Source organism: Gigantopelta aegis, chromosome 4 (assembly GCF_016097555.1).
Source record: "Gigantopelta aegis isolate Gae_Host chromosome 4, Gae_host_genome, whole genome shotgun sequence".
Taxonomy (NCBI): Eukaryota; Metazoa; Mollusca; class Gastropoda; order Neomphalida; family Peltospiridae; genus Gigantopelta; species Gigantopelta aegis.
In genome coordinates, this window is record NC_054702.1 from 87,762,505 (window position 1) to 87,865,345 (window position 102,841).

General features: G+C 34.2%; 1 protein-coding gene across 1 annotated transcript; it reads right to left on the minus strand.

Annotated features, from left to right (window-relative positions):
• Nucleotides 1–41,727: 41,727 nt before the first annotated feature.
• Nucleotides 41,728–100,893, minus strand: LOC121371331 (L-asparaginase-like). The gene is made up of 15 exons (XM_041497140.1): nucleotides 100,635–100,893; nucleotides 88,539–88,659; nucleotides 86,867–86,884; nucleotides 72,122–72,233; nucleotides 70,984–71,109; nucleotides 70,140–70,223; nucleotides 69,308–69,434; nucleotides 68,141–68,253; nucleotides 66,375–66,557; nucleotides 65,553–65,666; nucleotides 55,072–55,188; nucleotides 46,306–46,401; nucleotides 45,116–45,363; nucleotides 44,279–44,378; nucleotides 41,728–42,583 (listed from the first exon to the last, which is right to left on the minus strand). Exons 1-15 carry the CDS (start codon nucleotides 100,762–100,764, stop codon nucleotides 42,416–42,418), a joined length of 1,857 nt encoding a protein of 618 aa, XP_041353074.1. The 5' UTR covers nucleotides 100,765–100,893; the 3' UTR covers nucleotides 41,728–42,415.
• Nucleotides 100,894–102,841: the final 1,948 nt, after the last annotated feature.

Genomic DNA, 102,841 nt, shown 5'->3' on the forward strand with positions numbered 1-102,841 from the left:
CAGACAGGATAGCACATACCATGGCATTTGACATACCAGTCGTGGCGCAATGGCTGGAACAAGAAATAGCCCAATGGGCCCACCGATGGGTATCGATCCTAGACCGACCGCGCATCAGGCGAGCGCTTTACCACTGGGCTACGTCCCGCCCCTGAAAAAAGGGGGATATTAATACTTGTCACAACGGGCCGACTGTTTGTTTGGGGTTTGGGGTGGGTTTGTTTTTGTTGTTCTTTTGGGGGTATTTATTTTTTAATTTCGGGGGATGGATTTTTTTAATGACTTTAGTTTATTTTTATCATTCATTAATGATAATAATAATAATAATAATAATAATAATAATCTTTATTTAAAGAAGGTTACACAAATAGTAGTGCACAATCTCCCTTGTGGCCTGTCTATTAAGCATTAAAAAATTATTACTCTGTGAACAATCAGATTGCTCTGTGAACAATGTAATAACAAAACACAACATAATTATCCTTCATTCATTCATTCATTCATTCATTATTATTTTAATTATTCATGCATTCATTTATCTACCAATCCATCCATTCATCTCCATCAATCCATCCACCAATCCATCCATCCGTCCATCCATCAGTCAATCCATTTACACATAGGTATCGATTTACCCATGCCATCCATTTATAACATTCTTCTTTGTTTTTCTCACCACAATTTTCATATAAGTAACAAAACCTCAATTTATTTGCAAAACTTACCCGATCCAGAAAGTTATCTTCGACTATTAGATAAATTCGTATCCGGTTTGGTTCTACTGAAAGATACAATTCTAAAGTTTTTATTCCGTATTGAATTTGTTGTATTCATAAGCGTACGAGACGGGGGGGGGGGGGGGGGGGGGGTAGGAAGGAAATGTTTTATTTAACAACGCACAGAACACATTTTATTTTCGGTTATAATGCGTCGGACATATGGATAAGGCTACTCTTTTTGATTAGCAGTAAGGGATCTTTTATATGCATCATCTCACAGACAGGATAGTACATACCACAGCCTTTGTTGCAGCAGTTGTGGAGCACTGGCTGGAACGAGAAATAGTCCAATGGGCACACTGACGAGAATCGATCCTAGATCGATCACGCATCAGGCGAGCGATCTACCACTGAGCTACGTCCCGGCCCCCGGGGTAAGGGGGTGTAACTCCCCCCCCCCCCCCCCCCCCCCCCAAGTGCAGGAGCAAATCCTCAAATTCGAGCAAAGTGAGCTGGCCTCATTCATGTTCACCATGTATTTCCGTCATTCTACACAGTACCAACAATATTAGTTGTAATCCATATTAAAAATGCGTAATGATTCGTTTGCAAACATATAGGCCTACTATATAAATCTTTTGCAGTAATGCTAGTATGAATAAATGTTGTAATCCAGATTCGGGCATTTTTTTTTAAATCGGGCAAAAATCGGCCTGCTCCCGTACAAAAATAGGAGCCCGTACGCCTATGTAATACTTTCATATGTTGTTATTGCATTATGCTGTTGCTGTTTTTCAATGTGTCTTTTTATGCTCTTTGTTTTATCAAAGCAATAATATTAATTACGTTTTCATCAGAATAACAATGCAGGGGAGATATCAATATTGCTTTTCTTATCCATTCTTGCAGTATTTTAATTAAGTATTGTAGGTAACATCATTAAAAAATATCATGACATTTTTTTAAAAGTTTCTTTTGTTTAACGACACGACTAGAGTACATTGATTTATTAATCATCGGCTATTGGATGTCAAACATTTAGTAATTTGACATTTAGTCTTAGAAAGGAAACCCACTACAGTTTTCCATTAGTAGTAAGGGATCTTTTATATGCACCATCCCATAGACAGGATAGTACATACCACGGCCGTTGATATACCAGTTGTGGTGCACTGGCTAGAGCAAGAAATAGCCCAATGGGCCCACCGACGGGAATCGATCCTAAACCGGCCGTGCATCAAGCAATCGCTTTACTACTGGGCTACGTCCCGATCACTGCCAACTTAATATTGAACAGAAAGTTACAGATAAATACACATTGTTTTGATTTTGTTTGTTTGGGTGGGTTAATATTGAACAGAAAGTTACAGATAAATACACATTGTTTTGATTTTGTTTGTTTGGGTGGGTGGAGTTTGGGGTGGGGGGGGGGGGGGTTGGGGGAGTCCTTTTTGACTGTTTTAATATTAATTTTTGGTTGTTGTTTTGTTTTGTTTTGTTGGGTGGGTTTGTTTCAGTTGTTGTTGTGGGGGGGGGGGGGTTGGAGGGGGGTTCCAGTTGTTTTATTTTTAGTTGTGGGGTTTTTTTTCATAATAGTATAGGTATATTTTGACCACAATAAAAAAAGTCTACAAAAAGTGAAAATTTTTCCCCCAGAAAGATGAGGTCGACAGTCTTGTATCGCAGCTTTTAACCCATCAAAAGTCTATATCTAAGTTTCAAAATGTATCAGAGTTAAGTACATTTTCGTCATTCCAATTTCGATCAAACATATCATGCATATTATATATATATATAATATAAACGCTTTTATTATTAATTCTATAATTAATGAGTGATACCATGAGGACGGTCACAAGAATCAACTTTATGTTTGTAGACTGCAAGATTATTCAATACGCCTCTATCCAGAGATCTCTCTCGACCACGGTTCCAAAGAAACTGCCGGTGTTTGTGGGTGGGTAATTTTTGGCATGCTTCCATCAGAGAACTGTTCAAGCACGCCTGTCGTGGGCACAACTTGAGTTCTGTCCTTGACAGGGCCGGTGTTTGACAATATACATCTACATATAACTAACTATACATACATCTATCACAAACGGTAGGAATTGCGATGCCAGCTTGGCGTTAAAGACTAATTAAAATCGGCGTCAGTGTCTGGGCGGTTCCGCCAGATGTTCTGGAGGTGGCGGCTCAAGGTCTGTTGAAGGGTGAGGCTGTAAGAGTTTGCCGCCTCTAGTTCTTTAAACACTTGCAGCCCGTCACGCACTGACAGGTTACCAAAAATATAACTTTTCTGCTTGATTGTCTAACATAGGCGTTGCAAGATGCCGGTAACTGGGATGGGGGTGGGTTGGCGATTATTACTTGCATGTGAAGTCATAAATATATATGGATGGATGGATGGATGGATGGATATATATATATATATATATATATAGAGAGAGAGAGAGAGAGAGAGAGAGAGAGAGAGAGAGAGAGAGAGAGAGAGAGAGAGAGAGAGAGAGAGAGAGAGAGGGAGAGAGAGAGAGAGAGATACATAGATAGATAGATAATGATATTAGATACATATATATAGATATAGATGTACAGATAAATAAATACATAAATAAATAACTTTTTTGCAAAGTTTCTTTAATTCATTTGCCTCGATGGTATACCATTTCTACAGTAGTCGTGTCATTAGAAGGCATTTATAGCCCAGCTTTATTACAATATTTATACTTTCATGGACATATGTGTTGCTGTAGAACTACGGAATAGAGTAGAATAGATGTTTAACAACAAACACCCCAGCACGAAAAATATAGAACTACGAAAACACAAAGAAATAAACAATTGTAACATGGAGAATTATTACAAACAAACAATGTAACTAACATGTACGCATTTATTATGATTTTTTCTTTAAAACTCCGACAGTTCACAAAAATATCGCTCATAATTATCCATGTTATTAAAATCTGTTTTAATACAATCAGAGTGGATTATAAACATTCTAAACACTTTAGAATGTTTACAATCCACTCTAATCGTAAAAAAAAACAGTTTTTAATAACATGGATAATTATGAGCTTGTGAACTGTCGGAGTTTTAAAAAAAAGTCATTCAAATTCATATTGAGATCGCCTTTCATCTGGGGTGGGGGAAACACATGCCATGACCTCTCCAGTTTTATATACATAAATAAAATATAGGTCCTAATTATGGAATTATGGAGAGAGGTAAAAGACGAATGTGTACTTGTTTTTGCGCAGTGTGTCTATTAATTATGACAATTTTTATTAACTTTTGTAAAAAAAAAAAAAAAAAAAATCAAGAAAGACATTTACGATTCAAAACTAATTTAAATAGTAAAAAATACATCTACGATTCAAAACTATTTCAAATCGGCGAACCCTAAACTCAAGAGCCTGATGTTCTCAAATCTATTTATTTGTCTGTTTATTCATGCTTATGTTATTCACGAGTGCGTTCATTTGTAAAAAAAATTATTATATGCCCACTTAACCATAAGTACTGGTCGTTTACACTCCACAAGCCCGTCAGAGGGGGTCTAAATAAAAATTATTATTGCTTATGTTAAAAATAAAACATAGGCGTCGGAAGATGACAGAGATTTTTAACTGAGAGTTAGGGGGCCAGTGTTCTTCTTTATCTATCTGTTATTTACGCGTGCGTACGTTTGCAACAATTATTTTTCTTTCTTTTTTCTTCTTTTTCTTTCTTTCTTTTTGGTTGTTGTTTGTCAAGTTGCGTATTTGTCAAGTTGCGTATTTGTTTGTTTTTATTTTATTTTGAACAGAAGCAAACGAAACATTTTTAATGTATAATTTATCATTGAAGAATTATATATTATAGAGAATCTATGTAGTGCCGAATGTAAATTCTTTAGAAGGTGTTTTCATGGTGACATGTTTGTGTATTTCGTTTCTGGCTGTCAATCAGTTTGACCAGTGGGAAAGCTCACCTTTGATGATACTTAGTCCCGCCTTTTGTTCGCTCTCCATGAAATCAGATAAGCAAATAGATTTTGTTCATAGTTAGTTTCTCGCAGACGGTACAGTCGTGTAGTAGTATTAAACTGCTCATCATGTCTTAAAACTGACGTGACGTAGAAAAAAAAAGAAGTTTTAAAAATGACGACAGGTAAATTCCACAGTCTTTTTTCTATTATTTAGAGGGTGGGGAAGTTGATTAGTTATCTAGACTGCTTATAAATGGTTTTAGGTTACACAATAATTGTTTTTTTAAAAACTAGTTTAATAATTAGTTTTTTTTAAATCTTGCACAGACAGGGTGGATGTGTGAGTCTGTGTGTGTGTGTGTGTGTGTGTGTGTGTGTGTGTGTTTGCGTGCGCGTGCGTGTTTACATGTGTGTAAAATGAAAATAACCGTTTTATACAATATATATATATATATCAACGTTCTCTGTGAAATGTAGGTAAATATAATAATAATAATAATAATAATAATGTCTTCCTCTTAAAATTCCATGTAATATGTTTTTTCTTAGTATAGTATTTGTTATATAATTTATAGAGAATTACATTGTAAAAACCTATATTTATTAACAAAGGCTACATTTATTTTATAATTTCAATTCTATATAAACAAAATACCTTGATTTCATATTTCAATTTTTTTTTTTTTTTTTTTTTTTAAATATTTAACTTATATATATTGTTTTTGGTTCAATTTTGTATTCCTAAAGTCATTGAAAATGGTTTTCAAAATTATCAATATTTTTTTTTTACAATTTATTTATAGACCAATTCTTTCTTTTTTCTGTACAGTTATTAAATCATAGAATAAGCTAATATTTCTTTGAATTTTAATTATTAGTACCAAAAATAGATGTAACAGTATATCATATATATCTGTATTTAAGTAAAGCTTATATATACTAGTAGTAGTAAGCTGGTTTTGTTTCACAACACTATCATTATGACAATTATAAACATTCTGTGTATAACTCTTTAATGAATTAATAAAATGTATAACATGTAAAAAAAACCTCAGTAAATATCTTGTTAGTTCATTATCAAATATTACCAGGTAAAACTATCATATGATATATTTTGCTAGTTAATAAAATAAATAAATAATCTATATGAATTTTTATTACAAAGTTCTGTATTAAACTAACTTTGTACTGTTGGTTTTAATTACTTCAATCTATGTACTATTTGCAAATTATTATTATTATTATATTAATTATTACATTTCTATATATTTCCATAATTTTGTTATATTACATTACATTAAATTTATAATATTTTTGGCTTTATTTTATTTTATATTATTTTACATTAATTGTTTTATTATTATTATTATTATTGTTATTATTATTACTATTATTATTATTATTATTATTATTATTAATTCCAATTATTTTCTTATAATTCTTTTTTTAATAGAAAAAGGTTATGATTAGTGCTGTAATTTGTAAATAAGTTTGAGGTTTTACAATACTTAAGTTCCTAAAATATCTAAATAATTAGTTATTTTCACCATGAACTGATGGGCGAAAATAAAGATTTTTAAGCAAGTTTTTTAGATTTACAATTTGCATTACAGTTTGCAAGTCACAACAAAGTACATGTGTAGTACTTAGTGGTTCATACTTTACCATATGTACATGTAAAGAGAAATAGGGAATGAATTATTAAAAAAAGGAAAACTAATGAAAGATACATTTATTTAAAATTTAACTCTTGTAAATCTTTTTATTTTCAATTCAGACATTTTTTAAAACTTTGTTGAAAATGTGAAACTTTATATGTTGGGGTTTTCTTTCTTAATTTCACTGGAAAGTATATTTTTTATTATTTCATTTTTAATAATGTATTTACTGTAAATAATGTAATAATTTTTAATACAAAAACTTGAGTCAAATTCAGCAATGCATTGTATGTTTGAAGGAATTTAAATTTTTTATTATTAGACTGGAATGAAATAAAATTTCAGCAAATTACGTCAGGTTTTTTTGTGCATCTGTTTTTAGTAAGAAATTTATGGTTTACAATTATTATATACATGTGTATATGTTACAAATGTATACAAATATAAAAAATATAAAAAAAAAATATAAAAAAAAAATTAAAGTTGCAGATATGACTGTTTGATGATATAGTCATTATAAATACATTACATCCAACTTTTTATTTCAGGTTTCAATTACTTCAGTCAATGAACCATTTTTCTAAAATTAGAATCATATTACTAGTACATGTATATTATTACATTAAATTTATTATATTATTTTGTTATTTAATTAAGAACATTTTATTGAACCAGATAAACCTAAACCTTTGTTGAAGACCAATAACATTATTAAATTGTATTTATGAAATAGCTTCTGGTTGCATTGCCAATAGAATTTAAAAAGTGTTAGATAAAATAATTGAAAAAAGATCAGACTGGTTTCATTAAAGGCAGATACATAGGGGGAAATATAAGATTAATCTATGATATTATGCAATATAAAATTCCTGGATTGCTACTACTGGTTGATTTTGTAAAAGCTTTCAATTCGGTTTCCTGGAACTTCATTGATTAGACTTTAGATCTATTCAACTTTAAAACAAATTCTGAGTCTAGAATAATGCAAAATGGTTTCTTATCTGAAAGCTTTAAAGTAGAAAGAAGCTGTAGATGAGGCGATCTTCTCTCCCCATATATTTTTTTTCATTTGTGCTGAGGTACTTGCGATATTAATAAGAAATTCTAAGGATCTAAAGAAATAAGAGGGATAAATATAAAGGTGAAGAATATGTAATATCTCAATATGCAGATGATACAACCTTCATTTTAGATGGATCCCCCGAATCCCTGGACAGTACTTTAAGAATATTAGATCAGTATGCTAATGTTTCTGGTTTGAAAATAAATTATTTAAAGACAAAGATCATTTGGATTGGTAGTAAAAAGTTTTCTACAGATGTATTTCACCATGTATTTTAAAATGGAAGCTAATATGGGGGAAACAAAAATTTAATCTATTAGAAGTACAATTGTTTGTCAATCTTAAAGAAATCACAGTTAATAACTTTGAACAAAAGGTACTGGAAATGAAAAAAATAACAAAACATTGGTTATATCAAGAAAGTTAACTGTTTTAGGTTGAATTACTGTTGTTAAACTCTAATGGTACCAAAAATAACTCATTTACTTATTTCACTACCAAACTCACCAGATATAATAACAAAACAAATAAATAAACAATTATATAATTTCATTTGGCAAAATAAACCTGAAAAAATTAAACGAGAAATATTGATACAAGATTATAGCAAAGGAGGCATTAAAACGGTACATTTAAAAAATTTTATGATGGCAATAAAAGCTTCCTGGATAAAAAGACTCTTCACTTCAGATTCAAAATGGGTTACTTTATCCAGGCAGTAACAAAATTAAAGACAGAAGATATGTTTAAATTTGGAGACAAAGAAAAATAAATATATATATATATACAGTATATATATATATTCTGGAAAAATGTAGGACAGAGCTGGATAAGGATTCAACAAAATAAAATAATGATGAAATAATGAGTACAAATATTTGGTTAAATAGTTATATAATTAAAGATCACAAACCTATATTGTACAAACATGTTGAATTCTTTTTTTTATATGCAAGATTATGAGAATGGACAGTTTATTAAATTCAACACATGTAAAGTAAAGTATAACATTAAAAATCAAATTTCTTAGAATATGCAATGTTAATAAAGGCTATTTAAACTTTTACAGACAATATAAAAACTGATAACCGACTATTTGTACCTATGAATAATTAAATTTTCCCTTTTAATTTAAGAATATTTTTGAAAGATAAAAAAAGGAAGTAATGCAATATATAAACTGTTGAACAAGAACAATGCAGTTCCTACTTCACAAACTAAATACTCTGAATTAGGTTATGTGTTTTCTTCACAGAAGTGGAAACACTATTATAGCTTACCATTTAGAGTTTTAAAAGACCCTTCCTTATTGTCGTTTCAGTATAAAATTGTACACAGAATATTAACAACAAATTCTTTTTTATATAAAATTAAATATATAGACACTGATATTTGCAATTTTTGTAATGTTCTTGAAACCAGAAACATTGTTGAACTGTGAAAGATACACATATTATATTTGACAAAAATACAGTTTTGTTTGGAATTGCAGATGACAAATATATTTTTTTAATTGGCTAATTATTAATGTAAAATACTATATATATAGAATGAAAATTAAAAATGCAAAATTAAATATTGAAGCTCTTAAAAATATACTAAATGACAAATTGCATATTGAAAAATACATTTTCTATAAAACTGTCTTTTTAAAGAATTTAATGAAAGCTGGGGACCTTGGCTAGCCTTTTTTAAAATAAATAATTGATGGTTCTAATATGGAAAGCTTTTCTCTGTTATTCATTTTTATTCTTCTTCCTCTTGTCTTTCTAGTCTCTACCTTTTTTCCCCTTCTCTTTTTACCAACTAGTTTTACTTGGTTTACCTCACCCACTTTAAACTAAAGGTCTTTCTAGTGTGTTTGTTAAAATAGTACTCTTGTATGTATATATAAAACTTTTTTCTTCTTCTGATTGTCTTTCTGTGTTTCTGTCTTCTTGTGTGTGTTCTAGTTTCTACTTTTTTTCTGTACGTAATGAATTCAGGGCTCCAACCCTTCTTTTTACAGATGTGCTCTGGGACAATAAATAATTTTATTCTTCTTCACACAAAAAAACCCCAAAGCTTTTTTATCTTGTTTTATAGTTCTATTTTCTTACCTTGTTATTATTAGTTTTACTTGGTTTACCTCACATTCATGTCTCTGCTTTACACTGTATGTGTTGATCATTTCTATTCATCTTATGTTATATCAATTATTATTATTCATTACATGTCTTGTGCTTACACATGTTTCTGTGTTGATTCATTTCTACCCTCACTTATGTGCTCTATTCAATTATTTTTGCAAAAATTGTTTTAAACTATTACCTTGTTATTATTATTTATTACATGTCTACTACACAGAGCCTTGATCATTTCTATTCATTTTATGATTTAATTTTTGTGAAAACAGTACATAATATGACCAGATTATTTTACTTTAAATCTGTGTTTAGATTCAGAAAATGTTTGTTTTGTTTAACGACACCACTAGAGCACATTGCTTTATTAATCATTGGCTATTGGATATCGCTCTGCCACTCACCAAATTTGTCAGTTGTGAATTTTAAGAACAATTGTCAAATTTTATTTTAATTTGGCAGAAACAATTTGTGCAATAATTGATATTTTGCAATAATTTGGCGAAATTTGGAGAGCTAGTCCTGACTTTTAGCTAAATCTGTTAACAATAGACTAATATCAGTAGATAATTGAATAATATTCCTAAATAGATAAATATAACTATTTTAAAAACAAAACAACATTAACAAAGATAATATATATATATGAAATTGGTCTTTTAGTAAGAAAAATAATTTCTGACATGAGAGGTGAAATTGTTGCTTTAAATTAATTGTACATGCCTTTTTCATATATGCCTTGTTGCAGATTAGGTATCAACCCATTCTCTGGTTACATTTTCCCCATTCCAGCCAGTGCCCTACAACTGGTATATCATGGTTGGTATGTGCTGACCTGTCTATTGCAGACTGTTAATAAAAGATTCTTTGCTGCTAATGAAAAAATGTAGAAGGATTTCTCTGAAGACTTCATGTATTCAATAGCTGAAGATTAATAAATCATTGTGTTCTAGATGATGTCATTAAACAAAATAAACTTTACATACTGCATATTTATGACATATTTTATTGGGCTCTTTTATTCAAGGATGGGTATCTTATATAATAGGGCGGGACATAGCTCAGTGGTAAAGCGCTTGCGTAATGTGACGTCAGTCTGGGATCGATCCCCATCAGTGGGCCCATTGAGCTATTTCTCGTATAGCAGGCTGTAAGATCCATTCCCAGCCGGTTCCTTTATCTTCTAGATTATTTGTTGTTATAATTAATTTATTTAGGGGTTTTTCCTTCTTTAAAAAAAATTTAAAATAGGTTTTTAGGTTTTTATTTCAGAATGGTCTTCCAGACATTACAATATAAGATGTATATTTGTATTTTAGAGAGTGTCAGGAGAGAGATAACGAACACTGTGATTGCAGCTCTAGGTCAGATTGAGGAAGAGATTTTTCTGTGTGACAATCAGGATGAGTGGAATGTCATAGAGCAGCAAATGAGAGACATCAACAAAGAGGTCCAGTCACTCTTGTTGTTCTACATTCCAGGTAAACAAAAAAATTAACATTGTGTAAACAAAATTAAAAACAGGTATTTAGTGTAAAATTCATGTGCTTTTTTAAATACAGGTTTGTTGCTATATTTATTATGTTAAAAAATAACAGGTTGTGTTACAGGGAACATTATGTTTTCAAAATCTTGATTAGCGATATTTCTATTGATTAGCAACTACTGTTTAATGTTTTATAATTGCGTAGTGGTCCCTGAAACTTGCATAGCGAATCGCGACGTCATATTGAACAAAATGTTCTCTGCTTTGTCTTACATTATTTACATTTCTGTTACATTCATTATAATTTAATGTCATCGGACAAAAAATAGAAACACAAGTTTGTTCATTTCTCGATAAACATAAAAATACTGTTATAAGGCAACGTCATATCTGATTCATGGGACATCACTTTATCTCGGTACTTTATCTTATTGGGTGTTATTTTAAGAACAGACAAAAAATTTAAAATAAAATAGGAACATTGAGAATGTTATTATAAGTAAGTATGTTTTAAATTTAATTATAAAGAGTGTGCGTTGTTTTCTTTTATGTTTATCAGAGTATGAAAAAAAAAATTATCTGCAAACTTTTGTGTGAATACCGATTCAGTTTACAGACAAAAGTATTTGGCGTATATCCCGATGAACATAAAAGAAAAAACAGACAATTCTTAATTGAACTGGGTATTGTGGGTCTTACTAATATATATTTTATTATTAAAGCACATGTTATGTGATAATATGTTGTCTGTGGGAAAGTATATAAAACAATTGCTTGCTGCTAAATTTGATTGGGTGGCAGCACATTATTGTTCTCATTCTGCAAAATAACATTTCTCACACACCCATTGGAGAAAACACTGAGATTAGTGATGTCACACAGTGAAATCCCACATATGGGAATCAATTTACACATTCACTCAAATGAACACTTAACAAAAACTGAGACAAATAAGATAAATACTTGTGTAAGTAGTACATCACAGCTTCTAGAATTTTATAAAGATCCACTAGCCATGAAATCAAAGATTTTAAAAATTTACTAGCCATGATTAAAAATTCACTAGACCTACTTTAAATAAATACAATTTTACTATTGGTAATAATTAGATATGTCACCTAAAGAGGGAGATGGAGCTTAAAATCCCTTAGATTTGGGGAGGGAAGAGGGGACAGGATATTCATATTTACAAAATAAGACTTAAATGTAGCATTTGATAATGGGTTTTTTCCACTTGCCGTCGGGCTAGTTATAGTAGTTATGTACTAGCCCAACACTAAATATCACTAGTCATTGGAATGGGGCTACCATAATCTAGAAGCCCTGTATGTACTACATTTTAGTGAGCAAAAATGTTTTTTTTAAAATTAATGCTGAATTTTTAGGTTGTTACACTACACTCTATTAGAAACCACTTATCTTACAACTTGTTAGAAAACCACCTTCAAATCTCTTTTGTTATATTAGATATATTTCGAGAAACTCCTTGTGAGATAAATGGTACCACATCTAATCATCGACTAATGGCTACTTATTTAGTATTTTCTATGTATGCTTATTTCCTCAAGAGCAATGTTCCTTCCATTGACTAACTGGTTTACGGATGAACAAGTTTGTTTTACCATTATGGAATTTTATGAGTAGATAAATCTGTTTTGTAAAATTAATTAAATAATTGCTACTACAGTGTTCATAAAAGTCATGAATATTCTAGAAAGTCAAAGAATTTGCAAATGTCATTTTCTGGGAAAAATGGATTTTTGAATTGGATAATGAAAAGTTATGGAAAATGAAATTAGTGGAATATTTTACTTCACCATTTAAAATAACACATCAAAACATCATAATATCAGGTTGACGATTGATGACAAACCCTTGTAAATCTTTTAAAAGGTTATGGATTTGGTTCCTAGCAAAAGTGTAGTGTTTTCCCTAAAACAATTGGCAAGGGATGGTAAACTAAACTGTAAACACTTTTGTGGCACTTTTAATTAGAATGAAAATAAATTTAATGAATGTGCTTGCTTTAATAAGTGAATGTCAAAATATATAACAAAATGTATTATTCATTAATTAATACAACATTTTGGGGTGTTTTTTTTATAAAGGCCATTTTAGAATTAATCATTAAAAAAGGCTTGTTTAATCTCAGAACAGCATGGTGCCAATTAAGGCAAGGTAACTACTGAGGGATGGCACTGGGCCGTGCAATAGGGAAAACACTAAAAGTGTACATGTATGGACTGGGTATTAGGCTAGATTGGCTACAGTGTGATTTCAATAAAGTAAATATAGAGAGCATTCGTCATGAGTGTTTTTTAATATGAAAAATATAAACTGAGTCTACATTAATTGGTCTTTGTTGAGGCGTTGCTAGACAAGGTTGATATTTTACATATTAAAAAAACATGAGTAATGAATTCTATTTATCCTATAACATTTCTAAAATAACATTTTCATTCAATATTTAATAAATTAAGTACTAAAGTCGCCTCCATCTATAATATGACATCATAATGAATAGCACAAATTAGTGCATATCATGCATTTTTAACTAAATCTTATGAAAACATTACATTCAGGTATACAGGTCTTGTTCACATGGAAACAAATGACCAATTGACAGTAAAAAGTATTACCTAGAAACCTTGCAAATTTTCATACCATTTATTAACTGTTAAAATACACCTGCACTGTTAAACAAATGAAAATCTGTTCATTATCTTTTAGTAATGGATAAAAAACCACTAGTTTATTAACCTATACAAAAATCTATACTTACATATTTGATAGATAATATTTTTTATTGGTGTATTTAAGTAAGGGGAATATCCTCGTAACTCTCCATTCCTGAAAAATAATGGGATTTAGCCCTATCGGGTCTCATCTCCATTATTTTTCAGGAATGGAGAGTTACGAGGATATTCCCCTATACGGATAATACACTAACTTATATCATGGGTAAGTTATAGGATAAAGATTCTTATTAGTAAGTTACTGCAAAATATTATCCCTTTAACTAAAGATATTTAAACATGTTTTAAAAGTGTTCAATAGAAGTGAATTATTTATGACGACATCTGGCTAATACAAAAATACTAAATAGACTGGGTCTTTGCTTGTCCATGTACTTGTACCCAGCTTATCCATTGCTAAATAGAATAAAATAGATGTTTAATGACACCCCAGCACGAGAAATACATTATTCACTACCAGTTCACACCAAACCTGGTAGCATTATGTTTATTTTTGAAATCATCACTTTCAAACTATGCACATCAACAATCATAAATTTCTTGGCAGAACGCTTTAATGGATTTTTGTATATATATTGGCTAAAACAAATATATTTAAAATCTTTCAGCTTTTTCATAATATATTTTTTTTACAAAATAACTGAAAAATTATTTGTGGAGGTAGTATTAACATGTGTATACAACTGTATGTCATATTTGACTATTAAAGAGACTGTCCTAAGTTTTCAGCTATTGTAACATGTTTCCATACATGTTCTTGTTTAGAATACCAGTGTCTGTCTATATCCAGTGTGTCTTTAGTTGTGTGGAAATGTTTGCACAATTTAAAAGTTATCTTTCATTTTCTTCATAATATATATATATTTTTTTTTCATGCATACAAAATGTTTACAAGGTAAAATCTGGGTATGACTACTATAAACATTTGGATGAAAACAAAACTTTACAGATATTATTATTCCAAACAGAAAATATCTTTAATATGTAATCCGTTTAATGCTGGTTTTACTACCAAACACACAGAATATGTATGAAGGAAGGAAATGGTTTATTTAACGACACACTCACCATACAGATGAGTTACTTCATGGTCTACTCTTTTTGATTAGCAGCAAGGGATCTTTTATATGCACCATCCCATAGACAGGATAGCACATACCACGGCATTTGATGTACCAGTCGTGGTGCACTGGCTAATGTTTATGAAGACACAAAGCAGAGATGGTAAAATGGATATTAGCAGCTATAAAACTAGCATTAATGTTGGCAAATACAACATACCAATAATCCCAGTTCTAATTAACACCTTTTTATTAACATGTTGTTTGAGTGAATACTATTTGCAGAAATTACTGACTTGTTAGTGACATTATGCCTTTACATTCCTATAGAAAGTTTGTTTGTTTAAAGACTGATGGAGCCCATAAATTTATTAATCATTGGCTATTGAATGTCAAATATTGAATAATTCTGACCTTTAGTCCTATAAGAAAAATTTGCTCGATTAGAAGTAAGGCATCTTTTATACACACTTTCTCACAGACAGGAAAGACATACCATACGTAGCATTTGATATATTATCAGGCATGGAGCATTGGTTGCAACAGAAGAATCTCAATCAGAAAACCAATTTACTAAGGGGTTCATGGGGTTTTAGAGATGTTCGAATAAATTAATAAATAAATATCTAATGACATAAGATGGGTGAGATGTAGCCCAGTGGTAAAGCGTTCGCTAGATGCACGGTCTGTGTGGGATCGATCCCCATCGGTGGATGGGCCCATTGGGCTATTTCTTGTTTCAACCAGTGCACCACGACTGGTATATCAAAGGCCGTGGTATTACTACCCTGTCTGTAGAATGGTGCATATAAAAGAACCCTTGCTGCTAATTGAAAAGAGTAGCCCATGAAGTGGCAACAGCAGGTTTCCTGTCTCAATATCTATGTGGTCCTTAACCATATGTCTGATGCCATATAACCTTAAATAAAATGTGTTGAATGCATCGTTAAATAAAACATTTCTTTCTTTCCTTGCATAAGACAAACCCAGTATGAGAGATGTCTGAAGACTGCCATAATCACTGAACACGTTTTTACACATCCGATGTTGATACTAATAAATAATCAAACATGTGTTGTGCATTATCAAACAACCGTGACCCTCATTATAAACTCACCAGGAGCATTAAATAATTCTAGGGTATGAAAATTCAACTGAAATTTCAGTTATACTGTTTCTTCACAGATCATTCATTATTTATTAACTGATCATTTATTTACCTTCTTTTAATCACATCAGATGTTTACTGCCAGTGCAACAAACCAATGAAGATACATATTTAGATTTTTGAAAATCTCAGTAATATGACTGATATTAATTTTGTAAACAAATGATCTTGCTGTCACATTTCCTCTCACCTGTGCTATTATGTGTCATATTACCAAATGGTTAAAACTAGCTTGGTTCAAATCAAAGTGTTGACATCCTATTAGAATGTCAAGTGGGATGTAACACCTTGACATCATACAACTGGTGCACTGTGATCTTGCCAGAACATCAATCTGATGAGTTCAGTAATTAAACATTTGATTATGGGTAATAAACAGTATATTAAACTTGCTACCATTTTGTATCATGTTTATGTTCCTTGTGAAATAAACATGATATGAAATAGAACCTCATTTTAATATCCTATAATTACATATATTACACACATACAATGTTGGTATCATTTCAGAGCATTTCAATCAACACTGCAGATGCTGCGTCTATCAGTTTGAAAGTCAAACCCTTGAGCTGCCTCAACATGTGAGTCTTTCCTGTGTTGACAGTCAGTCAGCAACTGAAATAAACCAGTCACTCCTGCAGAAAAATAATTCTGATAATGTCTCCCCAAAAACCAATTCTGATAAAACATTTGCAAACAAACAGCCATCAACTGAGACAGACAGTCAACTGTTGACACAAGAATACAGTGTCGAGGTTTATCCAAAACCAGAACCAAATCAAACATCAGGAATATTGCCATTTTTTAAGATGGGTAGTGAGCAAATACAAAAACTTAAACCAAAAGTCCATAAAGCAGTAGCAAAAATCCCCAAAACATCTATGGGTGGATCATTACAATCTTCATCGGTAAATCAAGCATCAGTATCATGTGTGAAAAAACATACTCCACTTGAAACTAAGGGTCTAAATAAAGATGTTGATGCTGCAAGAGAGATGTGTATGACAGTGGATCCATCCAAGATCTGTGAAGCTGATTCTGTTCATGTTGTTAGACGAGAAGTTGAGAACTGTGGAAGCTTCAGACAGGATATCACTGACACACATGCTGGTCAGGCAATATCTACAACATCACAAGAAGATGCTACAGCAGAAATGTCTGGACAGGATGCAAAATCATCTCAGATGCCAGTTGTTGTCTGCTTTGCCATGCTCAAACAAATGGTTGGTAACAACTCTAATACTGTAAATGACTCCATCACTGCAAACTGTGACAGCTTGGATGAAAGCAAGATTTCCACAAAGTCTACATTAGAAGCAGACATCACCTCAGAAAGTGTAACAAGTAGTGAAATGGATGTAATTAAAACCGAATCAATGCAACATGAAACTACAGAAGCTATTTCAGTTACGGCAAATTTTAGCCTGGCTGATGACAGCAGAATCTTATCTGAGTCTACCATGCAGGGCATCATCAACACACTGGATGCAGACATCAGTTCCAAAACAACTGTCAGTGAAACATATATATTTAGTCAAACAGATAATGATGAAGCCACACAAAAGCCTGACCAAGATGAATCCACATGCAATATGTCACATGTAGTCGCAGAGTCATTAGATGTAGACTTAAGCTCCAAAAACATGTCTGTCAGTGAAACATATTCATTTGAAGAAATATTTCAAAATAATGATGAACCCAAAGATAATGCTTCACATGTAATTGCAGACTCGAACTTGGTGGGTGAAAAAAGAATTTTGTCAAAATCTCCTATGGATGGTATTATCAACACACTTGATGCCAGCTCAGAACTTGATTCCATCCGTGAAACATATCTTTCATCAGAAATAGATAAACATAAAGTTGAAGCAATGGAAATTCTACCAAAGCCTAATGAAAAGGAAAGCACCACCAAAGATTGCATATGTCACTGTAGACTTCAGCTTTGCAGATCAAAGCAGAATGCTATCTGAGTCTACCATGGAGGGAATCATGAACAGATTGGATGTGGATGTCAGCTCAAAAATCTTGACACAGACTGAACAGAATCATGATGGTGAATTAGTAATGAGTCAACAGTCAATTCAAAATACATGTAGCTATGATGGTGTATGTAATGGACAAACTAAAAGTGATGTAAATGCTTCTGATGGACATGCTATAACACCAGTGAAGACACCTATTGTGGGTCTTGATTCTGCCATAGTTCACAGACACACCAGTGCTGTGCCATTTGAACTTACTCTAGATCACCACTCTTCCAGTTCTGCTGCTTATGAGTGCACAAAGATGAACTGCAAGAAAGAGAAAGAGAAAACTGTAGGACGATTACACAGCATGACAATGAAGAAAAACAAAGAAGACAAACAGAAAGTTGTGAAACCTATTGAAGGTAAAAAGAAAAAGAAGTACATTGAAGAACCAGTCATTGGTAAGCGATATGAAGGGACACCATGTAAATCATCAAGAAGTGTTCACAGTAAAGCGGTATCAGACATCATCACAGATACTACCACAAAACAGCACCTGAAACAGAAGTTGAATCAACCTGCCCATTTTTCAAGCAAGAAAGCATCTTTCAGCAGATTTGATGAAAATAAATGTAACAATAAGGTTCAGCCAGTCAGCAAAAGGTTTGTTGACAATGTTAATGACTATCCATATTCAAAAATGCCAAGTGCAAAGAAGACAAAGAAACTAAAAAATTCTGTGGATTTATTGTTAAAAAAAATCTGTTCCAGGCGATTGTTACAAAAATCTGAGAAAAAACAGAATGTTGAGACAAACTGTTCTGTTAATAAACAAGTAAATCCACAGTCATCTTGGTTTGCAAACAATCCTTTCCGAGGTATTTTCAAGAAGAAATCTAATTCTCTGACAGTAAGCCAGAACAGTTGCATCCATCCAGTCTTTGCCTGTGTGGGAGAACAGAACATTAGTGGTGTTGGAGAGGGGAGAAGTGATTCAGTTTTTCATCTGATAGCAGAATCAGAGTTGGATCAAAGTAACAACAGTCAGTCTCTAGTACAGGATCATGTCACTTCAAACAGCCTTGTTAACAGCTCCACATACAACCGACCAGCTGACCGCATTGAATACATCTCTTCAGACATGTATTCTAATGAGGTTCCAGAAAGCCCAGTGTTTCACTATAACCTTCCAGAAAGCCCAGTGTTTCACTATAACCTTCCAGTTGATTTTGATCTGACACCAAAACCTGTAAATAGGTCAGCAGTGACTAATGACTACCTGTTGTCAGATAGTATGATTGCATCACCCTCAATTTCAGTGTCACCATGGACACCAATGTGTGATCTTGGAATGAAAGGAATTCCTACAAATCAAGTGCCGTGCTCATATCCAATGACAGAACCAGCTTTCAGCACAAAATTACAGTCAGCTCCAACTTTATCACCTTTAATGAGTTTTTATTTCCGATCAGGAATGCCAGTGCCTCCAACACCTTCAGTGTCTTCCCACCAGAAGAAGTTTCTAAGTTCCACAGTCCTGCCGATGTATGAACCACTAATGGAGGAAGACACTTTGTTTGAGACAGCTATTGATCCAGGTTCAGATGAGACATGGCTTTATCCAATAACAGATTTTTGTCCAGTTTATGATCCACTACCAGAGTCCATGTTTTCACCTCACAGTGGTCTGTTTTCACCTCCAACATTTTCATCCATCTGTGAGCCACTGTCGCCTCTTGCCATCTCACCACCTTGTGATCCACAGGCCACCTTTTCACCACTACCCCCTGTTTTGTCACCCATCTGTGATGCACCAACTTTCAACACGTACCCATATGGTACACCATCTCCACCGTATCTGTCACCAGTGCAGGAGCTGAACAACGTGAACAAACCTACAGGGTCAACAAGGCAAACTCAATTTCCAACCAAAAGAAATTTAGATCTTGAAGTCAGAGAAAACAATACCTGTTCAAAAAGTAAAATTCTGTCTATAAAGGATATTATTTCACCACAGTGTGAGGTAAAACCAGTAAATCAATGTCATTGGACATCTACACCAACTATGAATTTTTCATCTAAGAGTCCATCCAAAAAGATGAAATATTCAAAACCACAACCAGTTCAGAACAACTGTATGGAGAAATGTGTGACTGGTCCTAAGGAAACTCTCCTCATGATTGCATCTAAATCCAGCTTTAAGAGGAATCCTGAGATATCTGAATCTTCAGGTATTGCAAGTAATCTGTCACCAAACATTAAGATTCCATCAATCAGTCTCTCTAAGAAACAGACATATTCAAAACCATCACCGCCACTGAAAGATTACATGGAGAATTTTGTTAATAATCCAGAAAAAAGTCTCCTCATGTCCGTAACCAACTTTGACATGAGCCTTTTGGAGGAACTTACCAGTTTAAAAGACAATGAACAAAATGAAGCTGGCATCTGTGTGTTTCCTGAGTCCAAACTAGACATGGAGTCAGAGGTGTGCAAGACCAAGAAGCAGAAGCCGTATTGTGTTGATGAAAGACTTCCTATAAAGAAACGCTATATGAGGTCACTGTACCAGCATCATGGTGAAGTGTTGCCAAGAGGAGTGGAGCAACAACAGACTGCAGGTGTCCGTTCCAGGCACAAAAGAAAGAAAAATAATCGGTCGAAAAAGGTAGGTAATATCACTGAAATTGAGAGGAGGGTGCAATTAAAAGACTTGTATTTGCATTTGGGCATTTAGTCCTTTGATTTTTGCCATTTTTAACTTGAAAAATAATTTTTAAAAATATATTTCTTATCTCCATGAATGATGTTAATTCTGATTAACACATTTAACTTGAATTTGTTATGACTTTCCTCAGTGTTAGACTGACAAGGAAATGTTCTTCACAAAGGGACATATCAGAGCTTGCCAAATTATCTAAAAATACCATACAAAACCCACAGTTATTTTCCGACAAAATATCAATAAATGCACAATGTTTTCGGTGCCAAATCAAAAAAGGAAATTGCCATTTTTTCTCAAACTTCGCAATCAAAGGTCATAATAGAGTTCAAAATATTATACAAATTAGACTAATATTATAAATAAAGAATAACTCGGCAAACCTCACGGAATTTCCCATTCTTAACCGAATAAAGCTGATATCCTATGCCATAACTAGTTATTATTTTTATCCTGCAGTCCAGAAAAATTAAGGGGAAAAGCTATTATTTGTGTTATTTCAGCGACATTGTACGATGATTTAGAGGTCAAATGAGTGATTTTGTACAGTGGTTACAGGATAAAAATGAATACATGTATTCTGAATACTAAACATTATACAGTGAAAGCCTCTAAACCAGACACCCTCAGTATCAAGTAAAATGTCTGGTATTAAGAGGTATCCTGATTAGGGAGGTTAAGTTCTGTATAAAATTTTTTAAAAGGACTGTGAAAAATGTCCAGTTTAGGGGAATTCCGGTTTACACAGGATTTGGTTTTGAGACGTTTCACTGTAGAAAGTTACTAATTAATTATATTAACTTTGTGTTCATTCCAGAAACTGAGGTCTCCTCCAACGATTGCCACCATGGTAAACATCTGCAAACACTTGAACAAGTTCATGGACATTCCTGCTAACAGTGTTCGTATTAACTGCCGCAGAAGCCACAAACCACATGTATGAATTAATCATTTATTATAACACCTGTTTGTAATGTCATCAATACCCAGTAGGCCTACATTTACCTAAATACATTCCATGGTATTTTGGTCCATGGGTGTGGAAATTTCAAAATGATCTGTTAAACTAAGTTTTTATTATAACTTAAAGTTAAGTATATAACAATATATATTTATTGACAATTTACACATGTTTTATTGCTTTTAATAACAGTTTTAAATGAAAAATTAATTTTTTGTAAGCCAGGACGTGACATTTGATTTTTGGTAGTATTTCATTACTGTTATGCCAAATTTAAAAATTAAGTATCAGAACAACATATCTATAATATATTGCATATGAAAATACTACTTTGCCTTTTTTCATATCATAATTAGTATATTAAATTATTAAAAAAATATATATAATGTCACATTTTGGCTGATTTGACATATAAAAGTTAGTTTTATTTAAAAACTATTTTTCAGAAATAAAAATCCTTTTTAATTCCCCTTCTTCTCAATGTTGCAAGTATAAATAAAAGGTATAATGATGACTGTTGTATTAAATGATTAAAATAATCACCTCAAAGTTTGAGTCAGGATGTGACATTCAAGATGGTGGGTTACATTGAGTAAACATAAAAAATGTATTAAATTTCTCTATAGAGAAATGGGCAAAACTGACTAGATAATGCACATGTACCTATAAGAAATTACTTTTAATTAGGATTTTGTGCACTTATTTTGATGATAAAAACTCTTAAAACAAGTAAATACCATTGGTTTCATAAACTAACAGTGTTTTATTAGTAATGTTTGATATACATTTCATTTATTAGTTGTATAAAAAGTCACGTCCTGGCTTGTCACGTCCTGACTCGTACTGAAATTTTAAAAAGTAAATATTACATCATAAAGAATAATCTTTTAGTAAATTGCTATATGGTGTTTCAGAAATAGACTAGATATTGTGTTAAACAGTGTATTTCAATAAGCAAACATTATACCAGTAGAGCAGAGTTTTGGAACTGACTGCAATGATGTCCATTTTCGTCACATCCTGGCATATTTTATTTTTTACTTTCTTTAATATTCTTAGTCAATTTTATTTACAAAAAAACTAAATTTGGCCTGACATGCTTATGCTACTATATGTATGTCTATAAATGATAAAACTGCATTTCCATTTAAAAAGGACTTACTGAAGGAGATCATAAGAGTCAGAATGTCACGTCCTGGCTTAAATCATTACCATAGAATGGCCCATTTATGAATTATTTCTCGTCTTAAAATACACTGGTGTAGACTAAATTAAAGATGACAATTCTCAAATAATTAATTGGATTAATCCATTTATATTTAACTATAACAAAAGTCTTCTCTGAAGTTACACAGTTTAGTTAACTTCAGTAAAGTTGTTAAATAAAATATTAATATACACACCTTTTTCTTTATGAATAATACAATCATTTGTAGCATTATATTCAGTTATTGATATTTCATTTAACACTTTGGCCATGTTGTGAATAAATAAAATTTACATTTAATGTAACCTGCATATTGTGTTTTGAACAATTTAAATACAATCTGATTTTTTTACTACATGATATGAAAATCAGCTATACCTCTCATCAGTTTCATAATTCTCAAATTACCAATAACTCCCACGCCAAAACATTTCATAAACTAATGCATAATTCTCAAATTACCAATAACTCCCACGCCAAAACATTTCATAAACTAATGCATAATTCTCAAATTACCAATAACTCCCACGCCAAAACATTTCATAAACTAATGCATAATTCTCAAATTACCAATAACTCCCACGCCAAAACATTTCATAAACTAATGCATAATTCTCAAATTACCAATAACTCCCACGCCAAAACATTTCATAAACTAATGCATAATTCTCAAATTACCAATAACTCCCACTCAAAAACATTTCATAAACTAATGCATAATAAAAAACAAACATCTGTATTCAATGAATAAATGAAATTATTTAAGAATTTTCCAAATTTAATATAATTTCAACTTGTTACTTTATATGAACATTTGTTTCAGCTGTTGGAGCTGGCCAGGATGTGTTATATCCAGGTTAACCAGACAGACTTGTGCATTGAGCTGAAAAAAACAAGGTATGTGTTTATTTACAACCATTACCATGGATGCATCGGTGGCACAATGGTTAAGCCATCGTACTACAGGCTGGTAGGTACAGGGTTTGCAGCCCGGTACTAGCTCCAACACAGAGCAAGTTCTTACGGGCTCAATGGGTAGGTCTAAGACCACTACACCCTCTTCTCTCTTACTAACCACTAACAAACCACTGTCCACAGTCAGCCCAGATAGCTGAGGTGTGTGCCCAGGGGAGTGTGCTTGAATCTTAATTGGATATAAGCTTGAAAATAAGTTGAAATGAATGAAATGGATTGCATCTCCATTATTATATACAGAAAAAAGTTCCTGCGCAGCAAATAAAATGGTCTCAAATCAACTGTGAAGTTTATAAAGGGTTGAAATTTCTGACTTGTGTAGACGCATCATAATTGGGCAAATAGTCTCATAATGTTTAAGAATGACCAGTAAATAATTTCTTAAAAAAATTTAGATTTTTCAGTGTACAAGTTCATTTGTGAAGTTATTTCAATATGATGCTGCTCTTCAGTTAAGGTCTGTTTTCACTTAAGCAATTTGGGTTGCGTTTTTATGCCCCGTTTGATGCGTAAACATTGGTGATTAAGGCTCTGGTAAACCATTTCTATCTTGCAATAAACAGGTCATCCATATACAGGATTTCTTTGGCTGAAAAACAAGAACTTTGTGGCATAAAAGGTACCAGAATGCATTTGTCCCAGATTAGGCTTCTGGCTATCCAGAGACAGGACGCGGGACAGACATGCTCAAAACCTTAGTGGTATAGGAGCATGTTAAAATATATTGCATTGCACCAGAATGCATTTCTTTGCATTTGAGGGATTTTATGCCATAGTGACAATGTTTGGGGTTTTTTAATGCCAGGCTGTAGTCGAAATCCAATTATTTTAACTCCATTATAGCAAATAAAAGCATTTTATTTGGCATGAAAACGCAGTAAAAAAACTCTTTAAGTGGCTGCAGACCTTTAGGATCTTAATGGTCTTAATACAGCTGCTTGAAATCTGCAGAATAATTATTTTATTGTTGATCATGTTTGATTGTCACCAAGACAAAGTGTTAATACAGCAATCCATGTTGTCCAGCTACTGGAATACAGCAATCCATGTTGTCCAGCTACTGGAATACAGCAATCCATGTTGTCCAGCTACTGGAATACAGCAATCCATGTTGTCCAGCTACTGGAATACAGCAATCCATGTTGTCCAGCTACTGGAATACAGCAATCCATGTTGTCCAGCTACTGGAATACAGCAATCCATGTTGTCCAGCTACTGGAATGAGAATGAGCCCATAATCAAGACACACACCACTCATATTCTCCAGTCTAATTATTTATTTATTTTTGAAGTTATTAAATAACCCAAAACACATGGCACAGCTTACCGTATCTGTACATTGTTTAGTAGTAAACAGTCCTAACAATCATCTAGCAATAGCATGGATAACTCGGGCACTCATCGTATCTGCCAATTGCAAATTTTAAAAATAACATATAGCCTTGGATGTCGTGTGAGTGAAAGTTGAGTTAAAAAACACTTTAATTTTTTAAATGTTAAAAACAATTCCTAGGTCATGTTGATCACCTGACCCTGTTTCCCCTGGATAGGGGGTAGGCACAGTGTAACAGGGAATCTGTGAATAAAAAAATAAAAATAAAAATTAAAAAAAATAAAGAACAACTGGTGAATTTTATTTAAATTTTGCAAAATAATTTCAGGTAATATTTGGGTTTCTGCTTTTTTTTCTTGCTTTTTTTTAAAGTATTAGACAATTGAGTCCAATTTTCTGCTCTGCCAGAACTAGCTCTGCCTGAATAATAGGTTTTAGTGTTGATAAGTTGCAGACTCGTTAATGAAACCATATAAAACTATGTCTTTGTTATTCAGTGATAGCAGACGTCCTACAGCTACAGACATGGAATGGCTGTGGACCTGATTCCAACAACAGATAATCAATGGACAATCTGTATTCCCTGTCATACCTAGTGAACTAGCTTGAAGTATTGACCATCTTATATCAGAACTACATGAGAACATTGGTGCAACAGATGCTGTGCAGGTCCTAAAAAACACCTAAATTTGCTTATATCAATATATGGTTGCACATCTGGTTCTGAAAATGGTAGTTTAACTATTGCTGATTCTGTTAGTATTGAAGTACATGAATGTTTGACCTGTAGTTCCTGGAATGAAAAAGACTGATTACCACTGGACTGTTAGTGAGAACCAAACACAGTTCTAAGACGATTTTGGTGATAAAAAGTGAAAGCTATTAGCTGGGGTGATTGTGATAAAACCTAACATGATGCTTGGAATACAAGAAAAACCCTCAAGGTTTCCATTGGGCTGTAACCATTTACATTTATTGTGTGTGTCAAAATATTGGTGCTTATTATATATCCAGCAGAGGTGCATAAAAATGTTGGTGCTTATTACATACCCAGCAGAGGTGCATAAAAATGTTGGTGCTTATTACATACCCAGCAGAGGTGCATAAAAATGTTGGTGCTTATTACATACCCAGCAGAGGTGCATAAAAATATTGGTGCTTATTACATACCCAGCAGAGGTGCATAAAAATATTGGTGCTATTATTATGATGGTGCATATGATTAATGTTTTTGGCATATATTAATGTTTAACCATTTGTTAATGTATGTAAGTAATGTCCTACACTATTAGATCATTCATCATAATTATGCATAATATAAATAGAGTATACACTAGATACTATTTGATACTGTTTATAAGTTGTTTCTAAAACGAATCTAACAAGCGTGATAAATGGTATCCTTGGAACGAAAATAAGTGTATTATTATATTTCTTACATATCTTCAAAAAAAGAAAGATTTATAAAATAAATTTAAACATCTTTTTCAGGTAAACAATATGGCAAATTCACTTGCAATTAACTTAAACATCACAGAAAAATCAATTTCAATTTACCTTGTATGCCATCCAGCAATCAATGTGGTCATACTCATTTCATTAGATAGTATGGCTTTGGCATCCAGATTATTAACATGGAGCAGCCAATCAGATGTCTTTAAATAAATCTCCCATGAGACTAAGTGTGATATTGCAGTGCGATAACAAAAATCTCCCATTGTGGTTTCTTTATTGGCTATGTAAGAAATATAAATATTATTTTACACATTATTTGTTGTAATTAATTATTAAGATGTAGCATTTTTTATTTAATTTTTTTAAACCGAACGCCATTATTTTTTTCATGGCTATACTTCTTAAATAAAACCAATTCTATATTAATATTTTATAAACTGCTTGTGTTTACAAATTATAAAATGTGTGATGTCTTTATTTTCTACTTTTAGTCTAGTTTTAGTAGCCAGTCATATTTAAGATACTCTTTAAAGGGACATTCCTGAGTTTGCTGCATTGTAAGATGTTTCCGACTAATAAAACTGGATTTTGTCTTCAAATAATTTCGTACGTATGAAAAAATCTTTTTTGGGAAATAAAATGAAATTTAACCTAATACAAATATTAGAATGACCAGAAACACGTTTAATATACAGCCATTAATATTTTATGCAGAAAAATATATTTGATATGTAATTACAGTCGTCAAAAAGTTTCTGTTAGTCGATAACATCTTAAAAATTGCAGCAAACTCAGGAATGTCCCTTTAAATCAAGTTATTGCAAATAAATGTCTCAACGAAATTTCTTATAGCTCAAACATAAGAAAAAAATATTTTCTGTTTATATTACCAAAATATATTTTTGCTTGTTTTGTAGTTTTGTTACAGAATACTAGTACTTACAACTTAGCTTGATCGCAATGTTCTTAATTTAAATACATTTTCATTTGATGTTTTGTTATTACTTACACATAGGTTTTAGTATTAGCACATTTCTTTCCGACTCATTAATAGTAACGATCCCAGATGTCTCATTCTAGCCAGTGCACCATGACTGGTATATCAAAGGCTGTGGTATGTGCTATTCTGTCTGTGGGATGGTGCATATAAGAGATCCATATTTCAAATGTTTTATTTTGATGGATAATGTGTAGTTATTATGAATGCATAAAATGTTATGCTCAGGTGCAGGGGGGTGGGGGCATGTTTGTTAAAGGTACACATGAAGTAAATTCAATCAGTCATGAATTGTTTTACCAATCCGACCACCTACCTAACTGTTTTTAAACCATACAAAAAACTAAGTGTTGATTAAATTATATCAGTCATACTAAACAGGTTTAGGATTGACAAGAGTTTTACATAATTTTAGATAGGGGTGGTGTTAGCATTACAAAACATAATGGGGCAGGATTAAAAAAAAAAAAATTTTGCATTAGGTTATAATAAAATAAATGCTAAATTTGTAGTTTGGGGTGAAATTTTATTTTTTATTTTGCCGGTATATTTTCAGGACATAGAGTAAGTTTTTTTTTATAAATGTAATTTATTTTTTAGAAAGAATTTTGTTTTGTTTAACGACATCACTAGAGCACATTGATTTATTAATCATCGGCTATTTTATGTCAACTTTTGTCCTCAGAGGGAGCATGGACCAAAATGTTTTATTTTATCATGGCATCATGTAATTGTTTAACAGCAGTACAGGTAGTTTGACTTGACTAAATGATTGGCTTTGGAGAAACTAATAAACCGAAAGAAAACTGAGCTGACAACAATATTATTTAATCAGTTTGAAATAGTAAATACATTGTATTAAGGAGTAGGGGTTTTTTGTTTTTTTTATCAGAACCTGGTCTATAAAAATAAGAACAGTATTTGTGTAGTATTTAGTTACGGAATAAAAGGAAATGGTACATAATGACATCAAGGCTCGAAATTATTTTTGTGCAGTGAGAAGCAGTTCTAGAAAGTAATCTTTATAGTTTGACTTTTTTTTGTTGAATGATGCCACTGGAGTTTTTAACAGAAATGCAAAAAAAAACCTTGAGATACACACAGATAAAAGCTTTTAATTTATATTATCACTCTTGAAAATAAGGAATTCTTGATATATTTGGAATACTGTTTAAAATAAGTTGGAAAGTAAACACAGCATATGAAACCGATTATCAGAAAGCATATTGTCAATTTTGAACTTGTGTGTGTGCGTGCGTGTGTGTTTGTAACAGTATCATACAAAGAGTAGGTCTGGTCATTTATGCTCAAATTAAGGCTCATTTTCAGATACCATATACATTTAGAAGACTGTTTTCTTTAGTTAGTACTCATATTACTTTATATTAGTAGAAATTATTTGCAACAGTTTTATCTTTTTTATGAAAATGTATGAATGTTTACATTTCTTTTTACTTTTTCTTTATTACTGATATTTTGAAAGTATGTTGTAAAATGTACACACATGTATGTACCCAAGAAACAACAACTATTAAATACTTAATAAACATTTATTTGAAATGTCAGTGTTTGTTGTCTAAGCAGATTATTTCCTTACATTATTTATGAATCAAATTAACTTTAATTTTTATTACCATGTTTCGTAGTAGTAGTAGTTACCATAAGTACTCTGTTAACTAAAACAATTAATTTTTAGAATATGTTTGGTTTTTAATTTATTATCCCCCAACTATTTAAGTACAAACAAATTAACTTAGATATTATCCTGAGTTTGCTACCATTGTTAACATGTTTCAACCAGAATCTTTATAATGATGTTAACATGTTTCAAACAGAATCTTTATAATGATGTTAACATATTTCAAACTCTTTATAATGATGTTAACATGTTTCAAACAGAATCTTTATAATGATGTTAACACGTTTCAAACAGAATCTTTATAATGAAAAGAATCTTAATAATGATGTTAACATATTTCAAACAGAACCTTTATAATGATGTTAACATATTTTAAACAGAATCTTTATAATGATGTTAACATATTTCAAACTCTTTATAATGATGTTAACATGTTTCAAACAGAATCTTTATAATGATGTTAACACGTTTCAAACAGAATCTTTATAATGAAAAGAATCTTAATAATGATGTTAACATGTTTCGAACAGAGTCTTTATAATGATGTTAACATATTTTGAACAGAATCTTTATAATGATGTTAACATGTTTCAAACAGAATCTTTATAATAATGTTAACATGTTTCAAACAGAATCTTTATAATGATGTTAACACGTTTCAAACAGAATCTTTATAATGAAAAGAATCTTAATGATGTTAACATGTTTCGAACAGTCTTTATAATGATGTTAACATATTTTGAAAAGAATCTTTATAATGATGTTAACATGTTTCAAACAGAATTTTAATGATTAAAATCACTTCAGTTAAAAACAAATGTTCAGAATATGTGTTCCTCATTGTCCTAATGCTTGTAACAATATGTACTTCATTTTATTTCCCTTTATATAATTTTTTCGAAGGTAAACATCAGATACTACATGAGTGGCTGTTAGATACCAATAATCTTATGAGTTGGTTCAAAACATATAATTAGCTAATTTGCAAGTTGAATATATTTTTAAATGAATGTTTTCTAACCTTCTTCTTCTGCGTTCAAGCAATAGCTGATCATACTTTAGAGTCCGGTTGTGGTGATAAAAAACGCTGTCTCTGTCAAGTCTTCTTTGGAACCTCAAAGCTTGACAGCCAGTGTTGCTCCGTTCGGCCAGTGCTTTATCCTGGCTTCATTGTAGAGGGGCAGAATTGCAGGAACCCTGTTGAACTGCTATTACTAGGTTTTCTTCAGGTGACTGTATGCTCTGAGTGAGTGATTTGCAATCTATCAGGAACACAACATGTGATGGAAGTGGAATCTCCTTTTCTAACCAATAACAAGGAAGGAAATGTTTTATTTAACGATGCACTCAACACATTTTATTTACAGTTATATGGCGTCAGACATATGGTTAAGGACCACACATATATTGAGAGAGGAAACCCACTGTTGCCACTTCATAGGCTACTCTTTTCAATTAGCAGCATGGGATCTTTTATATGCACCATCCCATAGACAGGATAACACATACAACAGCCTTTTGATATATCAGTCGTGGTGCACTGGCTAGAGTGAGAAATAGCCCAATGGACCCACAGACGGGGATCAATCCAAGACCGACCACGCATCAAGCGAGCACTGTACCATTGAGTTACGTTCCGCCATTCTAACCAATAACAAATGTAGTACATATATTTTATTTATTACATATCCTCATAAACCAAGTTCAAAATAAATTTTAATGTCTTTTCCAACTTATTTACAGCACTTGTGCTTATAGTTAATTATGTGTCACAAAGCTGTGTCACAGATCAATCAGTGTTCATCATACTTATTTCATTGGATGAACTGACTGTTCCGACTTGGTCATTACCTAAAGTCATACAGACTAAATTGATAACACACCAGTAAAGTTTCCTTTTCAAATATATTTTCTGGGGAACCAAGTCCCAATCCTCTCTAGAATTTCCGCTTGCCAGTCCAGACCTCCATGCAACCAATGGGTATGTAAGAAAATCCAGTTTGGGCTACTACATTACAGGACAACTAGAAACACACTAATATATATAAACTGACGATCAAAAGAAAGTATACCAATTATTTTTTCAAAGTATTAAAAACAACACAAAACACAAAAAGTTGATGCAAATGTTATATTTTGAAAGTATAATAATTTGGCGATAAATAAACATGACTATACTCAATAAAACCCATAAAATGATATCACAGTGCACAACAGCACTAGGGGTGAAATGTGCGATTTCATAAAGGACCACTCATAACGAAGGTGAATAAATTTGACCACAAAGAACATGTTTCAATGGCATGTATGTCCACCATGTGCAAGTATGCAAGCATGGACCTGACGTCGGACAGTTTGTTAAGCGCCTAATGACGACATCAGGTATTGCCCTCCACTCCTGCCTCAGTGCCTGTACCAACTGATCCAAGTTCATTGGAGGGTTAGGATGATGTCGAATTCGCTGGCCAAGATGATCCCACAAATGTTCTATCGGTGACAGGTCATGGCAAAACATTGACGTTGTTTGCGGCAAAGAACTGTTGCACCACACGAGCTGTGTGACGTCTGGCATTGTCCTGTTGAAACAAGAGTCTAGGATGGTGTTGCAAGAACGGTAACAGGACAGGACGTAAAATTTGGTGATGTAACGGTGTGCGTTAAGATTTCCGTCAATGACAATAAGGTCTGTCCGCTGTTGGTCACAGATACCGCCCCAAACCATCACAGATCCACCACCAAACGGTTCAGTCTCCTGAACACAGCACGGAGCTGTTCTCTCTCGTGCACGTCGGTATATCCGAGTCCTGCCATCAGCTCTGAATAACTGGAATCTGCTCTCATCAGAAAAGAGTACACGTTGCCAGTTCCGATGTTGCCAACGTTGAAACTGATGTGCCCAACGTAAACGTCGAAGTCGATGTTGCCTCGTCAATGTCATCCCTCTGAATGGTCGATAGGCCCTGATACCATGCTGTCGTAGTCGACAATGTAGTGTGATGACTGATGACATGTCTAAGGCCAGTCGCTGCAGATGACGGTACAGTGAGGAATCTGTTACATAAGTGTAAGATGCAGAGATGGCGGTCCTCGTTGGCTGTTGTGACGTGGGGTCTTCCACTTCGTGGTCTGTCTGCAGTCCTGCAAGTCACCCTGTAACGCTGTATTAACCTGGTGATCGTCAATTTTGTGCAATTCAGGATTCTTGCCACATGGGCATAACTCGCACCCAACTGCACCATACCAATAGCTCTCTCTCTTTCTTCAGCAGTTAGCCTTGCCATGTTCTCTGGTGTTTTACTGTTGACTGAGGCATGTTCTAAGCAATGGCACCCTTTTTTACACCCTTATGTGCACGAGTATCATGTTTTTCGTGCAATATAAATTTGATGAATAAACTCATTTTGCACGTGCGGCATCGCCCAAACGCAGCAATGTGTGACTATTCGTCATTGATTGCATTATAACGAACAATACTGGAACCTATCTAACCTTCTATGAACATGTATTGTGTTTATTTATAATAAAAATAATTGGTATACTTTCTTTTGATCGTCAGTTTATATATATAGACACTGGTATTGTGGACAAGAAAATGTAGGCCTATGTGATATGTAACTTCAGTAATTTAAAAAGATGTATTAGTAAGAAATATACTACAATGGCAGCAAGCTTAGGAAAAACCTCTTAAAGCTCATTAAGGTTCCACAATATTATTACACAAAGTATTTTTAAAAGTATAAATCTTTACCAAAACATGTTTTGCACATGGTTGTTGGTTATTATAGAAAATTATGTAAACATGTAAAAAATATATGAAGAGCTCTTTTCCAAAATGAGTTATATACCAATTTCTGAATTTTGGAGTTAGCAATGACGGCATACTGGTGTCAGTACAAACTCAGCAATATGACAATAGTTTCCATCAAAATATGATCTATGCCCTTGAACAAGATCTTAAAAAAGTCTGCTTGTCATGATATACCCTATGTCATGTGGAAGCAAAACCAGTTTTTTTCGTCAAAATAACTTAAATGGATATATTGTGTTGTAGAAATGAACTCTTTATATGTCTTGTTTACTATATATGCAAGTTGGAAGGCTAAAGTGAAAAGTTCATCATTTACCAAGTCACCAGCAGTGTCATTTGTATTAATCCAATACAATAATCATGAACACACATTATTGTCATACACAGTAATTCATTTCTACGCAAAACTCTGGGCGATGTATGTGAAAAAATTAAACAAACAAAACCCTCATTGTTCTATCATTGAGCCCGATTGGCAATATTTTCTGAATAGAAAGCATACTGAAGACTGAACCATTTTCTAGGAATTGTGCTTCTGATGACTGAACCATTTTCTAGGAATTGTGCTTCTGATGACTGAACCAGTTTCTAGGAATTGTGCTTCTGAAGACTGAACCATTTTCTAGGAATTGCGCTTCTGAAGACTGAACCATTTTCTAGGAATCGTGCTTCTGATGACTGAACCAGTTTCTAGGAATAGTGCTTCTGAAGATTAAATCAATTTCTAAGAATTGTGCTTCCAAAACCTGAACCAGTTTCTAGGAATTGTGCTAATGATGACTCAGGTACATGTAGCAGCAAACTGCAAGTACATGTGAAACTGTTATATGCATCTGGCTTGCATGTTGTACATTAGGACAAGGCCACACTGGCACAACAGATACAATGATAAATGTCTGCATTTAAAACATACAATTCACACATCAAAGCTTTAAACACTTTATTTACCAAACACTGCACACCTAAAATGCATTTACTAGCAGGGACATATTTACCAAATACAAAGTAACAGCCACATAACCAGCAATAACAATTATTAATACTATTATTTATACAAAGATAAGTTTAATCAACACTGATATGTTCGATACATTATATATGTATTTTGTGCAAACAACAAAATCAAAATCAAATAAATTCTGAGTTACATTCATACAAAATATAATAATAATTTGGCATCAGTAACAGATATGGTCGTTTAAGATATTAATCATTTTGTTTGCTACAATAACAATAAATAAAGAGTTGACAAAATTTCAATAACAGCTGTAATAGAATATGATGGCAACAATCCTATGGTCTAATAAAAGTGACAACCTGAGTGTTTTTTTTAAAATCTAAAATGTTTATAAAAACACATACCCATGTAATAATTTATTATCAATTTTGATTCATAAAGTGATAACGTCACATAAGGCTATTAACACCTTTTGATAATATGACTAAAATTTGATTGTATTAGCATATTATGGGTTAATAGGGTCTTTGTTTTTTACTATATTTTCACCACACCATATCACTTAAATCAGTATACTATGTATATTATGATTAAAAGAGTATACAATATGTATTACCCCAGCAGTCACTCAAATATATTTAAACTTTTCTCAGTGAGAAATATTCTGCATTGGTCTAGCGTACGATAGTATTGGTCAATTTGACACTTAAAAACCAATGACTTTGTTGGTACTAAATATGACGTCATTACGATTTGGCAAACACACAAAACGACGTCATGTATTATAAAGAGTTTGCATTTAAGGCTCGCCGTTTCTGTGTTAAATTTGTAATAAAATGTAGGTTTTTTAATGCAGTTCATTATAGATGTTTTAACATTGGTCCAGACACATCTTCATAAATCAAGGCTAATATTTGTTCCTCGTAGATTGTCACATGTTACCGATGCTGTGATTGGTCAGCGATGTCAACGTGTAAGGGACATAATCGGTGTTACAAATTTTCTTCCAATAGAGGGCGCTAGTAGTGGATATCAGTAATCTTGACTACATGTATCAAGGCTGAATACGAGGAACGAATATTAGCCTTGATTTATGAAGATGGTCCACACATAGCAACAGGAGTTTGTTCATTGTGTCATCAGTGAACGTCATTTTATATGGGCAAGTTGTCTTATTGTGCTTTATCTTTTATGGACAAAAAATAATTATAAAATAAAGTATGAACTTTTAGTGTTAATATTAGTAAGTATGATTCAAATTTAATTATAAATATTGTCTGTTATTTCTTTTACATTGATCTGGGTATGAAAAACAAAAAACTATCTTCATGCAGTTTATGTATGATTCTTGTTCATACCCCGATGAATGTCAAAGAAATAACAGACAATCCTTAAATAAAAAGGAATTGCATGTATTTACATTCAGATTGGAATTTTTAACCTCAAAATTGGGAATAAAAAACTCGACATAGCCTTTGAGAAATGGTGAGGAATGATGGCGATTACTGGAGTCTGGCTGATAAAACCCTGTCCAATATTTCTAAGTTCAGGGTTATATGCTGCAACCATTATATATATTGGCAAGGTATCATGACTAGATAAAAAAGGAACATTTTTGGTTACTGACCAAATATATAGCTTTTTGGACATGTTAATATTTCATTTCATTACTTCATATATGTATTGTTCAAAGTTACTTATTTTGTTTTCATTTGATAGTTTTAATTCTTAAAGACCATTTTAAAAACAAGCATTATTTTAAAAATAAATAGATTATTTAAAAACTACTATTTTGTTATGTGTGCTCAGACTGAATGGAAGATGCCACTCAGCAGAGCTTCATGGCATTCACCAGGCATTCACCATTCTAACCTTTGCCAGTATCTTAAAACTGTAACCAGTTAAGAATGTGCAAGGTCAAACCAGAGTGAAATATTGTGTCAATGTGAGGCTGTTTGGATTTTTTAGATCACTTTTCAAAAAGAATATACACTAATACTCAAGCTACCTAACATTCATTCAATTTTATATCAAAACATTAATACCAGGTGGAATATTATTGTGTAGCTGGTTGAAAAAAAAAGGAGGTTTTTTGTTGTTGTTTAAAGACACCACTAGTGTACATTGATTTATTTATCATCGGCTACTAGATGTCAAATATATGGTAAATTGTTCCTCATAGTCTTAGAGAAAACCGGCATGTAGCCAGTTGAATGATGTACTATCCCTTTGGGAACAAATTAAAATTATATTTTTAGGTGGGTCCTTTGGTGGGTCCATCACTGTAAGTCTGCTGTTTCTACATTATAATATGAAATATTTATAATACAAAATAGTATGCTAAAAAGACATTTTCTTTATGAAAAATAATTCTATTGCATTAACAATTTTTAACATCCTATTGTTGTAAGTAGTACCATACTGTTTGCACATACAAAATATTGTAAAGTAAAACAATGAAACTTGCACACTCGGAGAGATTCAATAACGTAAAACAATTAAAAAGTACACTTCACACCATAAAAACAAATTAACATAATAATAATAATAACAACAAGACCACAATAATATATATGTACAGTACTGTAGTATATATTGATATATATGAGATTCTGTAATATAATAATAGTTACCGGTTTCATAAGTTACAACAAAAATAAAATAATTTATTTTTAAAAAATTTGAAAAACAAACAACAATAATTATATATGTTTAATTATATTCTTTGGAATAAAATACCAATATTTTACTTCTGTTTAATGATTTAAAAAAGTTGATTAAAGCGAAGCGCCTTGTCGTAAATTAAAGCGTTTGTTTACACTGTGCATAGAGAAGATAGACGGAGCTGACGTCACTTCGCCCCAAGCTATACCACCGGACGTCACAAAAACGAAACAAAATGGCTACCCCCAGTTAGCAGGAATAATCATGTTTTTTTTATTAACTCTAAAATTACGCGTTTTTCATTTGTTAAAGTGTCAGTATGTGTTGGTGGTCCGGGTCAGCATCTTTCCAACACATAAGGCTCTTGCTTGAGTTGACCCTACCTTTAACCCACGTGTTAAAAACCTGAATAAACTACGACCAGCCTTTCCATAAACCAGACTGACTTTGTAGCCACAAAGGTTTTGTCTTTTATTAATAACTTAATATTGGGGTTCATTTACCATTAATCAAATGAATACAAGTCCATATAACTTTAACATTGCAGAATATGTTACGCATAATAAAGATTTCTTTCATTAACAATTTACATTGCGACTGTACAGCATATTGCTACACCAGTTATATTTACATTACAATTTTAATATATATTCAGAATTAACTGCTTGAGTATTTGTTTGCTTTATCATCAGTTATAACTAAGTTATATGTTAAAACAATTTTATTACTATAATTCAATTGTGGTGCCAAGATATATTTTAAAATTATATCTACAAAAGTACCAATATCTGGTGTCGGTCCTACAGTGTTAATGAGTTATTCTGAACATACCAGCCTGCCAGAGGTGATGGCAACTCCACATGTAACAATAAAGATAGCAGTATACCAAACAGCATTTCACCCGGTCAAAGGTTGAAACTCACCTAACTTAGAAAAGGGTATTAAATACCTCATTGGTGATGTATGTGGCAGGACTTTTCCATGCCACTAACACATCTTGATACAGGTGGTACATTTAAAGACAGCAATGTACCAAAATAACGTCTTCACCAGGTCAAAAGTAATAGTGCCTCTAATTTTGAATAATGCAATGAATACTGCCAGACCTTTTTATTTTGAAGTTTTCCGTGAACTGAAAAACTTAACACTGGATACTGTTTAAACTGGTTAATTATGAATATTTAGGTCCCGAAGTGATCTGGTTTTGGCTGATTCAACAGTACAGCTAAATAAATCCAAAGCATCCCTCTAAGTCTTATATTTAAAGCCAAATTTATAAAACCTGCTTTTCTTAAAAGCAAGTGTTTAAGCATTATAAATGTATGTAGTTACAAGCTTTGTAAATTTGACCCGTAGTGTTTTAAAATGGCTAACAGTCTAATGTTACCAATACTGTAGATAGGTAACATAAATCTAAGAATGGGACTTCAGGCAAAAACTTAAAAGTAGAGGATCTATTCTAAATACTTAATATTTAAAATATACCTGAAAATGCAGCTTTCATCTAGGTAAAACATTTTAAGCAATTTGGCAAGCTTCTTTTGAAAATGTTTAAAGGAATTTATTTTAAGAAAATGGGCAAATAATGGTAATTTTTTTTTTTTTTAAAACAATTTTCAAATAGGCACAAGAATATTTAAATTTTAAACATTTACTCAGAAGTACTTATCCAATTATAAGCTATCGTATGTGACCAGGAAACAGCAAACATAAATAAAACAGTCCTCTCTTAATACATCTCAGTAATACAAACATGATAATGAGCTGACTGATCACGAGCGTAGGAAGGTGCCAAACAGTGAGGGGGCACACTTTTATATTTACACACTTTTACACTATTATAAAGCAAATATAAAGGAAAAGTGGAGGGGCACATGCCCCCCCCCCCCCGCCCCCCATTTCCTACACCAGTGCTGATAACCTGAGCAGATGATTTCATAATGGCTCCAAGCTATCCAGTGATTTTATTAGACAAATCATAGTGGTTAGAATACTCGTACCTAGAACGTTATTGTAATATTTTATAATTCTATTTCTAAAGAGCATTTTAATTCACTTATACACTATACAACTAAATCAGTATTAATTTGTTTTAACAATTGCACCTACAGATATACAAACATGTTGTGTGTTGGAAACAATAGTAAATAGTAAAATGAAAGACACAAAATAAAAGCATCAATTGTTTAGTTTAAAAACCAACTAAAATATAAAATAATTTATACTGTATACACAAAACTGGTGTACAGAAGTATTCCCAACGTGGCAAAATATTACAAAACATCTCATCACATGCAATACAGAGCATGGTTCTATAAACTTCAGAGATTATTACACAAGCTTGTGTGTCAGGATTTTTGTACTGCCCAAGCAATAGAGGATAATACATGAATCCTAACACAAGTCTCATAAAATCAGTATGACACACATGTGAGTAATAATTTCTTTATTATCCACATTATTATTATTATTATTATTTTTAATGAATAATAAAAGGCGTCTCAAAATATTTCAAGCACAACTAGAAGGAGACGATGAAATTATTTCATATTTCACATGCAAAGTCTGAGCTAGAACTGGGGAAGCAATGTCATGTTATGACGTCGCTTCCCAAAATTACGTCATTACACATGTTATTACATGTGCTTGTTATGATTTTTATTAACTTTATTTTATAATAAAGCTGGATATTACAGAACACTGTAGATCCCACTGTTGGTACTCTGTATACAGTTTCAATGTTCCAGGCATACTTAACTTAAGACACAAAACACTGCTGTAGATAATACGTCTTCCCACTGTGGCTATAAATTGAAATGAATACATTTAAAGACTACTGAATTCACGTCAATGCATTCCGTAACTTAAATCTACACACACATATATATATATATATATATATATCAGTGTTTACTCAAAACATGTACCAATAAGAAATGGGTAATTGACATGCTCAGTGATGTCATGCCAACTTACTGGATTATAGCATGAGAGTTTCCAGATTATTGGAGTCTGGACTAATCAGCTGTCCATAGTAATAATCATGGTAATCTCAGTACACACAATATCAAATACTGGTACACATGGTAAGAGCATGGCTCGAAGATTCTTACTTGTCAAGCCAAATTTTAATACTCCATTCCATAATCATACTAGCAACACTTTCAAGGTAATCTATTTTATACACAATTCTGCATGTTAAATATATTATCATTTTATTTCTACTAATAAATAAGAATTCCTAACAATTTAATGTATAGTATACCATGTATTTGGAGTCTTTTATAGTTGAATCCATAACACATTCATTTCAATGCATGTTTAAAAACAATAATTAAATAACACCCCCACCCCCCATATATGTTAATTTAATATATTAGTTTTTGAACATTTATAGAAACAATTTAATGATACACTCAAAAAATATTTTACTAACATTTATATATGCAACTACGGTATACTGACTTACAGATAATAAGAAAAGGACCTGAAAGTTAAAAATGTAACACTGACCTAAACACAGTATTTAAAAAAATAAAAAAATAATAATAACTTGCTTTGAAATGAACAGACATAGATGTAGATATAAATCAAGTCTAACTGAACTAGGTCTTCAAGATAAACATAAAAGTTAACGCCACTGCACCAATACCTTTATATCTCACCAATGTGAGACAATAAAACCAAAGCGACCATAAAATGTATAACTGGCATAAAATTTGGACTCCCAGTTCTCTTTAATAATGAAATATATGTTTCTCTATATAACAGAGAAATTTAATAACAGAGAAATTTAACAACAGAGAAATTTAATAAAAACATTCTACGATTTAGATCTCTAACCACAGAATATTGTAGATTTAATAAGACTAAGAGATCATTCAGTTATCACAGACATACAAAGTGAACTTCGTTTTTCTTTTGCTGCTCAGCTCCATACTCCTGTTATGTTAGTTAAAAAAACATATGCCGACATTAATCTCATCCCCCCCACCCCTACAACCCCAAAAATATAGTTTATAACCTTGTAATAATGTTGATAACAGTGAATGACCCCTAACTGAACAATTTTATTCTTTTTTATTCAGAAATAAAAAAGGTAATTTAATGTGACTACTTTGATATTTCAAAGCAATGTCAAAGCAACAGATATTCAGCTTAATATATAGATACATATTTAAAATATCTGATAAATTTAGTCAGGGGTAATGATAGTCATAGTGATTGTCAGTGATAGCAAATGTATACATTAGATCACATTAAAGGGCCTATCTCAAACATTGCTTCTACTGTAATATGTTACCAGCTCATAGGATTTTAATCAACCCCTGCAACTGCCCACAGATATCGGAAATGACATAGAATTTTAATTATCCACAGCACTTTTTGGCCTTGGATTACATTCAGGTGGGGGGTTTTCCCAAAAGCATGTTGTTGTTTTTTGTCGTGGAAATTTTTTTAATTGCAGGGGTTGTTTAATTACTAATATTTCATATTTGTTAAAAATATCAATGTCTGCACATCCAATTTATTTCTGGTGGTCCTAATCTAAGTTAAATTGTATTTTACATCCAAGTAAATGTTGTTTTTAAATGTAAAGTTATTCCAATTTAAATTCCAGTTGATACTACTACAATCATTGGGGTAACCAGAAACACACTGAATACATGGACACTGATATTCTGAACAAGAAACTGAAATTAATGTATAATTGAAAAAAGAAGAAGTTATGCTTCTACCTGAAAACATGTTACAAATATGTAAAAATAAAAATAGTCCCTTAAAGGGACAGACCCTAGTGTTTTAAACACTACAGCATATTTTTCACTATTACAGCCATTTGTGATCACTGAAATCAAACATTAATCAGATTTTATTCTTTAGATTATCCATGTCCATAGAACCAAAGTGTTTCTGGTCATCCTGGTGTTTGTAGTACCAAAAATTGCATTTTTCATATTTTTAAAAACACACGTGCGTCCGAGAAGTAGCGTTATTGATTCGAGTTCTAGTCCATTTTCAAGGATATTTTCTGTTTTAACGTCACAGACTCTTCTTTTACTCTATTGTAACTTTATCCAAATGAGTTACAGGTTTGTAAATTAACTAAACTTAGTGTAAATTTTTTACGGGTTAAACTAGGGTCTGCGCCTTTAAAAAGAGTGCTATGTGTGAAGTCTACATCTGACTGACAGCGTAAAGTGAGACAAACCGTCCCTCTCTAGAAGACTTCCATTCGCACTTTATACACAGGATACGTGCATCTCTGCAGATTACTGTACATCATAAAATATTAGCAATCTTAAAATTTGGCAAAATCCAAATAAATGACATGTTAGCGACATCATATCTAAAACTAAAAAACATATAAGCTTAAGTTGTAGGATCAGTTGAAATCATGTTTTTGACGAATCTTAACATTATGCAGCTTACAGACATACTGAATTTAGTAGAAAATTGCAGTAATGTGTATGCTAACTAACTATTTTTGTTTGCTAGCCTTTTGGTTGAATCAATAGCATATAGCCATTGTTGAGCCTTCAGTTAATCACAAACAAAACAATTGCACAAATGTTTTTCGGAACAGTCTGTTATATGTCTCTCTAAATTTAGCGTCATGAAATATTAGCGTCTTGTATGGCCTCATTAAATTTGCAAACATTTTATACTCGTTAACATTTTCAGATTTGCAGTATATCCGACACAGTGATCCAGGCATCAAGTTTCATAGACATTCAGAATCCATGGAATTTTGTAACACATCCAGTATTTCACAATGCTCTAGCTTCTTAGCATGTGACAGGGCTGTGTTGCCAAATATATCTTCAATAGTGTACTCTGCCCCATTTTCAATCAAATATTTGGTTATCTCAAACTCGCGCCGACATACAGCCTGAAAAAACAATCATTCAGAATTCTCAAAATAACAGTAAAAAGATATGTGTGTGTTAGAAAAACACAACTGAACTTCAAGTCAAGGATTAGTTAGTATTTAGCTAGAATCACAACTGGAATATGATGTTATGGTATATGTTTGGGGAAAAGTGTATACAAAAAGACTTGTCGATGCCAATATGGAACCAATCTCACAAAACATCTAAGTTAATAGGATGTTGTTCCATTATTAATATTCACACAGTTGTAATATTTAAGATTAAGATTCATACAGCAATTGGGATGGATTTGACAGAGAAAAAAGTTAACTGTGTGTACGCCTAATGTTATAAGACTGTTTTTGTAAGATAAAATGGACTTTTTAAAGATTCTTCAGTTTCTACTGAAAACTACCAGTCTCCTATTTATTTATTATCAGACTTTTATAACCGTATATATAATTCCCATACAAAACGTCAGATTTCTATGTACATCATTCGCTGGGATAATGATACTTAAAACATCTGTTAAAAATGATGGCGGCAGTTTTCGAGCTAAATTTTACACCGGGCTATCATGGTTTGCAAAATGACCAATTCTCAAAACCTATTTCAAATAGTTTGTATTTCAGATTTATCTACGTAGATGACTGAGGCATATTTGTTACAAATTTCAAGTGAATCTGAAACCGAATTGTGTTGTGCACTAGCTGGTTTGAAATGAACTGACCCTAAAAGGTTATGATGTCTGCAGTGTAATTCACGGGATAGATCAAATAAATGTTATTAATGGAAAAAAACATGTGATTTAAAAAATTCTTCGAAAGCAGCAAAAAACATGAGAGACAGTGCTAATAATATATATGTAATTTTTTTTTTTTTTTAAATAGTTTCCAATAGGTTATCATGAACACAAGGCATGGAACCAAAAAAATGTTTCCCATAAAATTTTAAATCCTATGGCCTGTATGAGTTCCGTCTGATTCAAAGTTGACCCACCCACCCACCATTTCACACACTGGTTACAGATCTGCAGGGAACTGCCATCACTGTTTAAAAGGTGACCACAGGCAGTAGAGGTAAGATCGCATGCCGGTATATACAGAGCTAAACTGTTCTTTCGTTCTTGAATTTGCATCTAAAATCAGGAATAGACAGCATCCGGTTTAGGCAGTTTTATTCATAATAAATTAACAGCTGGACAGGACTTTAAAACTGTGCCAGTTTACATAGAAATCCAGTTTAGACAGTTAAAGTGTATGTAATTTTATGTAAATACATTTTCGCTCTAATCATTAGTTTAAAGACATCCAATTGATCCAGCCATAGAAACATGAGTTTGTTTAATTCTCGATGAACAAACAAAACAATGTCACATTTGATGATGTCACTTTATATTGGTATTGTATTATTGAGACTTATTGTTGAAAAACCAAAAAAAGACTGCAAAATAAAATATGATCTTGTGTGTGTTTTTAGTAACAAGTATGTTTAAAATTTAATTATAAGGATTGTCTATTATTTATTTTAGATTCATCAGGTTATGAACAAAAAAAACAAAACAAAAAAAACATGGCAAAGTTTTTGGTGCAGTTTTCACATGCTATTTTTGTTCATACCCTGATGAACCTAAAAGAAATAATTGACAAACCTTTGTTAAAAGAATTTAAAACAGGAAACACAACACAACTTGTGTAAACTTCCACAGTTCATACCACATGCAGTGCCGTCCTGCCATTGTAGTCGATGGAATTGAAATCCACACCTGCCAACTTCCAGCATTTAATAGCATTAAGATCTTGACCAAGCACAATACTGAAAATAATGGATTTAACATCATCAGTATAACAAAGTCAATTATGGCAGAATGTTCTTAATATAACTGGATTTTAATTATGTCTAAGCATTGACATCATCATCATCATCATCATCGTCAGTGTAACTATAGTCCGTCCTACAGGGAATGTCATTTTCATACTATGGAATTTATTACCAGTTATTTATTTCTGAGTTTTGTAAATTGCACACAAAAAAAAGAGGTTTTTTGTTTTTTAAATTTCCAGAACACTTTTACTTTTCTTCTTATGTCAAACCAAACTGAAATTATTTCCAATTTCGTTTTTACCCAATGATGGGATAGGACTATAAATCAATGATTGAATATATTTAATGGAACTGGATCCTAAATATGTTAAAGCTCTGGCAAAAAATAATACATAATTAATACAATTTGTTAATTAGAGAATAAGATCAAAGTAATATTTTTGAATAGAATAAATTCTAAGTGTCTGAGATTTGTAAATACATTTCAACAGATTAAAAATGTTTTACAATCCAATAACAGTTTAGAATCCCATATGGCTTTTTTAGTGTACAAGACTATTAATTATTAAGCAATGAATGAATGAATGAATGAATAAATGTATGAATTCATAAATGGAACAAATGCATGAATGGAACATCTAAGAACAATCCATCTTACTAGGTGTCCAAAAAAAAGAAGAAAAAAAAAGAAGAGGATAAACAAATGAATGAATGAATAAATTATGTACCTGCAAAGTTCCATCGCCACTTTGATTGGTGGCCAAGGGATGACGGCCCCAGCCTGGACCAGCATCTTTATTACCACCTCATTCTTCATGTCTATGGCATCGATGAGAGGGTTGTCACCATGGTAATCTTTGACATGGACTGATGCCCCGTGATGCAGGAGATAGCCGACTGTTTCGAGCTTACTGTTTCTACAGGCCACGTGCAACGCTGTACGGCCATCCTGATTGGTGGCCGAGATGTTTCCTCCCTAAATGTGATAAAGTCAAAGTTTGTTTTGTTTAACGACACCACTAGAGTACACTGATTTTTTTATCATTGGCTATTGGATGTCAAACATTTGATAATTTGTTTTACATATAGTCTTTGAGAGGAAACCTGCTATATTTTTTCCATTAGTTTAAAGTGTTTGTTGTTTGTTTAACAACACCACTAGAGCACATTGATTTATTTATCATTGGCTATTGGATGTCAAACATTTGGTAATTTTTAACATAGTCTTAGAGAGGAATCCGCTATATTTTTCCATTAGTTGCAAGGGATCTTTTATATGTTACATTCCACAGGTAGGATAGCATATACCACAGAATTTGATATACCAATCTTGGTGCACTGGCTGGAATGAGAAATAGCACGATGGGCCCACCGATGGAGATCAATCATAGACCGATCGCGCATCAGGCGAGCACTTTACCACAGAGATATGTTCCGCATCCACTACCTAAATGTGACAGGAAAAAAACTGAGATTTATTTATCAATCTCTCAGTACATTTCAATCTACAGCACATAAAACAGAACTTTGTTGTCAGTTACAAAACAGTTTTATAAAACAGTTTTCCGTATCTTTTTACTTCAAGCCATACTGGAATTATTGACCAAAAATGTTAACTTTTTATTGGAAGTAGTATAAATCTTATAACTAACATCATATGGCATTACACTACAACTAAATAAGCAATGATCAACTCTGCATTAGCATTCAAAATATGTGTAGTACATAAAGATAATGCTGAAAAACTAAAAGCACATTTTGTGGTAGGAAAGTATATTACAAATCCCCAAAACTAGTGGTATTCCGATGATCGAATATAATCGAAGACTGATCGGTTGGGGCTCTAGCAAAGTGATTATCGATTTTGAAATTCATAATCGATTGTCGCCAAAAAAGTGAATCTTCAGTGGTAATTTACCGTTTGTCGGAGTTTCTCCAGTGTCTTGATATCACCTTTCCTTGATGCAGATAATATCAAATTCGGATACAGGGATTCACGAAGCTTTGCAATTTCCTGTGAACAAAAAGAAAAAAAAGAAAAAATCATAGATCAGTAACTCATTTAAGAGAAAAGCTATGAGTAAAACTATTGGACACTTTCCATTTCAAAATTCATGCATTAAAGGAAGGGACAATTAAGGCACTTGGCCTGCTATGCATATTCAACAATATATAATGCACATTATTGCTTAATATCAACAAGTATAATCTTACAGTTAATTAATAAAACGGTTAAATGTGAAGGCTAGTATATATAACTGGCACAGCCATTTTGTACCATCTCAGTGAATACACCCTCTGGCGAGACGGTGGTTACGTAATACTTAATGTGTCACATCAGGAATTAGTCTTACAACTAAAGAAACAAAACATACCCGATTTTTGTGAATGCATCGCAATGTTCTGTAATAATATCCATCCCAGTAAGCCAGCAATAAGTATATATTATTTTTCAATACAAAATAAACCATCATTGTCAAAATAACTATTATGTTTTGTTCCTACATTAACTCATGTACTGAAATGATAATTGGGGTGTTTTCTTAGTTAATTGGTCTTTTCTCTCTGTTGCCTGTACCTGTGGTTCCCGATTGGCAGGTGTATATTTTGGATGGTCACCAAGGAATCCATGACGTTTCGCCCCCCACCCCCCCCCCCAGCCAGTTCGCCCCCAGTTTGACCTGTTCGCCCCATGTACCAGTTCGCCCCCAAGACGATTCGCCCCCAACTGTTTGCCTGTTCGCCCCCAAATATTTGTCAGTTCGCCCCCAACTTTTAGTCAGTTCGCCCCCAATTATTTGTTACTTTTAAACAATTATTGTACTGTTTCTTTAGAGGATGTTAAAGTGTGTTTGTGTGTTGTGTGCGTTTCTTTTCTTAAAGGGGAGGGGTTGTCCAAATTGACTGATCATGAATCACAGGGTTATATTTTTTTCAGATGTAATTAAAAGTAGGGTGCCGAATAAGCATAGGCACCGACATTTTTTCACAAATTCACAAACCACATCATCATTTATTAAAACATCCATTCCTGCCAAATATGATCTGTTTTAAGAAGAACGAAATAAAACAATGGTTAATCAGCTACATAACCTTGATGCTGATTATGCATCTTCGGCTAACACCTAAGAGCGCTTTGAACAGCAATTTGATATGGCCTCTTCTGGTGAGCATTATTCTAACTGAGGGATTATTGCGGGGGTTCTTTTGGCCACTAATTAGTAACCATGAACATCAAAAAAGATGATCATCTTCTAAAAACACTATGACTGATTACAGTTAACAGGTTAACACGTGATAATGGCCATAAAAGCGCGTACGACCAGCCTAGTCTGGCATTCGTATTCAACTTTTCAATAATCATGTCGGATAACTGTATTACTTGCAAAAGTGTAGTGCGACCACGCCAGGAGGCTCTTCAGTGTGACACATGCAGTAGATGGAATCATCGTGTATGCAACACGGGTAAGTCTTTAACAAATTTATTTATATGCCCCCTTCTGCTTAAATCAATATACTTTATTTATTTATTCATGCACAAGATATTTAGTTATTCAATTATTGGTATCACCTTTTTTCTTTTTTTTTGCCGCCATTATTATTCACGTTCAGTATATATTATTGTCGCCATTATATTTTACGTTCATAATATTATATTACCATCGCTATTTCCATTTACGTTCAGTATATGAAATACATTAAGAAATATTATTGCATTAACCCTTCAATTTTCAAACTTACTCAAATTAGCATAAATATATACAATTGGCACCCTATAACTTGCATGGGTAAATTTTATATAAATTATAAATAATATTTTTGGTCAACAGGTCTTTCGAGACAGCATTACAGAGAAGTAGTTCGAGGAGAACGTAGAATCGACTGGTGTTGCGATGATTGTGGCATTACTGATGCATATCAAAGTGACGAAGAACCCTTGTGGATGGACCACAGAACTGACATCCTGGACACTTCATTTGATATATCGCAAATATCGTACTCCGTGCCAGAATCGGTAATCGAAAAGTAAGTGTACGCATATAAATTGTGACTGTTTGTTATTTACATAATGGTAAATATCTTGAATTATTTTTAAATTCCATATCGTTATATTTTTCTTGATTTACAAATATCTTGGTCTATTAATTCTACATTTTACATAACGAATTTGTAAATTCTCTGTATTTTTTTTGGGGGGGGTAAATGTTTATAAAATGGTGTTAATTTCTATTTTTAAAGTGTGTTCGTGCCACCCTGGTTCACAGTACTATTTTTTTTTTTTGCAGCTCCATAGACGAAGATCGCTCAATACACATGGATTACATGGATACTCGCAATGAAGATGAAGTAAAATTCCAAGTCATCACCTGTGGTACCAAAAGGAACAGGAAGAAATTAACAGATTCTTTTGGATACAGTTATAACATCAAGGTATATACATTTAGTACATACTGTGTATATTTATTTAAAAATGCGACAGTTGTTATGTTACGTTATGAAGATGTTAAGTACAGAAATGATGGGATCGTACTGATGCCTTTGTGTTTCCTTAAATGCCTGTAGTTTGCATTATTTTGCATTAACAGACATGCAATTCATTCTGTGGGTAATTTCTTATGTTTAGCGAACAAGAAAAAGACAAGATCGACTGGCAATGCACAGTAAGAAGTAAAACAACAAGATGCTCTGCAACAGTGGTGCAGTCCGGCGATACTTTCACCCAGGGACCGTCTAGACACTGCCACCCTGCAGCGCCAGGATTGGACACAGCCATCAAGATCACTGCACAGGTTACTATTTATATCACACTTAATTTAATTTAAATCTATCTAATTAATATAATATCTGTAGTTATCTTTTAGTTTAATATCAATTTAATATCTATGTATGGTTAATATAAAATATCACATTTATAATCATAAAATACTTAAGAATCATCTTAAATATTAATGTTGTAAAAGGGATTTTTAATACATATAATCATTCTCAGATCATATTTATAGGATAGTGCATAAAGACAAAAAAAATAATTAATTCCATGTTTTAAATTTCAGATAAGACAGAATGCGACTTGCAATATATTCACGCTGGCCAGCAACATCGTGGACGATGCGCTGCTCCAGTATGCTGACAACCAAGCACCAGAAAGCAGTCAACCTAATCAGAATAATCTAATGAGGATGGTCAATTGGACAAGACGTTTGTGTCCTGACAACCCAAAAGATCTGAAGTTTGAAGTAAGCATTCGTTTACCAGCTTTATCTATTACAAACACCACCTACAAATTATACTCTACTAACAATTACACAACACTATACAAATTCTATTATGAATTAATATTTAAAACTGCCCTGACATATTGCAAAACAATTTTCAAACAAAGAAACCCGGATGAATTATTGCCAATATTTCGGCTTTACATATAAAGTTTCATCCATTCCATTATATTCTTATATTTCTTTTTGTGTATTTACAGTTGGACCATACCTTTATACCAGAGGGTTTTTTGAAGTCAGACGTTGATGTTGATGGCCAGTGACACCTCATATTTGCAACAGACTGACAGCTTGAGTTACTAGCTAACGCCAAGACCTGGTACCTTGACAGAACATTCAAGGTAGCCAGGAAACCATTCTACCAACTGTTCAGCGTGCATGAAACAAATACCTCTGGCTTTCTGTTTGATGTCAAAAAGACGCAAAATTGACTATAAGAAGGTACACACTTAATTTGTATTTTATTAAGTTGGTTTACCTATACCTGCATTGATATATATTTATTTGTAATGTTTATTATGAATTTCAAATTATGCATTTGTATTATGAAATCATTGTACACTTTCTAAAACCTATTGCAAAAATGATCAAACACATGATATATTAAATTTATGTTTATTGTTCTTGCAGGTCTTAAAAAAACTGAAACGGCACTTGCCATATGCACCTAAACTTGATGTCGTTGTGACGGATTTTGAAAGCGCGATTTGGCAGTCTGTGTCAAGTGTTTCCAGATGTGGAGGTGTGTGGATGCGGCTTTCACTGGGCCCAGGCAGTGAATCGGAAAGTTGGCGAATTGGGGTTGGAGGTAAATATATCATAATCATTGTACATGTGTGTGTGAATCAGCGAAACAAACTGTATATGTGTTTGCTTTTTTTTGTTCTTACACCATTCTACTAGAATGACTGATTGCAATCTAATCGAAAGTAATATGTATGAAACACATTATTTATTGTTATTATTATTTTTTTTAAATTTAGACAGCCTACCGAAATGACGACGTAGTGCGTAAGTTGATCAGGCAGGCCCTGGCATTGAATTTTCTGCCGGCGGAGCACATCAGACCGGCCTTAAAGAAACTCCAAGAAAGAGTTACCGATGCACCAGTGTTGGTCGAACTCCTAGAATACATAGAGCGGACCTGGTTGAATAACGATACCCGGACACCTCCAACATGGAGCGTTTTCAAACAGGCAATACGAACCAACAACGATGTGGAAGGATGGCACAGAAGGCTCAATGTAAAGGCAGGGGAATCAAAGGTGATTACAGATTTAATATTTGCTGACGTCACTGGAAAATCCAGCATGTTAAATGACAATAAGGTTAATGCATTTAATGTAATTAATAAGATACGGTGTATTTTTATTTTGGGACATCTATGTGGGTTCGATTACATTAATAATGGTTTGGTAGATATTAAAGATATTAATGAGATGCTAAACCCCATAATTATTTTTTTTTGTTTTTTTTCCAGCCATCCATGTACATACATCTTGATCAAGATGCTACATAAAGAAGCATCTCTTGTGCCAATACAGTGTAAAATGGTTTCTGAGGGAAAACTGAGAAGGCGTTGCCGAAAGAAGACTGGCACACTACAGGCGTTGTTGTTCGTTTTGTGGAATAAATATGAAGCAGGGGAATTGACAGTGAGCTGCCTCATGAAAGAATGTGCCAAACTTTATGGACTTTAGATGCAATGAACTTAAGTGCCAATATAATGTTCTGGAAATTATAAATATTTATTTTGTTACAATATATTGAATATAGTTAATGTAAATTAGTAGAGAAGTATGCAGTTTGTTATCCGTTCAACATATTTACACATGTACATGTTTGTATTAATTAATTCAATAAAAACTCACTGCAGCTTATAATGAAAAAAATAAAATGAGTTATTAAACATATATATGCTTGGTAGTCTTCCACCCGTGTTGTTCGCTGTAGTCGTAGTTGTATTTGTCCGTATTTATATGTAATACTTACCGGTACTTACCATGTGTATAACATTTTTGTAATTGTTTTTTAATGTTCAGAGTACAATTTGTTTATATACTTATATATTGTTATGTATTTGGTATGCATATTTATATTCTCTGTATATGTGCTATATATAAACACGTATATGTGTGTGTGCTACATATATACATATATATATATAAAGAATAAACTGCCTCCCAAAAGCAAAACGTAATTACTTGATTTGTATTATCATCACATGGTAGTGATTTGTAACTATTCAACACAGAGTGGAGGTGAGAAAAAGTTTTTTTTTTTTTTTTTTTTTGTTACACACGAAAAAATTTAATACTGGTACTCCATTTCACATAGTCACATCAGCGCATGCGCGACATAAAGTAACAAGCTGTTGTAGCTCACACCTTTGGGGGGGGGGGGGGGAGAGAGAAGAGAGGGACCGCCTGCACTGGAAGGTCGGTAGCAGGCGGTAGAAAGGGCCTGACCGCTTCCGCTTCTGGTCGTGGCATGACAACCCAGGGACAGCGTAATAAACTGGTTGATTCTTTTTTGTAGTAACCCTTATGTTGATAGAAAACATGTAACACAGAACACACACGTATGGATATATCAGAACACAACTTTATTACAATGGTAACTGTGTGGGGGCGAACTGGTACCTGTGTGGGGGCGAACTGGTTACGCACGTGGGGGCGAACTGACTGGGGGCGAACAGACCTAGGGGCGAATTGACTGGGGGCGAACTGGCTGGGGGGCGAAATGTCTGGTACCCGTCACCAAGTCAAGGTGCCTAGACACACACAAAAATATGTGCACGTTTTATAAAGATCACAGAGTATTGTGGGGTAGCTGCACGGCCAACCCTAAAATGATAATGGACATTATCAGCTGTCCTGCTTTATTACTGTAAATAATTCAGTGAAACCCTTGATTAAGTAGACTTTCCCATCTAAAATCACAAAACTGACCAATCACATAGTTCCAAAGAAAAGAAAATTATCACTTGGGTATCGTGAGTGGTTGTTTTTACTCCAACATACCCTACCAATAGGTCTCATAATATGCATTTTTTTCTTTGGAGTTTTTAAAAGAGAAAAATACTATAACCCCCTATTAATGCAAATTGAAATATACTTAGTTAAATAGTTTATTATATTAGAAAGTCATTTATGTTGTTTTACAAGTCAGGTTGATAAAAGCGAAGTGCCTTGTTGTAAAAGACTGCCTGTTTACACTGTGCATACTGGAGTTGGTCGGAGCTGAAGTCACTTCGCCCCAAGCTAGAAGTCCTGATGCACCGGAAACAAAAGAAAATGGCTTCCCCCAGTTTGCAGGAATAATCACGTTTTTTTATTAACTCTAAAATCACGTGTCAGTATGTGTTAGTTGTCTGGGTTTGCATCTTTCCAACACATCAGGTTCATATTTGAGTTGACACTCCCTTTAACAAATGGCTCCTCAATTAGTGAATGGTGTAACTATTTGCATGTTCCAGCTTGTACTTTTGCAGAAGTGTGTATTTTGACAAGGTCATGACAGCAGGGCTTTAGATCTCACTAATTTGGGCACAACAGGGACTTTTGTCTTTTCTAAATGCAGGAAGGTCGGTTTAGTTCACTACTGTCATTAACAGCTGCTGTAGAGTTGTCAATATTCACAAATGCATTTAAAGTTATTTTAATCTAATTAAATTTAAATTTTCAGCGGTTTTGAGGTGAAATATTTTGAGGTCAGCATGTTTGTACTTAATTTGGGTGTGATTATTTTGTGCACAATGTTTATCACCTCGACTTTGATGCAATCTAAAGCCCTGGACAGTATAATATCCAATACTTGACACTTCATCTCTGATCTTCAAATGTTGCAATTTGCAATACCATATTCATCCATCAAATTAAACTGTAAGAATTCCTTACATATATCTCAAATAACTTGAAGCCACAATCGTGCTTCACCATATTAAAGCTTCATTTACTAATGAAATATACAAAAACAAATACAGCTTTAATAAACATGTGTTTTTGTCATCATGCCTTGATACAACATATAAAATACTATGTCTGTGGCCATGTTTTAATACTTTGTAACATGAAACAGTGGTATAACACCCCACAGCCGAGTGTTAAAATGAAGAATATTTTTTTTGTGATCTACATTTATGAATATAGTTTTAGGATATCGAAAAACCAAATTAATGTGGAAAGGTTTGTCTGTTTCTTATTACAGTGTAAATAAAAGATTCTAAATCAAAGATATGTTAGTAATTCAAGTGTAAAAACCTTAATATGGAATTAAATTACGTTATATATACATTTTTGTGATAGGAGAGATTGACTCAGATGTTAACAATTAGAATTTATATAATTATTATATAATATATGTATTCCTAATACATTACACTCAAATATACTTCAACAGTCAAAGATGAATGTATATAATTATTATATAATATATGTATTCCTAATACATTACACTCAAATATACTTCAACAGTCAAAGATGTATTCCTAGTGAAAATATGATTAGTGAACAGGTGATATTTTTGCTGTTACAGCCAGAAACTACTGATCACCCTGATTCACATAAAAATAATGTATGTAATCTTGAAATAATTACCAGGTTCCTTCAATGTCACAACTTCAGTGTGTTCAACTTCAAACTGAAAAATTCATTACAGCATAAAAACCCCACAAATTAACGTCTGCTCTCTCAGCTAGTGATTAGATGTCAAGGTAGCTGTTTCACTTGAGGAAGACAGAAATAAAAGAGCAACAGAACAATGTTATCCCATATTTAGGGAATACTTTTTTAAAATCTATATTCTTTTTCTGTAATGTTGAAATGTTTATTAAAATGGTTATTGATCGGTTCCCCAAAATGGAGAAGAAGAAAAGTTTGTTTTGTTTAATAACACCACTAGACCACATTGATTTATTAATCATCGACTATTGGATGTCAAACATTTTGTAATTTTCATCTAAGAGAGGAGACCTGTTACATTTTTCCATTAGTAGCAAGGGATCTTTTATATGCACCATCCCACAGACAGGATAGCACATACCATGGCTGTCGATCTACCATTTGTGGTGCACTGGCTGGAATGAGAAATAGCCCAATGGGCCCACCAACATGGATTGATCCTAGACCAACCGAGCATCAAACAAACGCTTTACCACTAAGCTAAGTCCCGCCGCTCCCCGAAATAAATGCCGGGGATTCTCACTGTTGAACAACAGACCGAATATCTGGAACAATAACCACACAGTTTCTTCATTTTAACAACGTGTCGTAAGTTAATCTATCGTAATTGGCAGGTTATGGTCTTCTGTTTATACAGACCGATTTACAGGTTCAGTAAATTGTCTAAGTCAAGGCCTGTAATTAGAATCAGTGACTTATTACCTAGTCACTAAAACGTTCACTTACATCACGACTGCTCAGACACAGAGTTTTAGCAACACTTTCGATGAGCTCAAAATCGAGAATGGACAGTTTTCCTTCTACGTTTGTCGTCATTTCTCCTCGCAAGTTGTGGCCCATGTACTAAAAAAGAAAATTAAAACAACTTATAGTGTTTTTTCTTATTCCAACGAACTGGTTAAACATCTCAAAAGTTCATCACTGGTTAAAATCTTTCTTGGTGTCATGGATATGTTAATCGACCTCGAAATTGGTTACAGTCAGCATAATTGATTAGTAGGTTAAAAAAAAATTCTCAGTTGTAATCAATTTGGTTACAACCCTAGTTTTTGAAAATTTAGCTACAAGAATAAACCATGGATTGCAAAAAAAAACTTGATTGCAAACTAAGTATCGTTATGGGAAAATACTAAGTCATTAAAGATACAAGACCTAAAGTTTTAAATTTGTTATGTTTAACAACACCACTAGAGCACATTTATTTATTAATCATCTGCTATTGGATATCAAATATTTGGTAATTCTGACATATAGAGAGGAAACCTGTCACATGTTCTGATTGGGATCTGTTACACGCACAGCCTTTAGTATACCAGTTGTAATGAAAAATAGCCCACTGGCCCCACCGACAGGGATCGATCATAGTGAAACTATGCATCAGGAGAGCTCTTTACCAGTGGGCTACATCCTGCCCTGATACAAGACCTACAGGCCCGCAGGAACCGGGGGGGAGGGGGGGCGCGGGCGCGCAGCGGCACACTTGTGAGCTTTTTTTTTTTTTTTTTTTACATATTGTTTGCCACTGTAACCAAAATTTGATATAGTTTGTACCTGATTCATCAGTGACACCCCCCCCCCCCCTCCCAAAGTCGTTCCTACGGGCCTGGCCTGACCTGACCAATTGTTCCCGAATCTTTATTTCGAGAGCTGTTTATTTCCAGTCATGTGACCACCCTTACTTTATTCTGATAATCTCGACACTTTTTCTTTTGCTCTACTTAAGCCAAATCATTATTTCTGTAAGCTTTTGCAACACACCTCCACCACCACCCCATCAGAAAATTGTTTCATTTTAAAATTTATTTTCCATGGAAGCATGACTCGACCCCTCCTGGAAACACTGCTTGCTTCCTGGACACGCGCACCGCACCGATTTGCTTGGATCACAGTTGAGTATTAGAACTATTCCTCCACCCATTCTTCATCTTACTTGTTTATAGCTTTTATACCTGTAATCATTTCAAGTGTTTTTGAACAATGTATTCTTCTTTTGAGCCAGTGATTGGTAGATGGAATATTAGGACAAATCCACTATAGTCTAGAGGAATGTGCAATACAATTCAGAGGTCAGGTTATAGAATGAAAAGAAAAGACACAACAAACATGTAAGTAGCTGAATATTAATCGCTATCTTTTCCTCACATCCTAATTGGCAAACATATTAATTAAACAGCAAATAAGTTAATACTCTAGTAGTACAATATACATTCTAATTCAACACTTGAATTTTTTTTAATCTAATTGAATCTCTACTAACATTCAAGGTGGTAAAACCTGCATTCTACTGGCCGCATATTTTCAAAACGAAATATGTCACGTTAATTTGTTTATCAACAAAATGCCAGACATCACAGAAACATTAGGACTGGACTGAATTAGCCAGCTTTTGCACGGTGCTAGATAAAAACAAGCATTCTGAGTGTACTGCTAAAGTAATATATTCTGCAACCAGTTTCTATTGACAGATTATGACGACCGCTTTAATAATAAACATATACTAGCAGATTATGACTTTTGACGTCACTCATATGACGTCATACGCATAGCTACATTACAAAAGTGCTCATTTGACCTCTAGGTCATTGTACAATGTGGCTGAAATAACAGAAATAATAACTTTTCCCCTTAATTTTTATGGTCTGCAGGATAAAGATAATAACTAGTTACTGACGTTGGATATCTGCTATATCTTGTTCAGGCTGAATGAGAAATTTCATTCAGCAGGGCATCGCCAAATTGTCCATTCTTACCTTCACACGATTTTCCATTTGGCCTGAACAGAATAAAGCCAATATCCTATGTCATTAACTAGTTATTATTTTTATCCTTCTGTCCATACAAATTAAGGGAAAAAGCTATTATTTCAGCTACATTGTACAATGACCTAGAGGTCAAATGTGAAATTTTTGTAATGTATGACGTCAAAAGTCATAACCTGCTATTATACATTTATGAATTTGCTTTAATCAGTCATCATAATCGGCCAACAGAAGCAGTGGTTGCAGTATAAATTGCAATAAAAGTTAAACTTGATCTATGACAGTACATGATAAAACTATATATAAAATTTAATCTCAATATCTTCAGACATTGAAAATGAATAAATTGCCATAAAAGTCAAATTTGATTTGTAACAGAACATGATAAAGCTATAAACAAAATTTCAGTTCAACATCTGAAAAACAAGTTGTGTATTGTTTCAGAGAAACAGTTAAATTAGAATAGGGATAACCCTCCTGTGGTTTTTATCAGTGATTCTACTATTGCAAATTCCCCCGTTTTATTGGCTCCACTAACACACTGCCAATAAAACTAAATTTCAACAGTAAAATCGTCGATCTATGACTTCAGAATTGAAAACACAGAGAGGTAATGCCTTATCTGACACACATTAAATAAATCCTAATTTCAATATCATTTTCACATAGCTAAAATTACTTAGCATAGCTCGAGTTCTGAAAAAATTCTGCAAACGTCTTTCTAAATAGGTGTGGAAGTAACAATGAATGAATGAATGAACGAATGAATGTTTAACAACACCCATCACGAAAAATACACTAACACTACACATATACAAGTTTGTTTTGTTTAATGACACCACTAGAGCAGACTGATTTATAAATCATTGGCTGTTGGATGTCAACATATGGATAATTCTGACATATAATCTTAGAAAGGAAACCCAATACATTTTTCCATTAGTAGCATGGGATCTTTTATATGCACCAATCAGACAGGACAGCACATACTATGGCCTTTGATACATCAGTTGTGATGCACTGGCTAGAGCGAGACATAGCCTAATGGGCCCACCAAGGGCATCAATCCCAAACCGACCACACATCAAGCAAGCACTTTACCACTGGGCTACGTCCCACTGTACACACACGTACAATACATATAGAATACTATACGAGTTTTCACTAGATATCATTTTTACGGAACGAGTGAACTTCCCAAACGTATATGACCCAACGAAAGTGAGGTCAGATACGTTTGGGAAGTTCACTCATTTCGTAAAAATGATATTTAGCGAAAACAAGTGTGGTATTTTATTTATTACCCTCCTTTAAATCACGCAAATTATGAAAAATAAATAAATAGATCAATGCATAACTAGCCGCTGCACGACTACGCGCCGCCGCATTGAGAAATAGTTTGTTGTACTTCCGCTACTTCTCAGTGATGTTTTCAGGGGAGTGGTGTAGACGTACTTCCCCTTAAATTTCCACCGGGTTTCTTTTTTTAATTTAAAGAAAGCTGTAAGGTACATGCATAAATATATGTTAATTTCATTATTGGGTGAAAAATGGGTAAAACTAATGCATAATTCCATATTTTAACAAAAAAGTGGATTATTTATTACATTCCCACAATTTAAAAACATTTATAATCTTGATGTCAACTTTTTAAAATACCATGGTTTTTTAAGTGCAGTGAAGCAGTATTGCAATACATTTAAAATAAAAAAATTTAAAAGAAAGTTGCAAAATCCTATTTTTCCCTATAATAATTCGTATCTTAAGATAAGTTGTAAAGGCAGTAAACATTTTTACAATATTTTATTGGATTCGAGATTTTTAAAATATAAATATAATTTAAAATTGGAAAAAGAATTAAATTTCAAATATGATGATGATGACTGGAAAACGGTAAATACAATACCTTTTCGCTGCACAGATAGTACAGAATTAAGATGGTTTCAATACAAGATTATTCATAGGATATTGCTTACAAATAAGTTTTTACATTTATATAACATAGGATATATTGATTCACCTCTTTGCTCCTTCTGTAAACATGAAATATCAACACTAATACACCTATTTTGGGAATGTAATAATGTTAGACATATTTGGGAACAATTAAAGCTTTGGATGAAACAAAAAAACTGGTATAATAATGAACTTTACAAAAGAAAATATAATTTTGAGATTTAATGCTATTATATTAATAACTAAACAGTTAATATTTAAAAGTCATTTAAAGTGTCTCATCCCAGATTTTACATGGATACAAAAGGAGCTGAGTCTATATTATAATGTAACAAAAAGCGTGGCATTCTCTTGTTGCAATTATGATAAGTTTGTAAAATTCTGGTCTATATGCCACAGGGCTAGTGGGTTTGTGAAAACCACTAGCCCACCAATATAAAGCACTAGCCCAAATTCCTGATCAATTATAACTGGATTTTTGTATAATTTTTGTAACATTACACATTTACGAGTATAACAGTAAAATAAAACAAACAATTAAACCAAAGTTGTAATTTTCAGTTTTTTGCTGTGAAAACTAATTGAGCAAACTCATGGTTGATATCTAAACCCACTATCAAAATAATAAAATTTAAATGAGGATACGACAGTGTGACACACGGTAATAGATGGATCAGTGTATTCGGTAGTGGGTCATACATTTAGGACCCTACTATTTATGTCGCCAGGAACAGTGATGCCAATTGTTCAAATACAGGGCATTATCCCGTGTCAGACCGATATCAAAAGAATATAACGGCAATATCTAATCCGTTGTTAATTGATGAACAAAAAAGGTATTATCTTGTATCGGCAGCTGTGATGCATTATCCAGACCACTACACGTAATAGGCCAAGCAGAGTCATTGCATGTGCGGTTACCATTAAAGTAAATTGTTTTCCTGATTGCCGATATCCACATGTCAGCGAAGTGTTAAATTAGAAAACAATAGGTAAATTTAGAAATCGATTCAAAGTCCGGAATGACTGAATCTAAAAAGACCTCCCTCAGGGTGGGTGGGAGGTAACAGTTGTTGTTGTGCTAGTACTAGGTAAGTATGAATAATAATGAAAATTAGAAACAAATTTTCTAATAGTCTTATTCAACTTACCGTACTAGCACAACAACAATGCTATAACAGACGTGATATAACACTGTTAAAGCACGAGAATTTAACATTAAAGGGAGGAGGTAAGAAAACAAGGAGGACTTACCCATTCAACCAGTAGTGTTCGTCTCAAGTAATGATACAGTGAAAAAGCAACCCACATCATACGAGGTATAAAATGTCAAAGTGACTTTTAAATTGAAGAACTACAACCCCAATTAAAAGTAAACCAAGTTAACAAGGTGAGGATATCCGCACACCAAGTAATGGTAAAAGACACTCGACTGCCCCAGATAGTCAACCATCCACCCCCCACTCTCCAAACAGGAGGTGGAGAACTATCTCCCAGAAAGACTGCCGCTAGCGACCGGTCGAAATAAGGGTCGCCCCCTACTCGTGGCCCTGCGCACCGAAATGAGTTACTGCCCTGCAATGACTGACTGAATCCGCCGAGTTCCGTCCGAACCAACAGCCATATCACGGAAATAAAACCGGTCAAACGTGTGTCGACCTTTCCAAAATCCCGCATTCATGACCTTGAAAATGTCCAAAGAATCATGGAAATTAAGGGAAGCAGAAATCGCCCGAATCTTATGAGGTCGAACGGAGAATTTCCGCAGAACATGATCACCCACCTTCTCATATGCCAGTTTGATGGTTGCAGCAATCCATCTCGACAAAGCATTCTTCGTAATGTCTCCTGGTTGGCGTGTGAAAGAGATAAACAGTCTCTTAGTGTTTTGCCGGAGATTTCTAGTACGCTCCAAATAGAATTTCAAAGCCCGCACTGGACAAAGAAGTCTATCAGAATTATCCGCAGAAAGCGTACGAGATAAACACTGAATGATGGCCGGAGGAAACTCTTCCCCTGGCACCTGGTTCTTAGCCACGAAAACAGGATCAGTACGTAATGTAACTGACCCGTCCGTATTGTAATCCACCAAATCATGCAAAAAAGCATGAATCTCACTAATACGACGGCAAGCCGCTAGTGAGACCAGAAACAAAGTTTTCCACGTCAAATGACGAAGACTGGCGAATTTCAAAGGCTCGTAGGGCTTGCCTTTGAGTGCATGCAGAACCAGAAAAACATTCCATTTAGGCAAAATGGAAGGCTTCTCAACCGTGTTTTGCAACGACTTAAGCAAGTCATGCAACACGAGATTCGTTGAGAAATCTTGACGTCCACACTGCCTCAGAGTAGTGAAAATGGACGACCGGTGACTTCTCACTGTTTGAACCTTCAGCTGTCTTTCTTGGACAAGAGCCAGAAAGTACTCAGCTAAATCATTAACAGTAGGCGACAAGGGATCCACGTCCCTCTCAGTCGCCCAACGAACCCAAGCGTGCCAGTGACACTGGTAGACCCTCTCCGTAGACTGGCGCTTCGACGAGGAGACGAGCTCAGCAACCCGTTTAGAAAAGCCTCAGTTTCGGAGGGAAACCCTGACAACCGCCATGCGTGAAGTCGGAAAACCTCCGGCTTCGGATGCCACTCTGTCCGACGCAGTCTCTGACTGAGCAGATCGGGTATCAACGGCAACCGCACCGGCTCCTGCACTAAAAGTGACAGGAGCGGAGGAAACCAGGCTTGAGCTGCCCAACTCGGGGCTACGAGCGTGACACGACAAGGTTGCTGTCTGATCTTTGCCAGAACCTTGCCAATCAGAACCGAAGGGGGAAAAGCGTAAAAATCCAGTCCCGTCCAGTCCATGCTCAACGCATCGTACTCCAGTGCCAGTGGGTCTGGTACTGGCGATACAAACACTGGCAACTGACTGTTCAGGTGAGTGGCAAACATATTGAGTTGAGGACTCCCCCACAACTGAAGAACTCGATAAGCCACCGTCCGGTGCAACATCCACTCCGTCTGAACCGGGGAACGACGACTCAAAGCGTCCGCCAAGACATTCACGGATGAAGGAATGTGTTTGGCCGATAACACCACTCCCCAGTCGTCGCACCATTCCAGAATCTCCAAAGCCGCAAGACTCAATGACAGGGATTTGGTGCCTCCCCACCGATTGAGGTACGCAACAACTGACGTGTTGTCCGACCTCAACAAAATTCGACGATGTCGAATAACAGTCCTGAAATGGAGACAAGCGCGACGCACTGCTTCCATCTCCAACAGGTTGATGTGACGACTCCTCTCTGAAGGAGTCCACACCCCTGACAGATGTTGATCCAAAAGGTGTGCACCGAACCCCTCGAGGGAAGCATCGGTAAACAGGACCAACTCTGGAGAAAGTGGGTGTAAAGGAACGGCCTGGGACATACACTTGTCCACTAGACACTCTTGGATCGGAAGAATGAACCAAGGCCCCAATGGTATCACCAAATCCCAGCTGAGACCATCCCACACTCGGGACAAATGCCATTGAAGCGGTCTCTTGAACCATCTGAACCGCACATTCAGCGCCGCCAGCGATTCGAGATGGCCTATCAACACATGGAGCATGCGCCAACGTCCTGAAATTGTGAAGTCGCGAATCCGTCGGAAGAACGGACGCCTCCACAAGGTTGAAAACCACCCCGACGTAAGTGAAAACCTGCGTTGGCACTAATTCCGACTTGACCCAATTGGGAATAAACCCCAATCGGAGAATCATGTCGATCACAAACTCCACGCCCACGAGACATGCCGTCTGTGACGCCGCCAGAATTAACCCACGCCCCACCACTGCCTTTACTACCCGAGTAAAGACGTGAGGGCTTGTGGTCATTCCGAACGGCATAACTTGAAACTCGTAAGCTCTGCCGTCGTAGAGGAACCGCAAGTACTTCCAAAAATCCCGATGGATTGGAACATGCAGGTAAGCGTTCTTCAAATCGATGGACGCCGCCCATTCCCAAATTTTACTACAGAACTCGAACACGACTGCAATGGAGGACTGCAGAATCAAAAAACGAGGATATAAGGTCTACCCATGCGCGGGTGTAGGTTATATATCCGGCAAGGGGAGATAATTCTGCAGTGGAGGTTATAACTCAGGGTCGTATAGCATTGTTGTTGTGCTAGTATGGTAAGTTGAATAAGACTAAAAACAAACAATGAAATTCAAAGCATGACTGGGGTTTACTTGATTGAGATTAACCTGTCGTCGCGATTGGTGATTTCCAAGTTCTTAGCCTAAAACATATGTGTGAGATTAACTACCATGTGACGTTACCAACCAATCAAAACACGCATGTCATTAGACTTATTCCCTGTGCCAGAAACTTGAAAGAGAAAAGTAAACAATGCATGCTGTAACTGTGGCGATGTAGAGATAGCATGTTACTGCAGTTTGCAGACCTAGTTCAAGAGGATTATTATTATATACTGATTGCGTTGTTGATATTATTTGATGACAAACGTCACAATCAAATTTATTAAACAAAATTTCAGCCGAGAAAAAAAGAAAAAACAACAAAAAACACAATTGAGCGAAGGAGGGGGGTGGAAACCATTAGACCGCAGGCCTAGTGGTTTTGCGTTTCTCACTAGCCCGAACTTAAAAACCACTAGCCACGGGCGTTGGGCTAGCGGATTTGTTGAACTCTGTATGCAGTCAAACGTTGTTATCTCGATGTTGAAGGGAACGAACAAAATGGTCCAAGATCTGAGGTAACTGTGGACTGAGATGAAACTAGCCTGGGATAATGAGTTTACATAGATCGAGATAACGAGGTCCGACTTGTCGAACTCTGTATGCAGTCAAACGTTGTTATCTCGATGTTGAAGGGAACGAACAAAATGGTCCAAGATCTGAGGTAACTGTGGACTGAGATGAAACTAGCCTGGGATAATGAGTTTACATAGATCGAGATAACGAGGTCCGACTGTATAGATCTTTTTAATTTATAATGTCCATATGTTGTGGGGGTGGACTTTTTTCTTCTTCTTTTTTTCTGTATTTTGAATACTGCTTTTAGGACTGTTTAAGGACAGGACTAGTATTGATATTGTTATTAGTATTTTGTGTATACATTTCACATTCATATATTTATTTATAAACATTGGATCTGTTATGTAAAGTTATTGTATTAACTGTATGATTATGAATTAAAAAAAAAGTTAAATAAAAAATAAAAAATATTTTAACAAAACGCCCCCAAGAAACAAATGTTCCCGTTATGCCACTAGTTATGCTAATAATGATGAATTCACAAATCACAACTGACAATAACAATTTGTTGACCAATAATCCAAACAATAAGAGAATAACAAGTGTTTTTGCAGTTAAAAACGTGTAGCTTGCAAAAGCGACTGAGTTCACGGGAAAACTAAAGTTATAACTTTAAGGTCGACGACAGTCACTTTTCGCACCCTTGTTTTGGCTTTGTACACAATAAATATAGCATATCTTACCATAATTTCACTTGAAATCCATATTTCATAAAAGGTACAATTTTTTAATCACAGAATTTTCTTCAAACACATTCAGGTGCATCAGTAATGTTAAAAACAAAACAAAAATCAATAGAAATTATGCATTGGATTTTTTCCAGCATTCTTAAAACAGATTTATGGTTATTGTAAGGAGGTGCAAAGTGACATCATTGGAATTCTGACGTCATTCAAATTCAAAATTAGCTATATTATTACAATGCTTTACCACATTAAAATAAAAACTGGTCTACTAACCGTGACCCGTTAAATTTCTACAACAAGCAGACAACGCTGTTTACAGGTCGGTATTTTTTTTTTTTTTCATAATTATACACAAAATATTAAGTTTAAGTTTTAAAAGTTAAAAAGTACCTTTTGTCAAATATATCATAGCCAAAACAAGGGTCCAAAAAGTGACTGTCGTCGACCTTAATAATGATGAATTAACAAATCACAACTGACAGTGACAATAACAATTTGTTGACTAAAAATCCACATAATAAATAAAATAAATATTTAATTTTTGTTCTGTTCATTATTTTATTTTTATTTTTTATTTTAAAATATTTCTCGCACGGTCCAGTTTACATCAACTTTTAATGAATAACATTGCTGAATCGGTGAATGACATTTGTAGTAAAAGTTGTGGGATGTTACTAACGTTGACATTAATTATGAATGAAAAAATAGTCCCGTTATGCTAATAAGGTTGCTGTCCAACCAATCGAAATTGACTCTGTTCCCTATTGACAAATCAAAATAGTTTGTAATACGCACCTGGTGGTGTGTACGAAATTTGTACGACACCACTATATCTTCACCAGGAGGGTAATAAAAGACATAGCCTAATGGGCCCACCACCGGGGATCGATCCCAAACTGACCACGCATCAAGTGAGTGCTTTACCACTGGGCTATGTCCCGCCCTGCACACACGTACGATACAAATGATATAAATGGGCTTTCTTACCTCCCTTTTTTTCTCCAAGGTCCACTCATCTTTACTGAGGACATATTTGAGTTTAGCCAGAGCTGCCTCTGGTGTCATGTCACTTCCTGAAATGATTCCAGCATCATTCAGTGCCTGAAATATATACACAGGCACATTATGACTATTTTACATTCCATCACCTAAAGGACTGATAGTGGAGTGCCTGAAACATCTAAACAGATGTATTAAGGCTATTCTAGATTTCAAAACTTCCAAGAATAATTCATGTAGTGTCTGAAATCTGAAATGAATACACATATCTTTCATGACCATTCTGTCTTTCAGGAATGACTCATGTTAATGCCTGAAAGAAACACACTATTATGACTATTCTATATTTCATAACCTACAACAAGAGTACTGGTGAGGTACATGATAAACCCATCAGGAGTTTGATAAAAACCATATCTATATTAATGAATATGTTACGGGTATGATTCAATTCAAAAACGTGGTACTGAAAATTCCCAACTGATCTATTTAATTACATCTGTTCTAATAAATTAATTTAACAGTGGTGTACTGCATCATTCAGTGGCCCGAAGAACTATCCCAAATATGATTTACTTGTGCTAATTTTTCCAATCCCATGACAGGGGACCCTGGTAAAAAAAAAAACTGGATAAATCCCTATACAATGAGTATAAGTGCTGGCTCATATCACATTTTTATTTTGTACATAATGGTTTATTGAAAAAACCCACAAAAAACCCCACCTAAATATGTCTGCCACACTGCTATTTCAAAATGTATGAACAGGCACAAGCTCTGTGTGAGCCCCTAATGGAATGAAGTACACACCTTCCCAGTAGCATACGATGTGGCCACAGCCCCCCTGGTACACTGGGTTATGTTCACTATGATCACTCCCCAGTCAGATGCTTCCTTGAACACTTCTAACAAATCTTTTCGATTTGGGGCATTTCCTGCTCCAAATGTCTGCAGGACAATTCCCTCAATTGGAGGCCGGAAAAATGCACGGACCTAAAAAGTAAAAGAAAACGACCAAGGTGAACGTAAAATATATTGCTATTGTGTTAACTGGCACAGGACTGGAAGCACTGCAATTAATGAAGTAGTGTCAATGGTCTGAAGACAAGATGTAAGTTAATACATTCCAGGGCCCGGTTTAATGGAGCAGTTATAACGCCACTTATGACATCACTAGCCATGGGATCATACTATACCAACATAAACTGCAATGTCTCCCGACAATGAAGCGGATACATCGGAAACCGACAGCACAGTTCAGTACAATCATTAACAGCTGCTGTAGAGTTGTCAACATTCAGGATTTGTACTTAATTTGGGCGTGATTATTTTGGGCATATATATTTGGGGCACGTTTACTGCCTTGACTTTCATTGTAACATACCAATTATCAGTTACTTAATACCATCATATTTTTAATGCAAAAGTCCAATGGTTTCCTTAAATTTTATTACTGAAAGCAGTAGTGTTTGATAACAAAATATTATGATTTTCACAAAGTTTATAATTCAGACATTTCTGAATTAATGCGGAACATGGCAAAACATTATGAAATATACTAATAAATGTTTATTGTGCCTATTTTTATCAAACGTCTCCCCTTTCTTCTGGGAAAGGAAAGGAAAGGAAATGTTTTATTTAATGACGCACTCAACACATTTTATTTACGGTCATATGCCGTCGGACATATGGTTAAGGACCACACAGATATTGAGAGGAAACCTGCTGTTGCCACTTCATGGGCTACTCTTTTTGATTAGCAGCAAGGGATCTTTTATATGCACTATCGCACCGACAGGATAGCACATACCACGGCCTTTGATATACCAGTCGTAGTGCACTGGCTGGAACGAGAAATAGTTCTGGGAAAGGAAAAGTCACTTCTCTTATTTTTACATTTCATTAGGGCCTGCATTTAGATATATGAGTAACTACAGGAAAATGTACAAGAAAGACACTATCAATATACATAAAAACAATCAGACAAAACCACATTCTCATTTTTCTGGTTGTTGTTTTATACCTAATAGACAGAAGGTTTCCAGTAAAAAAACCACATATGGATTACAAAAAAAAAGAAAACATTCTATGTTGTGTTATGTTTATTACATACCTTACAGCAGGATTTAGTTTCCAAATAATTGTAAAAAGAATACAAAATGTGTTGATTTGTTAGCAGTGAAACCTCTCAAAAGAAAATAATTCAAAACTGGACATTTTCCACAGTCCTATTTTAAATATCAGTATAGAACAGAAATTCTTTAAACAGGGTACCCTTTAAAAACTTTTAAAACTTTTTTGTTTGTCCCGTGATTGCCCAGGTAAACAGAAAAGGAACAAAATGTTAAGTGAGCAGGAATAAAAATTAACTTGGCTTAAAAATTCAGAATACTTTTTAGTGTTTTGAAAAGTAAATTCTGAGTTACCAAAACACAAAAACAGTTTTCATATATGTACGGTAATAAAATTGGTATTCCAGATACATTCAGAGGTGTTTCATCCCTGGTTACCCAAACATGTTACTACAATATAGAAGCATCAGTTATCACAAGAACAGATAACATTTAAATACATACTGTCTGTGTTGTAATTCCAGGAAATATTCTTAACAAGGCCACATTAGGACACATAGTAGTGTGCACCTGGAACTTGCTAGCTTCCCAAGAACGGAAAACACTTGGCCAGTCAACTAAGAAAACCCAAAAACAAATAAGAAAATGAATTAAAACAGAGAACATTTTTCATGTATTTATCAATGTTTAACAATTACAAATCGCATAATGTATATTTGTTTATTCTTATTTTTTCATGCTTATATACAATTATGGTTCAAGCATGTTGCCCTGGGCATGTACCTCAGCTATCTAAACTGTCTGTCCAGAACAGTGGGTTAAAATAATTATTTTAAGTACTGCAGAATACTTTATTTAGTGTAGACTTTTTTGTTATTGCGTGCAAATAAAATGTGTGAAAATAAAATCCACAAGAAAATAAATGCCAACATTTATATAAAAAAAATAAAAAAATAAAAAAATCAAAAAAATCTGAATGTAGTGTCGTTCAAGAAAACAATGTATCAGTATCACATATAATAAACAATACTAACACTAAAACATTTCATACTGTTTTCTTTCATAAAAACTGGTGATGAAAGCAAAACATGACTTTAAACGATGGGACGTAACAATGCAATTATCTCAGTATGTTAAAATTGTGGAAATGAAGAAAGCCCCGCCTGGGTGTGTACAGCCAATACTAGACTGTTAGTACATACATATTACATCTTCACACTAAAGGCTGTGCCTGTTAACCAATTTCACACTGTTCTAAAAGGGTCGACAGCAATAAATATTGTTTAAATCAAACTTGAGCTAGAACAGTGCCTTAAAATTTTGTTTTGTTTTTGGGTTCGTTTTTTTCAACAAGTTTCAGGATCACGAAAACGTGCATGGGGTAAGAAGCACTTTGTATATGCTTATTGGATTTTGTAAATATTAAATGTCAAAATTATTGACATCAGTACTTCACTTTTTTATAAGGGGGAGGGATGGGGGATTCGTGAAAATAAATGCTTTAGAACTGACTTACTTTCATTAAATTGCTAAAATTTTGATCCCTCAAAAATAAGGCATTTTATAGTATATACATATGTGTAGTCAAACTTGTTTGTGGGGTTAATAAGCAGCCACCCACCTCACTAGGTTACTGTAATAATAAATCATCTAACTGAATTCAAGTAATACCCATTATATTAATTGCTAAGGTGACTAGTGGCTGCATATTTGGAGAATCAAATGCAGACAATCTGGATGAATCTTTCTTGATGCAACGATTTCCTCGAAATATTTTTCGGTCAAAGCAAATCAACACCTGAATAATGAAAGAATTAAAAACTCAACAGTAAAATAAAAAAGTTATAATTAAACTGGCAAGTCACTGCAGACTGACTACAATGTATATGATAAATTGTCATCCCCTTACAACCCTACTGTTCTTGAACGTGCACATGTCATCCGTGTGTTGACTGTAACGTCACTTTCAGTCAATGAATACTGCCACTGGTATAAATTAATCTTACAGCATATTGCCAAACAAAATAAATAACAAACTCATCATTCAAATTTACTTACAATCCAGAGTTGCAAACATGTTAACAGTCAAATTGCAGTGGACACTTATTTTTCAACAGTAATGTTTTTTTGCTGTGGTAATTTTAGTAATTGCATGGGTTGTAATCAAACACTTCATACCATATAACATGAACATTACACTGATTTCTTCTCATTCTTTCTACTAAAAATGTTCATATATTATGAACATCACACTGATGTCTTCTCACTTTCTATTTAATCAAACAGTTCATATTCCTTGACTTCTTAAAGGGCCTATACTGAGTTTTTAGTTTCAAGGATGATTCTGCGACCACCAACATACCTAACAATAATATAATGTTTTCATGTAAATTGCTAATCTCTTTTTTTTTTTTTTTAACCCACCCACCCAAAAAAAAACCCAAAAACAACACTGCAAAACTAAACAATATTTTAATCCAATATTCACAGCATGGAGACTAACCTCTGGAATGCAATGATTTCCTGCTACAATAAGTGAAGATATAAAGTTATCTCGGCCATCACTCCGTGCCTCAAAAATTGGAATCTGTAAAACAAATAAAAAAATTTTAAAAAAGAAAAAGAATATGCATTCACATGGTTTTTATGACTGATCTACCTCTTAGACACTAACTAGTGGTTAAAAGTACATGTAGTAGGACAACAGGAGTTTAAGCTGTCGTTGGCCAAATGTGAATTAAAGTTCAATTTTGCAAATTTATTTAATTATTTCACCAAAAAGCTAATAAAATATTTGCTATTGTTTGTAGATGTACAACCATTTATGTTGTTTGCCTAACTGAAACTTGAATTTGGATGCAGATTTTCTGATCAGATTTGCCAAACTGCTGATAATTATTGGGGATCAATGTTAACTCTGATAGTAGATTCTTACAAATGCCTGTTAATATGAATCAAGTACTAACCACTGTCAATCAGGGTTCTTACACTTGAAAAAAACATAAAATTCATGGACATTTCCTGGATTTTTCCAGGACATTTTAAACAAAATTTCCAGGACATGAAATGTTCAATGAATGAATGTTTTTACAACAAATTGTTGTCTGAATTTGGACAGGTTATGAAGACAACAAAATTAAAGATGTGAAAAAAATAAACCACAAAATGTTTTGCCTAAATTTCCAGGACACAATAAAATTTAATGCTTTTTCCAGGACATTCCAGTCCTGGATTTTAAAATTACAAAATTCCGGGACATTCCAGGATTTCCAGGACATGTAAGAACCCTGCTCTCATGAGCCCTGGTTTTATTTGTTTGAAAATGCATTTGTTTTCATGTATCTCACCTGTGAGCCCGTAAAGATGACGGGTTTGCCAAGATTTTCACACATGAATGACAATGCAGATGCTGTATAAGCCATCGTGTCCGTTCCGTGCAGTACAACAAAACCATCATACTGGTCGTAACTGCTCTGAAATACATACTGCTGGTAAACATACAAAATGTATAACCACTGTTTTTTTGGAATTAACATCAAATAGTGTTTTCCCTAGCTTGTTTTAGCATGGTGCAGCACCATGCCTCAATAGTCTAGCACCATCTTGCCTTAATCAGCACCATGCTACCCTGAAATTAAACGAAGTCTTGTTCACTAATTAATTCTAAAACTGCCTCTATAAAACACCCAAAAAGGTATTATTATTTAATAAAATATTCCTTTTACATCTTTTGCCATTCATTTATTAAAGCAAGCACATAAATTACATTAATGTTTATTTCAATTAATTTTTGTGTATTTTTAATGAAAAAAAAGTGCCCCGAAAATGGTGAAAATGCCCCAAAAGTGTTTAGGCTACCATGCCGTGCCAAATTTCTAGGAAATCACTATCAAAGTTTCAATGTTTTTAAAAATGACTTTTTTCCCTCTTTTTGTTATAAATAAATTGTACAATCTGTTACTGTACTGATAAAAGCAAAATCATGTAAAAATATATATGTGTTTTATTAGTCCATCACTGGGGTTTTCCATTTCATGGTCAGTCAAATCTGAACACCATGAAACAGGGCTAGCTCTGGCACTAGAAAATTTTACAAACAATTGGCAAATTTTATTTTAATCTAGTGAAATAGTTTCTTGTAATGATTGATAGATAATTTAGCTACTTTTTTTTACCTGCCCAGATCTAGCCTTGATGAATTCAATACCAGTGGATGTTGTCCCCAGTTTTAGACCGATTAAAAGTCTCTCTCATTTTATTTTTGGAGTGGTAATTACTGAATCCAAGCCCACCCCAGGATTCTAGCCCTCCGTCCCGGTTAGTGAATTTTAAGTCCGAGCGAGTGAAAATTATCAGCTGAATTACTCTAATACATAGGGCACTAGTCAAAGCTTCTGTGAAGGCTAGTGACTTTCTCAAACATTTGTCGAACATTGCCACCCCCAATCAAGCATTGAAATAATTTCTGTCAAGGTGCATTCTTACATATATTTTGTTCGCTATCATACTCCAGTCTGTGATATCCATGTTAGACGAGTCCAGCAGCGGATCAAACTCCTCGACCACATACACCACTCTGTGGACATCAGTTGACAATCTAAAAAAACCAGGTACAATATTTAGAACAGAAACACTGGAGCACACCAACTCTGTGAGCAGTTCTTGTGTTAATTTGGTGTTGATTCCATAATGCCCTGTGGCACAACCTTACAAGACTGTCCACGTTACTATAAGACTGTTCACAGACTGATCCCATCACACTGTGCCTTAATGCAAACATTTTACCACTGACTAAATACTATTGCTGTTTGGTAGGTAGACCACCACCAGACATCTCTTACTATTCTTGTCTCAACTATGAATGTAGCATACGGTTACCCTTTTACCAGGAGCTGGCCTCAGATTACAGTTATCTTCCCATTTGGTTGTCCAAAATCCGGAAGTTTCACCGCGCAAGTAGTCTGCTGTTTGACTGTGATTATTTCATGGCAGACAGCTATGAAGTGGCAACTGTTTGACTGAAGTGACAGGGGATAGCATGTAGTTTGTAAACATGTGTAACTTGTTGACACTGAAGACTTGTTTGTGGCAATTCCGGCCCATGCAAAAGTAGTGCTTTTTGTGTAAAATGGGTGTACTCCGGCCTGGTTTAGAGGGTGTGTCTGTTTAAACCAATATGCTGGGAGAAAGAGCTGGACAACAGGGGTTGTCCTTTTCAGGGTATGTGTCCCCCGTGCAGGCAAAGGTACATACAAAACTTCACGGGCCTGCTGATATTAATAAAAATGTTATAGCCACTAAGGCTATATAGAAACATATAGCGAAATTAATTGTGGTCTGAGGCCTGATATAGTTCACACATTACACCGGTTAAATGCTTGATTCTGATGAAAGTATTATAACCAGAGAGGTGAAATTACACAGACTGATTGTGCATACCACAAGGAATATGAAAACTAATTTATTTATTTTCTAAATATTTTATTAAATTAAAAAACTTTTTTTTTGAATTTATTAAAAATTAAAATTAAAATTTTCAACTTTTAAATTTCAGTATCCTCCAAAATAGCATAAAATGACCTCTGATGTTACTACAGGTTGTTGCAATATTTTTTTAACAGTTTTGAGCTAATAATTTGGTAAAAAAGAGCAAAAGTTGGATTTTGTTAGTCAATATTGAGATTTTAATTTTTTTTACATATTGAATTTTAATGAGTTTCTCAATTATTGCAATTGGACAGAAGATCTAAATATAATGAATATATCACTACTAAATGTAATTAAACACTTTAAATAAATAGTATACAGTTTTTAACAAGATTAAGTACTCTAATAATACATTTCACCTACATTTATGTAAATTACACACTTCAGTCATTTTTCAAAAATGGTCTTTTATCCTTAGAACATCTAATAGGCTAATATTCTATGCTGTCTGAATGTATTTATTGTGTTCAGTAATCAGATGCTGGTATACTTGTCAAGTTTATTGCAGAAAATGTGCCAAAAAGGTTAACATTTGGCTTGTAATACATATGGCAGAATAATCCATAATGCATATTCAGTGGTCATTACTACAAACATCCTTCCAATCAAGAAATACTACACTGAGGTATCCCAGACACTGGCACATGACTACACTTGTTAACAGTTATCACTGGAAACTGAAAAATATGGTGCAAGTACCTCTTGGTAGGATTTATATCAGCATTTTGTGACAAAATCTTCATTTTCAAAGTTGTCGTCAACAAAAAACATATTATGGTGTATACCTAAGTAATATCTGTAGGGCATATTCATATTAATATGCATTTATATGGACTGTTTTGCCTTTTACAAAGTGGCTACATGTCTAATACAGTAAATGAAGTAGATTAAGTAAATACAGCAGGTCAAAATTGAATATGAGGCCTATCATGTCTAATTTTCCCTGAAATTAGTGTGTAAACATTTGTTGCAAATGGCCCCAATTTTGTGACTTTCACCATCCCTCTGACACATTTCTAATAAAGTATCATGAATTCAGTCACCATATCTTTACTAAGCCTCCACTTATCATATCTAAAATGCAAAATTTTACAGTTTTAGATTTTTTAGTTTTTCAAAAATTTAAATTTAAGTTTAATATTTCATTAAAAATGAAGTAAAATCTAATGAGTGATTTTTTGTCCTTTAAATATTTCAAAATCTTTCCAAGACAACACTGTGCAGATAGAACATATATAGAAGAAAAAATAGCTGCTCATTGTATGAAGAAATTCAAAAATTTGATAAAGTTATTACATTTTGAAGTTGGTGTCCCTCAAGTTTCCATTGCTAAAATTGGCCATGGCAAGGCACTGTGGTAGGTGCTTTAACACAGCCTCTACATACTCTGTTTAAAGGTGACATACCGATACTTACTGAGCATTGCTTTAATATGTATATCATTGGAATGCATTAGTGTGGGCCAGTTTTTAGGGGGGAAAATGGACTGATAGGCCTCAGATTACAGTTATCTTCCCATTTGGTTGTCCAAAATCCGGAAGTTTCACCGCGCAAGTAGTCTGCTGTTTGACTGTGATTATTTCATGGCAGACAGCTATGAAGTGGCAACTGTTTGACTGAAGTGACAGGGGATAGCATGTAGTTTGTAAACATGTGCAACTTGTTGACATTGAAGACTTGTTTGTGGCAATTCCGGCCCATGCAAAAGTAGTGCTTTTTGTGTAAAATGGGTGTACTCCGGCCTGGTTTAGAGGGTGTGTCTGTTTAAACCAATATGCTGGGAGAAAGAGCTGGAACAACAGCGGTTGTCCTTTTCAGGGTATGTGTCCCCCGTGCAGGCAAAGGTACATACAAAACTTCACGGGCCTGCTGATATTAATAAAAATGTTATAGCCACTAAGGCTATATAGAAACATATAGCGAAATTAATTGTGGTCTGAGGCCAGCTGGAAAATGTGTCACAAGTGATATGGAGAAAATTTACTACAATCAAACTGCATGTTAGGTTATTACTCGATATTCATCAGAAAAACAGTTCTGGTTTTTTCTAAATCACACAGAACCACAGGCCAAAGCACTAATCAAAATAATATACCAATACATCAACAAGTTTAATCCCCCAAAAAGAAAGCTTGTTTTGTTTAACAATACTACTAGAGCACATTGATTTATTAATCATCGGCTATTAGATGTCAAACATTTGGTGATTTTGACATAGTCTTAGAGAGGAAACCTGCTACATTTTTCATTAGTAGCAAGGGATCTTTTATATGCACCATCCCACAGACAGGATAGCACATACCACAGCCACTGATATACCAGTTGTGGTGCACTGTCTGGAACGAGAAATAGCCCAATGGTCCCACCAACAGAGATCGATCCTTGACCAAACACACATCAAGAAAGCACTTTACAACTGGACTATGTCCTGCCCCAAGTTTAATCAATGGACAGTTAAATTTCTCTACATGCATATAACCCAAACATTATCGTTATGTTTCTTTCTGTGTGTTATGTTTCATATGCTGATTGATGTAATTAATTGTATTTTTGATAGTTGTAATTATAAAAGAGATTATTAACAAGAGCCACCATTTTGAAAGCCATCACTTACAAGCAGATTAAATTAGTAATACTAATGGCAATACCATTTATAAATATACAGTACCTCACATACGTTGTTTTTCGCTTCCTATTTATTGCACAAGTTTATTTTGTGCAAGAATATATACAACGAGACTGTGTAGCGGTCGAGTAGTATGTTCTTTTACAAAATAAACAAGTGCAATAAATAGGAAGTGGAAATAACATATGTGAAATACTGTATTTATTACATACCATCTTTTATGTTTTACAAAAATGTTTTTTAATTTAACGTCATAACAACACTTAGTTAAATCTATGATCAAAACTCCTTTCATGAATTTGCTTAACATTAAGAATCATAGGAGATGACCGAAAATAGGTTAGCTCCCCTTGTTGAGGCAGCCTTGTGTAATGTTTCAAATATGATGTGATGTAATTTATGAATCATATATGACATCAGTAAATAAAAGGCGCTAACTGATGTAAATTGAAAAAGGGAATTCTCCATTTAAAAGTTCCGGTCCAGATTGCACATGTGTGATACAAAATAAATTTATCACACGGTTTCAAAATGTCTTTATCACTATAGTAAGATGAATAGATATGTAATAATAACTAATTACTGTATGAAATACCGGTAACAATAATAATTTAAAAAAATTAATGCATTGCAAATAATGTGAGACAATTAGTATCTAATGATCAAGGACGAAAAATATTAAAATTAAACAAGACTATTGTTTCTTAAATTGACTGAATTTGCAAAACAAATATTTTATTGAAAAAATATGTTTCAACTTAATATAAAACATATAGAGTATCTATGTTATTTGTGGCCATGCATTTGTGTGTATTTTTATGACAAAGTTTGAGATAAACAATCAAACGTTTACTTGTTTACTACACAGAGAAATGTTTGGACCCACTTCCTTCGAAATAGTGTGACGTTTGAAAAATCAGAGTTTGAGATAGAAAGAGTTTACTGTAATTAGATATTTTGGGGTTTTTATCTACAATTATAGATGAAAATATTTCAGTTATAATGTTTAATACAGTAACTGAAATTTTCAGAATTATACATAATCCCTGATATGTATTCCCTATAATACATGCACACATGTACACATTCTATAAGGCTTCTTTTAACCTGATGTCACGCGATACTATTGTACAAAAAGAAGTTTTCTGTTTATTACTTTGTAAGATTTTTTGAATTACTATTTATATTTCATTTTACCTAAATATAGTTTGTAAGGCCATTAATTAATTTTATATGGGGTCCTGCAGACTTCAGCTTTCATTTAAGAAGTTCTTTAAAAATTTGGAGATTTAATTTGTTTAAGTAAGCTTTTGACAACATTAATTACTCTTATCATTACTGTATGAGTTTCTTAACTCTAACCTTAAACTTAATCCATTTTCTTTCACCCTGTTGACTGTAGTTGCATTAAATTCCATAGCGCTATACCCAACCATTTGTTTCTGGCAGAAACACTGAGACCTGAAGTGAAATAAGTCAGTAGTCGGACAACTCTATTCCAAATACTTTATAGTGTTGGTAAGAAGTAGTGGCTGATTCAGCACTGCTAAACAACAATAAATGAATTAATTAATCAATTAGTGTTTTATGACACCCCATATGTTTGACGACAGTACAAAATAACATTGGTTAATACTAGTAATGAAAGAAGCTAACACACTGTATCTGGGTTAAACTGGGCTACATTCTGTAGACCCATTCCATTGGAATTACTGGCCACACTGCTACCATGAACATGCCAACTTCAGATTTATTTCTTACCATAACGATTATAAATACAATGTAAAGCAATAACAAAGATTTAGAGGTCACCTAATTTATGATGTAGATTAATGTACTGCGTAATTTAACTATACTTGATATTAGGTCATCATGCATGTATGTCTGGAATTCAGCTCAGGACTATTCAAGAAAAGACTCAAGTAGTATACACTGTTCAAAATAAGTAGGGGATATTTTATTTCAAATATGAATAATTGTTTTTTTTTAAACAATCTCAAAATAAGGGCATAATCTATGGTAAAGCTCCTAATCCTTCCTGTTTGTGACTGGAAAACAAAACAACAAACTAACTATCACACGTTTGACAACAGCGGGGCGGGGGGGGGGGGGGGGGCTGCACATCAATACTGTACATGTATTACATATTTCGTCATCATTCTGAACAGTTTGTTTGAATGGTTTTAAATTCTGGCATGGTTGATGCGCTGTTGTGGATTCGATGGAAAATTAGAGTCAGTCAGAAAAAAACACAGATCACCCGTCAGACTGGTTGTTGCATTTTTTAACTCGTGCATCAGAAAATATTTCACTAGCCGACTGAACTAGTACAAACTAAAATTGACTAGCCCGTCAGAATATGTACTAGTCCACCAGAACTTGATTGACAAATCATTTCTTACATATAGATTTATAAAATTCAAGTGACATCCCTCAAGTATTTAACAGAATAATCTATTCAAAACCGGCAACATAATTTGAACATAACCAAGCCATTTCAGTTTGTTTGAATGGTTTTAAATTCTGGCATGGTTGATGCGCTGTTGTGGATTCGATGGAAAATTAGAGTCAGTCAGAAAAAACCAGATCACCCGTCAGACTGGTTGTTGCATTTTTTAACTCGTCCGTCAGAATGTTTACTCGCATTTGGCCAGCAGGTGAGTACTTTCTGCACCCCTGGATGGTATGCCAATGTAAATGTTCATTTGGAAGTGGGTCAGTTATCATGTACACTGGCATCACCAGGACTGCTAGAACCCAACTGCATATTGTTTGTGAGAGACTCAAGGATCAATACTACTGTGACAACATCATTGCACCCTTCACACATCAGGCTAGGCAACATTTTGTTTTTCAGGAAGGCAATGCCTGTGTTCACCGTAGTTGACTGGTCACCGTGTACCTGCAGCAACACATTACTATGAACAGCTCTGAGCCCAGACTTTTTACACCCTGAACACTGGTAAAGCACATCATCAAATCACATCTGCTCCAGAAGGAATGGGACACCACCTCCCTCTTTCAAATGCTATTGGATATTTGATCAGGAGCATGTCATATCGGATTTGTACATGCTTGGCAAACCGCAGGGGTTTTACCTATTGATAGTGCATAAAAGAAAAACTTCATTTGTATATCTGAATCACATCCGGATATACCTTACTCACCTAGTTTGAAAATATTTTGTCAATGTGACTGGTATAATGAATGTTTCTGCTCTGCCACTATTACTACTATTAACTATTATATAATGTTATTTTAGAAAATAACCCCTATTTATTTTGAACAGTATATTATTTTATGGGTAGGGAATCCATGGCAAAGAATCAGAAAACAAGGTTTATCCAACTACTCCCCATCCCCATGTATGGCCTGTTCCAGAATTTGTTAATTATTTTTTAAAACATAGGATTTCATTGAAATGGTCTAACCAAATATAAAAGAATAAAAAAATTGAAATCCAATAACAAATACTATACCTCCTGCCTCCCCCCATAGTTCAATCCTGAAACAACCCAAAGTGTAAACCACTCGTTGTAAATGGGGCGGGCTGTAGCTCAATGTAGTGATATTCCAATGATCAATTGTAATACAAAAAAACTGATCAATTGGGCTCTACCGATGTGATGATCGATTATAAAACTCCATAACAGAAAATGTTAACTGTAATTATTCTTCAGGTTTAGACGATGGAACTGATGTAAATATACTCGAGTTGATGGTTGTCTTTATGTTTACACAAAGAAAACAGTCACTAAATAGTTATTAAAGATCTAATTAGTGATGTGTTGTGTCTATCCCAGTGACTTCCAAGCTAACTCTCGATGAAGCTGCACGCTGTCGCCTGTGCTCTCGACTTGCCACCCTACCTGGGGGGATTGATTGCAAGCTTTGGATCACTGCTGGAGTTTCGCGTCGCGTACACTGGGTCACGGGCAACCGTGACTTTGGTTTACGGCGACTCGGACTCGCAGAAGAGGAAGGGAAGAGGACGGAGGAAGAAGAAACGTGCACCAGGAGCGGCTCAGGGGGGAACAAAACTGGCGGCTCAACCGCCAGCGGCGGTCCCTTCTGCGTCGCCGCCCCCGGCTCGGCCCAAGACGAAAGGACCAGCTCATCCGGACCCGCCGTCAACACCGAGGGATGCTCTCAACGCGCCGATGTGCGAGACGCCCGCAGACGGACCTCCATCTCCCTCTACGCCACCGCCTACACGTAACTGGCCACTGTCACCAGTCTTGCCAGTTCGGAAGGTGGCGGTCCAGGCAGGAGCCGTTGCGAAGAGGAAGGCCGTCGCTCAGCCGAGCGACCAGCCTGACAAGGCAAGACCTCCACCTTCACAGGCACCGTCCCCCTCCGACTCGGAAGCCGTCTGGAAAGTTCAGATCGGGAAAATCAGGTCCGGCTTCCTGAAGTTCGTGCAGGGGGACACCTCGGATCCGGCATCACTGATGGGCGGACTAGTGGAACCAGAGCTGAAAAAACTGCCTGATGGAAGCGCTTACGAGCTACACACCATCAAGTCTACAGCCGGCAAGACGGGGTTGGTACTAACTCAGCGCCGAGAAGGAGTCTACCGACAAGCGGTCCTAGTTAGAGAGATGGATAGCCACACCATCCACAGGATCGTCAAGGCCCTTTTCGGCAACGACTACCGGAGTGTTATAACCATCCTCGCCGACCAGAGATGGAAGCACTTCATCCCCGCCTTTGCCGGTTCTCCGCTCATCAGTTCGCCGTAGGCCAACCTCCACACCCTAACGGCCTTAACGAGGCCACTCACGTGGACATATAGATTGGACTTTAAACATTTAGACCTTCGTTCAAAATTTTATGTCGAAATTACTTTTCTTTTAAATATTATTAAATAGTCCGATCCTCTCTTCTTTCTCTTATTTATTTTTGGACTGTCCTTCTAAAATGCTCCAAATTATATAAATATTCGGCCGAGCAGTCAATTCTTTTTATTTTTGGCTTGTAATTTTTTTTTATTGTTATTTTTTTTTTTTTTATTATTCTATTAACCTTTTTACTAATTGCTATTTTAAAAATTCTGCCCACTTTCAACACTAACCCCCCCCCCCCCCCCACATCCCAAGTCAGGCCACCGATCTTATCGGAGGTCGGGCTCGGGATGGGCGTGTTCGAAACACTAGTGGTATATGGGCACGTTAAACTAGTTATCATCATCATCATCTATCCCAGTGAATATGCCAATAGGTGCATGATCTGTATAATTAAAAAACCCTTATAAGTCAAAACCTTCTTACATTCATATAATTCTAACCAAATGTGTAATCAACAGTTGATTGGTTGATGCCAACCGATTATAACTGATGATCGATGCTGAAGGTCTAACTGATTCCCAACACGAGCTCAGTGGTATAATGGTTGCCTAATTTGCAATGTGTCATAGGATATATTCTCTTTGGTACACCCACGGTTCATAACAGTTAGCAACAAATAATACATCAAAAGAAAGTATATAAAAGACCATTTGCTGGTAATCAGTAAGAGCAGCCTGTGTACATGTTGTGACAACAAGTTTCTCCTCTCGCTTTTTAGCCACAAACTCGTTAATTACCATCGTATACCGAACAGCCATATAGTTTACAATGTGCTGTAATATTATTAAACAAATATTTCTTTCTATTTCTTGCTGGACCAGAAAAAAAAAGAGTTAAAATATTCCTTTTCTTTTCTTGCTGTAAAGAAAAACACACAATAAAAACAAACGTGACAACAAGGCTTCTTCTCTCACGTGCCACATCTGAAATTAAGACGTCACATGATTACAGAAATATTGCTAATTAATCACGGTCTGTCATTTTTAGAGACTGAAAAGTAAAAAAACCAAAAAAACCAGAATTAATAACATATTGAAGACTGAAGTACAAGTATTAAGTAACAATATACATTTTATACAAAGAAAAAAGTTTCTTCTTATAATATACTTTAAATACATTTTGTTTAATTTTATGAAAATAAATTACTACATTTACTTCTAATTACAATAAATATCAATGTACTTTTTCTTGTACTTTACTCAATTTTATTTGTTATATATTTACATTCATTTTAAAATTTTATATCTGGCTCTCTTTAAAAAATTAATTAAAAAAAATTAAAAGCAAAATCATTCTATAACTGAATCCACCATTTTTACAGTGATTCAGTCAGCAAAAAAACCACATTTTTATTTTATTACAATAAATACACCATATTGAAATAAAAGAAAGGGAAAAAAAATATCAGAATAAAAGTGAGTCATGTGTGAAAAAAGGGTGGTGGTCAAGATTAATTTTTACAGATCATAGCAAACAATATTTTTTATAAAGGCTAATATGTTGAAGCAAACACCCGGCACATATTATACATGTACTAACTGATATATTTACATACTACATGTGATTAATGGGGCAGATACAGAGAGCCATGCAACAGATGGCAAACATTACATATAGAGGATAGATATTTCATGTTTTTTTGTCAAATATGATTTGCAATCATATCTCACAAGTCGTGATTGTGCGACAAGTGTATTAAGATTGCAAACTTCACTCAATGAGATATAAATCATATTTGACAAAAAAACATGAAATTTTCTATTTAATATATAACTTTTGGCAATTTACCTTTATTTTTAAAATGCCAGCAGAAAAATAGTTCTGGCTTTCTTTCAGTGAAGATAACACTTTCTACAGTGACGATAACACATTTTAAGAGTGAAATAGTGAAATTTTCACTCTAAAATGTGTTATCATTACTGAGTAACTGATAACACTTTTATTTCATTGATATTTTAAGATATTTCACTAAATGTTATATAATAACTGTATGTACCAACTGATTTTGTAATAAAAGGCTCTTTTGTTTTAACGATACTACTGTAGCACATTGATTGATTAATTAATCATCGGCTATTGGTAATTCTGACTCGTAGTCATCAGAGGAAACCTGCTACATTTTTCCTAATGCAGCAAAGGATCTTTTATATGCACTTTCCCACAGACAGGAAAGCACATACTACAGCATTTGACCAGTTGTGGTGCACTGGTTGGAATGAGAAAAAACCCAATCGGTTGAATGGATCCACTGAGGTGGTTTGAACCTGTGATGCAAGCACCTCATGCGAGCACTCAACCCACTGAGCTAAATTTCGCCCTTCTGTTGTAATACTAAGTCTACACATGCTTAATGGGGAAGAAACAGGGAGCAGTAGTTGCCCTGTGTGTTGTCATGCTGATTTGATGTGGTCTGTGTCATTTAAATAATTACCCAGCAGCACCTGTGACTAATGACAACACTAATAGGTTTTCTGCCATAAAATAATTTGAGGCTACACAATAAAAACAAAACAGATCATAAGTGCCCCTACTAGATGGATATAGATTTGAAATCTTTTGAAATTAGACAGTATTTCTCGTTGAAGCCAGTGCACTGCAACTGGTATATCAAAGGCTGTGGTATGTGCTACCCTATCTGCGGGATGGTACTACTGATGGAAAAATGTAGCGGGTTTTCTATCTAAGACTATATGTCCGAATTACCAAATGTTTGGCATCCAATAGCCGATTATTAATAAATCAATGTGCTCTTGTGGTGCCTAGCCATATCATTAAACAAAACAAACTAACTTTGTCTTAGTATAACCTATCTTATAATTATAAAAATGTATCCATTAATTTCCAAGATTTTAGGGTATGTAATTTTAACCTTCGTACTCTCTGGTAGAAACCCAAACTACTTGTATCTGTACAAGACGAAAATAAAATAAAGAATCAAAATGAGCTACACATGGATACAAACTAAATAAAATATACCTGGACATAAAACAACACATCAAAAGACATTGACAGACATGCACCAAAAAACAAAAACACAAAGCCAGGCTCGAACTTAAGAATTTGTCTCCCACGGCAATTTTTTCTTAATTGCCATAAGTGAAACACCCCACAGACGACCATTTTGACCCTGCATACTGTATACATTTTGTCATCATTGAGGAGCCTTACCAATGGCACAAAAGTGCCATCGGTGATGCTCCTGACCTACAACAATTTATATGTCAATGACAGTAATTGCCGTCATTAAGTTCGAGCTCTGTGAAGACACAAGACACACTATATATTGCATTGGTATGCATGTTTAGAGCAAACTACTTAGAACATGCATTTTGTGATGTCATAGATTCTAATACATTAAGCTATGTAAATAATGTCCATAAATGTATACGAAAACATGCACACACACACACACCTGTTACCTATTTTTAAACTACATGTATGTACACTAGACGGTTTTAGATGTTTTATGCTCCTATACTATTTATGACTCACATACAAAACGAATGGTGGGTTGGTTAACCTATTGATTACAAATCCTTTCATTTTGAATAGCCACCTATCCCCTTTTTGTATGCATGCAAAGGATTGCTTTGCCAGCACTCAGGCCATAGATATGCAACTTGGATACTAGAGTGTTCATGCATGTCCAATAGCACAATAAAAATGAAATGAGATTGGTCAATATTTTAATGACTTCTGTTATTTACAAACATTTAATGACACCTGGACGTGATTAAATGGGGTTGATAAACAAATTTTATAACACCTGGACATGATTAAATGTTATTGTTATTTAATATAATAATAATAAATAGTTTTTTGTTAATTATGATGTCTTGTGTCATATTATATCTCAGACTCAAAGTTGAAGTAGCAGGCTGTCTCAAACTTTACAGACTCGAGACTATTATACGGTTTTAAAAGCATGGGGCCTGGTCATGTGATTAAATGAAGTTTATATGCCACATGTACTGACAAAACCTACACTTCGTTATCAACCAAAATGCATGGAATTCAATTATATGTTCTGATGGGTTTTCTAACTTTCTATGACTCAAACCTACATGTAAATTCCACAACTTTTCAGGACTTACCCGGTATGTGAACCTAGACCGAATATTTCTGTCTCTGTTTTATATTTATTTTTTAATGATGTGTCTATCTTGTATTATATCTTATGTTCAATAATAGCTATTGAACATAAAATAGACAAATCATAAAAAAAAAATATAAAACATAAAATAAAGCTTTAATACAGAGACAGAAATATTCGGTCTAATGTGAACCCAGCTGCAAAGTCACCAGTTACAACTTACAAGTATGACCACATTTTAATCAGAATGACAAGCTGACAAGTTCCGAGTACAACACAGTTTTAATTTGAATGACAAGTTATACAAATAGTATGAACATTTAGACTTTGAAGAGCTCCCCTCATCAACCCTGTCAATCAAAACAAATCACAAGTTAAACAGATGACACAACAGGCAGTATGTAAATGTAAGTGCAAGTGCATAATTTTTAATCCACTTACATTACAAGTTTTATTGTTTCAATGTATTGTTCAGTTTTCAAAGAAAGCAGTATTAATGCAACATCAATGTCACATGTCCCTAAACTAAATATAGACCAATGTTAAATAACATTACTAATCCTGTAATAATAATTATATCTGTTGTCATAGAAATAAAAAGCAGCAACAAAAATATACTATAATAAGAAGGGAATATTGGATTTAACCAAATGAGATTTTATACAGGATTTAATATTATATATATATATATATATATATATATATATATATATATATATATAGTCAATCTGAATTAGTATGTTATCAAATTGGCAAGATGAGAGTGGTTGTTAAGGAGAGTGAAATATCACCGACAACAGTAGTGAAGTACTGCAATAAAAACAAATGAATTAAAGCAACTGACTATTGGCAAGGTGCTGTGTTACATGCAAATACAAGTATGTACTATTCAAAACATACACAATAATGTACAAGCTACAGCATGAACTGAATCAAAATATATTTCCTTAGTTACTTAAAAGCAAATTCTAACAAAGTAGGATGAAACTTGGTAATTCAACCCCTGCAATTGCCCATGGCAATCGGCAATGCCGTGGAATTAATAATTTTCTCTGCGGCTATATTCAAGTTTTTTTCAAGGTCATGTTTTTTTTTGCCCTGGACATTTTCTTAATTGCAGGGGTTGTAATTAGAGCCCAATGGATAACCTTCCATGACAAAGAGTGTTCCACACCTTAAAAGTCTGTGGTATGTGATATCATGTCTATGGCAAATGTATATAAGATGTCATTTACTGCTATTCAAGTGTTACCGTATACTGTAGTCTGTTTATGATGGCTCTGGGTTTTCCTTTTCATGTTTCATATTTACATTTCTATCATGATGAACCCATGAACAAGTTGTCCACACAACCAAAATGTATATGAAGGTGTAGGACAGCAAACAATACTTGAATAAAAACAAGAAACTAAGTTATTTAACAGTGTCATTTCATAAGCAATTACCTTTTTCATTAATGAATATGTATACTAATGTACCTTTTCCCCATTAATTTACCATATAAAAAAAAGTTTGCCAAATTATCTATGAAATTTAAAAAACTGCAGAAACCCACAGAATGAATCAATTAAATATTGAACATTTCACAAAATTATTCTGCCAAACTAAACTCAGCCTATTGTTTTTAAAATGTGATAATTAACAAATTTTGCTAGGTTAAGTTATCAAGAAGACATGCTAAACTTTTATTGGTAAGATTCTTTGAAAAGAATGTGTGAAGTATAGAAAATATGACAAGCAGTCATTGCTTAAAATAAATACACAATACACTTGAAAAATAAGCTTTTTCCTTTCCTGGTATGTCTGACATGGAAACCACAATTGTAATGTAAAGTTATGTAAATTGGATAAAAAAAACAATTTTATCCCCCCCCCCCCCCCCCCCCCCCCCCGAAAAAATACAGAAGGGTTTTCTCTCTTTAATCTAAAAAAAACATGATGGCGTGCAGTCAGTTTAATTATGTTGTGGATGTGACAGCACGCTGAATGCTACAATAGTTTGAAGCAACAAAAAGGTTCAGTCCATGATGTCATTCAAGCATTGTAAATAAATACATGCTACTGCTATTTCAGGATTAACGGGAAGAAAGTATATTTTGCCGGCTACATGTGCATATGTGAACATTAATTGTGTATGTTTTGCTACACTAAATTACACTACACTACACTTTAATTACCCGTCGTCTGGAGATTCCCTGAAATTTAACAATGAAATAAAAACATGGATTAAAAAACTAAAATATAAACAAGAGGCCCATTGGGCTTGAATCACTCACCAGGTATTAAACTAACTATACCTCAGAAAGGTGAACCACAGTAATAATGATTTACAACAAATAGTCATTTGGTGACGGCTAATTTGACATTAACACAGCAACTGAACGAATGAAGATGTGTTTATGTATGTATAATTTTTTTGTATTGTAACCCGAACCAATAAATTATCCATTTTTATCTGAGAATATTCCTTGAAATTTTGTGAATTCTAATTTCATTTGTGACATGATTAGGGAATAAATGAAGATGTAAACTGGCGATGGTCAGAGTCATCAGAGCATCATTTGTACCAGCTGTGGTTGAAATATACATTGTTGAACTTCAGAACAAGTAAAAAAATGTCTCAGCCAATCAGAGACTAGGGCAGAGTCCTGGTAGAACAGGAGAAAAAGTAAAAAAATGTCTCGGCCAATCAGAGGCCAGAACAGCCATTTTGGATTTTGAATTGGCCCGAAAAATAACAACACTTAGTTGAGAAGATCATTTGGACCGAGTGTGGTTGAAACTTGCCTGGAGGAATGTGAGAAGAAGTTGAAAATGTTTAAGTCAATTAGAAGCCAGGGTGACCATCTTTGATTTTTCATCAGCACGAAAAATAATGCCCCTTGGTCTGGGTCATGAGACGATCATTTAGACCGAGTTTATTTGAAAACTGTCCAGTGGAACTGGAGAAAAAGTTGAAAATGTGTTAGTACATACCACAAACTTTGTGGAGCACTGGCTAAAATAAGAAATAGCTCAATGGGCCCATCGATGGATCTATCTTAGACCAACCACACATCAGCGAGTGCTTAACACTTGGCTATGTTCTGTCCTATTTTAAAAATATTATACAAACATAATTGGTATACAGCATCAACATTATGCAAACACTGATAATTTTACACTTTTGTGGGGAATATGCTTACAGTTAAGATATTTTAAAGCTAAAATGTAGGCAAGGCTTGTCTGAGGAACAGTGTGGCAGCAGTATCAAACTTGCTAAGGAAACAGCTAGCATGTAGTAAGCTGGTTTCGGTTTACATTTAGTGAGACCTGAGAAAGAGAGCTGAAAACAAATATAGACATAAAACACAAAATGCTCATGAAATTCAAAAAACAAAAACCCACAAAACCTTTTAATTATATCTCTTTTGCTTATACAATAAAACAAAAAGTAGCTTTTTAATCATGAAAACATCTTAGTAATTAGTACAACAGGATTTGGAACCAAATCATGCTTACTTCCTATATTTCATAACTTCTGAGTTAAGTTTTATCTTGGTTAATTAGAAAGTGGGTCGCCTGGTCAATTATTGCATAATGCTAATTATGACATTCAAATCATGCTCCATAATGCATAAGAAAAACTTGGATCTATTTCTTTCTTTTTTATGTGGTGGAATACTGGGAGCATTGCCATACATTTATTTTATAAAATTATATATTAGATAAAACTGGACGAAGAGATTTGGCTAGTGAATATATGTCATTTACCAGCCAGCAGCAAGTGAAATAAAACTTCTACATTGAGCCTTGAATTATATAATAATATTCTAATATCTACAAACAGGTACATAGTTAAATACTCACTGAACAATAAGGTGGTTATGTTTCTGCTCTTCGGTGAAATATTCATTGGCAAACTTCTCATCATAAAATATTGGTATTGTTTTGAGCCTTGGAATCAAAATATTCTTCATTGGAACAAACACTATTGCAATAATAAAAAAAAGAAGAGAAAAAATTATTGATTTAATAAATACTGGTATGAATAAATTAAGAAAGGTTTGGGGTTTTTGTGGGAGGTTTGCTTAAATGTCAATAAACGTAGCATCGTGACTTGATTAATTTACATCTAATTTGCAAAGTTATAAAATTCTAAAAGTATGTGATTTGAAAAATATCACATACTTTGATTACACTGGATATGCTAGCTATTATATGATACAGAAACACACTCTATTTATTTACTTTACCTTATTTTATTTCTTTTATTATATTTCTTTATTTTGTGATAAGCAATAATTAAAAAATGTCTCCAATAAGTATTTGTTGGATGTTGACAGTATTTTTGGGTTCCCTACTGATAGAATAATTAATAATGGAGCTATTCACATTCTTACTGTGTGGCTTCCCATTGTCCATGCCCTCCAACTTATAAACAGGGCTATTTTTGCGAGATCTCGCATGAGTTCAGTTAGCGTCCAGGAGTTGCTCCAGGACTTGCACATGCGCAGTAAAACGTGAAAAAGATCTATTTAGCAATAATTAATTGTGAAGGTTAGCCGAGTACTCTGACAGTAACAGAACAAGACAGACATTTGGACAGGTTAACACACAGTAGTCCAAGATCCCCGCTCTAATCCAACAACAATCCTATGATCATCATTTTCGAGTTCACTGATAAAAAACCTTTCTCATATTAATCATATCGGATAAAACCCAACAGCACCCCCATGAGCACTGCCTCGTATAAACCCAGCAACGATTTCAATGACCCACACCGTGACATAATGTCAAATATCACACTCACAGCCCAGTCAATGGTTTAGCTTTCCAGGAGTTTTCTAATATGAATATCCAGGAATAACTCTGCCACTCACCAATTGCAAATTTTAGGAACAATTGGCAAATTTTATTTTAATCTGGCAAAGAAAATTCATGTAATAATTGGTTTTTTAGCAAAATGTTTTGCTTACTCAGAGCTAGCCCTGGTCTGATCCAGTTAATGCAATTTGGAAGAAAAGGCAGTGATTCCCCAAGGTGCTGGTAGTACCCTGCGCCGATCCCATGAATTTCCTTACTGAGACCATAACAATTTTAACCATTAAAAAATAAGGGGACTCACCTGTATGATCAATTCGCCATTATTATTATATATATTTTTTAATGCAAATGCTAGTAGTCATAAATATACTAGTATTCCTCAAATATATACATTGTTTGAGCCTGATGACCAGTGAGGAGAAATCAATAAACCATGCTGATGGTGATCGAATGAAAAGAAAAAAAGGGCAAACAACAAGGGTCGCGTTAAGATGTGTCCCTGAATATATGGAAAGCAGACTTGGACTTGCTCATCACCACAAGTAATAATAAAACCGTCCCAGTTTATTTTCAAAGACGCATGTTTATTCTATCATGACCACATCCTAAGTGATCTGGACGCATGGAATCAGTTAGCCAAGTCAAACAATCCATCACTCATAATCCCGTCATGATCTCCGCTATTGTTCCCACTATAAACCTATTGTAAAAAAAAAAAAGAGAGGTTGTTTCTCCCTCAACCAATTTTATTATTATTATTATTGCTGTGTGTATATGCGTGCGTGTGATAATTATTAAATTATTATAATATCTGTTCACTTTACTCACTTCACTTGTATAGATGGAGTTGGTTTTCTTTCCTTACAGATATATATTTTAATTTTACAAGAGCCTGAAGTAGGCCTACTATTTGAGGCACATTTTGGAATTCAAAATAGAAGACCAAGATTAAGAACAGTGGAAACAGAAGAAACAGTATCTGTATTAGATGACGAGCGGGACGTAGTCCAGTTGTAAAGCACCTGACTGGTGCGCGATAGGATTGGGATCAATCCCCGTCTGTGGAGCCATTGGACTATTTCTCGTCCCATCCAGTGCACAACGACTGGCATATCAAAGGCCGTGGTATGTGCTATCCTGTCTGTGAGATGGTGTATATAAATCATCTGTTGCTACTAATAGTTTCCTCTGTAAGACTATAGGTGAACATTACCAAATGTTTGACATCCAATAGCTGATGATTAAAGGGACATTCCCGAGTTTACTGAATTGTAAGATGTTTCCGACTAATAAAATATTTCTACAATTAAACTTACATATTAAATATATTTTCTTGTTTAGAATATCAGTGTCTGTATATTCAATATCTTTCTGGTCATCTTAATATTTGTAAGAAGCCCAAACTGGATTCGGTCTTCAAATAATTTCGTACGTACGAAAAAACATTTTTTTGGAAATAAAATGAAATTTAACCTACTGCAAATATTAGAATGATCAGAAACACATTTACAATTACAATCGTTAAAAAGTCTCTGTCAGTCGATAACATCTTTAAAATTGCAGCAAACTCAGGAATGTCCCTTTAATAAATCAATGTTTTCTAACTTTAACTGTACAGGGATGTGCCTAGGAATGTAGGTGCCGGGCAAAATTCGAAGGTCCGTTCAATAAATTTAGGAGGGCTGAATGCATGCTCCCCATTGACATTTTTTTTTACATTGTAGATGCTCTTATCGGTCTTTTGGGTTATTTTTAATTAGCTTTTCTAATTTATATTTATATCTCAGGTTTATATTATTTAGCATATATATGAGCTGCTAAATGAAAAGATATAACATCCCAGAAAAAGCAGAAAGTACTGTGTTGGTATTTACAAAGGCTGAAAGGCAATAACTTACTACTTGGTGCCAATCAGTTAACAGTTGAATAAAGTGTATTAAACTTTAAGGCGTCTGTTTTTCTTTTCTGACCATATTTTAACAGCTATTTCAAATGGAAAATCTTCCAATTTATAGGAACCTCAATTACAATTCTCATAATTGAGTCTAAAGTCGTTTCTGTCATTCTGTTGCGAAGAATTGTTTTTATCAGTTTCATTTGGGAGAAGTCTCTTTCACAGTCTGCTGTATGTGGTGGTAGAACCATGTAAATCTCTGCAAGAAATGCCATAATTGGATAAACAATTTTTAAGCCTTTGTTGGCAACTAGATCATGAACAACATCTGAAGCAGTTTTTGAATGCATGTGGTCACTCATGTATTGTTTAAAATTACCCCACTCCTGAACTGCATTTGCCTCTTCATAGCCACCAAATCTCTGGATTAGTGTTTTTATGTGACTAATTGCAGTCATCTGCATTTCCATAATTTTTTTGCGAGTCAAACAAGCTGAAAGCCTCCATGATATTATTGTCGGTATATCGATTTTTAATGTTTGTAATGATTTTGTCTAGAAAGACAGTCTTCACATGTTTGTCAAAGTCACACTTAGCTACTATGGCAAGATCATCATCTGGTTGACATAGATTTCTTTTATACTTTATATCAACTCCTAACCTTTCTAGTTTTGTGATGAAATCTGTAATGTTTTTTAGATTATCACCATCCTCTACCTTCAGTTTTTCAATCTTATTAATTGTAGAAGCTACTACATTTGCAACCAATGAATAATCAAGGTTACTGATTTGAAATATCTTGGATAGGCCGTTAATAGTTGGAAGTACATCACAAAACAGTAGAAGAGTCGCCACAAACTCATACTGGCTTAGGAAAGTATATAAAGTATATAAACCACTGGCAGTGGCATTCCCCCTTTCTTCAGATTCATGCCCAAGACTGATAATCACACTGCTAAGAATATTCTTCAAATGTTCAACTGATGTTCCAACACTCAGCCACCTTGTTGATGAAGGCTCAAGTATCTTAAGCTCAGGCTCTTAAAGCAGTTGCTGGACAGCTTTAAGTCCTGTAGACCTAACAGCACTAAATTATGATAAAAGTCATACAACTGTCTAAGAATAGCTTTGAATTTGTTGACATATGGTATGCTATCTCCAGCCTGAGATGCAGCTAAATTAAGTTTATGTGCAGCACAGTGTACGCCTACTGTCTCACATTTATGTAATTCACCCACAGCATTTTGAGAAATAATTTGTTTATTCTGTATTAATTTAACAGCCCCATTGTGAACACGTCATTACAGCACCGTCAGTTCCAATGCCCCTCATGCATGTATATTTCAAATGATTTTGTTCAACAAATTCAGTAACATGTTTAGATATATTATCAGCATTTAATGTTATTAACATCTGTTTGTCACCAATGTCATTTTTTTCAGTTGAAACACTTGACTGAACTTTCAGGCAGTCTAATATTTTCAAAAACCTAACCTCAACAGATCGATCCATTATGAATAAATCGAGTTCTTAAAACCATTTGTTCCTTCACAGAACAGTCCGTTGTCTCATCGAACATGAGAGAAACGTGGTTACTTTCTCTCTGTTTACTCAGTATATTGTTTTCAATAACACTAGACATGCATTCCAGCATGTCCTGGATTGATTTCCTGCTTGTGTACATAGCATTAAGACCAACATTAATTTTTGACCTCAAATAATCCAGTAAATCATGTAATGGTTCAAAGTTCGTTTATGTGCTATTCTCTGTTTACACAAAAAGTAAAGGCATGCAAAAATTTGGCACATGGAGGCCAGTGGTATTTCTGGTATAATACTAACAGCGATGTTACTGGTGTGTGATTGGGCAAGATCTAATTGTACTGCATCAATGTGACCATGGGATGTTTCATGATTGACAACACTCTCGAGTCGGATTTGTCTACATGGTTGTTTGTTCCAAATATTGCGATCAAACGGACGTTTGTCATACTTTTTGCAAAGTTCACAAAACATTCCTAATCCATCAATATTTATTAACCAGGGCCTGTTTAATTTCCATTTTATATTAAAAGACTTTGCCGTTTAATTTTTTTTAGAACACGGTGTAATTTGTTCGAATGTATTTTTCCGTTTGTCAACATCTTTGACAGTTCCCGTAAAACTAACCAGTGACGTATCGATACAGGTAGATTGGACACTTTCCCTCAAAACGGACGACGTAGTTTTATTGCCGACAATAGACCTTGTAGGCTCTGCTATCTTTTCACATTCACTATTATAATTTTGTTTGCTACTTTTCTGGAAGTATTTTAGTAAAGACATTGTTGATATTTTTCACCGTGTCGTCTGCTAGTAGTACTAGTCATGTTGCAAAGAGAAAATGTATTTAGCGTTTTGATTGGATGATATATTCTATAGTAGCCAATGAATAAATAAGACAGATGAAGCATTTGGAATATCAGTGTTTTTCCACCGCTGACGAGAATGGCCAAATGGTTACAAATGTCTTCGGTGCCGAGATATTAGGTGTGCTAACGTTGACAAACTATTGGACTGGTTCCCGAAGTGGCCGTTTGGTTTAACGTGTAGCGCAAAAAACAGTCTAGCGAGCTTTTTTGTTTTTCGATTGTACTAAGCTTGCTAGACTGGTTTTCTGTCTGCAACAAATGTTTAGTAAAATATTCATAGAATTTTTTGCATATTATTTAAATAACTAAGTTTGGAGTAATTTTTTTGACAAAATATTAGTGCCAGGCAAAAAGCCCAAATTTCTTAAAAGTGCCGGGCGGTAATTTTGAGTGGTGGGTAGTCATGCCCGGCACCGCCCGGCGTGGGCACATCCCTGCTGTATTGGATGAATATTATAAATACAGTCCAGTCAATAATACTGAACATAGAATCAAACACTTATCTGATGATAACACCAGTGAGCAGAATGACACTGAACCTGATGGGATGCAGTCGATTCATCCACAGGACAATTCGTCCACAGACGATTCGTCCACTGAGGAACTCGAGACGATTCGTCCACTACACAAAATCAGTTCTGGACGATTCGTCCACTGGGTTTTTATTTCCCCAGTACATTTCGTCCACGGCCTAAATAATGTGTACTACATGTACGTGGGGGCTAAATAAATTATTAGATATATTTTACCCCGTATTTTTTTTGCTGTGTCATAAATTTACAAAGGTGAAAATAAATTATATTGCATTAGATTAAGCTTGGTAGATGTTTTTGTAACAATGCTCTGCAAGACATAATTCTTTGGTGTTTCTATTTATTCGGTTATTATTTGTTTCTATAATGTACGCCTTTCATGCTACATGTCGTAGGATGTTTTTAGTACAATATGCCCAGTAAAGATAATCTTTAGCCCTTCCCTTTCAACTTGTTTAGTTTCTGTTTGCTTTACCAGTTAAGTGTACAGGTGTACTCTATTGTGATATCGTGAAGTAATTAGCAATGCAGGCTCATTACTGCTTAAGCTTGTTTCACGGTGAGGATACAGCACGCTCAGGGGTGTATGGACGGATGCAATGGCTGCAACGGCTGCAGCATAGGACCCGGCAGGGAGAATTCTTTGCCATTTGGAGACGCTACACCAATGACGAAATTACTGCCAAAGAATCGATTCGTGCTGTTGCGAGATTATTCATTCATTAGTCGGCTGACTGTTAGACGTTTCTCTTTTAGTGATATTTGAATGGATAATCTCCTACAGTGATTTGTGCAGTTAACAACGTCGAAATACCATTTATCGATTCTACACTGATTTAATTGACCAAAAACATTCGCTTGTGCATTTCTACTACTGTCAAATATGTCAAATATGTTAACTTTTGAATGACATTTGTTGTTTTGTTGAATTGTTTTTTTAATGTATATTTAATTAAATTGAAATTGAAAACAAGTTTTTATTTTATTTCGAGGTTATTAGGCATATGGGGATAACGTGACGAGGGAGGGTACTGTGGATAGAATTTACGCCATTGAAGGAGAACATGACGGGTGTGTGTGTGTGTGTGTGTGTGTGTGTGTGTGTATGTGTGTGTGTGTGTGTGTGTGTGTGTGGGGGGGGGGTAATAAAGTCTTCCTACGCGGAGGCTTGCATTACCTATTTACCACATCGTGTACGAGCGAGTGGACGAATCGTCCGTGGACGAATCATCCACATGATAATGAAGACAAACAGTTAATAAAAACTGGATAGTAATGTTGAATTCTAATTCTATTTTACTTTTTTGGTTATAGTATACCACAAAATAATGTTAAGAAACTATTACAATGTCAAAGAAATAACTATTAATATGTTTGAAAAAAATGCAGTCATCAAGTGGACGAATTGTCCGAGGTGAGTGGACGAATTGTCCAGTGGACGAACCGTCTGGAAAGCAACCTGATCCAATTAGCACAAGTTACAGAAAAGATGCAGGTGATCTAATATTTTATAAAGGATTGCCAAATAAACAAAACTAATTAAAAATCATCAGTTACGACTAACTACATCTGCAAATAGGAACAAAATATCAGTCGAAAGTTAGTAAACACAAAAAGTGATTGACCGAGGCTGTTAAAATAGTGTTAAATTACAGTAACTATCGTATGCTACTGAAGTTTTTCCACACTGCGGCTTGTTTTCTTTGATGTCGAATGTGCAGACTGATTTTTTTTTTTTCATTGTGAGAAAAAAGTGTCCAATATGAAATAGCAGAGCTGGGTTCTGTAAAATATAGTAGGATGCGGGAAAATAAAGAGGGATGGAGAAAAATAAAGGGGGCGGCAAAACACAAAAGTGGGCCGGCCGCCCCACTTAAATGAAGCAGCGAGAACACTTGTCACAATAGAAACAAAACATAAAACCATTCGCCTCTTTGTCCGCCCCAAGTACCAGGTTACAACATGCCCGCTACCAACCAAAGAATGAAACGATCTCGTTCGACAGTGCGACACCAACAAAATATGAAATTAAGCCATAATGTATACAGGAATCTGAATAAAGTGGGGTGGGGTGCAATATGTAAAAAAAAATTAAAAACCATTGGTGCAAAATGTTGTAGTTCACAAAATTTCATATCTCTCACTAATTAGTATTAGCCTACATTCATGTATGGGATCTGTAGATTAATTTTTAAAAATTAAATCGGAATATATCGCTTTAAAAAAAAAATTCGGAATATATAACTTAAAATACTGGGTAAAAATAAAATGAACAAAGTACCGATTCCAAATCAATTGATTTCATTGAAATTCGGCTGGAAGTAACCTAGAATAAAGTAATAACGTTGAAATTTCATTTTAACAGGTTCTACTTTTGAAAACGTGACGTCATTAATGCTGTATTTTTACAAGATATAATTAAAGCGGCTATGTCTGGAATATTTTTATTATTTAAGCATTTAGAACAGAAAATCCCATTACGTTTGGTGCATATAAGACGCCTCACTCCGAATTGGTTTCACTACACTGGCTTTTCCAAGTTAAAAATAAACCCACTATTTTGAAAATGGGACACTTTTGCCGGGCTCCCTCTGGGCTAAAAATAGTACGGTTCGGCTATTGTTGCATTACAAAAAGCGAGCGGATTCTAGCAGCCAATTCCTAGCAGCCAATTACGCTAGCAGCCAATTTCAGCAGACCCTCATGGCGACGATCTAAACACCGGACTCATACTCCTTTCGATTGTTACCTGTATTTCACACACTTTTATACACACTGTTATGATAATTTTTAATTATTCACTACAACTTAAGAATTTTAGAGTTTTAAAGAGTATCTTTATATAATAACAACACAAAAACAAAATAACAACCAAGACTAATTTTCACAGTCTTATTGTTACTAATATCCGTATAAATACAACTTAACCGTTTTATTAAGCACTTTTATAATATCTGAAGTATCACTTAAAAATCCGTCTGTACTACGGTAATATAGGATGTCCAACTAGTATCGTATAGCCCACACCACAACACACATTATAAAAGGTGTAATGGTCCGGTGTTTAGAACGTCGCCATGCGTGTCTGCTGAAATTGGCTGCTAGCGTAATTGGCTGCTAGGAAGTGGCTGCTAGAATTGGCGAGAATTGTTCTAACTGGCTAGTAAGCATTTGACGATATGCGTTAATGACGACAACTTGCGAGTGAATTAAAAGTGCAGTTATGCTTGTATTTGAACTTAGAACTTGACTGTATACGATTGAAACCAGACATTGCAGCTTTAAGATAGAGCCCAAATACCTGAGATTTAGTTTTGTACGGTTATTACCTGTTATTTACCAAAAAATAAGATAAACTTTTTTTTGTGCTAAATTGTAGGTTTTCCCATGTGACGGCTCATATAGTGATGTAACACAAGGCTACAAAATAAGCGGTGTCGCATCGCAATTTGCGATAATTAGAAATTATAGATCTACATGATCATGATTAAATAAAAAACAAATTGTATCTCATTTTTGAAGGACTAGTAATTTGCCCATCTCCTACTTGTGGTTTTCTAGGTCAGAAGGCCTATCTGCACTATTTGTGTAACGATTGCATTCAGCGATAGGCCGTGGCCCAGTTTCTTTTTGCGTGTGGCCCAAAGTTAAACAAGCATGTGCCGCGGTTGCGCAGCAAAAGCATTTTCCTGCGTCCCCTGGCATGTTTTTTTTAATAGAAAATTTATATGAAATGTATTTCAGGCGGCCACTGTTTCAAGCATGACGTCTGATGATAGTTAAGGTACATAGAAGCATTTTAAGGTGCAAAACACTGGAGGGGGGGGGGGAGGGATAAGCAAATTTTTCTTCTTCTTTAGGTCCCATTTTTTTCTGAAATGCTGACACAGGAGTTACGCATTTCCTTGCCTCTATGTATTCTGACCCTGGAGTAGGGATTCTTACCCCGGGGTTAGTGGTGGAGGCGAGGGTCAAAACAATGTTTTATCGAGTTTGGTATCGAAATATAGTCCTCGTGATCTACTTTCAAAACTTTTTTATTTTCAGAGATAAACATATCGTATTTAGTACCAAAATAAAGAGTATTATATAACTATCATGGATTTTGAGAATGGTCTCATGGAAATGAGCCAATTCAGGAGCAAATGCATCCACTGGAAAAAAAATGGACTCCTGGGGAAAAAGTCCTTAATGCTACCCCTGAACAACATCAATCATATGTGAAAAAAATAAGAAAGAAAAAAGGATCTACAAATCAATACTTTCGATTTCCTTTCATATGCAAATGTTCCCTAATGAATATATCATCACCAATAATCTATGCCCCATCACTGAAATGAATATACCTACTGATGCAATTTTATTAAAGTCCAAGTTAACGTTGCAATGTCACTTTGGCGCCATTTTCCTGTAACTACTGAATAACTGGCACCCAAACAGTTGTTACTGGTGTAATCATGTAAACAGTGACCAGCCTTGTCACATCAGGGGGTTTTTAAGGTTGCACATAATCTTTTTTTTTTGCTAACTTCCAAATATATATTATATTATTATTATTTTTAAACATTATATTTAAACCAGAGCTTCTAGAATTTTTATAAAATCCACTAGCCATGGGATCAGTGATTTAAAAAATTTACTAGCCATGATTAAAAATTCACTAGCCCTATTTTACTTTAAGTTAATACAATTTTACTAAATAATGGTAAAAATTGGATATATATGTCACCTAAAGAGAGATATAGCATAAAAACACAAACATTGGGGGGGGGGGGGGGGGGGGGGGCAGGATATTCATATTTACAAAATTGTGAAAACTTGGATTGTTTTCTCTTTTATAGATACATCACCTGTCCTCAAAACTAGTGCATATTCCCTACGGTTAGTTGAAAAGAAAATACTTCAACTGCAACATTTGACACATTTGTTTCACTAGCCATCGGGCATGGCAATAGTAGTTATTTACTAGCCCAACATTGAATATCACTAGCCATGGGAGAGGGGCTACCATAATCTAGAAGCCCTGATTTAAACGACTTGCACAAAAAGTATGTTCAAGTGCATTATATGATGAATTAACATAAATTAAAAAATATAACCAACATATAAAATATAATAATAAAAAAATTGGTTCCCATTTTATTACCAATTTGTGGGTGGGAGTATTATAATATACAAGCCTTTTAAACTGTGATACAATATTTGCTAAAAACAAATTGTTTGGTGGAGAGGGGAAGTGATTTCTCATTACACATGTAACAAAATATTAAACAAATCAATTTAATATCAATTTATTGTTTAATGTTTAATAACACTCATTTGTTTAAAACTTCTCCATTCATTACCTTTGTTTTAATACTCCAATAGCCAATTTTTTTTAGCATATTTTTAAAGACAAATTGGTAAAAGTATCCACCGACTACCGTAATCCACCTATCTATTGTGTAAAATAAGAAACTATCAGACACAATCTCAGTTATATCACTATTTGAAATTGTACAATGAAAAACTATTTACTTTCTTTTACAAGTGAATTTTCAAGCACGACAAGTGAATTTTTAAGAAATGATTTTTATTTTTAATTCTTGAAACCCTGATATACATCCAGGGCTAGTGGATATTCAATTAGGATGACATTTGTACACTTAAAAAAATTAGCCTTATGATTGCTCTCTCAGAGGTCATTTAATAGTGAAAACATAGAATGGCCGACTACCAGACGGAAGACAAAGATTCTGGCTGTCGTCACATAGGCTACTCTTTTTATGACAGGCAGCAAGGGATCTTTTATCTGTGCTTCCAATAGGCAAGATAGCACAAACCATGGCCTTTGTTGAACCAGTTATGGATCACTGGTCGGTGCAAGTGCACTCACTCAGGGTTTGGAGTCGGTATCTGGATTAAAAATCCCATGTCTTTACTGGGATCCGAACTCAGTACCTACCAGCCTGTAGACCGATGGCCTAACCACGACGCCGGTATATGGAAAGTGTACCGCCCGTTCCCCCCATTAGTTATCGATCTAAAGAGGGATTTTTTGATGGGTATATATAGAAAAGTGGGGCATGGGGCCCTAACCCTAACTCTATCCCTAACCCTATCCCTAACCCTAAACTATTATAAATGATGGGGGGAACGGGTGGAGCTCTTGCCACTTATCATAAATAGTTAGGGTTAGGGTTAGTGACAGTGCCAAAGGAAAGTCCTTCCGTATTGTGAAACAGGTTCACAGAAAAATAACCGGGAGAAAAGGACGTCTTATCAAAATGTTTCTTTAATGTAAGGTTATTTAAATACATACCTCCATCGCGCGTAGCCATGCCTATGGTGCCACCAGTATACAACACCAAAACCTTTGCAAACGGGCCTGCGACAGTGCCTGGTCGTGATAAACAGATCATCGTTTTCACGAGTTCAGCGCTTTTAAGCATCTCGGTCTGTTCAAATTTGCAGTAATGTTATTTTTAAGACTATTAATGTTAGTACTACCTGACTTGATGAAAAAAATATAAGTATCACATTCAAACAGTAGCCCTTCCCATTTGTATCATCAACGACGACACGAGAATGATGTTACACTATTCTATCTCATATGTTTAGAGAATTCTGTTCCGAACAAAACCGAAGGTAACCGAATGAACATTCGGAATAACTCGGCAGATTACGGTTTGTCTAACTGACCGGGTTTTTCAAAATTAAAATGTTCTTGTATTCATTTTCATTAACCAAATATTGAAGAACAGACAAAAGACAATAGAACCTGTTACACTACATGTACTTTATTAAACAAGAGTTGTAGTTTAGTTGTTTTTTTTGATGTTAGCGTTTAATTTTATGTACTTTATTTTTGCTAGTCAACCAGACTATCTTTTTATTATACATATATGAACATGGAAATAAAGTTATTGTATTGTATTGTATTGTATTCTCGGAACCGAACATACGGGTACTTCGACCCCGGCCGCCATTGTTTATCACGTGATGCGGTGAAGCTTCTCCTTAGGTCTCACTACACAGATGTCATCTGCCATGTTAAACTGCCCAACTTCAAGCGAAGATTGCCCATAGAACGGGTTCTGGTTGGCACTAACAACATACACCATTGCGAACATACATTATATAAGCATTTATATTCACTCCCAAATTGTGAACATTTCCGTCTCAGTTTTTTGCTATATGACCGCATCTGGCTGTAGTACCGGTCCGAACAGGTGGTTCATTAACCGATTCACTCCGGCTGTCACTTGCGCTGTATACCCGTGTCCCAAAAGGTCGATGCACAATATTACAAAATAACATGGTAAAAATACAGCCAGAAGGCTTACCATTAAACATACATATTGTTTTAATTCTTCACCATTTCCTAGAAGTGAATATGTGAACCATAACATGTGCCACAATTAGGAATTATAGTGGACCGTGATCAATGAACTCTCACCAGGAAGTGATCTGTGTAGTGAGACCTTAGTTACGTATGGTTTGATAGTGAAATGAGGCAACTTTGGTCGATCATTTACAACAGTTAACGGTCACGATGCCTAACACATGTTGTGCAGTTGGCTGCATAAACCATAACATGATGTTAAAAAAAATATCGTTTTACAAATTTCAAAAAGAAGAGACTAGGCGCCGCTTGTGGGTAGGGTCATTAAAACTAGGGACCGCGGACACTTTTTAAATATGACAAGAATGATATTGATTGTTTGCTATACTGAAGAAATATCTTTAAAAGAATTTTAAAAAATGCAAAAAAAATAATTTTCAATTAGCCCTGACCCCCCCCCCCCAAAATGTAATCAGGGTAGGTAACTCCTTTTTGCAAAAAATTTTAAAAACCCAAAAAGTTTGGCACACTCAAAATTGTAGGAATGTATTCATTATTTTCAAATAAAACACCTTCAGTACCATTAATATAATCAGTATAATCGACTAATTGGTCATTATAATGCCCATCCACCCCCAAAAAGGGTTCAACATAAAAAAACGGCCATTTTTGTTGCATAAGCATATATCATACAACGTGGAATGTAATAAAATTCATTTGTGCATTACAAATGAACATTACCATCATCGTCATGTGCTACATGTAACTCCTCATTCGTTACCCGCATTATCACAGCATTCAATTGTACAGAGTAAAGAGCATCAGTCGGCTATGGAAAAAGTGATATACAGGTCAATGGTCAATATGTACGAGGACAAAATGTGTACCATTAATGTTGTATCTCTGTCAAAATGTCAACGTGTGTGTGTGTGTTATATGAGAGATAGAGAGAACAGAGAAGTGAGACAGTGAAAGAGGAAAAGAAAGACGGAGCAAGAGAGATAACAGATGTATGTGTTAGGTTTTGGGAAATTGAGTTTCTTCATAATTACAAAATTTGGAATAATTGGAGAATTCTTCATTGTTGTTTGTATGGCTTATTAGCCAGTCTGTCTTTGATTTTTAAAAAATAAGTTAGTGGCATTAAAAAACAAAATTACATCACCCATGCTGTGTTATTGAGA

Bases quoted from the DNA above. Each gene is read 5' to 3' on its own strand.
- LOC121371331 (XM_041497140.1), bottom strand. From the start codon at position 100,764: ATGCTTAAAAGCGCTGAACTCGTGAAAACGATGATCTGTTTATCACGA. The intron at 69,435-70,139 runs GTTAGTCTCCAT...TTCATTATTCAG, and splicing joins GAAATCATTGCATTCCAGAG to GTGTTGATTTGCTTTGACCG. The intron at 42,584-44,278 runs GTATGAACTGTG...TTGTTTTTTCAG, and splicing joins GCAGGACGGCACTGCATGTG to GCTGTATGTCGGCGCGAGTT.